This window comes from Nipponia nippon, unplaced genomic scaffold (genome assembly GCF_047370975.1).
Source record: "Nipponia nippon isolate SJK-2023a ecotype South Korea unplaced genomic scaffold, ASM4737097v1 scaffold_10, whole genome shotgun sequence".
NCBI classification, from domain to species: Eukaryota; Metazoa; Chordata; class Aves; order Pelecaniformes; family Threskiornithidae; genus Nipponia; species Nipponia nippon.
In genome coordinates, this window is record NW_028262291.1 from 8108086 (window position 1) to 8252264 (window position 144179).

At 40.5% G+C, this 144179-nt stretch overlaps 1 protein-coding gene across 3 annotated transcripts; it reads right to left on the minus strand.

Annotated features, from left to right (window-relative positions):
• Positions 1-8433: 8433 nt before the first annotated feature.
• Positions 8434-119383, minus strand: MPPED2 (metallophosphoesterase domain containing 2). Of its 3 annotated transcripts, none has more exons than XM_087746726.1 (7): positions 119369-119383; positions 110167-110410; positions 75854-76035; positions 54551-54776; positions 14551-14666; positions 11810-11923; positions 8434-8640 (listed from the first exon to the last, which is right to left on the minus strand). In XM_087746726.1, exons 2-7 carry the CDS (start codon positions 110292-110294, stop codon positions 8522-8524), a joined length of 885 nt encoding a protein of 294 aa, XP_087602852.1. In that variant the 5' UTR covers positions 110295-110410; positions 119369-119383; the 3' UTR covers positions 8434-8521. The 3 variants fall into 3 exon arrangements, with proteins under 3 accessions (XP_087602852.1, XP_087602850.1, XP_087602851.1); XM_087746724.1 differs by lacking the exon at positions 119369-119383 and adding an exon at positions 115379-115539; XM_087746725.1 differs by lacking the exon at positions 119369-119383 and adding an exon at positions 114187-114264.
• Positions 119384-144179: the final 24796 nt, after the last annotated feature.

Consider the following 144179-nt stretch of genomic DNA (forward strand, 5'->3'; position numbering starts at 1 on the left):
CATAAAATCAGATCCACAGAAATGCTGAAACTACTTACTGTAATTCTGTAATCACACAAGAATGATTTATTGCCGTAGAAGTCCTCTTCAAATTGTCTGGCAATAGAAACGGAGGTATTGTCGTTATATGGCCAAGCTTTCTGTGACAAATAATACTACCACAGCTTAATTGGCATTTATACAAATATTCAGGCCTGTAAATGATACTAGCAAAAGCTACAGCTACAGCTGGGGTTGTCTGCATATGGTTACTACACTCCAGATAGATAATTCGTTCCTTGGAAAAGTCTGTTTTCATAGTAACGTAGTTACAAAGCAGTCTCTCAAGTGCCACTTGTGTCGGGAAAGCACATCACAGACAGAAGGTAATGACTGCTGACACCAGACCAGCTTTCCTCTTGTTCCATATAAAAGCCAGCAAACTCTAAATCATCGGCGCAACCATGCTGCTTACCTGCCCCCATTGTTCGAGCATGTCTTTACAGCAGGGAGCTAAATCTATCAAAACACAGTTTAAGAAAAAAAATTACTGCACGGAGTATAGAAGTCCAACTGGCTGGTCTGAAAAAAATTAAACTGGGATTAAGATTTCAACAAAGAGCACTTCCCACCCAAGAAACAGTGCCTTGTGAACTCCTTAACAAAAGCAAATCCCCAACGCCCCACCTCCCAACACAAACAAAAAAAAAAATCTGGATGGTCTTCAAATTGCTCCTGTCCTGGGTGCTTTGGCACGCACCCTTGTAAGCCTGATCAGAAGGACGATTTCAGTGAACAAGTCGCAAAATACTGTTTGTCTAACATTTGCAGCAGTTATAGCCTATGTACTTCAGCCTGGAAATCCAGCATGTCTTTAGAACGCCCTTTCTGGTATCTATCGGTTATCATTGGTTCAAATGATAGCTGTCATGTGAAATGTTTTGTGGGTTTTTAAATTATTTTGTTTCTGCAAGTGAGGATTAGGAAGCTGGCTCCTTTTCATTGTAAGATCTTTCCAAATGAAAAGCCGTGGGGAACCGTGCAGCAGCAAGCTGCCAGATCAGGAAACAAGGATTCAGGCCTCCGTTTGGCCGCAGGTCACTGGTGTGACTGTGGCTGATCAGCTTCATCTTTGTCTCCTGGCTGCTCCAAGAGTAACAATAGCATAGTTACCGGCTTTTTGCTTTCCCTGATTCTTGCTTGACTTGAGCTTCACAGAAGAGGGACTCTCTTACCATGTTAGACATGTAACACCAAGTCAAGAAGGTCTTGGCCTTGCCTGGAGTGCCACTGAGACCCGCAGCTTTTCCAAGCCGTTATCTGCATAGCCGATGGTTTGCTGTAGGGCATTATACTAAGAACAGTAAATCTGATCTGCAACCATCCACTGCGCCTAAGCGTAACTGGTAACTGTAGTAGCTCCAAAGTAATGTTGGAGCAACAGGTAGATTTTTTGCATAGGACGTGTCACAAAACTGGATTTTTTTTACATACTTCTAGATACCACAAGGTGATGGATTTAAATGCCACCAAAGTGATGGGGTGTCCAATAGGATTTTTCAAATGTTCCTGGCAACGTAAAGACATCCGAAAACCTGGCCTCAGTTTGATAATAGAAACCCAAATCGAAGACAAAAATAAACCACTTGAGTTTCATTTTAAGCTGGTATAGCTATTGAATTTCAAAGTTTTATATCTAGTATAATTGACTAAGAATAATAAGCCTAGGTATTTTGTAGTTTTAAGTCTACAGTAAATTCAATAGCACTTTGTACAAGAAGTTGTTCTGTTGATTAGCAGACCTTAATCAATACAATTTAGCTCCTCTTAGGAACTGCCACTCTCCCAGCCCGAGTTGGGCTTAAGCCAGATGCCTTGTAGTGTCAATACAATGCTCAAATACGTCGTCTCCAAAATTCTCTAGGTACCTCATAACACAAAGCCGATAACAATGTGGTGTTACTGACAGAGCTGTAGTCTGTATCTGAGAGTAACGTAAAGATTTTGTACCTGACTCAGACCTTTTAAAGAATCTATGATAGTGATAATCTTCAGAGTTTGGACTAAGCGAGTTCATCGCTTCTTTGCCTGCTGAAGAAAAAACATAAGATGCACTTTCACACTTTAAGAAGATAGATAAGGGTTTTGCTGTGCAACTAATAGAGATTGCTTGTTTTGTTACCAAGAGTTTGGTTTTACCTGTTTATCCTCCCTCTATTCTAGCGTAATTAAAAATGCAGGAATTGGCTTTGATTTTTGTTTTCTGTCTAGCTGGAAGTCTCCCCTGTCACAAGCCAGCCTGCGTTCCAGGATCCTGGGATGATTTTTATAGCAGCAGCTTTGTTCTTGGGGTGACAAAGGATTGGTTCCTCCATCTATTTGCAAAGGAAAGCGTACAAAAAGGGAAGCTGTAATTAAAGGGCCAGAACACCGCTCAGGAGATGCAGATTCAGTTCTTAGGATGGTGAGATCTCCTGTGTGATCTTGGGCAAGTTGGTCACTTTTCAATCTAGTAACTCAAGACACTTCTCTTCTCCTACCTTCTCGGCATCCTGTCCCTTCAGACTCAGCCTTACGCGGGAGATCCCTTGTTATGTGCATGAGCTCCCGAACCAAGCGGGTCCATGCTGATTTTGGGCAATACTACCTATATTGACAATTAACAAAAAAAAGAAAAGTTACACTCTTCCTCCAATTGCAGTGACTCTCAGCAGCCAGAAAAGAAAAAGTATTTTGCTGAAATACTCACATGACAGTGAATGTTGAAAATGCTTGTACACAGTATGCAAAAAACTTAAAGCCCTGGGCAACAGACTGACACATTTGAGCCACATTAGCACTAACAGTAGTACAAAAATACATTTTAATGGGATTTGAGGAAGACTTTAAGTCTTTTATTTTATACTTTTAAGTCTATACTTTCAAGTCTACTTCTGAATATTTTGCAGTTTATCTAAACTCCTAGGACTTTTGTGGTCCTGACTCCTCAGCTCATAAAGCCAAGTCCTATTGTAGCACTGAGCCATCTACTGGGATAAATACTACCCGCTGTCTGAGGAAGAGATGAATGCAGGCCATTCATTCAGTTATCCTAACCCGAGGTACATGTTTTTGTCAGACCCTCTTCCATGAATGTAAACCTTAGGTACAAAATAAGGGACTAAATTGTGTAATAAGAATTGCAGGGAAATGCTGTCTAGAAAAAATGAAGGACTCCTCTGATTCTATTCTATAATCAACAAAAAGCAAATTGAGCCTGAGGAAAACTTCCTCAGAAAAACTCAGGAGGCAAAACAAAATGAGTTCTATCCTTATAGCCACATCCTAATTGAATTGTTACAAAACTGGCTGGCTCAAGCCAGAGAGGGAGGTATGGAAAGCGATACCTAGGTGGGGAAAAAAATAAATCAATATGGATGACTGAAAACCGATTTAGTGCACTAAACTCACTCAGACTTCTCTTGCATTTTCTCTTGATCAGACTGACAGGAACTGAAGATGAAAATGTTAAAACCTGACTTTAGTCTTCCATGTTGCACTTAGGCTGCACTTATTTGTTAGAGTCCCTTTCTTTCTGCTTCTGTAGGTCAGACAGTACTTTGATGGCTGGGAGATCCTGCAAAAGTGCGTAGGGTGTCCTGCAAGGGCTGACAGCTGACATAGTTGTCCAAGCCTGATCATAACATGATTTTATCTGAGTAGCATGTGAATGTAAATTAGCAACGATGATGGTGCATAAAAGACTATTTACTGCAAATGAGTAATCTGCATGGAAGTTAGGAACTATATCTCAAAATAGAGAAAGGACCAAATACACTGCTTTGGGTTGCAGGCTTTGTTCCATGCAGCTTTTACAATGCATTTCTCTTTCCAGTGAGAAGGCATCATGTTGGGCAGGGAAAGATCAGGATCCCTGCCTGTCTATAACTGCTAGAAAATGTCAAGTTTAAAAAAAAAAAAGGGGGGGGGGGGGAAGAGAAGGGGTGAAAAGAAAATTCCAGAAACGTAATTCAATCAGGTGTGGTCAAAAACAAGGTCTCGAAAGAAAGCCCTTGGGTCAATTAAACACAGAATGGAAGGGCTACAGAGTTTGGAAGTCTCCCTGCAACTTAAATTACAGATGGTTTCCAGGAGTTTCCTTAATAAAATTTGTCTAGGGAGAAAATATTGGTGTCAGTGAGGGGAAAAAATCTGATTCACGGAAAATGGAAAAGAGAAAGGCAGCTTCAACCAGGAGTTAGTCATCAATCTATTTCTTAGACAGAGTCTTGGCAAAACCCATTCTCCTGGTAGAACTTGCCTGGAGTAGACCAGATTGATTTGACAGTCTCTTAGCCTAATAAATGCCTGACCTCAAGGTCTGCTGAATTCACTAAATTCACTATGCAGAGAGAATTGGGAACCAATCACCTCTGGGGAACATCCTGTTCTGCAGCCCTCCCCTGATAAAGGCCTTGACTGCTTTCAGCCTTATCGAGATGACTAGATGAAAGCTGCTCTCAGAAGAAGAAAGGTTAATCGACTACGCTGCTGTTAATCAATCACTTGGAAAGATTCAGCACTTACAATAGGTTGGTCCCTCTTCCTGCCAAGAGGTTCTTGCATGTTAACCAGGGACCATCTCCTCCAGTTTGAAGGATGAGTAATAGACAGAAACACAATCCAGATAGATGCCAGGTGTCTGATCCAAAGCCAGCTGAAGTCAATAGAAAGACTCCCAGTGAGTTCAACGGGCTTGGACCAGACTCTGGAGAAAGAGTTATTATCCAAGGTTTATTCTGCATACCGATATCAAGCTACTTTTAGTAGTGAAGGATCCTTGAAAAGAACCAGATTCATCACACTTTTGCCTCCCTGTGAAATCAAACTTCTTCAAATCATACTGTGTCCCATTTACCCTGATTGCCAGATATGGCTGACATCCAGCAAAGGAAAATTACCTGCCTGTGACAGCAAAGACAGACATGTATACATTTCGAAATCTCTAAAGAGTGCAGAAAGAAAAAATGCCAAACTGCTAATGTTTTCCTGGCCTTTTTATAATAGCTGCTAGCCAAAATGATAGCTTTCCCAGAAGAGGAAAAGCTAGATCAATTTCTGAAAGGACGAAGGAAAATTAAGGGAATAAAATTAAAAACATCCTGCCACAGAGAAGAACAAGCTCAGTGCTGAACAACCAGTGGTATACAAGGTGAAGCTGACAGCCAGAGAGAAAAAAAAATACAAGAGAAAATGCATGCGTAGAAAGTACCCTGAAGATTAGGCATTTCTCAAAATTAACAGCTGTATTCAGCACCAGCATCAACTGATGACAAAGCAGCGACTGTCCTTGATGCATAGCTAAATGGAAGTAGAGTCTTAGCCTGCTGTTACAAATCCAGGCCCTCATATCCCCGTGCAGAACCACTTGATAACACACCTGCTGCACCACACAGCCAACAGGGCACATGGCAAACAGCTGAAACCGAAAGATACACACCTTTAGGACATCTACAGCTACATGTACCAGTTTATAGCTTATTGCCAAGTCTGCTACAGACTTTTGCTTCTTCAAGGCATTGCTTCTGGTATTTTCTCACTACCAGTCTTACCCAAGGCAGACTCCTGGCTGAACTTATGCCAGCCTTTACTCATCTGGCTCCATCTGCTGCCAGAAGGCTTCAGGCTGCTCAAATCCTGGAACAAAGCTGCTGGCTTAAAATTTTTGCTTTAGGAATAACCCAGTTTTGACTAGACGCAGATACCTGAAGTGGAGAATGACAGATTGGTGCCATGGACCATACCTATCCTAGCTAGTGAAGAGGCGCCAGGTCCTTCAGAAGGCTGGAGAGCAATCCTGAAGCAGTGGCTATTCCCTGCTCATCTGGCAGTTCATGGCGCTACAAAGCATCCCAGCTGATGGATATTTCCTCCTTATGCAGTAACAACAAGCAACAGATCAGTGAAAGAGAATGATCTAAGGTGCACTAGGTGTATGATTTCTATGTGCTCCAAGAAAATGCTTTATCTGAGGAAGGGCAGCCATCTTAAACGTAGCCACATTCTTTGCCAGTAAACAGCTGCGGTTGCCAAAACCAATTCCTTAGTCTTTCCATTGCTGGCTGGAAAAAAACCCCACAAGACAGAACCTGCATCTACACCCAAAAGGAAGGACTGATATTTGGTGACTCTTTCCCCTTTGGCTCAATTGATAAAATAACCAGCACCGCAAACAAAGCGGGGCAGATATCACTAAAGAGTGAAGGTGCCTGTCTATTCCATAAGGAAACCTGACAAGAAATCCACATACAAAACAAGAACTAGATGTAAGAGGTACAGCAGCTTCTTTCCCAGAAAAGAAAGACTTTGGTATAGCAGCCTTATAAATCTGAAAATTTCAGCCTAACTCTGTGGTTATGTGTAATGAGCACTGCATCAGAATACACAAGTAGCAGCCCTCTAAGTAGCACTCTGCTGTAAGAGCCTAGAATTTGTTGTCTATAACCTTTATATCAAATCCTGTCAAAAGTTAACAACCTGCTACGATAAATGGGACTACTCTCTGGCTCTCCAGGTCTTGTTTCATGTTACTGCAGATGCGGATTAATGAAAACAGTGCCTTACTTCCCATGTTTTAAACTGGATTTTCACAGCCATAACTTCTACTTTTGAACAAGATTCTGTTATTGTATACTTTATTGCAGCAATACCAGCAGGTCCTGTTGTGTTTGCCATTCTACTGGCATGCACTGAACCACACTCCCCTGCAATTCTCTTGCCAGTGGTGGATCCACCTGTAGCCACAAAACTGAGAAAAGATCCAGGTAAAAAGTGATATATTTCATCTATGACTATTCACTTCTTAACTGTGACGATTCATTTCATAGCGGATGAGCATAAGGCACCTGCAGTGCAGTACCAATGACCAAGTGAGGAAGCACAAAGGTTACTGCCTAATCAATTTTTCCTCACGTCATCTGCAATAGTATGCCACAAGGCTTAACTGTGCAAATTTGGTTGCACTGAATTACAACATCTGAAGACAAAATCTGTCGAAAAGGAATGGGGAGACGGATGGCAGAGGAACGGAAGAAGTCTGAGTGCTTTATCGACCCAACTGACATCCTGTGAATGGTAAGCAATAAAAATTTATTGAGAAATAGAAATACTTACCATTTTCACTGCCTCCCCAAATTGTTACTGCCACAGAAAAATGCAAAATTCCCTTAAACCACGTATTTAAAAATCTTGCAATTTTATTTGCATATAAAGGCCGCTAGATATAATATCACAATAAATTTAAAGAAACAACTGCTTTTCTAAATTCCATTAACAAGGTAACATAAAACAGAACAAAGCTCAATAGCATTTACAGTGGTAGAACAGAAATAACTATCTGCAACAATATTTTGTGCTAGCGAGATTGCATTTACACACAGTGCAAAATAAGAAAAAGGAAATAAAAAGACAAGAAGAATATTTAAATATAAAGGACAACTAAGCCTTATTTTAGTTAGGCTTGATTGTATCCATTTGACTCTATACATGCCTGAACTACGACAAAGATTTAACTCGGGCTCTTGAAGGCCTTGAGCACTTGGAAAATGTGTCACATCCTTCGTAATTTAGATGTGCTGTACAGCATAATTTTGCAGATGCTATACTGGCAATATTAAATCCTAGCTTAGTTATAATGCACAAAAAATACATATATATATAAATTCATATTTAAAAGGAGTCCGCATTTACATTTTTTTTTACTGCATGAAATACCTGCTCTTTGCAGCTTTCACCCCCAGTCTTTTAAAGCTAAAATAATTTAAAAACAAACAATAAAAGGTAGATATCACATACAGGCTGTGGCTATCTACATCAGTCTTTAACGTATAAAGCAGGTAGAGACAAACAACTAAGAAGTCTATTTTCCCCTTGCTGCATTCTACTGTTAACAGAAACAAGTTCCAGTACATGCACAGATACCAAGAGGTAAATGGACCCCAAAATATTGTTTGTGCTACTAAAAAAAATTGATATAAACGGAGATGAAAAGCTAACACTTAGACCTAGGGAAAAAGAAGACACTTAAAAAACCCCGACAATAACGTAAGTTGTGCAAATTTGGGTGTTTTTAAATGCTGCCTATTTTTTAGCTTATAATATAATATTAAAATAAGGTCTCTCACTTATTAAAAGAAAGCTTGGCTGTCCTTTTGAGAACACTATAACAATTTACAATGGCAAATTTATTGAAAAACAAAATTCATTTTACAAATTCACAATGCTTTATCAATTTGAAATGAATGCTGCATTTCCAAAAAGCACAACCTCTAACTTTTGTTTCTTTTGTACCAGCAATTTACAAAAAAAAAAAGAGAAAGAAAAAAAAAAACAACAAAAAACCCCCAAAAACCCAAACCCCACCCCAAAAAAACCCCCACAGTTCCCCCAAATCCCAGCCCACCCCCCCGACAATTTTGAAATAAACATGTAACAGAATGTAAGTTTTATAATTAGAAAATGGCAGTTTATAGACCTTCCCCAGTTCCAAATGTGCAGTAGTGCTTCATGATCCTTGAGGGGTTGGAAGGTCAAATATAATTGGAGGGTTGGTTGGTTGAAAGCTGACTGTACACGTTGAAGCATTGATGTACGTTGTGTAACCGTCTGTCATAATGCCATAACCTGCAGGGAGAATGTGTCACACTTATTGTAATATAAACAAACGATACTGCCCGTGGGCAGCTGCACTGAAAACCTGTTCTGGGATCAATGCTTTGGAATAAAATTAGATTAATCCCCTCAAAATGATACAAGCTCTTGAAAGCTACCACAAAGGCTTGATTGGAAAAAATACAGTGTACTGTATTTGAAGTAAGAACTGATGCTTTTACGTGCAAACTTCCTTCCCCCACGGAAAATCTTCTCTTGCAACTGGATACAGCAGAAACAGAGACAAAACCACACATGTACTTTTTCTAATTACTTAATTAGTGAGCTGTAGTTTGCATGCCTATAATGTCTGTCATAAGAAAAAGACCAATCAGGAGCAAAATATTTAGAAGTAACTTTGATTTCATCTCTAAAAACTCCTCTTTGGGCAATGAATCGAACCCGGTAAGCTTTCCCCATGCTAGCCCTTATCATCCAGTTCCCCACCACAGGACTGCCAAGCCAGTGCTCACGCTGGCTTGTGAAACCTCAGAAACTCATTATTAGGTTAAAAATATGCACACATACATATTTACTTTATTTATATATGTGTGTGTGTGTGTGTGTGTTATCTACCAGTGAAAAACACGACTAAGGAAAGGTATCTCCTGCTATAAACACAACAGAGCACTGGAGGTCAGTGGACAACCCCTAGCTTAAGCAGAAAATAGAGGTGAAGGTTAAATAGATGACTTCTTTTCATCACGAAGGGATCTTGATAACTCCTTCACAAATAAAAAAAGCAAGAAGCAGCAAATATTAATCAGAGGTTTTTCAGTATGCCAAGGACTTGACTCCTCAGTAACACTATGGCATCATTTTCAGGACGCTGAAGACTGTTGTCAACCTTCTACACATCTGGCCAGCAATGCTCTTGTTCACAGCGCGCCAGAGGAACCAGCAGCAATGCTCTTTCTCTGCTGGCCTCTATCTTCTCCCCCACTTACCGCACAGGAATAGGACATAACAGAGAGTTGTGCACTCCAGTACTTTTGGGCCAGTGGAGCAAACTATAGCGACCCATGAATTGAGTCGCACCTGAGCCTTCATTCAGCAAATGTGATGTGAGAAAACAAATGATAACAGAAGTACAGAGATACTGAGAAGGCAGAAGCTCTCCTCTTACAGACATTCCCTCAATGATAAGGAGACAGGGGCTCCAGTTCCACCAGTGCAAAAGGTGAGGGAAAGCTTTGCCATTGTTTTCAGCTGACATCAACAGAAAGCTAATAAAGAAGCTAGAAAAAAATCTAGGAAGAATATGGCACCAAATGTACTTTAAAACAAAACAAAACAAAAAACAAACACAAAAAAAACCAAAACAAAAAAAAACCCCACCCCAGAGTTTCACAGAGGAAGAGAACTTCCCATCACTAACCCACGGGGGAAAAATGTTTTTCTTTTAAACCATTATGATACAGTACAGATCACCGCTGTCTGAAAGCTAAGATAAATACAGCTACCCACAGTGTCTATCAGAAAGAATAATCACTTCAGAATTGCTGCACTGTCCGCCTCTATTACTTTATTTATTTAGACTGGCAATTTTGATTTAGATCATCTCATGGTGGGAAAAACCTTTTTTGAGGTTGTTCTTGCTTATCAACCAGGAAAAAAACCTGCATCACCAAAACGGGTGTATAGCCTCTGCTGATTTAATGGAATGTGGTGCATGTTCATCTCAGCTGGAGCTGGATGAGAATTAATGCTCTTAAGACTTGGCTATTTCTTTCTGTACTGAAACAAGCCGTTCTCATGTCTTCTGCGTAAGTACTAAACGGGATTTTAACTTTTTTGTTATTATTCTTGTAAGAATGTATTTGAACGTGAACTTTTAATATGTGCTACCACCTTTCCTATCAGATTTAAAGGTAAGGTGCTGCACGTGGTTCCTCAGTGCTTTCTCATAATAATGATCTCGTACATACCTTCCTCTCCCATTACTTAACACTACTACAACTAGACGTTTCATCATCCAATGTGCCGACAAAGGCTGTACACAATTTACGTGTTTTAGCTGGAAGTCTTGCTGTATTCACTTATTCTTAATATGCAAGGATTAATATTTATACAAAATATCCAATCGGCTCCTAGGTGCATTAAAAGACTGCTATTCATGCCACTATACTTAAGGTCATGTCAATATTTCCATTATAAACTCGTTATTTACAGATACCAGGCACAAAACTCATTGCATGAAGTCATAAGGGCTTCAGAAAAACCAACAACACTAGTTGAGAAAGCTGTCCTTTTTTTATTTTTCTTTTATGAAATCCTCCAAATCTTTAAGCCTATGGAGAACCTAATTAGAGTCAATGCAGAAACCTCCAGGGGGGACAATATAAAGTATTTCATGTGTAATTTTGAGTTCTAGGGTCACATAGTCTTACACTCTCTCAGGCAGAAATCCTAGTGTTTGTCTCTCGGCCACATGAAAGCTACAAAATTGTATTAAATATTTAAGTATCTCCAAAATGGATTTAATCTCTCAGTCTCTTCCACTGCCACAAACAGAGGTTATTGTTTCTGAAGCTTCATACTCTGCCTGATCTGGTACTGGCAGTGGGGAAATATCTCTTCTCAAATATGAGACTGCTGGAAGGTAACATGCACAGTACAAACTGTATTACAGGATGGTTTTAGAAATGTACGCAAAGTGAGTTCTGGCAACCTCTCTTCCTGATGTCTGACTCAAGATGCCCTCCTTTTCGATCTTCCTTATACACTGAGGGAGGTGAGGTGATACAGTAAGTTGTCTTTGATTTTCTTTTCTTTTTTTGCACCTTTCTTGGCTCCTGTGCTTGGAATAATGGGGATAATTTTCATTTTGGCTTGCAAGTGTGGGGAATCTCATCTGTTTCTCTAACCAAGTTTGTCAAAATTTGAATTGCTTTCAAATAACCTGTATAGAACTACCTTTGCACAGTGAAAGATGTAGGTGGCTAAATGTAGCACACGTTCCTGAAACAGTCTGTTTTAATTCTGGCATAAATTTACGAAGTGCTGTGCATGCAATCGCTCCCCTCAATTCCCTACCTACTTTAGTCCAATATGCCATTATCCATCCTTTGCAATACACCACTGAACCACACTTCTTTGAAACCCGCCTGAGATTGAAGAGAGGACTAGCACTGCTCCTTACCTTCATGAATCCCACCAAAGACATGGAGTTTGGGCCTTACTCGCCTCTGCACCGTGTTCAACAGTTCCACACAACCCACTCTCTGCAGCTCCTTTGGAACCCAGTCTCGAAAACCTGAAGGCAAAATGCAATCAATACTATTAATTTTCTCTATTCAGGTAAGGTTTCACGTAGTCTTTCAGGAAGTCATAATTCACGGAAGGTTTATTACATTACCTGTAGTCGTAACCTCTCCATTAAAGCACACAATGGCTTTTAAGAAATGTTTCAGTGTCACTTTGTCTTCTTTAAGATTTCCTCCCTCCATCTGCATTAATATTTTTCTGGATGTGATTTTTTTTTTAAACTATAGGTTTGAACTCATCTTCCACCTTGAAACACTGGGACATTTATTCCCGGCACTGCTGCAGATTTTTCTTCCCTTTCCCCTGGCTCTTACAGCAGACAGCTTCCCAAGCCAGCTAGGTGGTTACCCCAGAAACAAAATACCTCTGAAAGATGAGCTCATCTATGACCCGATACCTCTGCCACCCCGAAGATTTACAATACGGCCTCCTGCAACTTCCAGAGGACCACGGTCTGCAAATGTCAGGTTACTTCTGAGTCCCCAGTCACCAACAACAAGCAGTGTAGCAAAATAGCTTCTAACAAGCAAGTGCTAATTGACTACGTTGCCACTCAGTCCTATGGATAATATGGGAAGATGTACAAAACTTGACCTCAGTTATTACAGCACTCTGCTGCCTGGACTAACACTGATAGGGATCAGCAGGGCAAGAAGCATAAGGAGGAGTAAAAAGGAAACCAGGAGCCACATCCAACTGTAGCACCGTTATACTAACTTTAAAGTAATTACACCCTGTGCCAAGTTTATCCCAGGTAGTAAAAACATGTTGTGACATGAACTTGACTGAATTTTGGAGAGAACAAAGAGTCCAGTTACAGCTCTAACTCCCCTTAATATTTACGTAATTTAAAAAGCAGCATTTTGTCAATATTATCGTGCAGGCTGAGACTTAGACCCCTTCCTTTTAGGCACAGTACTAACACATAATCTGTGTCTGTAGTTAAAATATGGTGCCAACCTTTTGAAATTGAACTTCATGACCTCCATCAAAATCAAAATTTAAGTACGCTTATTCAATTAAAGCACTCATTATTGTCTCCAGCATCACAGTATTTCTACATGAATCCAATTCAGAGCAGATGGATTAGCAACCCATTTAAAACAGCACCCAGGAAACATTCTAAACACGCTTGTGGGGTTTTTTGCTTCTTTGGGAAAATAAACAGATTAAAAGAGTGCTATTCAAAGCCTTGGGTTTCAATATCCGGTGCGCTCCACTGTCAGTGGATGGTGCATCGCTGCTTTATCAAAGCAGCACGCTGGTAGCTCTAGTAAGATTAAAGAGAATTTGCAGATCACCTTACAACATTCTCTAAGTAGTATTAAAAGAGTAACCAGGATATAAAAGGAGCAGAAATTATATTACCGGTCAAAAAACTTTCCAGACTTTTTTTTTCCTTAGCTCTGCTTAGATTGCTGACTCTTAATTGTGGTACAAAACATAAGCATGCATTAATTCCTGGCTCCACGTTCACTGAGAAGCTCTATGAGAGCACTGAGCCAGCCTGGAAGCAATTAAATGCTGTTTTATAATGGCACCCTGCAATTCTCGTAAGGTTTTTTTTTTTTACATTCACTACCATCTCAAAAGTCAGTGACTTCACATGATCATGTGGTGATCTGACCACTTGGATTTCAAGGGCTTACTAAAACCCTGACAAAATCACAGTCTACTAAGGATAATGGTAGTGAAGAAGAGGCTGACATACTTTCTTATCCTGGTAAGCCATATTTATAAAAGGCAGATGCTCAGCTGTAAAACCAACTGAAATATTTAAAATATGGTACTAGACTGCTTGCCACGTGTGTCTTAAAGAAAAGCAGTAAACAATACGCGATAGTGTCTTGTGGGGTACGGGACAGGGAAAAAAAGTGGGCATTTTCAAATGTGGGCTTTAATGACTTTAGATATGCCAAAACTGAGTACTCCTACCTCTGCTGAATGATCATCTTAAGTGTCTTTTCGAGACCACCAGAACTTAGTTTAGAACTTAGAATTAAAATGGGGATCAGTGAATTACTCATATTTACAAGGCAGGCAAAATTTAACTAAGTGAAAAACTTTAACTCCTTAATGAAAAAAAAAATTATGCATTCATAGACTTGTGCTATTAATTAAGCCAATTAATATCTTTAAAACTACTGTTACATATTCTACGTTTACAAGGATGTTATCAAGGAGAATATGTGACTACATACTCCTGAACTCTTGACTGCATACTCTAAAACCTTAAGGAAACATGTCATTGTAGTGGAAAAATGTTTTAAAAGTTTTAGTCAATCTCTGAAAATCATATGGGATTCGAAACTGTTTGTCAGAGATGAATACTGTTCTTAAATAAAATGTCAAACTATAATGGCTATGGAGTCAGATATTTGATCTTCCCTAGCTTGATTTTAACAAAAAATTTAGTTTTTATTAAGAAAACACCTGGAAGCTCAACAGATCTGCTAAGCCTAGTCATCACTTCACACTTCTTCCAAAAACGCTTTTTAATTCATAGTTTTGAGTCAGGATGTGATTACAGTATAGCTTATAGCATTATTATTTTTGCTTATTTTGAAAGTAAAATTCTCATACAAAAAAATCACACGCAGCTTTTGTTGCACTTACCAAGGGGAGGTCCGTGTGTCATTAGTATATCAATTCCCTCAGGAATAAGGTTCCACTTGTCTAGCAAAGACTGACCTCTGGGTAGGTTAAAGCCCCATCCATTAAACCACGGTGTCCTTTGGGGGAAAATAAGATGAACTGCATCAGTGTAAAATTAAAATCTCTTCCCTTCTCCAATTTTTCTGAATTAAAACAAATTTCTGTGCTTCAGAGGTTACTGGCAGACAGCCTTTTTAAAGGGGATGCCTCTAAAACAAACTGGTTCAAATACATACATGCACTGATCTATACATTTGAATTTGTATTAATATCCTATGCTCTTTTTGTACTTGAAGAGTATTCAGCCCTGGGGGCATTTACTCACTAGAGTGAAAGGGAAAAAAGTTAAAATAACACAGCCTAAATCTAAAACTTTTTTCCCAAAGTTTGGGGATGTTCATACGTAAAAACTCCTTCCTTATGTTACCCACCAAACCAAGCAAAAATCCAACAGTTCTTTGGAGGCAAGAGTCAGCTTCCCACAGCACAGGGCAGCCAGTGCTCAACAGGAAGGCTGTACGATGCGGCTGTTATACGCACCGTCTGTACTACAGTATTTCGCTAAACTCAAACTTGCTCCTTTTAGCACTTCTAATACCCCAACATTGTCACATAACTTGGCTTTGAACTCCTGAGCCTCCTCAAGAGGTCTTGATCGCAAAACGTTTAGCCTCACAGTGACTTTTTCAATAGATCTTATAATTTAGAATTCATTTAGCATTTCTTAAGGAAAACAGAGATCCTCAGTCTCCACCATCATAGCATAGCACTGTTCTGAGACATTGGTTTATCCATCAACCCAGGCACGTAGTAACGAAAAGCAGACCTTCCAGGAGTACTTTTTCAATGTGTAACAGCCAAATTGAATCATTTTGATGCAGGTATATTACAATAAAGCCTTTCCTTATCATGTAGGTACACAGAGCAATTGTTCTGAAGAGATACTATAATATTGACACCTGTTACTAATGACTTTTTATACAGCTGTTAGTATTGTACTAATTTTAAGAGTTTTCATCCATGTGTGTGTTTCCTAGAGCTCAGGCAACAGATTTAGACCAGGGTGCCTCATTTTCAGTTAGGATCCTCCTGTCCTAGCCCCAGTCATTTGGGGTCATCTTTCTGAGAGTCCAAGCGGCTCCTGCAGTCTTCTGTGTACTGCAGTTCTGAAAATAAAAAATAAAAGGGGGGGGGGGGGGGGGCAGGACCAACCACTGACCAACCTTAAAGAAAACCATACCTGTTAAACAGAGATCATTAAGAGTCCTACATCATTTCATTATGTAATCTGCCTCCTGCACCCTCTAAATTATGCATTTTTCAGCCTCAAATATGTGTTTAAGTGGAATTTTCCTGCTGAGATTACTTCTCTAATTTTTATTTTTTTTGTAATGGAAGTGTTTTGTTTTCCAGAGACAGTCATTTGACCAATGAAGACTATACCCAGTTAGATGTATGGTCGGAATTCCTGTCAGTCGGCAGTATGGGACAACAGCAGGTACTGCTAATGCAGGAGCAGGAAGGTCACTGGTGCCTTAGTAACAAATAATAGATGTATCCCATGTAGTCCTACTGAACTAATACTTATACTACACACACACAGGAACTCGTTCAACCTAGCAGACTTGCTGGATGAACGCTAACAAAAGATAGGAAAATTAGATGGCAGTTAAACATTTTATGTGAGCTATGGGTTCCTCATGTGCACAGCAATGAGACTTCACCTCTCACTGCTGGCTTACTCTGCACCCACTGAAACACTTAAAGGGGTTCATATGTTGTAAAGTAAGGTCAGCACACTTCACAGGAGGTTTGTATGTAACAATTCAAACCGAAGCATGTGTCTTAGCTTCAACTAAATCACAAGTGTTTCTGCTTTTCCATGATTGACCTTTCTGAAACACATATCTAAATTTCCTTTCCTACAATGCTCCTAGGTTTTAACGTATCAAGATTATTGTAACGTTCAGGGCTGCAGTTAAAAGTTAAAATACGGTTTGGCTAAACATTCAGCTGCTTAAAAAAACCAAACACACAGCGCAGAGGTTGAACTTTTCACTGTCAATTAATGATTCTTTCCCCACTTGCATTTCTCCTGCAGATAATACTGTAGTTACTACACCATAGTTAAACCTGAAATGTGAAACCACATCTGTGATCTCTCTGGAGCTCTTTGGAGGCTACAGCCACAGAAAAACCTGCACTTGTCTGCTGGTTTTTTTATTTTATTTTCTTCTGAAGCACTGGGGGAGGAGGAGGAGGGGAACCCAAACTCCAATATATTCTTCATTCACCAGCCTCTGTAATTAGCTGTGACTAACAGGCACCACATGGGAATCCACTTGTAAGAAAACTTTTCAGAAACCTTCCCCATTATGCAGCATGTGGACAAAAAAGATGGTCAAGTACTTCTTTAATACAATAAATATTTTCGTACGAAATGAATAAATCAGGGAGAAGAGAGGGCATGACTGGAAGAACACCTGGATTACAGATTTAGGTTTCAGACATTTAAAACATGACCCTGTACTGCATATTCAATGAGAATACTGTGCCCCGACTAGGCAAACCGAGAGTCACTGAGGAGGTTCAAGCCTTGCCAGAAAGCCAAGAGGAAAGAGGACGTGTTCAGAACAACACCAGTAAGACAAAACAGCTTTATGGCACAGATTCAGGTTTAGATGAGATCACAAGGAAGGTCATCCGATGTTTGCACTACGCTGTGTTGCAGTGCAGACAAAATGGAGTTGATGTGCTGTGAATCCCCTGAGAGGGCTGATGAATAGCTGTTTACCGCCAGCAAACTTTAAATGTGTGCAGGAAAGACAAAGCCTGAACTGTAGGTAGGTAGCATCCTATCAAGGGATATCAGATCGGGATATTTCACTCCTACTAGTGCCCTGTTTTGCATAGATAAGAGTTAAATAGAGTTGCTCTCAACTTCTAAATAATTTAGAGGAAAAAAAAATGTGCATGTAGTTACGTGCCTTCTGCAACATCTTCTTGAGCTGACTACTTACTGGGAGAAACCACCTCATATGTAGGAAGAAGTGTCTATAATAGACTTTGGCTGCACCCACCTGTGGTAAGTTGCAATCAGATGCAAATAATTAGTACAGGCTTCTTAGTCATTGGTAACCATATTTAAGATCTGACGTATTTTTCTTTCCTATGAAGTACTAAGTAAAAGATTTCAGTTGCCTCCTAAAAACATTAATAGTATACTTCATTTTTAAGTAGCTGGCAAGAAAAGAAAGCAATCAGCTGTTGAGTAATGCCACAAGGGAGGCACAGATGCAAAAACCACAGGGATTAGTAATGAGAGATTACAAATGATTTTGCCATTTTACGTTTGACGGACCAGAACACTTCCTCGTACCCGATCCCCGGCATGACGCGGGTCCCGCTTGCCCAGCGTGTCCAGGAGAACCTAACTGAGCCTCTGCTCGTCAGAACCACACCACGCTTCACAGCATCCTTCACATGCCATCAAACCGTCATGGTAATTCTTGATCCCAGGCTCACCTGACAGCTTGGCTCTCCCCTGACTGCAAAGCTTCCTTATCATCTAGGGGTAGCAGTTATGCTGGCACCAGATGTGACACGGGGAATATCCTCATGAAAGACAGACACCTGGCCCATCGTTACTCTCTTCAGTTTTCATTTCTACACAGGAATCCCCACAGATCCCCCTCCACTGGCATTTTGCAAGTTACATTTTCTGCAATTAGAAGAATGCTTATGCAGTAGGCTGTATATTATCCTCACACCTTGTGCTGCAAGAGACACAGACATCACTTGACATGACACCAAGAAGGAGGGGACCTTAAGCTTCTCAACAAGACTCACCCTCCTTTTGCAGGTGCGTTGGGAGAACCCCCTGACAAGACACACAAATCCATCTGCTTTTAACAGCAGAGAGCTGCCTCTTCAGCAGGTGATCAGATCTCCCTTCTCCCAAGTAACTTTGTATGGTTTTACTATTTTACTATTACATTAAAACAAACAAACAAGAGCACAGTGATGGAGCATTATTTTATGACACAAAATCACAACCGTTCCTTGGTGTGTACACCTCAGAAGCAACACTGTCACACAGGGCAACAGGAGACACAAGGCCACGGCCAAGTTCATCCAGGTGATACAGGAATTTCAACTCCTTCTGGAACTTTAACATTTTTAAAGGATGGTATCTCCTACTACCTACTTTCATCTCTTTTCTGGCTCATGAATTTAATTACCTGATCCTCAGAGTTCAACAACTCAAAAGGTAAATGTACAATGAGACCTAGATTCTACCAGTAAATCCATTTATTTCAATAGTTACTTCTAAACAGGATTAGAAAAAATAAATTATCTCATGGGTTTTTAATCCCGTGTATTCATTCATTTTTAAGGCTACCCAGTCTTTTAGGAAAGCTTCAATTTTATCGGTAATCCAATGAGTAAAGCGCACAGGAGGCAAAAATCTCAGTCTGTTTCCTTCCCCAGGACAACAGCCACGGGGGTGGCTAAAAGGCATCGCAGCAGGAAGCACTTCTACACGACTAATAACAATAAGGAAACACTCTTTATTTTTGTCAGCATTCAGATTGAACACACAGACCCAGCTCACGAGGGAGAGAAGACAGTTCCATTAGCAGAACAAAAATGGTGGGAGAGGACACTGATGTGCACTCCTAGACTTGCGAAAGCTGCAGCAGTGCAGCGGACTAGGAGAGAATAAACTGCAAAAGAGATTAAAAAAAAAAGTGGCCTGTGTGCACAGAAAAGCAAAGCCTTTCAATCCTCCTCCCTCCGCTCCGAACGCCGCGCACAAATGTTTGCCAGGGCAGTGCCGCACACACGTGCCCGTCTCCATTCAGTCAATGGACAGAGCGTGCCTAGCGGGAGTACACAAAAAGGGATTGTGGCGTGGGGCAGGGAGAAGGGGAAGGAGAGTGTGTGTAATCATGGAAACAAAAGGCTGAGTAGGACAAGTGCACAATGTGTTAAGGAAGCACATTTTACAAGATAAGAGCTTCTATAAAGGCTCTGAAACTTGCCTTCAGTGCTACAAAAGCATTCTTTTGCTTAAGCTCTTTCTTATAGTGAATATTCAAATGCTTTTTCATAATGTAACAACAACCAGGAAATCTTAAAGGCTAAATGATTTCCTAAATGTGCTCAATATATGTAATGTTGTGCTATCAGCAAAAGGCACAGTCTGGTGGCTCAAGCTGTATTTCATTCCCGCTAGCATTCACCTGCTGTGCCTCAGTGCCCCATTTAGAAAGTGAGGACAATAATGCACAACCAAAGGGGTCTGGTTCCTTGGGATTTTGCTTACCCTGCACCTTAAAACAGCTGAAGCTCTCACGAAAGTGGGTTACCAGTACTGTGACCATGTTAGCCATGTTACTGTATGTATCTCCATATTGCTGACCCGCACAGAACTCAGGAAGGCTCTAAAACATAGTTCTGCTATTTTCACAATGTTACAAAAACCTGAAGCCTCAACAGCTGCTAGCAGATTTTTTTTGGTAGGTTTTCTCTCTCTTTCAACTCACATACTACAACCTCCAAACAGTTGCTGGTTGTCTAAATGACAAAACATTGGAGAAACACAACCCCCACACATCCACCGTGTTTGGAGGGAAAGAGCCCACACAGTGTCTTTTCTCTACAAAGCAGTCCTCCACAATGGAAAGTCGCAGCAACCACCTCATCACCCCAAGCCAGCGTGACCTGGCATACTCCTCGCACCAAGCTGTTCTCCATTTCTACCTCAGACTGTACAAACTGGTCAACGGAGGTGTTAACTTAGGCTCCTGACAGACAGAGACCCGTGCTTGGATCTCTGAGTGCTAAGAAAGAAAAAGCTAGGACCTCAACTGCTGCCATTCAGCACGCTGCATGGATGTGCTGATCTGGACCAGATTACCGCCTAAAACAGGGACATCACAGAGGTAAGTACAGCTTTAGCTGTCCATGCGGCTGGAAAATGGTACGTGAAAAGAACTCCCTTGTGCATCTTGCAGGTCTTCCCTCTCCCACTCTCTGTGCGTCCCTGCCTTTGCTGCTTCCAGGCTGTCCCAACTTTTACTGACAGGTAACTGAGCTCTGCTCCCCAAATCTAAATCCTACTGCCTCTGTGGATACCTTTCAGTGTTTGGTTTCTCTGATGGTCCATACCAACCAATGTCATCTTCTATCCTGTGCCCTGAATGGTTAGTGATGCGTTTTGGAGAACATGAAACATCTGCTCAGTTCACATGTTTTGTATTAGCAATACCAGAGCACCACAGACCGTATTTAAGGCCACAACTCCTCTTCTGTGGGGAAGACATATTTAAAAATGAAAGAAAGAAAACAGAAGGAAGTTGTGTAAAGAAACACAGAAAAACACACCAGGGCGTAAGAAACTTGAGGCCAAAGGAGCAGACAGGCAGGAGGTTAAAATGGCAGCAATGTCACGGAGGATCACGAGACAGGGAAGACAGGAGGACGCAGAGCACAGGGCTCCCTGAGGATGGGGGAAAGGACAGACAATGAAGCAGACGAGGGGACGACACCAGGAATCCAGTGGATACTGGAAAGGAGAGGAAGGGAGTAGATGAATTTTTAAAGTTTATGACTCCAACAACCTTTGCTTAAGTATCTGAACTGCTCATCAAAGAGGAAATTTCCTCCAAATCTTCTGAGGTTTTCCAATCCCTAACTGTATTGCAATTATTTTATTTAGGGCTTTACTTAATGAGATCTGGGAGATATTTTAATATCCCAAAAATCAGAAAATAATTCAAACTTGACTCAAGGGCTAATTTCATTCTACTTTTAAACAAGGCCTACTAATAGAAGCAAGTATTAGACCTTGCAATATTTCTATGCTGCATATGGTTGAGGATGGCTTGAAAGATAGACCTGGTCTAAGCCAGCACCAGCCTCAGCTGGGTCCATACAGTAGAGTACACAGTGTTTCCCTGCATGGCAATGGGAGTGCTGTGGCAGCACCTCAGGCCTACAAAGTACTATGCTGGACTAATTTGCAGAACCTCTTCTCGTTCCACAGTGGGCACATTCTCCCCTTCATTCCCATACTGCATCCCTCTGCAGGGTACATGCACCCTTGAAGTGTAAAAGGATGCTGCAGGATTGAGAAGAGTTTGAACTCCTCAAATTGTTATGGTAGAATTTTGTGGTCTTTGTAGAAATGTAGACAATCATAGAATATCTACCTAGAGGAAGGAGTTCTTTGGCCCAGGACCTCACCACAACATAAACCGAATGTCCGCTCTGAGGGACAGGCCACGGGGGAGAGGAAAGAAAAGGAAAAAAAGCAACTGGCTGAAATTTGGATTCAATTTTGCTCAACAACTGTGCATGTTATAGAATGATGCTTGGATGCCTGGTTTCTTCTAGTAAACATGATTATAATACACTAGTTGTACTACACCTTAAATTGATTTTCCACATGCCTCTTATTATCCACACAGGAAATGCAAATTGACAAAGCTTCCACCCCAGGTAGATCTGGAAGAGGGTTTTATTGGTAGCCCTGTTTCTGCAATGACAACATAAATTGAAGTACAGCAAAAGCAAAAGGGAAGTAAAGACCTCTCCAACACACGTGTATTTGTGCTTATTTTTTGATTCACCTGGGGAGAGTGTGTGCCTGTGACATGTAGAAAAGCAAAATCTGTACAGATATAACTGCATCCTGTAGCTTGAGTTGAATACTTTATATATTTATAAAAGTAGCATTTGGAAAATATGAACTGAAGTTGGCTACCTCTAAAAGAAGCAAGCTACATTTCAGCAAATTGTGAAACAAATGTTGCCAGGTATAAGGTAGTATAACAAATAAAAACACTCAAAAGTAGTTATGCCTGCCTGCCCTATTGGTAAATTGGTTCTTGTTCCTAAGAAACAGCCTCTAGAAACGTCATGTTTTTGAATGCTACTTAAAACAGAATTCTTTAGCATCGCTGGAGAGCCTCTGTAGTTCCTGAAAGGCTACGCTGGTCAGAGAACAACGTGATTGCTTATTCATTAATAAATGCCAAAGCCAGAAACCAGAGGAATTCCAGATACGTGTTTTTATGTAGTGTTTCAGCACCTTTACGTAACTTTACATCTACACCCTTTACTGCTCTTAATATATGGAACTTAATGACACCAACATGAAAGGCGAGTCTTCCCCCAGAGGATTAGTTTTGGCCAAGAGCCGCCAGGCCAATGTCCCAGCTGAACCGCTGCCCAGAGGGGCCACAGCCCCGCCGCACACCCGTCATAAGGCCTTGTACCAGCTCCAGCAGGCCCTATCTATTTGAGTCCTGACCAACAAATGAGGGAGGACACTAGATGACGTCACTACTTCTCTAAGCCATGGCGCCAAACCCAGCCGCAGATGATGGAGGAAAAAGCAATAGCTGGGCTGCCTGAAAGTAACTTCTCTCAGTCTTTTGTTCTCTGGAGATAATCCTCTGAACACAAGAGACTTGCCGTTCTATGCTTACAGGAATACCCACTAGATATCACATCTAGGTTTTGAGCCACCTTAGGAACAAAACCCATCACCGGTACTCTTAATCTCTCACAGTAAAATTGTGGTTTGTACACACCTAAAAAGGACCCCGACTGATCAAGTCTCTCAAACGGTGGGCTTCCATCAGAGCCAAATTTAGCTCCTGTTTTTGCATTGCTTTAGAGCTTTCCACATAACCCACTCCCATGCTCTAGCACATGGAATCAAGAAGAAAAGATACTGATCTTTGTGCCCTTATGTTCAGGATGTCTGGGTTGCCCTTGCTTTTCCTGATCTGATTTCCAGAGTTAACAAACCGGTTTGTTGTTTCTGAAAAGTAAAAAAAAACCAAAGAAACCCACTAACCACAAACCTGCATCACAATCACAGGAATTCCAAAGCTTTCAAAAACTCTTTTCAGGTACCTTACAAGTAATAATTAATTTAGCCTCAGAACAGTCTAGATAGAGCGCTGTTTATAGAGGTACTGTGTAGAACTAGACTGACTACACAAAGAATAAATTTGCCAGAATATATGCCTAAGTGACTTGCTTAAAGAGAATCAGATGGTAGAGACAGAATGCCGCCCTCCATGATTTTCACTATTAGTCTTTAACAATAAGTCAATTGTCCTTATCTACTCCAACGATTTAAAATCAGACACTGAGATTGCTTATTGCCAGATGGTGCTGTTTATCTATAAATACCATCACTATTTTTATTTATGTTTTCCTCAAAATGCTGCTTAGGATTCTTCAAGAAACTGAAACTTTACAGAATGCCTGGTAGGAAAACCAAACGAGGTTCACATGTATTAGTCTTTGATGCACACATAGCCCACAATATTTAATTGTAGGAACTTGTAACATAATCTTCTGAAAATTTACAGAAAAGAATGGGAACAGTTAGTTATAATTAGGCCACAGGATGCTCCCAGCATTTCTTGTTTGTTTGAAGCCTGTGCTACCTTCCGTTTCAGCTTATTCTTGAAGCGGGACGTCAAGTCGCCTGCCCTCGCTAACCAGATGAAAACAGGCAAAACAAAGAGTCTCCAGTGTCACAATACATGCTTATTTGGCATTTAGGTACAGTATAAAGTATCATAGCTGGACTTTAAGCAATAATACTCGTTTACTATTTAATTATAAGTTAAGATACACAGGTTTGCTTCATTTTCTTCATTTATTACAGCCTTTGCTTTGTGCAGAAATTTAACATCTGGCCTACTCAAAATTTCACCTTTACTGAAAACTGTGATCCTACTTTGGAGTCTGCAAGAAGGGCAAGTGAGCAACTCCTGTCCAATCTTCATCCAAAAACACTGCTACTTAATTTGTCAAATTCTGTCAAACAAGAAACTAAAAAAAAAAAAAAAAAAAAAAAAAAAAAAAAAAGCCGTCTAGGGAAAGGGTTGATCATGGATCTGCAAATGCATATCACACCTCCTCCTTAGCTCACGAAACCTCAGGAGACTTGTATGCAAAGTTCACACGTCCAAATCCTATACCTGATATTACCTGTATTCTTATACATATATATATATGTATAAGAATATATGTATACCTATATATATGTATATATACATTTATCTCCTGTTGCTCTGCCTGTGACACGGAGTCCAACGTATAACTTTAAGAAATGGCACAATGTACTCCCAAACCAATGAAAACTCCAACTCCTGTGGCACTCGAGCATGACCTTAGTAATATAAGCTAACATTTTCAGGTTATTACCTGGAGGAGCTGTCTTATGTATGAGCCAATTTAGCAAATCAATTAAAGTAACACAGTTACGTGATCAACAGATGAACACAAAGAAAAAAATGACAGGAGACACTGAGAAAAAACACCTATGAGGGTCATAAAAGAAGCAGAAGCTGCTTAAAAGACTGCAGAGAGCATTCAGCATCACAGAGGTAAAAGGAGCATTATTTTAATTGAAAAGGCTCTGTTTAAGCACGGGTCACTCGCTTTTGTTGGTTTCAAGATCATTAGACAAGGAGCTCAGATTACATGCAGGTCAATTTACACATTTAATTTTAGGCTCACCCACCTTCATATTGTCCCTTCAAAGAGGTTTGTGGGAGATGCAGATTACCACAGACTGAATGACAGTTAATTTGATTCTTCTGGTGAAAAAAAACCTAACATGAAAACTTTAATTAGAAACCAACGTAGTAGAATTTTTACCTCTGTATCAGTGACTCCACCTGATGAACAAAATGCTATTCATGCTCTTTCCAGTTCTCACCTTGATGGAGAAAGGATTTTGACCCCCACATCTCTCCAAGGCAACGTGCAACACCTAATTCCCCTCAAGAGATTGTTAATGGAACATAATTAAGTGCAAGCAAGCAGCAGCAAAAAAAAGATGTAGGGAAGATGTCTTTCTCATCGACCACCAGTCGAAACTCCGCATTTTATGAAAATCCTGAGCTGCCTCCTAGTTGGATTGCAATGTAGTTCCAAAACCTCTGCGTAGCCAGCTGACCAAACTGCTTCTCCTGGAAACGTAAAGCACCGGCCCCAGTCAGGGCCACAGCCCAGTGAGCAACATGCTGGCTCGATCAGGTGTTTCTGGTGCTATGAATGCCGTGCTGTAGGTTCACAATTACATATTCATCCCTTGGGATCACATACACTGGTATTTTGAAAAAATACACTTCCAAAGGAAAGTTGTGAGCTCCTATTCCAAGTTCTCACCTGAAGTAAGTTTTTTACTGATTAGTGACAAGCCTATGAACTAGTGGTTTCTTATAGAAAGGCAGACTGACATTTAAATAGAGTGGCCCTAGAATAATGGCTTTATATTAGTATTTTATGGGAGGCTGAATAACCACAGAGTTAACATACTGTATTTTCTGGCAATAAAAAACCTGTTGGAAACAAAAGGTCATTTTATTTGATAATGTAAACGAATTAGATTTGTATTGTATGGTCAAGAGAGTAAAGGAAAGATTAATTCTTAGAGGAGAAGTCAATATATCAGGATGGTTAGGATTGGTTTGGTTTTAATTCTTTAACCATGTTGTAAAGCCTGCGGTTCATAACCCACAGCCCTATATTGCTGTACACTGTGCGTTTTAATACAGGCCCTGGACTTCAGTCTGATCTGATAAAAATCTGAAACTTGCAGTAGGCCATTATGTGGGCAAACTATTCATTTTATATTCACCTCCTTGTCGTGTCAGTGCAGAGGTCATCTAAAGAGGGGGCCTAATTAATCAAACTGTCAGAGCCAATGAGGAGGAGCATGTTAATAGGACTTTTATTTCACCCAGGAAAGCAGTGGTCTGACAGGAACCAGAAAATATGGCCTTGATGTTGCTGTTTATTAGCAATGCTGAGATCAGTGGTAATAGGTGCCAAGCAGCCTATGTTTGATAAAGCGCTGAATGTCAAGAACCTGCACCAACTAGAAATTAGACTGACAAGAGGCAAGAATCTCAGCATATTGATAGCTACCGGAGGGCAGGTACGGGTTGGATGTGATCACAAAACCAGAACCTGCACAGGACACGTTCTCATTTCTTCAAAAGTAAAGCAAAAAACCCCAACCAACCCCCAAACCACTTCCCCGCCCCCAAATACCAAAACCCACCAGCTACTTTCCTGCACTTAAAGGTGAGGCTTTGCTATATTTAACTCTTATTTGGCACATATAGGCAAACACAGGGGCACTAGCACAGAAAAGCCCTAAATTTGGTGCAACAGTGCCGAACTTAAAGGATTGCCTTTATGGGATCCCATGGCATAAGGCCAGCACATCGGCGCGGCCCTACATCTCTGTTATCCCTTGAGAGAACTGGCAGGATTGTAAATGGTCTAAGACTAGTTTAACAGCTGAGACCAACTGATCCAGATCAATGCAGAGGCTGCACCAGGTGAAGCAAGCATGGCACAGGTAGCAGTTAGGCCTGTGCACCTCTTGCCCGTGTTAGATCAGGCACTCGACGAGTTAAACTGTGGCCCCACAAAACACAATGATAATGCTAAAATAAATGCAGTGAAGATTTAATTTCTTACCCAAAGCCTTTCCACAAAATTGATGTTCTTAACACAAAGTGCATGCCCATAGTAAAGAAGAAAACAAGCATATCTAAAAGGGAGTGAGTGGGAGATATAAGAGATGCTCACAGTTTTTGAAGGGCACTGGACTCATTTTAGCAGCAGCCACGGCATTTGCTGTGTGGGTGATATATGTAAAATTTTAAATTAATTATTTTAGTAATGCACCCCTACGTGATTTCTCAGTCTGCAATGTATCTTACACTTCAGGCCATGGTAGGCTTCATAATTAACTACTTTCTGAAGCCATTTTAATTAATTTTTTCCCCCCAACACCATTATTTCCAAATGAATAGAGAGCTAACATTAAATAGCCTTTTCAACAGAGAGCTGCAGAAATCTACTCTTGTAGGACAAAGCACTCAGAATCACACCCCTAGCAATGCCCTCAGGAAGGTTTAAGCAGAGAATGTAGCGGCCGAAAGGAAATGTGCTGCCCAAGGGGAACCTTCGCACCAACGGGGCATCCAAGTCCCTGGCTAAGCCGAAATCTTGCTTGGTTGAAGAGGAAAGCTGTTGTGTTTATGGCTGCTGCCATGGATCCAAATATCCTCATCCTGAATGATGATCTTTTTTTTTTTCCTTCCCTGAGAATACTCCATTGTCTAGATCTTCCTCTTAAAGCCAGCAATACTAAAATTGGAATCAAATGATGCAGAACTGAGTTCTGAGGCTCTCCCTCGGGTGAGTCAGCCTCCCAGGCAGCCGCGCTCCATCCCGGGGCTCGCAGCAGGCTGTCGGGAAGGCGGGAGCCCCGGGCAGTCCTGCCTGCTGCGCTGTGGATAGCTGTCCCTCACGAGCGGACTAGCACAATTCAATCTACAAAGACTAGACACTTGCAGGAAGATGTTTATGTGTTACCCATCTTGACCGGAGGTTAGATCGCTGAGCACTACAGTGTACAACATTATTTTCTTTGGCGGCAAAACCACTTGGAAAACTTTCTGCCTCTCTCCTGAGCCTTCCCTGCTCCTCCATGCCACAGGCACTGCTCTCTTGTGGTGGTACTGGTGAGACTGAGACGGGGTCATTGACATCACCCGTGTTTAAAAAAAACCTGGAAGATCTTTTCAATTCTTTGGTTTTAGAGGGTTCCAGTCTTCAACAGCACAAATAAGGGACTGAAGAACGGTAGCACTGGGCTCAGGACTGGTTCTTCAGGGCAGGAACTACTACTCTGATGGCAAAACTCGCTTTAAAGCTTTACCACCAAACCACAGCTTTAAAGATAACAATGCACCCCTACCGTAAAAGAAACATAACAAGAATAATTAAGACGCTCCTCCCTTCCTAATCCTCTGCTGTTGTCCTTTCGAACGGTTACAATTATATTTATTTCCCCTTGCAGTTTCATACTTTCTAATTTAAATAAAATAAGGCACACCTCCTATACCTCACAGGAAATATGTCAGATTGAAAATAAATACAGAATGCTAAAATGTGGTCCAAATGACTACCTTTTGGAGCTTTACATGGCTGTTTTCACACCTACAAGAAATAAACGTTGGTGGGTAAAATCTTAATGATTATGAGCCTCATTTTTACATTTCTCAGTGGCAGCAGTGTTAAAAACATGTATTAAAGTCATATTCACCATTAGCATATGAAATATCACAAAAATTTGGAATTTCGTTAAGTGAATATCTTTTTTTAAAAGTATTGAAAAGAGTTTTTCTGCCATTAACAATGTACTACTTAGCCATTAATGTAGTACTTTATTAGCATTAGGGTTTTATTACCTAGATTGTACTATTAGTTTATTGGGGGAAGGGTGGGGGGGTTGTGCTGAATTTTTTTATGATGGCACACCTTCATTTACTATCATTGTGTAGTCAAGAGTATGACCAAGCAACTGTTTCTTCAAAGGCTTTGTAAAAGTGTATTCTTTAAATTGCTTGCCTAACTTCACGGAGATGTTGCTCTTATTTTGAAACAAAGTAAAATCTGCACGTTAATCCCAATGACATTGCTATAGGAACCTTATTTACAATATGATAAAAAAAATGGTCCTTTCTTACAGCCTCATTAAATCTAAGCCTCATTTAACTACTAGGACATTTTTACAATGGGTTTACTGACATACTATGATAAATGTCTGTATAACATCCTTCAACAATAGCCCCGGCTATAGCCATAACCACAATGTGTATAAACACTGCATCAGTTTTAACAATGCGCTGTCCTGAATAGTAGGAAGTGAAGTAACACTAAACACATTTTTACTAACCCCCACATCTCCAAACCTGTGGTTTGGTTGAGGTTTTTTCATTGGTTTCTGTTTTGTTTGGGGGGGGCTGCTTTGTTTTGTCTTCGCAGTGGGAAAAGAAACATTCCCCTTAAAATTATGAATATCAAGATGCTAAACTTTCTAAATATTACAGGATCCCTTTGAAATTTTGACCTAGGCAGAAAGGTTTCCTGAAATTTGATTATTTAGAGATAAAAGGGTTGGCAGCAGGATGAAAGCAGCCCTACCCTTTTTTTCCATGTCAGAGAAATGAATGGAATGGCTTATGAATACACGTAACTCACCCATTCAGGAGCCACGCTGGTGCCTATTTGTCCTGAAATATCAGTGTTAAGTTACTGTGCAAAGCAAAATAAATGTTAGCCAGCATGAACTCGATCCACAAGAACAATGAGGGCTACAACAAGGTTTTTAGAGACTTAACAAACTTTTCAAACTTCAAGGTAATGCAGGGAATTAAGAGATATTTCTCTGGGAATCATGCCTTCAAAACACCTTTATAAACGGTTAGCCATTGTAACTTACTCTTGCAAGGAACAGAGACTAGGAATACCAGAATTGCATGACAAACTAAAACTGAACAGGCTCAACTGCTTTCCTGTTCATGGCTGGCCTCTGATTTAATTTCACATCAAATGATATCGCAAAGCTGGACATGGTAAACCTACAGTATTTTCACTGGAGACTAGGCTCTGACATTTTGTCTAAATGAAATTTCCCAGTTGTCCCAAGCACTTTTTATCTTATTTCCATGCTAGCAGTTTGAAATGTCACTATGTGTTGCCACAATGACAGATGAGCAAAGGCACAAGAAAGCAACAGAGCTGGTTTCTCCAATGAACCATGCCTGGCAAATGTGAAAATTTACTTTTGCCCCTGGCTCCTGGTCCATTCCCAGGTATTAACGGTAACAGAGGTAAGCTCTGCAATGTGACTTGATGCAGGCTGAAATATAGAGCAGTGGCTAAGAAAGCTTGGTATGTATGTATATACGTACATACACACAGACATTATTAAAGAACACCACTAAGGGCCACATCTTGCAAATATTTTTTACTTTACTACCACAGGTTATCTCACTAAGGCTAGTGAGAGACTGACAGCAATAAACCCCCTGTAATACAGAAGATTGAGCCATGTGGCCATAATACATATTTTATGTGTATTAACAGACTGAGGCTTGGATGGTATCAATGAAAAAATACATAAAGAAAACATCCTTCAGAAAACTTTTGTGTACAAGATGATGCCTCCTGCTCGCTGGGGTTTCAGAATCTGCAAAGACTTCCTTTCAGTGACAGTGGGGAGAAGACGATGGTAACATTTATCATTACCCTAACTGATGTATTTCTAGTAACTCCAATGAATTGTTTTAAGGACAACTTCAGGATCAAACTCTGAACTTGGGTTTCTCTTTTCTAAATCTCTTTTTCTTGCTGTAATGAAGTAATAATCTTCTGCCTTTAAAAGGCAACTTCTTTATATAGGCTTGCTCACGTCATACAGCTGGTAACCACTACAAGAAAAATAGATGGCTTTACATTACCAATTAACACGAAATATTGCTTACTCTCTCTCTCTCTCTCTCTTCCGTTTGAGTAACTGCTCACTCTGAATAGCACTCCTGTTTACCTCACCTCAATGAGATGGAAGACTGGCCACTCACAGCAATGACTCTTTCTGAGCAATGCTAAAAAAGGAGCAGTGAGCATTTGTATGCAGCAACCTCCACCTAGAAACATCCAGCACCCGTATCAATGTGTGTGAAATGCTGGTCTCATTGAAGTCAACGTTCAAAATTTCACCCATGATGTATTTTTCAATAAGTCATCTCTCACTGTTCTGCTCTTTGATATTGCTTTGCTTCTGAGAGCACAGAAGATATGAAAAGGTGCATTTCTATTAGCAACATCCACGTTAAAACTTCACATTCTACCCTCTTTATAAGGCCCTGCTGCCACCCACTCGCTAATACGAGCTGTTATTCAGCCTTCACCTTTCTTCATCCTCAGGAGAAATCATTTTGACTATCACAATACCTTCTGTGTAAGAAAACCAGAGGTCATTATGGTCTCGCTTATAAGCATTAGGAAACGAACTTTTGAGTAGTAGAGGTAGGGTAAAAATAGGGTTCTGCACCACATTTTGGCTAGATTCCCCTGAAGATGTAAATCTGTACAACTATTTCTTTAACAGTACACAACTGAGGCCCCAAATGATCAGAATCTTCCATGACTGAGATATACCATATTTTGGGGATATATTTTCAGAGCCCAATAGCGGGATGCATCTAAAACCTTCCTCTTCCAGGGATGCAGATTACCTGCATCCAGGAGACCCACAGCCCCAGCCATTGCCTCAGCTTCCCATGCCTTTGCTACAGCTGGGAGAAAAAAGGGGGAAGGGAAGGAGAAAATTGTGGATGGTGACTTCAGTTTATTCATCAAAACATACAAGTCTTTATCAAACCTTGTTCATCAAATGTTAGAGTAGTTCAACTTCTGCCTGTAAATATGAATTTTTAAAAGGGAGAGCAGTATTTAACTTTCTGTTTCAATGTCTAATTGCTTAATTGCAACTTGTATTCAGATAGATGAATTAGCCAAGTGTTTACAATACAAGCTATCATCAGGAATGAGTTTTCCACAATGCTTAACATTTTTCAGTGTCTAAATCACTGTCACAATTTCCTTACTGAAGTAAGTCTATCCCTGCTGTAGTTTTATTTCTTACATTGCATCAGGAACAAACATGACCTGTTATTATCAGGTACAGTGAATGCAAGTCTATTAATACTGGAGTCCTTGTCAGCTAAATTTATTCACTCAAAAGTCAAATGTTTGGTACGAGCTAGTTTGCTGGGCTCCTTTATAGGCAATGGAGAGAGTCAAGCCCTTGCAAAGGGTAATTCAACTAGTCCACAGGCTGATGTTTAAAGCAGCTGGGATGGATTCCAGGTGCTGCTTTCTATCCCCTTTAACTGAAAAGGGAGCTGAGGAACTCTTGCTTAGCTTCAACTCTCAGCTTTTAAATACAAAAAACCCCATCAAACCTCCAAACCTGAAAAAACAACAAAAAATTTACTATACCCTAAGGAACATCATGCATTATATAAAATAAAGCATCTGCAAAAACATGGTGAGAAAGGTGTTTGTTCACATGAGTGCGCCTGTATATATACAGCATATAAAAGCTGATACCTAAAAAAATATATATACCAACTTCTGACAATATTGAAAACCCTTCAGCATGTCTCTTCTTTGAAAGTGTGCAATGCTTATAAGAAGGCAACTGTGATACTGCTTTTAAGCTATTTTAGTAAGGGCCCTTGACAAGCTTCACATAAAATATTCAGCATTGATGCTTTCAGGTCCACACAATTTAACTTAAAAAGCTCTCCGTTTTCAGCCCACATTATAAATAGCGTTATTATAAAGGTGGTGTGTGGATTAGATGCTTTCTTTCCCTTATCCTTCCCATCTGCCTTTCTAAAGCATGATAGTATTGGACTGCATCACAAACACAACTTATTTTAATAACTTTAAAACTGAAAACAATTTCTTTTTAGAATTAAAATTTAGTGAAACTTTTAATAGTTTTTAAGAAATCTGGGAGAATTTCACATACTGTTTCAAATAGTTGTGTTTACATCTCCAACAAGTAACAGTACAGCTGAAAAGCAGTTGGAATTGTAAGGGTACTCTATTTATTTAGTCTCTAGTATGAAACAATATTGGCCATGCCTTTTATTGGGAAGGCTTTTGTCTTCTTAACTAACTTTTAAATTGAAATCCTGGCTTTACAGAACTGAGGAGCCAATGCTACTGATTTCAGAGGGAGCTGGCTTTCATCCCTAATCTTTTATTTTTGTCTGCATAATGAACCGATACATGCCCAATATAAGGAAGTTCTTAAAATAATACACTGAAATATTGGAAAACATCTACACTGTGGAAAACACAGCACCCACATAGCTTTTTCAGACTATAGCTGCAAGGAAGGACTCTTTGCAGGCATAAAGCAAAAGCCATTTTCAAATTCTTACAGGCCTGGAGACTTCAATATATTTTTCTAAGCTATTTAAATGCCAAAGCTGGCATCAAGATGGAGATACAGTTGAGTCTGTATGCTGCACTTCATAATGTAAATCTGCAGTCCTTAATCAGGCAGAATTCCAAGTACAGTATTTAAATTTTTCTCATCTGTTTTCTAAGAACTTCATGATCAAGCACATAATTTAAAGCCTACTGAGATCAGTGGAAAAAAACCTATTGGCTTCAATAAGCTTTGGATCAGACTCAGAGGACCACAGTCAGAAAGTTATCTAGGGCCTAAAAATGCATCTAGTGAGTTTTCCAAAGAACCAACGCAGCCTTTCTGCAGATGCTGAAGACACTTTTACAACTGAGTGCTTTCCACATCGATTTTGAAAACAAACAGATTCTCAGTTGAACTATGCCAATTTTGCTAGCTCAGCATCAAAACTTCTAGTTATCTTAGTTTTCCTCTCAACTTTTCCACATTCCTATCCCCAACTATATTAATCAGACATTTTCTTTATTCTTTGTTTCTCTGGAAATCTGGTGCCTCGCTCTCCTTCCCCGCCCCCGCCGTCTCTCCCCTCTCTGTTTAGTACACTTGGGAATTTTATCCTTGACAACAGAACTTCATGATGAAATAGAGACTAATAACACTTTTAACTTCTACTCGTGTTATGCAAAGATATTTTAACTTCTGATGAACTCAAGCTATAGGAAATGGTGATTTCAAACTGGACTTGATACATTATATGGTCATTGAGATATTTGCTATAAATATTTTAGATGGTAATTCTATTCTTCCCAAAGAGAAAATTACTTAATTATCAGGGCCTTTTGCTCACACTACTCATGGAAACAGATATACTTTTTAAACATATTTAAAGATATTAAATTATGAAAACCAGTTCACACAGGGTAACTATCAGAGATAATTATTTGATAGCTCATTATGAGACTACAGTAGATTTATTTATAGTAATTGCCATGTTTTTTGTAACACGGTGCCAAAATCAGATACTACTTCATAGCCAAAAAAGCCTCCTTTGGCACTAGCAGATTGAAAATCACTGCAACCTGTTAGTCCAGTGCTATTAAAATCCAGACACACTTCTCTCTGCTCTATCAATATTGCATAGCCACTGCAATCAATTTCCTTGTCCAAAGCCACCCAGGTCAGTCTGCTGTCTTACAAGAGCTATGTATGCACATAGGTAAATATGATTTGCCATTTTCTATGTTTTATAATCTACCATTTAACCTTTAAGCATATGTTTACCAAAGCCTCTACAAGCACAATGTCTTATTTTAGCTGGAGAATATCAGGCACACAATACAGTAACTTCTGCTTGACTGCAAAATATATCAAAGCAGAGTGAGTCCCTGTCTGTCTTGGGGGAACAACGGTCCTCTGTCTTCTCATTCCAGATCTGACAGTCATTTACAGGGACAGAAACTTCATCTCCCACTGAAATGAGGAGAGGTTTGCCCATTGATTTAAACTGTATCAAGATTTAGTGCCAGGTGACTATTGGCAAGACATTTACTGCAGAGTTATTGCTCAACATATTTCATTAATGATAATGATACTAAAACATTGGAAATCTATGAAGGTGGAATCAGAAGGACTGGACCAGATGCTCAATGGAAAGATGAAGTGAGCTCTGGATCATACCTTGCTTACAAAGCACCATCTTCTTTAGAGCTAGCAAAATTTTACACAAAGGATTAGAGGCATGTTATTGATTATATAAAACCCCCGTAGAATAAAATGTAAACGAGTAGATATGAATGGTGAAAACACAGTGAAGAAGCAGGAAGAGAAGTAAGACCGTGTTTTCACCAACACGCACAATTACTGACACATTCAGGGAAGCTGCTTACAGCACATGAAATTTTCCACACCGAAATTTGCAGGATGGACTCCTCTGCTTACTTTCAGCAGCCTCATCACATATTTGAGAAATCAAGCATAGAAACCACAGTCTCTAAACTTCTTTGCTTCAAGTTTTAACAGCAACTTTTCAATCCTCAACAGTACCAAGTGCAGTGTATCTGACCGGGAGCCACAGAGCAGCAGCATGAGATGGATTTTCTGTTCAGAGCCTGGGGAGCTCCCTGTGCTGCTCAGCTACCTTGAAGGCAGCTGTTTTAAAGAATCGCCACGCTAATGAAAAAATCTAGTTTCTGGAACAGAATATAAGAATGAGCAGTTTCTATATCTTTAGTTTGCCCTTTCTTGTCAGCTTTTGCTGGAGTAAAATGAATTCACCTGAAATATTACCATTAGAGTGGGGTGAGAGGAAAGTCCAATATAATTAGAATCAGAACTATTACATGAACACTGTGATAGGAAAGTCACAACCCCCTCCGCCCCCGCTATTTACTCCAACTAGAATAACCTCTTTTGCTCACACCAATATTTACCTCCTTGTCATTTAAAGACAAAAAAAAAAAGTCAGACCAACTTTTAAATTAACTTACGTACCAGGCCTCCAGAAATGATTAACATTTCTTGAAAGAAAAGAACAGCAAGAAAAGAAAAGCCTGGATTATTGTAACTGTACAGAATTTCTTCTTGAACTACAGGTTATTCCTCAAACGGTAAGATTTAATCGCTCATGTTGTAAGGTCGGCCAATATGAAATTATGATTATCTAAGATTTTTAATGCACAATTCAGCATGGCGCTTCTGCATGAAAGGCCAGTGCTTTTGGCAGGCAGGCTGAAAAACACAAGGAACTCCCTCTACAGAAACAAAAAAGGCAAACAAGAAAATCTGCGAGAGACCCCTGGGGAAGACCTACCTGCAGCGCTTGCTTGCTGTCAGCCCTGATGGACTGAATCCATGAGCAAAAGCATCCCCTATCCCCACGAGCTTCTGCAGACTTTGTGAAGAGCACTACAGCTTTGCAGAAGTTGCAGCTATTCATCAAGTTCATCTCAATTTGCGTTACGTGTGTTCCAGAAAGCACCACGCAACTCCAGAAGTACAGAAATACTGAAGTTTAGCTTACTACGTGTGCAGTTTTAGTTTGCAATGAGTGGGATTGCTTCTTATTACTTGCTGTTAGTTTTCATTATTCATGATGGAAGAATGCTGATGTCCTCACTCTTTTATCGCTTGCAAAAGGCATTCAGTCTCCAAAAATATTTCTGACTTTCCTGATTGGTTGCTTTCTTGTGCAATTTATTTTAAATAAGTTTCCATGGGAAAGGGTATTTTGGAATACACAATTAGAATAATTACCAACTAAAATTAAAATAAAAGCATGGTGGAATGCCATTCAAAATCTTCAGCACATTGTTAGTACAAACTTCTCATATTGTGTAACTAAACATAAAGGCAAGTGCCATGAGCAGCTGCAACCCCTAGCACAACGGGGGAAAAACCAGACTCTACTAAGTAGAAAAGTAGCTTGCCATGTGCGGCTTCTCTGTTCTCTTCAGCCAGTTTATCGCAGACTTGCAGCAGAAATTATTAAGAGTCGCAACAACAAACGGTGGTGGGGAGACAAACTTCTATTTTTGGTTTAATTAACATGGATTTTTATTTTGGGTTTTTACATAATGAGTTCTAGTTTATATTAAGTACATTACTACTGTTTTGGACAGCTCGTTATTTTTAACATTTACCCTCAATCTGTAACTACACACATAAAGTCTACACTTACAATAATATATTAAAATCATTAATATCCTAAAAAGTAAGCAATGTTTAATTGCTCCTAAAGTTAAAAGTCAAGCCACTGAACCAGCAGAAGTCTCCAAATAAGCTCTGAGAATCAGAGTTTGCTGAAAAAGATTTTTTACAGGATTAGCCTCTGCTCTTGGAGAAGATAACATTTTTTATTTTCACTCATACAAGTAGTTCATATTAATGTTTAACTAAAATGAAAAAATAAAATAGAATAGACTCGGAATCAGAAAAGCAAAGGTGCCACGTGCAATATATGACTAAAAACTAAGTATGAAAGAGTGGGTCCATTATCTCTGCCATCTTGAAAGACTACCTTGACCAGAACAATAGTTCAGTTTAAAAAGAGACAAAGGTAATACTTGGTCTCATAAGATAAAATTTGCTGTAATGAACTTACTTTTTCTTTAGGTATTTAGATGTTCTAAGGTAGTTTTATTCTGGTAAGAGAACAAATTTTAAACCATTCGCTGTGTTCAATCATAAATTAATTCTAATTTGCATCCAAAGACAGCTTGAATTAATGACAAAAAAGTTTAAAAAGCATAATTCATCATTTCATAACCAGAAAAATTTAAAATGTGTAGACAAAAAATATAATGTGTAAAAATGTAAAATAAAAATGTAATTAATGCATATTAAGCTATGCTGTTATTTAAATAAGAGTAAGGAGCATACTGTCCAAAGTTAACAGGAATGAAAAGTTGCCAATCAGCGACAATCAGCTTTCTTCAGATAAATAATCACTCATAGATTTTTAAGAAGTACAAAAGCGAAAACAAGAGTAAAGCTAATTATAAAAATCACTTAAACTGGCCCACCCTGAAAAAAATAAACACTTTCTTTTACAAACAGCTAACTTAGCAAATGGTAACATTTGTTTTCCATCTGCTCCTGAGGTCTTTCCATAAGTAATATTGTCTGCCTGATCTTTCTGCAGCTCCTTTACGGTGCCGTCCAATGCTCCACTTCCCGCAGCATGCCCTCGCTCTGCACCTTGCCCCTGTTTATCTACCTTATCAGCTCAGGAAGAAATTTCGGCAAAACTCTTCCTCTGGTCACTGATATCTCTGGGAACTAAACCCATTAAGATATTTCTGACCCCTACTCATGCTATTTTAACTGTCTGATGTACAGGAAGGAACTGATAAAAATAGGATTACAATGCCCTTACAGACGAACTAGCAGGAGGCTTGATTGTGGTTGATGCCTGAATAAATATACAATAACAGGCCCTACATTTCAACACCGCTTTTGATAGAAGGTAAGAAGAAGTGTCGGTTTTCACCGCCTGGACTGCAGGACTCTCTTCTCAAATACCTGGGAAGCGTCTTTGATTGAAGACTGAATCTTCTCTTTTTAGTCTGATTTTAAATACAGAGCAGGAGGTGGTTATTAGTAGGTAGGAATGAATATTAGTATTATTTTGTGAGGTACAAAGGTGCATTTCTTCCCACAGGTGCTTACGTGTGGCCCACCCTCAAGTTCAAATGAAGGTCTAAATTCCTTTGAAGTCTAAATATCCTCCCCACAGATACTGGGTGCGAAGGTGGGTCTATTGGAAAAATAAGCAACAGCCTAACAGCTCCGTGGAAAACAAATGGGCTGGACTAGGAGTTTGGGGTGGGGAGAGGAGAGCTGGGATTGCCCAGGTCTTTGGCAACTCACCACTGCCTTGGGAGAAGCTGTTCCCAACAGGCGTTCGGGTACAGACTCAGTCTGGGGAACGGTTTCTATAGTAATGGCACATTTGCCAGCCCATTGCTGGGTTCGGACAGCAGCAAGAGAGCACAGTATTTCCAGCAAACCATTTCAGATGGTTTTCCCTGACTCCATTGTACTGCGGTACAGGCTGAAGCCTGTCTGCATTCTTTTAATCTTTCTTAATAAACTCATTATTAATGAGTGATGCATTTACCACCCCAAACAGAAATTTCAGGAAGTAAACTCAGTGCAGTTTTTATTAACCTCCCTCTTTTTAGAGAGGAGGGCTTCAAGTGTCCTGAAATCACACGTTATCAGCTCCCACTTCAAGTAACACAGCCATCTATTCCGCTTCAACAGTATCTCAAATACGCCCCTTCTTATCCTGCAAAAAATAGACACCTACTTAGCTTTCCAGTGCCATGATCCAGCCAAGTGCTTAAGCAAGCACACAAACTTCAAGCAGGCAAACAGTCCCACTGGCTCCTTTGAAATCATTCATGAAAGTAAGTCAGCATCTGCTCAGTACCTTGCTGGATCACCTTGCTAAAAATAAGTTAACAGTAATACTTGGCACGTTCACTGTGCTTCACATGCTGAAATTACTGTCCAAATGGCGAGCAGCAATGAAAGCATATAAATATTACGAGCCTCATTTTGTAGATGAAGAAATTAAGGCAAAGAAACCAGTCACTTGCTGCTCCTCGTACAGTGAGACGGCGTCAGAGCTGGGACTCCCCTTCCCTGGTCCCTCGCCCCACAGCCCCATCCTTCAGGCATCCGCATGGCGCTCTAGCTGGAAGCACAGCCAGCATATGCAGCAGCTGCCTAGCAGTCTGCAGGTCTGCAAACAAACTTTAAAAATTCAGTTCCACTGATTACAACAGTCTGTAGCAATTAATACAGATCAAATACTATAATTAAAAACAGTCCTATCATTAAACTGTGATGCATACTAGCACAGTGTCATTCAAGAAGCAGTAGAAAGACCAGATCTCCTTGAAGATACGTGTTCTACTCGTGTAGTAACTGTACTAACTGTTAACTTCAAAGGCATTTCTGACATGCATATGCAACCAGCTCTCACGAGCTATGGACACCTTCTCGAGCACTCTCTCCTCTACACCAAAAACTCATGACCCAACAGTTTGCCTCCTGAAGAGGCCAATGCATTTATTTTATCTCCCTACCCACTTATCTTACTGAAATATGTCTGAATAAAGATTATTTCACAGCGGTCACCTACGTGAAATTGCCTTTCACGTACATGCGTAAGTGCAAATCACGTGGCTTTCTGATGGGAGGGCACAGTAACTTATTAATGGATTTCTCCTCAAGGGTTCAACACACTAAGAACATACAGCAGCTAAGTAACACTGTTTAAAAATGTATCACGGCCACTTTCCATTACCTGCTTTATACAGAAAGCACTTTAATTTAAATGGGACAACCTTACATTTACAGAAGTACAACGATACACACCAACCCTGTCACTTCATCTCTCACTATTCATTATTAGCAGATCTTACTGAAGTACCAGTTCTCTTCTGAAGTCATCATCCAACAAGACAGTAAATCCCCTTTTAATGTACCCAGTACTAGATCAAAACTCGATCAAAACCCCAAACCAAAGCACTGCAGCAAGAAGATGCAAAGCATTTACCCAATACAAACTGATACCCGCTGATCGTCAAACTGAGCTTACATTGTCTCCCAGCCTCCCTTCCCTTCCCCAATTTCAGCGGGATTTAAATGCTTGCAGGCTGACATCAAAATCGCTCTGTTTCAAGTCATTTAATACCGCATCTCACTGCTTAGTGCCACTGGAGATGTTGCCCTCTTCAGCAGGGAGAAGCAAGAAGGCCTGGCTCAGAGCGGTCAGCGATGGACAAGCACCGTGCATGCCACGAGTGATTTCTTCATTCTGACTGCTGTACTCCCCAGCCCGAACCAAGCAAAAGGTAACAAGTGCTCTGGTTTTATGTTACTACAGCTCTGGATTAGCACAGTCATAAATCAGGGTTGTGACCCATATTTTAATACCTTTTCTTCTCCTGGTTATGATGATTCAGTTGTGATTTGAACAGCATGGCACTCGAACCAAGCTGTGACAAATAAACTCTCCACACTACACTTTATAATGTAAAAATCGATTTTTGCACTGAGCTTGTAAAATCAAGCCAAACATACATAAAAGAAACAGAAATTTCACAAGACTGTTTTTATTCAACTGCAGGTGACAAGTTGGTACTCAAGTTCATATAGATGCACATAATGTAAATGGAAAAATCAGGAAGAAAAATTTTTTCCTACTGTAATTTAAAGTATCTTTGAATTTGAATGAAATAAAAATTCAGTGGGCTACTAACAAAATGATACCCCCAAGCTGCACAGCCAGAAAGCACTTAAACCCACGTTGAACTTAAGCACACACATAAATCTTGCAAATTTCACAAGGGTGAAAGTGTGCACTTAAAATTAAGGCGAGAGTTTACTGTTGCTTTTGCAAACAGGTGAATGAAATTGCAAATAGACACACATATATACACATACACACACACACACACACACATATATATAAATTACAAAATAAAAAAGCTCTGCCCATGCTGACTGCTGACAAACAAGCAGTAGACAATTCAAAGCCTGAAATATCAACAGAAGAATTCTATCTGGAGTACTTTTGTTTTTAAAGTGAGATCCCGGAGAATCAGTGAGAAACACGGTACTGATCTGCACACCGTGAATTAAGGAGAGATACTGAGAATTATCTCCTAGTAAGTCTAAATTCAGCACAGAATAAAATTGCGGTGTACCTGGGGTGGGGGCTGGGTGGGGGTGGAGGAGGCGTAATTGCTCTAAGAAAGGAGAATTATAGCTACTCGGCTGCTAAGATTTCAAAGCGCTGCGAAGTCATAGCTCTATTTCATCATATTTAATTTTTGTAAATATATTAAATTCAGTCAATTCAGTAGATGAAAATAATATAGTAGATTGTATCATCCCACACTTTGGCAAAATGTGATACAGTCCCTTTTCAAAAACCTAAAATGCGCTTGCCTGTGAGGACTATCACACAGATGAATAGTGGCTGAAGGGCCACAAGAGAAATAGATTGCAGCAGCACAAGGGAGGTGCTAGTAGATCGCCACAGGGATTGGTATTAGGATCAGTTTTATTTAACATCTTTATTAATGATCTGGAAGAACGGGTAAACAGTACATTAATTAAATTCACAGATTTCAATACAGCGAGAGGTGTTATAAACATGACAGCGGGGAAAGAAATTATGCAAAAGGAGGTTAGAAACACTGAGAGAAGTAAAAAAAACAGGATTCCTTCTGAAAGAAATGCAGGCTAATACATCTGAGAAGAATTAAAAAACATAAATAACTAGTGAAAGGAAGAAACCTGAAAGCCGTTACGCTAAAACAAAAGACCTAAGGGCAGCAGCTGACAGCAAATTATGAATGAGCTTGCAACATGAATGGGTAAAAGAATAAAATGATCTGGGCTACCCACATGGATGTATCACAAGACATCAAAAAGACACTGTGATGCAAGTCTGGACTTTCTGCAGAAGCAACGAAACATACGGCCACCATACTACCACAACTAGCCAAGTATCTCCACTCAACCACACAGTACATTACTGACATCCACGCAGAATACTGGGGTTTGGGTCTGAGCTCCTTCTGAAGGTTTTTTAAAAACAACAACCAGCCAAAGCCCAACGCCCAAAAATATTAAAAAACCTCACCAGAAATAAGAAAGAGCAAAAGACAAAAACATGAAAGGATTACAAAGACTGAATATGTAATGTAATCCACACAGGGTCTGAAAGATACAGGAATATAAACATCACAAAAGGTACAAGAAACCTTTAGGCTCATCTCATCAAGTACGGTACAATTCGGATTTTTTTTTTAAATGAAATGAACATAGGAAGAATATAAGCAGACTATTAGTTCCCATTAGTAACACCTATTATACTAAGGAACAATCTCGAAAAGTACTAACTAAAACTCCTTTTCTTCATTCATTAAACCTGGGCAAAACATTAAAAAATAGGGCGCCGGAGATGATCCTGTGATGGCAGAATGACTTAATAGGTCTTTTTCATCTCTAACTTCAATGATTCCATAAGAGACAATAAGCAGAGAGACAACCCTCTGCAAAATTAAATCACTGGGAATCAACCGGAGAATGAAAATTAAATCACAATGAAGTATTTTCTTCTTTGTAAGCATTAGCATTAATCACATGCAAAAGTAAAATATTGGTTAATTTGATTCTCTGTGCCCTCCAGACTGGTCAAAATGAATCAATGCAGGAAGAGTGATTTCTCTGGTAACTGGGGAAATGATAAGGAGGGGGGGGGGGGGAAGAAGAAAGAAGAAAAAAGCCCAGTAGAAATAGCTGGCGAAAATTAAATGACCAAAAGGGGGCTAGAGAAAACCATGTTAGGGGGCCTATTTCTTCTAAGAACAAGATACGCAAAATTTCACAGTGGTGGCTTTGAAACAGCATTATCCAAAGACTGCTGGAGTTGCAAAGAAAATCACCTTGGACAGTACAAACTATTACTAATTTGTTTGAGTGACTGTTATTACTAATCTGCAAACCACTGAAAAATGGCTTCACTATATGGGGCCTTCAAACAGCTAGCCCTCTCCAACACCTCAGTTTGCCACAGGGAGATGGCGGTGGTAACCCAGAATCCCAGCTCCTCTTCAACCAACATAGTAAAGAGCGGGCACAATGAATTTGCAAGGCACGATAGATTTGGGAACCCCTTCTCCTTGACTGCTGTGAAACAGGTTACTTGGGTGTGTGTTTTTGTTACCAGGATCATGTCAGCGCTAGGGCAGAACCGAAGGCATTCCAGCTGCACTGCATCAGCGGAGGGAGGGAGGGCGGTGTCACGCTGGCATTTAACTCTGCTCTTTAGGCCATGAAAGGTCAAACTGGACAAACCACAGCCTAATGAAGCGATTTGTGGCTGGGGGTGAGGCGGCACAAAGCCTTTCAAATTAGCGGTTAAATGATGGCACGGAGTGGTAAGGGACCAGTTCTCAGCATAGCCAGCAAGAATTCAGGTGTGGACTTCACTGGAAGTCTAGACTGGGCCAGTTTTGCGAAGGCTGGTAATTTAAGCTTGTGCACTGGAGAAATTGAGGCATGGACATAAAAAGCAGGCATGAGCACAGTCAGAGGCAAGCACAGCAGCTGAGACAAACCCTGCTGCCCCAGGGCCAGGGTTTTTTCCAGACAGCAGCCTACGTTCTTTAGTCCAGTGACAGACTTTATTGAGCTGGCAAAGAAAGACGTAATCAACATAACAAAAACTTTCAAAAAAATAAAACCAAAGGAACAGTATAGAAAAAATAACTAGGGGTCTGGTTTGTTTCTTCCGATACATTTTAAAAATAGATACTTTCCTCCTACAGGGAGGAAATACTGTATTTAATTAGAAGCATAAATCATTATGCTTTTATAGTTAGTAATATCTTCTATAATAAAACTAGATTAGTTTCTCACTACATATGCTGTTTATTGTTCAAATTTTACGATAAGTTCTAATAATGGAAGTGTTACAGAACAGTGCAGTTTGGGGTTTTTTGTTTATGTTCCACCAACTCTTAGATTATTTTTTGTTATATATACATCAGCAGAAATCTGTCTGGCTATCTACCTACTGCAGAAAAATACGCACTACTTTAAATGACCCTCTGAATGCTATGGGGATAGATTTATCTTTTAAACTCTATAGAAGAGTTTAAAACTTAGCCCCGTATCTGTGATCAAAGCCTGAATTTTAATCCTTGCATTTAAAGGTTCTTCTCATTCAAAACACACCTAACAAGTGGTTCTGCTGTGACAGGATCCATCCTGCAGCTGCCGGTTAGCTCTCTATCAACGCGTAGCCAGAAATGTCACTAACTTAAGCAATTTTCTATAGGACTGCAATTATTTTCCTCTTTCTATTTTCCCCATCTTACAGCAACACAATCAAGACGTAAACACAAAGAAAGTGCAGCAGACACATCACTGATTTCATTGCCATTTAAGCCAACCCTAGCAGCTCTGTGCCATGGACTGATGAGGAAAGCACATTAAGCACTTGCAACAGAACATCCAAGTAGACCTGTTTTGCAGCCTGATTAATAGAAACAACCTCTAAGGACTAATCACAAGTCGAGCCCTGTTTTGTAGATTAATAGAACAAAGGCACAAGAGAATAGGGAAGGTTACAGGACTGGAATATAAATAAGAAAAGGTGTACACTCTAGGTAGTTTGACTGCTAGTAATTATCAGCTAAAGGCACATCCTTACGGCGAGGGTCTCGCTGTGCTGTGCTAAAGCGGCTCACTTCCAGATGGATGATCAGTCTCTGCATCTCTGAATATTTTATCTGTATTTTAACTCCAGAATTTATGAAACAACAAAATCTTTCTCTGAAACAAAACGTACCTTCATCTCACACTTCAAGTATCACTTACATTTCTGTTGATGCTACATGATTATAACATTTGCAGGAACTATACTTTTCAGTTATACATACATGGGTCAGCAAATACAATATTGGCATATAATGAATGAGTGTTACTCAAAACACTGCTGCCACTGCAATATGGTAGCAGATGCTAAGACCCAGCAGAGATCCCACATACCCCATATGACCCTGCGAGGAGGTGTGCGGCTCCTGCCGTGCCATCCTGGGCAGCGGATTTTCCTGGCCCTGAGCAGGATTCCACCTCATGAGGAAAAGGTAATCAGCCAGAGAAAAATCCTACAAATAAATCCCTTTGAAACAAAATGCAAGATAATGTACATTTTTTTCATTACCTGGAGTTTTGCTAACGTTCAACAACAATCAGAAGTTATGCATGTACAATGTGGAGTGTCTACACAAATACCATATGGAAAATGACGGAACTTTTTCATGCCTCTGAGGAAAACTACTTCTCTGCTTTTGAAAGTATTCGATTTGATTGGCTATAACAAAGTGCAGTGAAGATAATGGCAATACAAAGCGCTGGGCCAACGCCTGCTTCAGAGTTCAAGAACAACTGCAGGTACCTCTCACAGCCAGTGCTTCATAAACGCATGGCATCTGCGGTCCAAAATCCTGAATGAACTAAAAAAGTCCACCTAACTTCAGACAGGACATATTTCATTATTTATGTTTCAGAGTATCTCTTCATCTACAGAGAGATTAAAAAATATACCGAACTCTACTAGAGTGATTTACACTTGACTTACTTCCACATTTTCTAAGCTTTCCCAAAAGCTCTACCTCTTCAAATGCTATACACACAAGAACATAAGCAATGTCATTCTTGAAACTCAAATCTAGGAGTTTATAAAAAAGGATCTTCAGGTTAGTCAATGGAAGACATTCTTCCTCAAAATGGTATTTGCTAGGTTTCTCAACAAATATAAAACCTGTGTTATATTCACAAACAGAAGAGGGAGACAAACTTATCAAGACCTGAAAAAACAAATTCAGGTACCCATAAACTCAGGGATTACAGTGCATTGGTGCATTCCATATTAAAAAGGGAAGCACTTTAGGACTACAGCTTTCAGATTACCACTCGGTTTGCCTTTCTCCTCCATTTTCCTGCGATACAGGACATGGAAGTGTCCCAAGTAGTCCAGATGGAACACTAAGAGAGGTGTTAAAGAGAACACCTTTCTTGCAGTTCCTTTTTATTACATTCCCAGTTTTGGAAACAAGATGCATTGAAATCTGTGCCAGGAAAAGGAGACTGAAAGATTCATCCTTCCTTCTTACATAAAGCTTTCTTTATATATAAAGTTTGAGGCGATACACAATCCCTAAGTATATTCTCAGGGTACAAACTTGTAAACCTTACTCAAGAGGGCAATACAGTTAGCAGCTGCAACTATCAGCTTTTGTCGGTAAGATTCACATGTGTACAGAAATAAACTGGCGTTTTGAAGAACCAGACCACAGAACTTTCTTGTCAGTCCTACCCATCCAGCAAATGCTGCTGAAGCATCAAAACAGAAGGGATAGCTCTCCAGAAGCAAAGGATACACAAGTTGGCAGATCTGCAGATACAATACTCAAGTACTTACAACATTACTTGCAAAATAAATACGATGGACACACGTGTCAGATGATTTCAAATCATCATGAGCTCATTTTCTAGGAAGCATTTCCTTTGTCAAAGTAGCCATAGGCACAGGGTTTCCAAGCATGACATGCATGTCAGTATGTAAGGCAAATAGTGAAGCACATATGTATATATTAAAGGATACTGTGTTTAGCGTTTACCTAAAATGCTAAAGAGGAACACAGAATGGAGTTACTAGGTGATAACTCCCATTACTTTCTCCCAGGTACACTGTGCATGCAGGCCGTAAAACGATTTGTCTGTGCAAAATTACCTGAGGAGGTAGCAAGGCGTCGCAGCTTGCGAGGCCTTCTGTACTTACTTAAGGGTGTACGCAACTCAGCCACATCGATGAAGGCACAATGATAAGCTGCTGACATCTTCCCGCTTGTAAACCACTGCTTAAGCCTTCTCTCTGCGTGCACGTATACAAACATAGCTCTCAACCATACTGAGATTTTTATCTTTAGCTAATAGAGTCAGAAATGTCAGCAACTCCCATACTTTAGATGCACACAAACCATAATATAGACTAGCACCTAAACATTTTAGAGGCGGTTATAAATACCCAGCGGTCTCATTGATTTTCAACTGACTCTGTGAGTGTTGACCACTTCTGAAGTAAGGTGGCAGATCTATTCTACTGAACGGATTCTCACGAAAATCTGATCAATGTAGCTGTCACTCTTGACCTTTATGTCTATGCTCAGATTCACGATCAGTGTTCTCTTATTTGAGGTGCTTGTGCAATTTTTGCTTTATTTCATAGCCTCTGTGAATTACTTTAAGCATTTTATATACGTCAGGGTAAAGTTACCATTCTGATGAATAACTATTAGATAAATATGTCCCAAATCATCGTGAAGACGGTCATGAGAAATCTTATCCTTCACTGGGAGCTAACAAAATTTACTCACATGCTACTTGACTGACTTCTTGTATTACATCCAAATACAGTTTTTCAAAGCTAATTTCTCTTCCATTTCTATTCCATTTTATCACCATCACATCATGTGAGCTTTATCATTAGCTCCACCTGAAGCAATATAAATTCTTCCAAATTTTTTCCGGTTTGTCCTGAGTAGATGAACTATGAAGCAAACTACCTGTAGACTTCACCTCTTTCACAGTCCTGAGAGTACGCAGGACAAGACCTACCTCCTCTCTTGTCACCCCTCGCCCCAGTCTCATTCATTTCACTGCATCTTGTAAAGACACTTGAAAGTATCCCTGTTCTTCCAAGTACAACTTAGTTCAGCAAAGCTCTTAATATGTATATCTGTATTTAACTAATAATTATAGATTTAATTAAAGGTTAATTAAACTCCTTGCTGGGTGCAAATGCTTTCAGCCTGCTCAGTGCACACGAATGCCACATTGACCACTGTGTTACTGCAGTGTTCAGCAAAAGGAAAGCAAACTTCTTGTTCTTGGACAGCTGGCAATTGAAAAAAAACCCAACAGAACAAAACAAAGCAAAACTACAAACACAAGCACAACTTGTGGGTTTTGTATGCCCAACCTGTATATCAAAATGACCTCACTGTTGAGCAAACCACCCTTCAACCTACGAACAGGAGAGCGCCATAAATAATTAGCCCCTCAACAACACAGCTCATGCTCAGTCTGGCTCTTTGCTTTTTTGCACGGCACCTACTGAACTCCAGGAAAATGAAGCGGGAATTAGAGACAAAGAGCAGATTCCCACAATCATGTGTTTGGTACTGCTCTGAAGGAGTTCAAATCCCTGTTTCCACACTAGGAAGGATTCAGAAGAGTTCGGAGTGCCACCATTTTATGTCCGTTTTAACTGGCTAGACTTCCACCCACAAACAGACACAGTTTGTGTCTCGCACTAGTAATGAATACTCTGAAGTTCTTATTCTTGCTGAAGTCAAGCCTGAAGGAAAGGTTAAGACTTCATGATTTACCCCAGTGCAGGGATGCAGAGCTTTCCAAAGAATTAGCTAGGACAGGTTAGCATCATGGTACTAAAAATTACTTACGAGACAATATATTTAAAATTACAAACATTCCACTATTTTTTGTTTTTAAAGTAAACAGGACAATTTTTTTACTTAGAAGTGAATCTGATATCAAAGAGACTTGAAGAAAAATCGGCGACATTCCCAACAAGGCAAAAAATGTAAACAAACCGCTGCAATTCTAGACCAGGGGGAATACATTTTTCGATCCTAAAATGAGAGACTTGAAGGACAAATGCCAAGAAAAATGAAACAGAAGCCTGCACCTTTAAACACAACTATGCTACAGTGGGGGTGTATTTGTTTAACACACAGACAGAAGACTTCAGTCTTTGCCAATACTTTTCTCAGTTGCTGACTTCTACTGCATAAACACCGGAATTCCTGAAAAACTGGTACAGCACCAATAGTCTTGGCCGGTCTCCCCCCCGTTTCCTCACTGCTAAAGACCAATGAAGAACTTTATTGCTGAGTAGTCCAATTTCTATTCCTCCCTTTTGTAGGCACAAGCTAATTGCCAACTAAGACTATGAAAATAAAAGAAATGAGATCCATTCCAACCCATCAGTATATCTGAATCCTATCATGTGAGTTGCCAATTGGTTTTTCAGTCCTCACGCTCAATATCTGCTGTTAATTTGCTTGCTATTTCAAGAACTTGAGGACTGTCAGCAAAATCCATGATGCATTACAAAACTTATAATTGAAAAGAAAAAAAAAAAAACAACATCTGATGCTTTTCTGACAGGATAAACACAAAGTCTGAAAACACTGATCAGAAGGCGGCAGACGTACTAACTTAAGAGCTATTTGTATTAAAATACGATTGCAAATGAAGCAGCGAAAGAAACAGAGTTGCAGAAATAAGTTCAAACTTATGCAAAACCATTTGATGAAACCCCCAAATTTTCCACTGAGCTAAAAAGAGAAGAAAAAAATTGCACGAAACATTATTTTTAAAGGAGATGACTGAACCTGTCCATACTTTCTTAAGGCTGCATTATCTATGCCAATTAAAATTTTGCTTCTGAAAGAGAGTTAAGGCACTTCCTCTAGAGTTACTAAAAAAAGCAAATGAAAGCCTTGGCTTCGCAGAGGTGAGCGATAGTGAGCCTTTTGTTCTTAACCTCTGGATCACCCTACAGATCAAATTCTTGGACATAAGAAAAACCCGCTAGTATTCATTAAAAGCAACTGGGAGGCCAGCTTTGTGCTTCTGTTCTTGAGACCTGAACAAGCTACAACTTGACAAATGTGCAGGATATTGCTGAACAATGCTGCTGTTCCTGTCAGAGGGAAGAGCTTTATTCCCAGCTTCATTCAGGATGAACTGATTTTCATCACAATGATGCAAATCGCAGATTTCAGTCATTATTTAAATAATCAATTTTAATCTTTTACGTTTGTGCTTTTCAGTTATTTCCATGAAGTTGATTCCGTTAACCCTTAAAATGCATTGATTTATATTGAATTAGCTTTCATATTAAAAATTTTCTTCCCTCAAAAAGATTCATCTATCTATAGTTATCTAAACAAATATATATGATGAAAGTCTCCGGTCTTCAGTTTTGCTTTTCATTCTGCTAGATACAGGTGGAATTTGCCTATACATTTTAATAGCTAAAAATAATGTAAATAATTGCTTTAGTAGATTATTTTATACTTATGGCTTGGGATATTTTTTGTGGAATTTTTATGGAGAACAGAATTTAAAATCCATAAATAAGCCTATTGCCTCATTATTCATGAAATTAACTACCATAAATTTCTATGCACACAAAATAAAGTTTTTCAGAATACTTTTTCATTTCAACTATCTTTGTCTTTCAAACAAACCAAAAAAGCTACCTGTAGAACCAAACAGCAGAACAAAATAAAACAGAAAAATACTCTCCCTGAACAATTGTTTCTGTCAAAACGTGGTTTAAACAAATTCTGGCTCCAGTTAACTGCAGTTCTCTGGTGGTTTGAATGCTTTTAAAGCTTCATTAGAAAACAGACATTGCTAGAATACTTGTATTCAAACGTCTGTAACATTATAGTAAATTCAGTCCTTAGCATGGATGAACAATTTCAAATATAATTTAAAACACACACGTGTTTTAAAATAACATTTGAATTTAAATAAAACTTATACGTATTCACTTATACATATTCAGCACCCGAAGCTGCAGAAAAAACAGACGGTCTCTCCTTACGCTTTTACAGATATATCAGTATGAGTTATGCTTACATGTACTTCACAAAGGGAGTTTTAAGATTTAAAAATTCATATATCCATTACTGTTTGTATTTTTTTATCTTGTTCAATAAGTAGCCTCAGTCTCCAATTTCCAAAGGAGAAAATGGTTCCATTGGAATCTTTAAGAGTTTTGACTGCATAAACTATCCGTTATTTTCCCACCAAACAAGCCAGGTTCACAGGGCAAAGTCAGAAGGAAGAGAAAGGAGGGAAATGTTTTTGTGGATTTTTATCTATAGACCAAATGGAAAAATCTTCAGCCATTTTGCTCCTTCAAGGTACAAAGAATCTCCTATTTAAGGTGTGAAAATGTCAGTTCCATTCTCCACCTCTGAAAATGAGCAGAACTTGGAGCGTGATTCATGTCCCACCCTTGCTCTTTTCTCTTTTAGGGGCTGATACTCTGTTTTCAACTCCCCTCCAGCTAATGCCATTTAATACTCTCAGAACCATCAGGCTAAATTCAAATTTTCTGCTCCTTAGAGGCTGTTGATATGCACCACCGCACATTCCAATTGCAAATACACATGAATGCTCTCGTGTATTGTAAGTTATTTTCTACATACAAATTCTACTAAATTGTAAGTTAGGAGGCACTACTTGAATTCTCTTAGGTCTTTAGAAAGCTTTCAGATGTACCATGAGTAATAACATGTAATGAATATGGACTGATATTTCTTTTCTGTAGTTACACTGAGTTGGCAATTTACATTTTCTAAATACATAGATGACTTATAGCCAGTTTTCCCAGTCTTCTGGCAATTACTTCTTAGAAACCCCTGACAGGCTGAAACCTCCAGAATCACAGCTGTTATTCTTGGTTTGATCCCTCTTTTTAAATTAAAACCAGTAGCTTTATCAGCAAATGAGAATTTTTTTCCCTTTGGAGATCCTTACAAAAATGCACATAAATTGAATGTGCCAACTTATCTCATTTTAGGGTTGGAGCATGTTCTGGGTTAATGACCAGTGTTCCACTTCTGTGACAGAACTAATTGGGGTAAGGTGGCCATAAATACATACAAAACCCCCACAAATTCTCTTCCTTTGGGGTAATCTGAAGATTTATAGTAGTAGACTGAGATGCGATTAGAGGGGAAGGAGAAAAAAAAAATAAGAAGTGCTAACAGGCTTGTCTGATTGTTCTCTCAGTTTCTAGGCACAGAACAGATCTGGAACAGATTTTTCCAATATCTGATGTGACTTTTCCTTCCTCTCAAAGGCCAACTAAAATGCAGGAAACTAGATTAATTTTCACATTTTCCAGGAACTGTCATTATTAAAAAAAGAGAGAGAGAGAGAGAAAGAAAGAAAAGACAACTCTATCCTCTGAACACAGACTAGCTGATCTAAAAAGCTGTATTCAAAATGATAGCCTCAACTCCACATCAACCGTTGCTCAAAACATGCTTTGACAACAGTTTCTCACAGCTGAACACAAATGAAACACCCTTCGAGAGAGAAGAAGTCTGCATTTGGTTGGAGCTCAGCGTGCCTTTCTAGCAATCTAGCTTTATTTCCCATTGATTACTAATTGGAAAAATCCAGTTATCGATGGATTATAGGGAGGAATAATTAACATTTGTCTTCCACGACTAAGTCAGAATAGATATGCCATTCAGTTGTTAAGGTTAGAACAACTCGGTTCCTTGATGCGGCATCCCTTAATATTTCAGAACAAACATTCTAAATCCATGTGTATACCTGCAAAATGAAAGAACTTCTAAATGCAGACGGAGACAAAAGGATAACAGATTGCCATTATGGATTTGGGAAGCAAAAGAAGGAAAAAAAAAAAAGATCACTACATTTTGCCAGTACATACAAATGTAAATGTAAAGGCATATCACACGGTTCTGTATTTCAGAATGCCAAGCTCTCTCTTCCCCAACGGTACTTTTCCCCAGAGTTGGATTCTACGTTCTCCTCCAGATCTCTCCAGCAGCTCTGTAGTAAGCAGAGTTCAGGTAAATCTGCCCCAAATAAATCTGAAAAGATGTCTACACTTCGTAATCATTGGATGCCTGCAGAATAGAAGCCCTCTGAATCTGAGACATATGTATGAAAGAACTTGAACACAATCTTAATCTTGGCAGCTAACTTTCCAGCTCACACAGCTGCTCACCTTCCAGCAAGTCTCAAATTCACCTCGCACTACCCAAGGCCTTTATCAGCCCTGTCTTCCTCTGTGTGTTATATGCTGCTATACTAAAGGCTATGAATTTGAATTAAATAAATAATACCTTAAGTCAAGAATGTGAGATACAGAGCTGGATCATCATTATCTAGCCAGCACTAATGTACATATATGACCAAAAAAAGCATTGTCAGAAGCATCACCGTGTGTGTTCTTGTCTGAATCACCAAGGCCTGCGGCCCAAGTGAACAGTCTAATAGAGATGAGACGAAAGGGAAAATTTCTCAGGTCTGTGTAGGTTTGCCCCATTCTTTGGTTCAACGCCTGCCATTCCCCCTTCCTCTCCCACTTTCACCTTTAAAGCAAGCCTGACATCAAAAATGTAAGTTACAAGCTTATAATAAACTCTTCTTATAGGTGTGCATAAATTAGCATCTAAGTACTTCAGCTGACAACTGAGAATGCCAAGTAGCATAATGATTATCACCATCGCTAAAGTTCAGGTTTCTGGTACAGCCTCAAAGGACTGTGGCTGTTGTTAGCATGAGGATTCCAAACAAGTGCTACCCAAGACTCCACAGAGAGGTATCAGGCATCACAATTCAACAACATGTAGGAAAAACAAAGAAGAGTCTCCTTAGTACAAAACTGGACAGCAACTTTTCCTGCATATGCTTGGCACAAGATCAAAACTGGCTTGAAATTTTGTTATCACAACTTTACACGCAAAAGAAAACAATGCCTAGAACTGACCAGAAATAACACTTCAAGTACCTGCTGCCTTGAACCTTGTGCTGTGTGGGTGTCAAATACTACCACGGACGATCTGTTAGCACATAAATACCTAAACAGCATACAATATAATGGAGCTTCTTTCCCTAATACATCCTAAGATACCACTGCAGTTAATCCACAAGCACAGAGTGGATACTGAGACCAAAATTTTTGAAGTGCATTCAGCAGGCAGAACAGAAATAATTACAATTCTTTTTCTCTTATTTCACACACATGGCTAAATATAGCCTATTTATCCACAAAAAACGTGGCAATAGTTTCAGAGTGGATTACAGGTAAGTTCGATACTGTTCTGCAGGACAATGCAGCAAAGCAGCTTCATGCATTTTCAGCAGGAATGATTCCTACTGTGGTTCAAGTAATAAACAGCAAAGAAAGTTTAAATTGAGACTTACCATGGGGCACCATATATTCGGAATCCTTTAACTGTTATCTCTGAATCTTGTAAGTAAATACTATTTGTCAGGAGTGACTGAACATTGTCAAAGTCCTCTGGTTTCAATTTGGACACAGAGGGAAAGCGGTAGTAATCTTGTTTAACAAGGTCTGCCATGAATTCCTTATCAAATGTCAGTTCATGATTCCCAGCAATCACTATTTTATATTCATATGGTAGGTTTCCTGAAATAACAAAAAAAGAGGACTTAATTAGCACATTTTCCTCCCACACCAGCATTGATGGCACAATAAGTAGACAGCTAGCAATGACAGAATGAAATACCCAAGATCTGTGTGCATCTCCATGTTGAGTGGAAGTTATTAATGCTGCTTCTCTTCCATTGAAGGAAATTGTGTTAAAATGTAAAAGTAACATCACACAAAGCAATGTTACAATAAAAAGCTTTTAACAAAACAAGCTGGTAGGCACTAAACCAGCTCCAAAGGTGGCATAAACCACCACCACTCCCTTGCTTTCAACTGATGACACACTGATTTAGATTAGCCTAAAATGTGACTCTGAGTCCTACCATTTAATCCATGGGACTGGGTCAGAGTCAGCAATCCTGAGTCCTAATCCACAGGAGTGACCTGCAGTGAGATACCTTGGGCATCTGAGCGGGTGGGTAGGCCAGAGACTGCAGTATGCCTCACAAGTAAGTCCTGAGGGTACCAGGCATGGGGTACTGAATTTGGCTGCTGCTGGTGTTAGCTTTTATTATGCCATTATTTGCATGAATTCGTACGGAACCCAAAACATTTAAAGAAGTGGCATTTAATCCCAGACCTAGCCTGTTCACCAAAGCTCCAATTCACTTGCAACGGACTTTCACTTTATAATTATTATTATTCATTTTATGGTAGTATCTCATTTCTGTAAGAAGTACACATGTAGAAGAAACCATGAAACTCATGCAAATAAGACATAAGGTAGGAAAAAGGAAATGTGGTTAATTCATTTACTGTGAGGGTCAGAGATAAAGAGTACAGGCTTGATCACCTCAAGTCAGGGCAACCATTTCTGTTGTTTGGAACAAGGCATGGATCAGACCCATGGAGGCAGATTTTTGGAGTTCAGAGTCAGATTTTTCAAGCACTTGGTACCAACAACCAGTGCTAGATCTTCCAAATAAACCTACTGGGTGCTGAGCTCCCTTAAAAATATGGTCCCGTACTATGGTGTCTTCACAGAAGTTTGGTTCTTTTACAAAACCTGTCCCACTGTGACTTGCCAAAAATCACACGTAAGTTTGCATCAAAGCTAAAACCAGACTCACATCTCCCTTCTACTGACTTTACCATCAGCCCGATTTCCTAGTCTTATAGCAAATCATTCATTTTGGTGTATATTCCTAATAATAATTTAGAAAAGGTTCGTTTTGCTTTGGGGGTTGGGTGTCGTCCGTTGCCGCCCCCCCCCCCCCGCCCCCGGCAGCAAAATGTATGTGGAAATCTATGGGTCCATCTTGCTACTCCCAACATCTGCCTCGAGGAACACAGAATCAGATGCTATATATTTCTCGTGAATACAGTTCTCCTAAATAGATGTGGTTTTGCTAGTTTAAAAGTTGTCTTTCAACTTTCAAAACTGTTTGGGTTTGTGTTTTTTTTAAAAAAGTAAGTTTCAAAGTAAAGCTGTAAGTATTTACAACAAGATTAACTTTCCCCTAAATAAGACTTAAAGGGAACATGTCAAACCCCTCTGCTTTTCCATATTTACAGCACAGAAACAGGAATTACACAAGATATGTATATAAACATCATCTTTGCAAAATGAGTTAATTCTGGATCGAAAAACAAAAAGCTATAAATCCCCTGAAAATAACAAGCAGACATCTTCATAGACACCTCACATCTGAACAAAATGCAGATCATACATATTCATAACTCTCTGCGGAGCTGCATTAGATTAAAAGCTGAGGGAGATGCAATAAATGCTCCTCTACAGTTTATGCCTCACTCTCATTCCTCCCCTCCCCATCTCTGCTACATGCTTCTCTGCAATTCATTTTTATTTAAACACTCAATGTAGCAGGTACCTACAATTCCTGCTTTCTGTGATTCCTGGGCACAAGGTAAAATTGTTATTTTCTCCTCTCTCAGGAAACATAAAAAATACCACTGGCATGAAATTTGATACACTTGTCATAACTATCAATTCCCCAAAACAAGCTAGATGTGATTAAATTCTCAGAGAAGTAGGATGGAGAAGTTAAATTCAGGTTTCTGTAAAGTTACCAACATTTGCCAGTTTTAGCAGAGAAAACTTCTCATCTTACTGGATAAACGTTCAGGTTTTACACTTTCTCCCATATATTTTGATAGATTTGAAAATCAGCACATTTTGCTGATATTACATCCAATTAAGTCTGGAACATTTTGCTTTAAGTCAATTTTTTTTTTTATCTTGACACCTTTGAAAAAGAGGGCTTAATTTGAAGACACGCAGGACATGAAGACAAACCTATGGTGACATCAGTGATTATTAAAACATATAAATGTAACATTATACATGTTCTGTAAGCACCTGAAATCAGTCTGGGAAACCAAACAGTATTTACTGCAATTGCTGTCAAGGCAGCCGTTGATTTTATTAAGACTAAAGAGAGGCTCTGCTTGGTCAGTTTTTGAGAGCCAGGACGGCACTGGGGAGCCGGGGGCCCTGGGAGAGAACAGCCGGTCCCCAGTGCCACCGGGGAGCTCAGGACATGGCCCTACCAATGAAACCCAAGGACCAACACAAGGATTGAGGAATAAGGTGAAACGGGCCCTGGAAGCCCATTGATTTTTTAAAAAATTAACATTTTTTTTTTTAAACCCTATGGGGACCAAAGTTCATCAGCATCTACTGGTAAGCTCCAGCTCAGAGGTACTGCACACCCACAGCCTGCGAGCCGGAGTGGCCAGTGCTGGCTGTGGCTGTAACGGCTGCAGACCCAGGTGCCCCATCCAGCAATGAGACCAGAGGTGCTTCACTCCGTATTTGTACGTACTTTAATATTTACCACAGGATGTGCACCAAGGCCTGACCAGGCTCCCGGACTTTATAACCAGCCACATTTTGCTCTCCTTTTCCAGAGCTGGCTCGGGAGCTAGCGATGAGCAGCACCACTCATCAAAACGCAAACACCTCAAAAGCCAGGCCCAAGCAAAGGGGAGCAGAGCAAGAGGAAGTCTCATCCATTTCTTTCCTCTTCCCTGAGGAAAGACTATATAGCACTAATCACAGTAATAAATTACCTGCAATCAGATTAGCTATTTATTCATCACATTCAGGTTTTCCCTTCCTGAAAGGCCCTGTGGCAGCACACAATATTCATTTGCTCTGATACAAATTATGAAATACTTTGGCATGTTTTCTTTTGGCACTCCTGCCCTTTGTCTATAATCCGCTGACCTTCTGTGTTTAATACGGAACCATAAACAGTCACACACAAAAATCTCCTACTCCACGGTATTTTAGTTTCATCTTGACCAGATTAATCTCTGCCTATCTACATCTGTGCTGTCTGTACAGAGAGGGAGGCTGCAGCACAATACACAGGCATTTCCTCAATTTTCCTTCACTGATTTTTGTTAGCTACATTTGGTCTTTATTACTCTCATTTCCTAACTATTACATTTTCCATCATGCATCAGTAATATTATTCATTCTAATTTATACTGTGAATCTGGCAAACAGATAGAAGAATTGCTTTCCGAACTAGGAAAAGAGTTTGATCTGTTTGCTGGGATGAGCACTTTAGAAACCCCAATTATCAACCCCCAGGGTAATAACTGAGTTTAAATGAAAAATACTTAAATGTTTAACAGGTGAGATCAAAAGGCTAAAATTACAGCTACTAAAAATGATTAGGGCACCAAGTCTGTGAAGTAGAGTCTCTTACACTGGAGTATTTGAAATCCTATATATTTGTGAGTGTATACACACGGGGTGGGGCGGGGTGTATCTTCAAAATATATTTATACTATTTTGGCTAAGATGTTTTTCAACATCAACAGTAGAAGCAAGGGCACAATGTAATCACTGATCAGAAAATATTGCAATTAGACAAGTTGTTCTCTTCTAGAAGACAAAAGGTCAGTTATCGCTCTTGCTCACATAAAAACAAAGACAGTTAACTTGAATAACTTGTAAAAAACAGAATTGTTTATAGTAAATATATTAATCTAGGAGTCTCGAAGATTTCTGTGAGCTCTCATTTAACAAGTCAACCCTCAAGCTACAGCCCCATGTCCCTTTGTCCCCCAAGCGTCCATCCTCACTCCTGAGCCACCACAAGGATTTGGTGGCCGCAGAGCACAGCAGATCAGGAAACTGATCCAGCTGAAAACTGATGCAGCAAAAAAGGAATGAGGGTCTGTGAACACTGGTAAGGCAGGACTTCTTTTGGTGGCTGCAACCACTTCTATCACTTTAAAGTGTTAGCTGAGCAACAGACTGACTTTTAATACACCTATTACACAGGATGAGAGGGGAAGGTGGGGGTGTGGGGGAGTTGTTGGGTTTTTTTAACCTACATAAGTAGGTGTTCCAGTGGTTTTTTTAAGTTCACCTTAAGTACTTGATCCTAGGAGTCCTTAATCTGTTGAACAACCGTTCCCGTTTTAATGGCATGCTTCATACAAGTACAATTTAGTCACACAACCCAAGTTCTGTAGAGCTGCCAGACATGAAAAGGAGTCTGACTGGCAATGAATGTTAACTGCTGAGTCCCTATAAAAATAGAAAATCACATTATTTTTTGACTACTGTTACCTACAAAACCCACAGGGAAGTAGAAGGATAAGAAATAATGTGATACTAGCTGTCTATATAGTGGTAGAAACTTGTATTTACACACAAATGCTACGGTAGTGCTTTTGATGTGAAGCTCTGCGTATGCATACACATGCATTAACTATTCAAACCACACAACACTTCCACGAAACGTGAAGCGTTTTCATGCCCATTTCATAGCCTCATAGACCCTTTGGCCACATGTTGAGAAACGGGCTGAGAAACCTCAAAGTACAAACTGTAGTGCCTTCAAAAAGAGGGAAAATCTGTACCAGTGAGATGCCTATGCAAGTGAATCATCTCCTGTTTACGGTATACCATGTATGCTTCAAAATGCAAAACTGGTCATGGAGCATTCACCTATAACCAACCACATACATGTCCAGAGATAAACAGTCAAGGAGCAGACCTTGCGTCGTTCCCACGGACTTCCAGCCCCCACAGCAGCACAGGCTGCTATCAGTTGCCTGGCCGCGGCTGCCCACGCTGCCCACCGACGGGCAGCGGGCAAGGGCAACCAGCAGCACCTGCTGCTGTTGAGCAGCTCTGTAACTCTTCATAGGGGTTTCTCATGGAAAGCCCACTCCAACTCAGGGCCACGGTTACTCTCTCTTCCCAGTATTTACAGCACAATCCCAACACCCACAGGCCCCTTTCAGCTTTTTAGAAGAAAGACAGAGTATCTCAAAGGCTCTGATTTCTCCTTCAGCAGCAACAAATGAGTTAGACTGTGTAAGTACAGTTCTATAGACTCGAGCTTCCAAATGACAAGCTGGACTTCTCACACCAACAATCAGCTGCAGGTACTGAGATCCAAAACTGGGTAGGAAAAACAAACATCTTCTCTAGGATGAGACTGACCAACTGACTGTGAAAATATTCTGGCTGTTTTAACCAAACAGCCTTCACAAAAACTCCTCGATGGAATAGCTAAGACTGATGTCAACCAATATGTTGTCTGAAAACATAACCCGTGTATTTCTATGCATTTTACCTCTGTGTCTGTAGAAATCTACAGAATGAAGTAAGTAAAAACAAAAAAAGCAGGCAAATAAAAGAACATGCACAAACCCAGGACGTGCTTCTAAAGAAGTAGAAAGAGCTGGAGTACAAGATCTCTCAAAATCTTCTTGTGAAAAGTATTCCACCAGCTTTTTAAGCTATTATCGGTTCACATGCTTTTTTTTCCCCCCGCTCCAAAAGAAAATTTTGGAGGAAGAAAAATACAGGCAAAGCACACATGGGCAACACAGCAAGAGGAGTAGATGAATGAAAGTTTAACTGTTTTGCCTTTATGCAAAGAAAACATCAGACCCCAGCACAGGGAGAAGCAAAGGCTGAGACCCTTGAATTCCTGTGATAAATCTAAAGCTTGTACATTAAAGCTCCCCTTTGTTGAAAACGCTGTTAGACACAACAAAACAGAAATGTTAGGTAAGTGCAAGCTCTGCCTCTGACCTTTCACTCTGTAACCGTCAGGCTTCATTAATTTTCACAAGGCCTGACAGCTCTAGCGTTAATACTCACACTTGCGGATCGAGCCACACAGCAGGTTCAGACTGCTACCTTCTCCTCTGAAACTCATGCATTAGGATTTCTTCCATGCTGGCAATGGAAAACCAAGTCTAAGAAACATTAAACACAAAAAACTACGTTACAATAATGCCAAGGTTGAGTCATAAACCCATGAAAGCAAGGAAGTATTGAGAGAATCTTGCCTCAGCACCTATAGCTCAGGTATGTAGTGCCAAGGTATTGCAGCAAATACGGTCCCCTCCGAGTGACCGCAGATACAGGTGCTACTTAACCTATACGGGCACTTAGGAGAAGTCTGATACTGCAGAATCAGCGGTACCTAATACCAAGCGTGTCCACTCGTTCTCTCTCCCACAGGTAAATAAAGTGAATTTTGCACAACAGTATGAACTGTATATAGCAGAACCTAGTTAACTGGGGGTCTGATTTAACGATGCTTTGACACTGAAAACAATTCCTTGCTTTTATGTATTTATGTCTCAACCGTAACATTATTCTAATGTAACTGTTTGTGATTAATATCCTTCTCCTCTCTGTTAGAAGAAAAAATATAGCACAACATAAGCGACAATCTTTTCTTTTACTTCAGTGTTCCATGTCTTCCTTAGCATTATTCTGACATGACGTGTTGGGTTTTGATCTCAAAGTTGTTTTGAATTTCACTGGGCTACTGTTATTGAAATATTTCTTCTTGAAACTGGAAAGCTTCCCTGAAGTTTTATCAATTAATACATGACATTTATTTGTTTTGAAACAGACAGAATCTGAAGTTTTTGTTTAGTCTAACCTCAAAAACAAAAAAGCCTCCAGATTTTGCAGCTCACAGCACTGCCAACTTTAGGTGTAAAAAGTCCCTCAAATTGACTTTAAAATTATGAAATTCAAAACAGAAGGAGCACAGGTTTTTGTGCTTACTAGTCCCTGGAAAGGCTTCCTTTCAGCCTTGTAATTATGCAACCTAAAAGATGGAGCTTTCAAGAGAAAAAAAAATAAATAAATCACCTAACTTAAAAATCAAAAAAGCTGACTGACAGCTATGAAGTTTCCCTTTAAATTTAGCAAATTCTGAAAACACCACCCTCCCTGGAAATAGCAATAGCTTTATTTTTCCCTTTCGGTTTTAGAAATGCTTCTTGCAGAAATGGTAGTTCCTGCTACTCTTCTCTTTCCTATAGCAAAGCAGTACATAAAGGACTACCACGACTGCTTTGGTGCTACGTGCGCACTTTCAAAGAGATCCTGTAAGTGAAATAGCATTCACTTGGGAAAATACATAAGGTTTTCAAGCAAGAACGTCTTTTGTCTGGCAGAGCTGAAGGGTGTTCCTCTGAACAGAATTACCCCATATTTACACTTATAATGAGATTTGCATCTAGTCCCCTGTAGTTCAAGGTCTATAGCGCAGGTATACTACAAATACATAGAAATACGTCATGTTTTGTCCCAGAGAATTTTACATTTTCTTTGGCGATCAAGGTCTTAATGTACCAGAGCTCACAAGTTTTAGACTGATTTCATCTCGGTGTAGTTTCGAATGGCTCAGATCTTGAATTCTGAATACCAAGGCTGAGAATGGGAACATAAACTCTGCCTTCGCAGTGCCAGTGGGGCTAAGTAGAAATGTTCTCCTTGAACTTGATTAAGACTAAATTGAAAAGGAACATTTTTGGTTACTATTACATTAGGCTAAAATATAGAAATGAACTCTAATACTATCTAAATCTAATATGAAAAGGCCATCTCTATTTCAAAAATTTCTAAGCATTCTCTATAAATGCATCACAGATCAAGTAACATGGTACTTTTGCCAATAAGCAAAACGAAATCACAGGTTCCAATTGGCTTAACTCATATTGGAAAGTGCGAAAGCAAATGCTAGAAAATGCAATTACTGCAAACAAACTCCATTTTCTCCACTCAGGAGGGAATTTCAGGGAACATTTTATTGCCCTCAAATAATATTTCTAAAGGCATCAATACACAATTCTATTTTCTTTTTGGAGTCCCCCCACACTATATAACCTAATCCTCTATAAAGAAACTCACCAGATTTTGAAATAATATATTGGTTGTTGATATTACCTTGTGCACGCACATATTGTATCAATTTAAATGATTTTTTCTCCATGAATCTTAAGAATATAAAAACCAACAGTCACTGCCTGACACAAACAGATCTGGACCTACTTCCCAGAACGTACCCTTTGTCTCTGTAATTTACAATTCCAATTAAGTCTTTTTTTTCTAAAATAAATTAATAAAAGCCATCAAAAAGGAGGTCATCTTGAGAAACAATTATACAGAAAGTAATTAAGCTAATCATAATTATCACAGACAATGTCTTGGTATTTTCATATACATTATTTTCACACTGCAAAAGACCAGCAAATGCTAAGGACAAGATTTTTGAGACAAAGTAAAATCTTTATTTAAAAGAGAAACAAGTCTGGTTACCGATTCTTCACTACTTACTGAAGGAAATCAGAATTCTGAATACAGGACCCAGATCTAGATTCTGCCCCAGATTTTTCTGCCTCGTTGGCAGGGACCTTTACGTGAGCAGCAGAACTTCCTTTTCTGTCCACAGGACTGAAAAACACATCTCTACCAGGATACTTCCAATATCTGCCTACCTATCTTAAGATAAACCAATCAATCAATCAGTCAGGAAGCACATATAATCACCGAAAACATTCTCCTGTTTCTCTCCTCTCTGAATTTGTTCCCATTATTTGTTTTCTCATTTTTAAATGAAAGCCTTTGAGGCTCACAATGCACAAAGCAGCAGGCAGACTCCTCCTTCTATCTCGCAGCCTGGTAAAGCCTAGTCAATATTTCTGGAAAAAATCCCTCCAAATGCCCCCTTTTTTCTGTATCCCCGGAAGATGATCACAGCGTTTCCTATGAGAAGAAAAATCTCAAACACATAAACAAGAAACCTCTGACAACTATTTTAGTTTTCTTTCTAAAATACAGTCTATTTCACATAACTTCTCAATTTTTATACATGGAACTGAAATCCTTCCTTTCAAAACTATGATTTTTTTAGTACATTATTGGTAAACTACAAAACATACTGGGACTCAGACTTAACTGACTACCAATACTAATGTAACGTGGATAAATTCCCATAATGAGAAGGGAAAAAATAATAAGCAACAACAGCAAGAATAATCACAAAGATTAAATATTTTTTAAATATCCCAACGGTTTTAAAAGCCTGGACTGCTGTCTAAAAGCAGGACATCAGCTTTTTAACAACTCTGAGAATGTAACATTTGCCAGTATGCTATAAAGCAGTTAGCTGCTTTTGAAGTTTTACCCTGTGATGATGTTTTGTGCTTTTGCTTGTAAACAAAGTATAAGAAGCAAGTTTGATATTCAAAGGTGTTTTTAAACATATTTTCAGATGGCAATGCTGATGTTTATTGGGAATTGTTTCTTCCTTTTTTAAGTCAGGAGAAATCTAAAACCTGAGCTAAACTCCACTTCTAGGAGCAGCCCGATAGCCATTTGACAGGACTACATACTGTATTTCAGAACTACCTCCACGGTCCTTTCCTGAAATCTTTAAATGGAAAGTACACAGAGAACACAAACAGAAATTGCAGTCAACTACAAAAATTCAAGCAGGTCTTTATGAACCTCCAGTATTATTTTCTGAATCCCACATTTACATTTATTATTCTAAATCAGCCTAAACATTCCATTATAGCCTTTCAAGATGAACTTGGATACCAGGAATCTCTTGAGCCCTGTAAGGAAATTCCTTTTAATAACCCAGCCCATAGAGAGGTTTCTTAGCTGCTAAAGGAGACAACCAAATCACTCCAGCTGTATCATGTTATTACAAAGAAGCAAATTCCTCTTATGCAGGTTTTTTTTTTTCCTAGCCATCTAGAATTGCCTGAGCAGAATGGAACATAGCCTCATAAGCCTTCCTTGTAAGTTTAAGCATATACAGTAACCCCAAACATTAAAAAAAGAGAAGGAAACTTTAAGCCTGATAAAGGTCTAGAGTGATAACTATGGAAATTGGTGCCAGTGATTTCTGAGTTCCAAATCTCACACCTGCTACTATTTCTTGCCACCTCCTCTCTTCTCCTGGATTTGCAGAATTTCAATTACCAAATTATTTAAGTTATAGCATCCCAGGGCCTCATGACAGACAGTTCAGACTGAAGTTTTTTTAAAAATCCAAGGCGCCGCTCTTTGAATTTCAGTGGGCAAACCTATGTGCTGAAATACCTCCTAATTGTCCTTCCAAAGGAGGATGCAACAGATGAGTGAAAAACACTGTATGTAATGTAAACTCCATTCTGCAATATAAAGAGTTCGAGTGCTTTATTTGTGATGGAATTCAGGTGAAACTCTTATCTTTCCTATCCTTGTTACTACAAGTGTATAGGCCCTTTGCTACAGCCATCTCTGCTCCTTTATAAGAATAATATTAAGCACCTAACCTACTAAGGTAGTGAAATGTTTTTAAACCAAGTTAAATGGATATGTGACATAGATGGTACTTGTATCTGTGCATTTGAATTTACAGTAACATTTTCACAAGGCGTTGCAAAATCTGTATGATGCAGCATCTGTAGTTTCCTTTGGAGTACAGAAGTACACCAAGGATTCTGGATCATGAATAAATATTTCTCTGTAATTAAACGCTATCATTAACTGTTGGGGCATGCAGCATTTGCAACTTTTCATCTTGTGTGCTTTCTGCAGCGTAGGGTCTCTCTTGACTTACCCATTTTAGGCATTATTTCTAGACTTAAAAAAAAAAAAAGGAATGAAAAAAATGCCATAAAAAGGCATGATATGCAGACCTTAAGTTTTGCTGAATAAAGCGACAACTATAGTTAATCAGTGCTGGTCATTAAGACAAAGCACTAAGAGAACGGCTATTTCAGTCACTTACACAAAGGTAACAATTTATTTCTTATTTACACTCCTTTCTGCTAAGGTTTTTGCCCTTTCACCTCAAAGGCAAGCATCATTGTTTTTACAGCTGGCTTCACGGAAGCATTTGTTTATGAACGGCTATATTGCTTCCACTATAACACTACACACATCCTCTAGTAACTCACTCAAATGCCAGGACCCGTTTTAACACTGACAGCCAGAGCTGTCCGTCACCAGATCAGCGGCTCTTCCTTCCCCCTGTCCCCAGGGGCAGCGCGGGCGACTGCCGCAGCAGGGCACCCCCCCAGCCACGCAGGGCACCCCCCCAGCCACCCTTGCCTGGGCAATCCCTCCCCGCCTTGCACGCTCCAGCTAATGGCACAGGATTAGAATTTACAACCAGGAGACTGCAAATGGCGAATGCTTCTCCCTACACTGCTAGTCTGGGAACTACTTCGCATGAGGGTTTATGAGGGGATGTTAGTCCGGGACCTTTACTCTCAGGACCGCCAATATGGCTACAGCGACATTATTCTATTCCCAGCAACCACCGAAGCTTGCAGCAGGGACAGAGAAGAGCAGAAGGAATGAACCCCTTCCCCACAATGCTCGGGAGACATCTCCTGCACAAAAATGCAGGAAACTTCATGGTTGCCTGCTCATCTCTCAGTAGCGAAGGCAAATGCCAAATGCTGCTCAGGGAGTGGGGAGCCTTAAGAGCAACGTGTGGGGGAGAGCAGCTCCGGTAAAAGTAAGGAAGTACGGGTAATTTTTTATCATTTGCAGCTCTGTTTTAAACTGAAACTCTCCGTGTTGGCTGCTTACACCAAACAAATTTAATGGCAACATTCAGGAGAGAAGGAGCTATTGCACTCTGCCTGGCCTGTAATATTAAAGATTCTGGTTCATTAGAAAAGATGTACATAATTCTGAGGTCTTTAAGGTTCACTTATCAACAGTTACAGGAAATTCAAAGTGCAGAGTTTTCCTGAGCTCTCATTTCTTAATTTTATTAACTTGGGAAGAAATGAAGCTCTGGAAAAAGCAGGTGAATCTCCACTACTTGACATCCCTGTGCTCTCATTTGTCTCCCTCTTCTTTGTAGCCTCTGTCCCTCCTCCAGTTTGATGTTATTTTGCTCTCTTCTGTGTTGGCTTTGCATCTTCTTGCCTCTCTCCTTACACTGCTGTCCCCTGTTGTGCTGCTTTGTTCCTTCTCTACTAAACGTACCATCAATAGTAAGTGAGGGTTTGGTAACCGCCACCTCACAGCTGGGGTGCAGGATGAGAAAGGAGAGACCAGAGCAGCTCAGTGAAGTGAGGCACTGAAGTGACCTGAGCCTCGATGTGATCTCAAGTCCTGAGCAACTCAGTTCCCAAAGCTGTGGAAGGGCCACCATGAACCGGCCCGCACGTGAGCCAAATGCTGAGACCAGCCCAGCACCACAGGACGTGGCAGCAGAGTGGGTCCTCCCAGCCTTGCACCACGGTCACCAAGAGAAGATGCTGCCTGCGGGCCTTGTAACCACCCTGCGGAGCAAGCACTGGTATTCACGGTCGTGCTCAGGATGACAAAGCAGGACAAAGAACATGCAAATTCCTTTAGCTCTGGGAGAAGAGGTTCTCTTCTCCTTTTTCTCCCCACCAGTGGTACCAGGGGTGTTACGTTCGTGGGCACTGTCCTCTGAAATCAATATACTCCCTAAATATGGTCAATAAAGATTTCAAGCTCTTCTAACAGGCGCAACGGGGGCAGATGGGAGAGGTGGAGTTGCACAGGTCTTTCTTTCGCAGCCCTTTTGTGCCAAGACACATCATTCCCGATACATAAAATGCATACAGAATTTGTCCGAGCTCAAATACTCAGCTTCAGCCTACTGCAACAAGAGGGTTAATTAACAAGCTATGCAGGCTGGTTATAGCCAGCAAGAAGCAACAACCTATTTTTCTTTAGCAAAAAAAGAAGTCAGTAATTCTTGGAACATTTATTAACCCCCTAGTAGAGGCAATTACTGTAAGATAAAGGTCTGCCAGTCTTGCATTAACATAAAGTGCTGCATGTTGCTTTTCTATAGCATAGTAATGTCCGTAACAGTGTGAATAAATGCTAACATTTGAGTTTTAAGCTTGATTCAGCCTCTGCCCCCCCATCCCAACATTTTTAGCAGGTCTTCACTCTCAGTGGGTGGCCACAAGGAAAAAAAAAAATCATTTTATACAAGCAAAAAAAATGCAGGCTGGCATTTCCCTGAGATACCGTTCTGTAGCTCACTTTAAGGTAAATCTCATGCATTTCCTAACATGCAGATCTGAAAAGAGGAAGGGGGGTGGGAAGCACAAAACCCAAAGATCATTCCTGCTGTCTGCTAGGTTCTGTAGTCGCATACAACATAAAAAACCCAGTGGTGATTAAAAAAAAAAAAAAAAAAAAAAAAAAAAAAAAAAGGGCTTTGTAATAGACAGGACACTGCCAACCAGCTTTAAATTGAATTACACAGCCTGCTAATCTTTATGATGAAATAAAATTTCTTTGAACACTACACATTATACTAAAATCTGCAGTGCCTTCTCCCCCCAGCCCCAACCTCTCTCTGCTCAAAGCAACTCCTCCACCCCGAAACCACTGTTCCTTCTAAGCAGGAATGCGATATACTACTAATAGAAAGACTTCTTATTTTAATTAGATATTGTTAATATGGTGCACACGATGCAAAAATTTAGGAGAGGCCTTTTTGCATTTTGTATTTTTGATACAAGATTTAATTTCTAAGTGACAAAGTAAATCGATGCTGTAGAAAGAATACATACTTTGACTGCTTTCCACTGAAATCATTCTCATGTTATGATATGCGGCTGCAGCAGCAATGCTGGAGGAAGAATCTGATGACAGTGTCTATAAAACTTTCTATTTGGGTGGCATTACTTGTTTCATGCCTGGTCAATACAACAACCATAAATCTTTGTTTTGTTTTAAAGTGGATTTGCGGGAAAGAGGGAATTGAAAGGAAGAATTATTTTGGTTATTTTATAAATTTGTTTTGGTTATGGTTTGTTATTTGAAACCTGATCATCCCCCCCTTTTAAGACAACAGCAGTCCAGGGAAGCAGATCCAAGAAATGACTGAGCAACTATTGTGATGGAAAGTCCTGTCCAAGAATTGTGCAATACTTTCCAGTGCTCGCTGGCTCCTTTCTTTCATTGAAAACTACCAAATGAATATTTTAGGTTTAAACATATAAAGAGCCACACAATCCAGAACATTATTCCCTTCGAAAGCACATTTCACATGCGCCAAGTTTTCTAATGGCTATCAAATAACACCTTAATGTTTGGTTCAACTGATCATGACAGGCAGTACGCAACTTGTATAGAGAATTTTACACTGTATCTCCAGTAAATCAGTGACTACAGTTCAGAAAAAAGCTCAAAGCTTCTCTGTCTGCCATTAACAGATAGTAAAAATAGTTTCTTGTGAGATTTCTTTATGAGAAGTTGCCAGGAATAACAAGAGCAAAAAACAAGAAACAACTGATCAAATAAGAATAAACTTACACTGCTCCTCATGTACAAATTCCACTGTATTCAGTGGAAATTTTACTATCTTGACACTCATTTCTATACAATTTCTTCTATTTTACCTTTTAATTTATACTTCTAGGGTTCCGTTTTCCACAAAGCATTTAGTATCTGACAAAGCAGAGGATAAATATGAAGAAACAGCTATAATAACCATAGCACAAAAGTATAATTTTGCACTTTTTTTTCCACTTTTGTTTTCGCATTTCACATCAGGAAAACATTATTCAGCTTATTACCAAAAATCCACATGGCTGTATTTTCCCACCTTTTTATAAATACAATAAAATGTAACATTCAAATTATTTTTTGTATTCCTCTGAGAAGAAAAAATTAAAATTAGTATTAATGTATCTAAAGAAGGTGTATGCAAATAAAAGCTGAGCACTGATGATTAATATAGTCAAGCCATATGGGAATTTAAAACTAAGTACAAGTGAGAATTTAACCATGATATTAAACACAGTTCAAGTTAGAACAAAACCAAAGGAAATATTCTTAAGTAGTGACACTGCAATAAAATCTAAATAAACTTGGAAGAAGCTTTTAAAAACTTTACCATGAAGACAGAGTGAGATACATATCCCAGAGAACTAAATAAGTAAAAAAACCCACCAAACTAAAAAAAAAAAAAAAAAACCACCACAAAAAAAACCCCCAACCTTGAGGACTCTAGATTGCATCTTATAAATCTGGCGTTTCTTTTAATGCAATTCCATCAACATGTTCCAAACTCATAATATTCAGCTATATTTACAACTAGAATTAATAAGCAAGTAGACACAATAAAACTGTCTGTACAGGCTTGTCAGTGCACCTTCAGGTCTCCGTTATTCGCCAGTTCAGAGCACCTCTGAAACAGGCAGCCACCGCGGTCTGGATCCTGCAATTCTCACGGAACTCCTAGCAGTATCAGAGGGATAGCAGAATGCCAGCACCAACAGCAGAGTCAACTGTCTTCAGCAGCCAGCTCATCCTCTTTATTAAAATAAGTGTATCCCATTCCAGTGTCTGAAGCCTAAAGAAGCTCCTCACCAGAGCCACTCACAGAAGACATAGTCAAAATTAGACTAATAGATTTTTCCAGGGAGTTGCTTCCCTTTCTCCCAGAACAGCTGTGCAAAACTCATACATACTTAGAGGATTAAAGCTACCTCAGCATTTTCTTTCACTTGCAATGAATGCAATTTTTTTTCAAGTGCTAAGAGTTTTGTTCATCAAAATGGTATTTTATGTTTAGTCAATTATTCATTCTAGCTGTAACAAGTAGAGCAATATAGGGTTCAAAATACGCTCCAGATGGTAAAAACACAAATCAGAAATAAATCAATTTATAAAAATAGGAAGAGATTTGTTTTTATTGCCATAATTCTACTTTAAAATATTCATCAGCTTCCTTCTGAATCTAAATTAGTTCAGAATACTTTGAGCTAATATCCCTCTGAATTTGGAGAAATTTAGAGCTTACTGGTTTGTTTTTATAAAAAACTGTCATGTCAGATGCTAAAACAATTCACATCAGAAATATACTTCTATGGAGCAAAAGTTCTCAAGAACAAATACTTTGTCGCAATGAGACTGTTTTCAATGTACATTAGCAAAAGGAACACACTCACACAAAACCCTAAATGAAATGTGCCTGGAGAGGAGATGAAGCCTCGATAAAATGAGGAAATAACTGAGCCAGACCAGAGAGACTGAGAAAGGATACAAGAGGAATGTGATCCTGAATTTTTAAACAGTGATAAGAAAAGAGCTTGATCTTACTATTATACTATTTTGTTACAGTTCATTTTTTTCAGATTAAATTATACTATCTTCAAGATCAAACACTATTTTGGCAGGTGTCTGGCTTACAGTTTTGAATATAATTTCAAGTTTTTACAGTACCGATGCAGAAATTTAAGTGTAGACTGGAACCATGTCTGTCCATACCTCTGAGAGCAACACCACATTTCCAGTGCTCTTCCCATTTTGTCATCTATTCCACATAACAGCCAGCAATTCCAAGCTGAAGCTACTATTTTCTATACCTAAACCCTCACACAAAAATGAACTTTAAAAAAATTGACAATACGTTTCTGAGGACCACATCCACATACGCAGAGTGTAACAAGAAAACCTCCATGTTAAAATAGTATAATCATTCTTTTCTTCTCACTTTAAGTAACATGATGGAGGAACTGCACCACAGAAAAAAATCTGCATTTTTATTTTAGCTCTATCAACAATGTTTATACTAAAGGCAAGGATATATTACAGGTAGAAAAATATTTGTTCCAGTATAAACCCACATGTATTTGGCCATTAAACCGTTTACAAAGTTCCTCAAGTCACTATCCCACAGAAATTAAAAGAAACTTGTACTCAAAACAAAAGCAAGACACAAAAGAAAAAAGATGAAACAGTCAATTTCCTAAATCCCAGAACAACTCAGAAAAAACCTAGCCAAATTCTGCTCTCAGCTCCACAGACATGAACCAGCAGTAATTTCACCTACTGGATTTATTCATATCTACCACTGCAAAATTTCACCTAGTTCGTCCAGTAATGTGCCTTATACTAGAAATCTTGGGGGGGAGGACCAAACAAACAAAAAAACCCAACCAACCAACCAATCAAAACCAAAAATGAGCACAGTAAGAGATAACCACTAGACAAAAAAAGAACAAAACTGGCTATTTGAGAAAAATTACTAAACCAGATGCAAATTATTCACACAAGTAAGGATATGCACAATCAGGCCCATGCTAATTGAGCACAATAAACATATTGTCACTCATTAAAGATCTATCTGCCTGTATTTATCTTTGCTTTCTCTTCAGTTCTTACGAGTTATTCAATCACTTCCCATCACACAGGAAAGGAAATATTGCACTATGAAGACAGAGCTATAATTAGATATTCCTGTATTTCATTTCCCATATATGACTGAATGAGAATGGATGGGAAAAATACGAACAGCGATAATAATAGTATGTTGAAACATTCAGTAAGAAATATACTGGGCATAGAATAACGTCTCAATTCTTCCTCAGCACATAATGCTGTGTTTACTGCAAGGTCAGTTAAGTTACTATAAGAGATTTTTAATGAAAACAATTATAAATTTAAAATAACTGTGTTTAAAGCATTTAACAGTCACTAAGGTCAAGTGATTACAGCAGTTACAAGACCCAAGGGACATGTTCACACCAAAACAAAAGTGAATAAATTACCTCAGCCAGGGTATGTAATCACTAAGTGACCACAGAGGTTTTTCAATGTATGAGTCCAGATGACTTTCATGCAAAACCAATAATGAAAATTTATCAGCCAAAGGGATAAAAGCATAAGAATCAGTGAAAGTTGCAGGAAGGGCTGAGAGCTAGAAAGAGGGTGTGGAAAGCATGTTCCGTGATTTGGCTGCAGAGATGAGGAAGAAGGATAAAAGTTAATGAAATGGATGGACAAGATGCTGAACATTTTGCTCAGGTGAGACACCCAAATTGCAAGACCCACAAAATACAAAATTGCAGGGTTGACAGAGGTGCTTTCAGTCCTGTTTAACTCTGGTATATGTAACATCCAGTGAAGTACCAGCAAGGCAGGGGTTCAGAATAATCATCTTTTTACTTTTCCCTTGGCTTTACTGCCAAGAAAATTACAGATAGTTATTATGGTTTAGTTATCCCATTATATAACCCTAGTGGAGATGAGGTCCTGTTGTTTTACCACAGAGTAGGTAAAATAAGCTGTAGAATGAAGCCCAGCTTTGATCTCGCTTCTCTCCCTCAAGGTATAAACGATACAAATGCCTTGTCTTCATTACTGCTTGACGACACGATTGCCAGTGGAGAAAACCATGCACAAAAAAAGGTATGCAAACCCCTTTCTATAAGGACAATGTTGTATTTGATGGGAGTTCTCAGTGCCTTGCTATGGAACAAGGTTCCTACCAACTATGATGAAAAAAGATGCCTCCCACTATATGGCAACAGCAGAAGGAATCCTGCTTGTTCCTGTCTGCCACTGGAATGTGTTTTTTAACTATTACATCGCATCACCTCACAACCTTGAGGGTCTTAATCTTCACAATATACACAGTAACTAGTAAAATGCGATTACCCCCATTTTGCAGATAGGATCCTGAAATAACGTGGCAAAAGGGCATGCCTGACTTCATAGTGTTTTGATTCCAGATGAGGAGAGGACAGCACTGGAGCAAGTATTTACCAATGCGACAAGATTCCATGTGGGAATGAATTTGCTGCCTCACCTTACTCCAGAAACCTAGTAACTGGTATTGAACTGGTATTGTCATATATATGAGAATCCAAGTGGACACTGTGCATGTTAAAAAAAAAAAGTTTTCTCTGTACCTTAAATATGAAAGCCCAAGGGCAAAGCCAGTAGGTCCCTCACACAGTCAAAGCTTCCAGTTTCAATGACGCTGTCAAAGAATGCGAAACCTGCTTTCTCAGATAAATACTATACTGACTTCTACAAGAACTATGTATATGCTAAGAAAGCCCCATGGTAAATTATTGAGGCTGGAACAAAATCTATTCACAGGGTTATAATTCTTCAGTTGCAAATGTTAAATCAAAGATCTATGTGATAAAACAACATCATCATGAAACACCTGTTAAACACAAGGAACGCCAAGTGGCTATCAGTACTGTAAGATTCCCCACCAAAGGGTGAAAACACACTAGCAGCTTACTTGTTTTGGCTTTCAGCACTACTGAGTTAGTGTCTTCAAATGCCAAGCACTGGGCTTGGGCTCTGGCTGTATCAAAACAATACTTGTGAAATGACCCAAAGTCCAAAGAGGAACTTTGGCAGCCAGACCCTGCTCTCAGCAGTGCATTCAAGGTACTCTTTGAAGGTCTACGCTCTCCAGAAAGTAACTCCTTCTCTGGAGCTGCCTGGCACCTGTAACAACTGAACTTTGTTGCACAGCAGTACTGCCCAGCTTCTCTGTGCGGACTGAAGCTTGGTGGGACCACACTGCCCACTCCCAGCGAAGCTGCGCGGCCTCCCACTGCCGTTACCTTGCTTGCTCCTCCTCCTTCGCAACACTAATATTTACAGATTACAAAGAACACTCAAAAGTTGAGGAAGATGATTCCTGGTGTGTCTCTTCCCTCAACCTATGTACGTATCCACCTACTTCTCCTACCACTTCTTATTTCCCAGTCCAGCAATTACATTCCTAGAGAAAGGATAGTTTTGAGCCCATAAAATCTAGTGCTGCTTTCTAGAAATAAGAACGATAAAACTAAATTACAGTAATACGGCAGTATCTGGAAGCCCCAATACCACATGCACAGCAATAAAAAGAAGGAAAAACGTTCTTTAAAATTGGGCTGTGGGAATCAGAGGAGGTCAGAAGGAAGATAGAGAGAACAGTATGGCGAAAACGCAAAGGAGGGTGAAAAGACGGAGAATGTGGAAGCTCTTCTATTTAAAAATTCCTTTTGTAAATCCAAAAGTTCTTTACTTATCTCTTGAAGGGTCAGCCAAGGAACTCCAATGAAATAAAATGATGCTATTAAAGGCATGTAGAGATGTGGCCACCATACAGCAGGCAAGAGAGAGTGCAGCGATGGAGGTAAAGCATGACGACAAAGCTATGCTTTCAAAGGTTTTTTACATAATGCTGTAAATTCAGTTTAACATTATTTGAAGATCAGCTGCTCAAGTCACCTTCACCTCTGACTGCTTCTAATACAAGTGGTGACATGGCAGTACACAGCCAGCCTACCAGTGGCATTTATAACAGAAGCATCCCGCACCAGTTCCCCTCCTTCATTTTGGTCTTCTGCTGTTGCAACTTAATTGCCCTCATCTGTAGCAATACACTATCGAGGCACAGCTATCAACTACAGCAGAATACCAAAGGCGTTCTATGGAAGAGGCATTGAGTGCCTGCGTTCAAATTTAAAATGCCAGCACACTACCGCAAAGGGACAATCATGTGAGTACCACCCCCAAAAAATTCTCCTCTTCCAAACAGTATTATTGATTTTGCTATCCTGTATTGTGGGAAGAAGGACTTTCATGATTTCCAAATATGTTGTAACTTTCAGCACTGCTTTCAATTACGGTAAACCCAAAATACAGCGAGCAATAGTTTTGACTGTGGACATAAAACCCCACAGCATCAACTAATAGATGCTGTATGCATTCATATGAGTGCCACCACCCCCTCAGCGCACACAGAAGGCTGCACAGTCCTTTCTGGGGAATGACAGAATCTTTTCCCCCAAGGTAATGCAGAAATACAGCAAAGTCTCTAAATTTGTCTTAATTAACAGAATCACACTAAGGCTAGAAACAGCACATCACATGAGGACAAGTGAAGCAAGGGTAGGGGGTAGGGGGGGATTTTCAAGTGCTCTAATTCAATTAGGAGGCAGTGACTGACACTTGGACAGGAGAGGTTAATTGGGGTCACCAAAACGCAGTAATTCCTTACCTAACCAGTCATTAAACTTCTTAACCTCTGAGGGCAGTCCCAGTTCGGTGAAATCGCCCGTGTGGAGAAGGATGTCCCCATAAGGCATCTGGATGCCATCTGTTCTGGAGTGTGTGTCTGAGACGCAGACAAATCGCGTGTGGCCCGCTGGTTTTGGAGTGTCATATGGGATAGGGTCGACCCTAAAGCAGACACATAAAGATCTCGTAACAGTTACAAGGTTAAAGCCCTCACATCTATTATTTCAGATATCAACACAGATCTATCTCTACATAAGCGTGCATGCACACACATACACATCCATTTACACATACCATGCTGAAAGAAATTACTCTGTAATGCAACACTGCCAAAAATCCAGAAGGGACCACAGTGCTTCTAAATACTTACCTGGTAAGGAATGAAGATTAAAAAATACACAAGATATGGCCAATTTCTGACACTGAAGTTAATTTAAACGTTGGGAAAAAATGGATTTGAGAGATTTTGAATTCACATTTTTTTTCCATCATCTGCCTTATACATGAACATTAAATAACAGGTCTTGCAGGTGGGCCAGCAACAGGCTCTCACTTGAGCTGAGCAGCTTAGCATGTGATTTTGTTCAAGGCCACAGGCACCCCTACAGATTCCAGCAGGAATATTTGTTTACACACAGTCAGGTACATTCAGGAGTGCTTTCATGAAGCCTGGAAATTGCAGAACTGAGGCTAATGACAACTTCTTACCCTCATACAAAATCCTGAGCTCATCTTCCCAAAATCTATAAAGTCAGAAACTGATGTGGTAGAGCACCAAGCAACCATTGATATAGCCAATTATGTTTAAAATTTAGTTCAATCCGTTATTTGCAAACTACATGTATTAATTTGATCTTATCAACTATATGTGACCGAGCATAGAAGTTTGGGTTTGAAGTGTTTTGGGTTTTGTTTTTTAAATTTAAGCAGAACAGAGAAACATAATAGGGAAGAGAAGTGCTTTATGCATACTTAGTGGTTATAAGTTCTAATTTGTAACAGAATAACTTAAAATACAAAAGGCAACCCATTGCCTACTCCGGAATAGCAATTATTTCTCTGCAGAATTACCATAATTTGATTTTGCTCAACTTAACATTTGAATAGCACAGCATCTGGATTAACATCACAGAAAACCCCATCCCAACTCCACAAAACTTCAACCCATTCCACTGATGTGCCACTTTGATCACGGTTAGAGCTTAACTTCAAGTAGAAATCTTGAGGTATGTAGGAGTTATGGCAGAATATAGTCCACTTATATCTCAAATCATCAGAGCAGTGAAACCAAGCTCTCAGGATTTTAAAGCACCCAAAATAATGCTCTTCTAAGACTTATGGGGAAAACTGGCACAACAGACATTCAAAAATCGGTGCCTGGAAGTAAAAAGAAAATTAGACAGGTTTTATTAGTTTTGCTCTCCACACTGAATGAAAAAAGAAAAAACAAGTAACTAGCACACATCACTGTCAATCTGTTTTTCTTAAATCCCCATAGTTGTAATGAGATGTATGATCAGTAATAGAAAACAGAGCACAAATCCTAAGAAAATATAGACTTTTGAAGTATTCCTTTATTTACTGAACTGTATTTACTATTTTTAGTATACTAAATTAGTATTTACTATATGCCGAACTGTGTGAAAACATCTACCAGTGTCTTTAACTTCAGCTCCCTACATAGGTGAGAAAGACCAAAAGCATCCTCTAGGGAGCAATTCGGCTCCATACGCTGGGGAGTTTACAGTGGTTCAAGAAATCAGACTCCATATGGATATGTACTGTCTCCAATGGAAAAATGTCCATGTGAATGCACTTACTAACAAGGTTTTACTGCGTCTTTTAGATTTGGTAGAACGTTTACTAACAGCTAAAATGGGGGGGGGGGCGAGATATTATTTGTTAGACTGCACTTTCCTAGGTACCATAATTAAGTATTTCCAATCAAACTGTATTTACCATAAATGTACCTCATTTCGTTGCCATGGTCCACTGAATTAATTCACTTAATTAATTTGCAAGATTCCGGCTCTATAAGATCTGTTTACTTTAATTTGGTCTTTATTTTAAAAACAGATTTTACTGCAGGCTGGACTGGATGGGAAGGGGCAGTTTGGTAGATAACTTTTTTTTTTGTTTTGGTATTGCACCTCCTATTCCACCCAAAGCACGAGGTGCTATTAGTTGAGCCATACAACTGGTTACCACTACAGAAACCCACAGCAAAAATCTGAACTCTGACAATCAACGGATTCTTCTTCTCTGCAAGGGTCAGAAATTAATAAGGTTATTATTACAGAGGAAAATTCATTTACCCATTGAAATCACACTGGCAAGCTGGGCAGAAGTATAATTATAGGCCATAGTGCTTAAGTTGGTATCTTCCTCCTTCCTCCCAACTACTGAAGGTAAGCTGGAACTTTTTTAATAGTATGCCACATGGTAAACATGGGGGTCTCCGAATCAACATTTCCACGCTTCCAAGTGTACTTACTCCAGACAAAACAAAAAATGAACACCAACTTTCATCAGTACCACACACGCTGTTTAGATTGTCTCTGCTTGAGCTATGACCAGCACTGCCTGCCTCTGGGGAGTCCAATTTTGCTCGTACACAGCAGCTATGCTTTTGCTATTCTCTGCAGTTTGTTTCCAAACAAACCCTATTTTGCTTTAGGCAATCACTATTAGACTATGACACCAAAATCTGGTTTAGGATTTTTCTATTCATGCAATGACTTACTTATAGAAAAGTCTGTAATCGAAATTCATTAAGTTCCTGACCCTTCCTTCTCCTCTCTACAAACACTATGATGTTGCCAAGTAACCTTTTTTCTACATCTTGGCTTAATTTCTTCTCTTATTCAGTAGTGCTTGCCCACCAAGTATTTGAAAGTGAGATACTGAATGTTATTGCATTCAGCCCATCAATTTATCTTACTCAAAATAGTCCTTCAATAGAAACTTAATAAAAGTGGTGTTATTGCCAGTCCTAAAGGCTCAAGTTTTCTTTTCACCCACGGCTAGAGTATGGCAAACAGTAATGCGAGATTTTTCTTTTTCACTACGTCGTGAGAGGATTGGCCTCTGAAGTTGTGAGATCAGCTACCGCAGTAGGCGAAGCGCTACCCTCCCACAGCTTTTGGCAACACGCTGCTCGCTAGCAGCCTTCTACCTGGGCTGTGAACGTCATCCCTTCTGCTGGTGGCCTCCTCACCTCACGACCCAACATCTGCAGATTACAGACTGGCATTTCTAGAAGCTCCGTAATGATTATGCATCTGACCCTCACTGCAATTCAACAGGAGATAAAGTAATTATTTCAGCCCTGCCCCACCACCAGTCTCTGCTGAATCAGAGCACATACTAAGAAATTCAATGTGTTCTTTACCATTTGCTCCAAACACAGTGCATCCAGCTAACTTCGACACTCTCCACCAACAACAACACTTTATTTTTTCAGTCTTCTTGAGCTGGCAGACTGAAACACTACAGATTATTTGATCATTGCATTTGGAAAAGCATGCTCATGGAAAGATGCAGTAAATTTTATTCCAGAATAATTTAAATGTTCATATCTTAGGATTAGTATAGCAATCAGGAAATGGAAGACAACTTGACAAAACTGCCAAGTATCAAAACGAATTAGGTGGGGGGTTTTTTTGGGGTTTGTTTTTTTTTTTTTGCCTTGACTTAGTAAATGATTTTGGGCTTCTAACTTCCTTTACAGACAGCTGTTAATAGGTACTTATCTACCCTAAGATTTCTTGCACCTTAGAAAACCAGGCACTTAGGTGTTTTTTCAAAAGTTTATGTACGACCCAGAATGAAATCCCATAAGGCAGTTGAGCAATGACTGCTTTCTAAGATCATGACAGTAATGTAAGATCTGTCACATGTAATGCATTTATGACAAGGGTTTAGGAATCAGAAGGGACAATGTAATCTTCATACACTTCTATAAGGACCTTGTTTATCAGATAATTACTTGGCTTTACTAAACTGCCCTTACCACCAGTTGTTCTCCTTTAGAGTAAGAGTCTCTCAGGTACAAACCTCAAATTTACAGTTCCTTACACATTGCTGCAGCTGAATCAAACGACAACATAAACCAGGCTCCGATGTGGCTTGCTCAGCTATCACTAATCAGTACCTTCCTCCAAAAGCACAGTTACCATGGCACTTCCAAGACAGCGGGGCCGTGTCAGTAAGCAAGACGAGCGCTGCCCCTTGCCCTGCCGGCTGTGCACTGGGCAGCCCCCGCGCCGCGGTGGCTGGGCTGCTGGTACCTGCTGCTGCACCCGGGCACCGCACGGACTTGGAGTTTTACGCTGTCTCCATCCATTGGACAGCAAATTTTCTCATGGCTTTATTTTTTAAAAGCTGAGATTAAATAATTACACAACAATCAGCAGCAGAAGTTATCAAAGGGATTTTGAGAGCGAGGTAGGAGGGCTGAATTCAGAAACTCACAGAGGAGGAAAACACTGGGCCTTTCACATGCATGGAGGCAAAGACTTGATTTAGGATGTCACGCTATGGAACAGACACATTAGCTGTGTATTTCGGCCCAAGCTTATGCTAGGTACTCATAATGATGTCTTATAAATTAGCAGCATTGTAAAGTACCTCTGAGACAGAAAGGGCAGTGCAGCCCTCCAAGAGACGTAGCTGCAGGCAGAATTACACTGGGATCCTGTTTTCAAAGTAAATTTAGAAAAGACAGAAGCACCATTTTTCTGAAAGAAATACAAGTTTTGATTCCAAAGGATAATTCTACATGGGTGACTTCGAAAGCTGAAAATACAGGGCTCTGGCTGGGTTAGCGGGTCCCTGGGAAAGCCTGTGCTTATAGAGCTGAACCCACAGCCTTTTCCCTTCCCTGCTCTCTTGGGTTTTGAGATATGCAGACCCCAAATCCCCTCTTATAGAACAATTCCCAAGAAACCAATTCATCCATGAAAACTAAATAAAAATCTTAAACATTAAGCCAGGAAGAATTTCCAGTTCCTAAAGTGGAATAAATCACTCTGATGAATGCAGCACCTATGCGGGACGAAACATTTACAGATGCTGAAAATCACCCCCCCCCCAAACCCTACAACTCAAACCGGCACTATTACTGCTTACAGTCTGCTGCTTTTTAAGCTGTTTCTGTCAGCTTTGCTACAGGTGAACAAGTCAGCAGTCAGAACAGAAAACCACGTAATTGTACTCTTTCCCAGACTCACCAGATGAATACGCAGTCCCGTGACATACGGGCCCACGTCCTTCCCAGACTTCATCCCGTTGTACGCTGTCTTCTCATCTCGTAATAATTTCTCCATTGGGTTATATCTGTGACTGAATTTGTGGGTTTGGTTTTTTATGACATCTAAATTAGTATTCGTTATAGATCCATTTAAGCATAGGCTTCAAGTCTGTGTACCACATAAAAGCTGTATGTGTTGTTGCACTTACTCTACTGTTTTGGGAGTCATCTGGAGACATGCTATCTAGTAACTATTCTATATTAAAAACATATCTATATTACTAGCTTTTAAAAAACCACCTACTCATACTTGCTATGAATAGTCATAGTTTTATTTATTTACAGTTTAGCTTCCTCTTGCAAAACTTTCATACTCTTCCTGTTACTCCTGTTTTCAAAATTTGTAAACCAAATACTTTTTCAAAGAGCCAGTTAGCTTGCTATATTTATTTTAGGATTAAAATACAAACATTTTCTGCAAAAACACTTTTAAAAGCTTGTTTTTAAGTGCTGTTATTTCCCCATCCTCAGCTAAGGCAACAAAAAATAATTTTGTTGAAACTGGAAAACAAAAGCAATATATTTTCTACATCTTCATCTTTTTCTTTTAATTCATGCCTCTGCCTCTAACACATGCTCCCTCTGGCACGGGAAGTTCAGGAGAAGACAATGGGAATTTCTGTGAAAACTCCTTGCTACGGTACGTAAAGTATTTGTTACTGTAGCCAAATCTCACAGCTTTGTTATATTGTGATATTTGTTATTTCTCTTAGAGCCAGTCCCAAGTCCTGGAATTGGGTGATCACGAGACCTGTGGCTTAATTGTTTTTGTCAAAATACAACAATAGGTCTCTCAGTTGAAGAAAAGTACATGAAATGCATCTGTATGCCCTGCAGATGTTCAAGAAACGGAATGAAAATAGAAGATGTGTAATTGTTCTTATTTTTTAAAAAAATCTCAGGACTATTAGGCCAACTTCATTATTTTAGAACCAGTTTTTAATGTCGCAGACCAGAAGGACTATATCAAAATCAATCTGTAAACGTGTCTACATTTTGAAACAAAAATTTAACATCTGACTTTAAAATCTTCAGGTCATAACGTTAACGTAAGTCTTAAAATGTAGCGTCATTTAGTTTAGTTGATCAGGCTGATATGAACATGGACACGTTACTAAAGACTTCACAGATTAAAACCCAAAACTCCAGCGTCAAGTGTGGAGCAGACACGGTGCCCCTGTTCTTCGTTGGAACTCACTCAAAATCTTTTGAGCTGCTTCACTCTCCCAAAGCTACAAGGGAGCAAGCTTTCTGGGCCTGCATTGCTCTGCAACTGCACCTCCCACAGCTGCTCTGGATGCGGTTCCCCAAATTTGTAAGGCATCTTGGAAGATCCACACATCATTTTTCCTGTACTGAAGCACTCTTATTTCTTACGATTATCACCATGACAGCACCCATCTCAACACCCAACATTTCAACTCCCCTACGCGCCCCAGGTGCAGGATGCTGGCAGCCAGGGCACAGCAGCGATGTGGGGACAGCCTTCCCACACCTGCTGCCCAGCTGCGACACCCCACCATCGGCCAGGCAGAGCAAGCGCATCCCCCTCGCATCGCCACCATGAAACACCAATGACAGGGCCATCGCTGGGCACACACCACAGCTAACAGCGCAGAGTCAAGACCAAGGCTCTTGGATGACAAAAAAATCCACAAAAAGGCAAATTACACTAAGGGAGGCTAGAAGACTGTTGGGATGGTGACTGAGACCTTGTTTTTTTTCCAGGGACTTACCAGACCCCAGAGGTCTTACACAGCACTCTCTCTCCTTCACCACAGGCTTAGCCACCCATGCACAGATCGACGCGGCCCCGACATGCGCGGCTGTGCCTCCCCAGCTGCTCCGACCAGCTGGCTTTGCTCCCTGAACTGGCTCAGCTCACCGAGTCCAACAGGCCCTGGCATCTGATCTCCTTGAGTCATATCACCACGGTTGCCCCTGAACACAGGGTAGATGCTGGTTTCCCAAGGACAGTTGTAGGTACCAATCCTCAATGAGGCTCTACAGGAAGATTGCCCTGTGACAGGAACTTATAAAAAGAAGAACAAAGTACATGCCTGGAAAAAGGGGGAGGAGGTGAAGGAGAATACCACACCCAGCTGTCAATAACCATTTTCATTTTCTTGCCTAAGAAATCCTAGTACCCTTGAGTAAAGCCAGACACCACAGGCTACCATGGCTTTCCTCAGCCAACAGGGTAGCAAACAAACTGGAGAAAAAGCCAGGTGGGGTGGTGGGACTGGAAGGAAACCCAGCAGGGCAAATGCTGCGGCAACAGCACGCCACAGATGGTTGCTTCAGCCTAACGCCAGCGCACCAGGTAGAAAACGACTGCAAGTCAGCAATCTCCACAGGGCTACCTCAGCACCTCTGCCTCCCCTTCCAGCAGCTCCTTTCCTGCACCCGCCTCATATTAGAGAGCTCGCTGGTGGCCCCTCCAGGGCTAATGCAGGCCACACGCAAGCTCAGCACGCCTCTCACGCCTGGCTGTCACGCAGGAGACGTACCTCCAGACCCACTGTGCTAACACCCCTATGTAAGGAGCTGCGGGCCTGAAAACTCACACTAGTCAGTCAAGAATGATTATCACATCATAACTTGAATTTAAAAATTCAAAAAAACCCAGGCCTTTTATAAATATTTTCGAAGCCGTAGTGACTGTTTTATAAAATTGTTTGGCAAACAGATTCTAACTTCTCGGTATTTATCACTGATCTCCTGATTTTGAAAGGGAAACTACAAAAACTTTCCTGAAGGGGACAGGCAGGTTACCCGAGCACGTTGTACCCTTCAGTGAAAGCTGGACCGTCTGCAAGTTCTTACAGCATAAATTCAGCACGTCTATAGATATCCAGACATCTCCAGCCAGAAAAACATACATGCACATACACAGAGCTGATTTTGTAATACAACACATGCTGAATGACACAAAGCCAAATACTCATTTCCTCTCAATAAACACAACGAATGTCAAAATACAGCATTGCTTTAGTTGGCCACTGTCAGCCATTAATTGTTTAAATCATACATATTAGTGCTTTTGTTAACTTGACTTCATCTTCCAGTATGGTCAAACACCAAGAAAACATCTGGTTTCTTCTCTGACTAAAAAGAAAAGGACGCAAATACCTTTCACCACTCTCACTGGTAGACCTTACTTATACAAGCACACGTATCTAAGAACAGGCTACCCCAGATTAGCTAGGAAGCCACACCTCTTCTGGAAACCTCCATGTGCATGTGTCACCCATCAAAACCTTAGAGAGAGTTCTGGAAACTGTAAAACAGAGGTCTGATATTTATTTCAGAAATTGCATTAATTGTGTCTCGCTGCAATGTGGAAAAAAAATAAATTACATTTGCAAACCCACAGGAGGATTCAATGCACCACTCAGCAGCTTACTGCTAACGTTTCCAACAATTATAGCTGCAGGGAAATGATGGATCTTTTTATTACAGGTTTTGGAGCTGTTTTACTTCCAGTGAGATTTATGAGATTAAACAGACAAGACCTATATTATCCACTGTCATCATTTGGGCAAACTTAAGAAAACCCTCCTTTATAAGGAATTTATAATAAGACATCTTCTCAGCCTGATATAAAACTCAACTAATTAAGAGTCCAAACTCTGTTAATCCCAGATACTGGTCAGTAATAAAACCACCAAGAGGTAAAATCCCGATTTTCTATGGTGTTCTTTGGGGGCAAACAGTCACCTGGTCTTTTTTCTGAAGTACCTAACCTCCTTTGATATTAATGGGAATTCAGAAACTGAATTGCTTAAGCGCTTTTGAAAATCCTATTAATCATCCCTTTGCAGATGAAATTTCTTTTTAGTCGATGAAATAACCTTCTCAAATTTGGGTATAAGTGGCTTTCCAAAGGTTAGAGAAGCAAAACAGAACTGAAAACAGTATCAACACCAGTATCGGCACCGCTAAGGTCCAGGCAAAAGTTTCTCCTTTAAATAAAACAGTAAATTGCCATTTTTATGCTGGTATGGTTTCAATTAAAAGTCATTAAGAAGCACTTTTCCCACATTCTTTTGTTGTTGTTGCTGGACTACTATAAATTATACCTTCCCCCTACCCCAAAAGAACTCATTTGCTGATAAAAGTGCACCTACTAGGAAGGTACATCAATAAGCTCTCTACACCGAAGGCACATTTTTATTTCCCTACTGTAAGCTCTACGAAACCTAACTCATTAAATATACTCGAAGTATAATCTGGCATCCCAAACCCCAAAGAGAAGAGAATTTAGAGCCAATTTTAATTTAAGGACAATGAGATTTGAAAAATTCACATTTTTATATCTTGGCAAGAGTGAGGCTAAATTAATGCGTGGTATCCCTCCAATCATTTCAATTGCGTGAGTCATAAAATGGGGTGGGGACTTATTTCTAGGGTGGCAACGACGGAGAAGGCTACAGCCCTTGCTTTAATAGTAAAACAGTTCTTCAAATTGTAATGCAAAAACAAAAAACAAAAACAAAAAAAACCCAAACCAAACATAAGCAGATCTCCAGGGTAGATTAAATTTAATTGATTTCACTCTAACTAGACACATCAAAAACGTCATCTCTCTCAGAAATTAGGACTATTTTGGTCAGAGGGACAGATGTAGAAAATTAATGAGAGGACTTAATAATCACAACGTTCTGTCAAAAAAGGAACCGCATAAGAGAAATTTCTGCAGCATATACTCCATTTCTTATGCCCGTTTGTATTAAGAATGAAATCTGGAGTGTCCTGAAATGTACAGAATTCATAAGCGTAACTCAATACTTTTCCTTGGAGATAAATTCAGTAATACGCAATAACTCTTATGTAATAAGGCAACTGGACAACTGGACTTGAAAGCATACAAAATTTTGAGGAGAGCTAATTTTCTTGCAGAATTCGCTATGAAATCTAAAAATCTATCTTCATATTTCAGAAACAAATACTCGGTGTTTAGACACCCACAGGATTGAGCCTAGAGCGTTTGCTAAGAAACACCCGAGGTCGGTTCTGATTTTTTCTTCCCCCAATATATATTTGGTCTAAAGTATAGTAACTACTTGAAATTTCACTGACTCGCAGCTCAGGAAATGTAAGTGTTCTTCTTTCATCCACAAGTTAACTATACAGTGCAAGTAGGAAACTCTGCACTTAGCCTTCTCAATCATTTTACTTTCTGACCTGAAGGTATCACCCTCTCCAGGGATGAGATGCGATTCCACCTCCATGCAAGCAAAGCGTTAGCCCTCTCCTAAGCAGAGTGCTAATCATGAGTCTCTCTGCTGCTCTGCCCTATGATTTGACTTCCACAGGGGTGATGGAACAGAGTCCAAAAATAAGGAAGGACCATTCATGCTGGGCAAACACCACCAGTTCCCGTTTTTATGTTACTAAGGGCGTAGAATGCCATCAACAGGCCTATGAAATTGTCACTGATGTTAGTGGGAGATGGGTGAACAGAGCGGAACATATAACTCAAATAAAAAGAAATTTTCCAGTATTCACACAGCATCAGATACTATTTTAAGGAAGTAAATTGGCAGCCACTGTATGTTATCTACAAAATCCATTTGTGGATCTGAACCAGTACAAAAATCTGTCTCCATTAGGATGCATATTCTCTACTGCATCTAAGCTCTAACAAACTTTTTGAAGGTATCGTTAATGAAATGCTTCCCATCAAAATCCAGGCATCTAACACTATTTTCCTACTAGATAAAACTCTCCATAATAGCTCTGCTGTCTTAAAAGGCCTTTTGCCACTCAGTCTCATGTATATGAATTATTTCAGCCCTTGTCAAAGGTTTCAGCCTCTAGCTCTTCTTAAGGTTTAAGAAGCTTTCTGCAGGGAAGATGATAAAATATAGACAGCAATTCAGCTCTCCTTCTAAAGTTAAGTCCTTGTTTTTAACAGGAATAGAGAGAGGAGATTATTAACTAGCTTTTACCAACACCAAAATACAGGTTCCTACACAGCATCCAAGTTACCGAAAGGCTCGGTACATTAAAATGCTTGATGGAAATTATGTAAGCTTTCATGTTGTATAGTCACGCAGCTGGCCTAATATTTCTATACTCCTAGTAATTCCATTGCCACAGATTTTGATGCCAGTCATCTTAAGCTCAACTTGAATTCTAGATTTAGATTGGTGAGAGATCTGAATCAGCCTCAGGATGTATAGAAAAATATTTATTTACTTCATATAATTTTCTCGGGGGGGGGAACACCAGAACTAAGTTCTGCTCTTGGATAATGCTCTCAACCCTTCACAGTAGCTTTGCTGGAGACACGGAAACATAAAAGACAACTCTGGGCATCTACTGGAGAGGATTTTGCACTTTTGTCTTTCCATCCTTTATCTTTCCAGTGCAGTTGTCTTCATTACACCTAACATCGTCTCCCTGACGTACATGCCTAACATGAAACCCAGTCGCAGACAGAACTGGATTCAATCAACAAAACGGTGCAATTCCTTGGTGACTGGACTGAGACGGCTGTAGTGTGCCGTACCGTAGATACTGAAAGCAGGTTCTTTTATTTGTATAAGATTCTGCCAAATGCATTCCCAGCTAAAAAGATTATACCAGATAGCTTTCTCCCTCCTTGCTCTCTCTCCAGTATTAAACAACTTATGACAAGGAAACCACAGGTCAAATAGTATACATTCCACAACATTTCAAGATACAAACATTAGTTTGAGGGGAAAAAAAAAGCTTGGTAGATAAAGCTACAGCAGGGGGAGAAATCAAATCTCATGTCTGCACTAGCAGAACACTGCACGAACGTAGCTTCAGCAGGAGATACTCCTTAGAAACGCACAATTCATTCTGACTGACTTTCTTCCCCCCCTTTATTTTCTTTTTCAGATCTCACTCATTATTTGGTGTTCTCATGCACTTTCTCCTAAGCAACGAGCACGTATATGCTAGAGACTGCTGACCTCAGTACCAATGCCTTCTTATAGAAAATAAAAAAAATCTTATGGATAAAAACCAGCACTAAATATTTTTGTTGCACCACCACTCTAACTTCTCTATGGCATTTATTTGACACACATCATGTTTAGACAATATTATGAGAAGCACTGCTGCATATACCATCAGGAGGTTTTATCAATAATGTAGTTAATAGGCAGAGGGTTTGTGGGCAACCACAGTGTTAGAGGTTACCTACAAACATTTTTGTTTTGCTTATACTTCTATCATAAAAATTAATGACTTAAAAGTCCTCAGTGGGAGTATCTGGGACATTCAGATTTATCAGAATTGTTACTGACTTGTGCAGTTAGCAATTATTCTTACTGTGTTAAACCATTTATTTCCAAGTATGTATCCCCAAAAATCAAATAAATCTGAAAATGAATTATAGTCAAGATAGAAATCTACCTCAGGGATACTTTTAGAAAGTTCAATTTAAAAATGCATTTACTTTCGCTTCTATGCCAGTAACAAAGGCAGGAGAAAAGAGGGAAGAACAACAGAATCATTTTGATTTCAATATTATCTACAAGTCAATTCCAAAGCCAAATAAGCTGAAACCCCTCAATATGCAGTTTCTATATGTGAATAGCAGTAAGGTATTATCACATATGGCTCAGAGGTTGTTGCTAATTGTACAAACCTACTTAGTAATCACTTAATATGCAACAGAACACAAGACACTGAAAGCTTTGAAAAACGCTTTCCAAATCCATATGTTGCTCACTATGAAAATTTTGGTTCACGTGGCAGATGTAGAAGTGCACTGCAGAAAGTAATTTCTATGCCAAATGCAAAAAAACAAATGTTTTGTAGCTTTGAAATTTAGAGAAAGAATATAACCTTGAAAAACTCCAGGAAGGAGGGAAACAAGCTGCACCACATAACATTTTACGATACAAAATGAGATGTGGGCAATGTAATTTCACTTACGTGATTCAGTTACAAGCAATGCAAATGCAATCTCACTGATTACACTTCAAAACAAAAAAAGCGAATTTCATTACTTCAACCAATGCATTAGACATGTAAAAATTATGAAACATCCTATCTGCGGCAGAACAAATAGAAACCATCATTTCACATTTAGATGGGAATAACCAAGGTGGGTGAAATTCCTCCTGTTGTGGTGGGTGCTGGTAAGACATAAACTGAGTAATGTAACATTTAAGCTCACATAGTCAGTGGTACATAAGGCACAGACGTCAATTCCACCACACTTGTCATTAATAAGCTAAAGACAGAAATCATACCTCAGATCGCCCAAACCGTAAGCCAAAAAACCCCCAACCAACAACAAAACTAACAACAACAAAAAAAAAACACTCTACACCTTTTTTATGCTAAAGAATCTTTTTCATTGTTTTTATTTATCTTCTGGTTTCTTCAAGCTTTAGAATACGAGGAGGTCACTCTCATAAGCAAGACAGGCTGTGTGAATTAAAAGTACCATAGCTTTTCCTATATGACTCCCCAGGGAGTCTATTTATTAGGCACAGTCCTGTTTTCTGATTTAGCTTAAGTACTTTTCCTAGAGAATATCAGTGTCCACACCAAGAGGAATTTTAGAGTACCAGCTGCAGAACAGCCTTTTCTGTAGGAACTATCTGAATCAGCTTCCCTATATGGATATACACTTAGTCTTGGTTTTCATCTTCATACCCCACTTAGTACTTAAAAGGAAAAGAAAATTAAATGTTTTTAATATGTATTCCAATAATAAAAACTTAAGGAAAGCTTCAGCTAGTTGAAAATTCATAGTAAAACTGACAAACTGGCAAAACCGAAATACATAAATATATGGACTATCAGGGTGCACTCATTGTCAGCTATACTAACTTGGGTATTTTTTTGTTTCTTTGTTTGTTTTAAACAATCAAAACCATTTTTGCTTTGACTAAGAATATGTGTAAAATTGCACCCACCTACCCATCCACAGTAATTTTTCTCAGTGTATCAATGAAAGGCCAGTTCTTTCCCCTGTCATTATGGAGCAAGAAAAGATACCTTCCAAGGACAGACTACAACAGAATTCCACAACTGTTCTGCAAGGCTATGGGGAATTGCAAATTAAAAAAAAATTCCTATGAGTTTTCAGCAAAAAGTCATTACTAAACATTCTGTAAAAGACAGTAACTAAAACTTCCCAGCATCTTTGACAGGCTTGTAACTATTAGGGTATTTTCTAAGTAAGGAAACAGGCTAATTCAGTAAGTTGCTCAAGGAAACCAAAAAACCCCCCGCAACTGTTAAAACCTGGGAACAGCTGTCTCAACCATTTCTTCCTTTACATCTGGATCCCTTTTTTTCTTTTTTTTGTTTTCTTTACATTTCTGCATTCTGGCGTTGCCACTGAAATTTCCAGTTGGACAGCACGAAAGGCTTGTGCTTGCGCTTACTGAGGTCAATAAAGGCAGAGTTCGCAGCGACCGTAACGGTACAGGAATGCGAGCGAAGTGAACTATTTTGTTCACATCAATATTTTAACAGTCATCTATATTAAACAAAATTAGCAGTTAAGATTCTTAGTTATTTGACTAAAGTGACTAATTTCCTGCAGCCTTTCTCCTCCTTCCTCCCTCCAAACTTTCTGGCAATCAAGAACAGACTTACAGACTGTTTCATAACGAATACTGCCCTTAAGGGCAAAACTGGCAAGATACTTCGGTCTGTTCCAGAAATCCCTTCTGCAATTGATTATTCCATCTAGTTCTACTCTACTCGTTTATTTTGGCCTATAAAATCCTGAGCTCCTTCATCTTCCGCAGGCTATGAAGACTGGAGACCAACTATACCCCTAAAGGGCACAACTTGCTCTTTCTAGAATTAAGAGGCTCTGATCAGTCTGTCTTCTGGAAAATCAGCTGCTCTAAACTTTTCCTCAGGAATGGCTTTGTCTGCAGGCCGCGGTAGGAACCAAATGGTAATACGCTCAGAGGCCTTCCAGCAGCAACTACTCTTGCATAAAGAAACCATCTCTAGCACTTGCTTTTTTCCATTGGCATTACCTATAGTAACAAGGATCGTGTCTATTTCTCTTCTTGTCAAGTAACATGTTAGATTTTTTTTAAATAATGATCATCTTAAACTGATGAAGAGAACATCATGCAGTTCCAAAGAGCTATGCTCATCTCGCCCACACAAATGACATTTTCTTGTCTGAAACACCACCATCTCCCCAAAGACCATTTCTCACTGATACCTTACCATGATTTGGTACCTGCACACCCTTTACAGTGTGTCACCAAGACAGCGGCAAATACAACTTAGTTTAACAAGCACAGATGTATATTTTTTGTAAAACAGCTCACTAAAGTGGCTGACAACCACTTCCATAGAGATCAATGACATTCACTGTGTCACGATACCCTTCCTTACAAGCCACCCTCCCTCCGCACACACACACCAAACATGATCCAGTAAGTCACTCTGCCCTCGACCTTTGCTAAATAACCATGCCCAGGGAATAACCCAAATTACAGACTTGCCACTGAACTATTTCTCAGCGCGAGGCGACCTGCCAGGTGTACGTACCACCGGCCCCAAGACCTCAGTAAGTAGGGGTATGCCTAGCTGTGCTCGACTCGGACAAGCCAACTATCCAAAGGGAATCTCACCTCAGAGGAATTTAACAAGGTCTCTGACTCATGGCATGTGCCACTCACTTTTCACTTCCCAGCCTGATGGCAAAAACGCAATTCCAGTCCGAGCGTGATGGGTACATGCTTATATGGAGGGACAACTGCAGTATGGTACAAAGGGAGTTCAGCCCTGGGACATTAAGTATGGCCTGCCACCAGTTTAACAAGATGTCAGAGCTGCACGCTGAGGATAATACAATGTACAGCCACTTTTATATTTTGAAGTGCAGGGAAGTGCTGTTGACTGCGTAAACTACACTGTGATTTTTCACACCACTAAGCAAAACAGAAGAAACTGTTCACCATTAAGACCTGTTGTCTCCTGGATTTTCCTCGATGGTTCTCAGCCTGTGATGCTCTCTCATGAGGGTCCCACCGAGCTCTGACTCATGGGAGATAACAACTTGTAGGAGGGAACCTATCGAGATTATTGCCTTTACCATCCATCCCACTCACAGATTTGGTAAATGCCACTATTTGCAGGTTAACAGTGTAAAATACACAAGCACAGACCTGGCCCTCCTTAAAAGTCGGAGCATAAAAGGTGAGTCATGAGCTGTTTCATGGGTACTTGTCAGGAAAAAGGGAAAAAAGGCCGCCTTCCTCTCCCACTAACCCAGAAACTGTACTGGGAGGCTACAGACAGGTGGCTGGTCACATCCTCCCAACCACTTCTCCTTTCCAGGCATGTTTTCAGTCAGACCTTTTCCCAATCCCATTCACAGTGCAGCTGCACTAACAACTGTCCTGAGCCAGTACTACAAGTCAAGACTTCAGGCACCACAGCCTAGAAGGGAGTGTTCACAGGAGAGCCGTGCAGACCTAGACCTAGATCTAGCCGTTCTCCTGTGCCCACCTTGCCACTTGTCATGGCATGACTGCTGACTCGGACTAGCCCTGGAAGCTGCGTGGCCCCTCACAAGCCGATTCAGTTCACCAGACGGGCAGGTGAGTACGAGCGCAAGTGAAGCAGCAGGAGCACTGGGGCACGGCAGGGATGAAGGCAGTGGGCTGCTGCTTTCAGCAGAAGCTACATGTTGGACCAACACAGCAATTTTCCTGAATGTTAAGTGGGGTTTTTTTCTTCCTATTAAGACAAAAATAAGAGAATCCTTGGCCTAATGAGAGTTTTCTCTATTTCCAGACACAGTCTGATCTCCCATCCTATGTTTGACTTCTAGATGACTCCTTTTGTTAGAGACAGTAGTAGGCTTGAACTGGAAACAGACTTCCTAAACAGGCAAATTAAAAGCAAACAAACAAAATGAATGAGGAAAGAAAAAAAGAAAAGCAATTAACTTTAATATATTGAGATAACAACAGCCCTGACTGGAGTTTCTTTCTTGTGCTAAGGGGCTGTTATTTCACAACCTTCTTCACACCCTTCTTTCCCAGCATCTCAGTCCTAACCATCCATGCTTTTGTGTTACTCCATTTTTTTTATATCTTCCTTGAACAAAACTATCCTTACAGGGTCTCATGTATTTATTTGAACTTTAAAAGTAGCCAGTGACCATGCTGTATACGAAAAACAGAGTTATGCTCTGCTCAGTTTTACAGACTCTGCTTTTTTCTTTTTTGTCTTCCTACGACGACTTCATTTTTTCCCCGAGGGACACGCTGACATGAATGCCACATTAACTGCCAACTCTATGAGAAGAACATTTCAATCACCCATTACAACTAAGAATCAGACCTCTGAAGTCCAATGGCCAGACACTGTTTCATGCCCTTCCAGTAACCCTGCAGCATGGCTATCACTGACACTTCTTATCTTATCGCCGTTTCAAACATCATCCGCTATGGTCAGACAAAGAGCCAGACCTAAACAATGATGTTAAACGAAGTCTTTCTCCCAACGCAGTCTTGAACTTCTAATGAAACTGATCACTCCTTAGTGAGATAACAAACCGTGTCGGGGTTTTACAGGCTTTAAAATCGAAGTCAAGAGAACGTCAAAAGGAAGCAAGCTTCCAGAGAATGGCAAAGCTATTACTGCATGTAAACATTCTCTCTGGGAAACAGGTAAGCATCAACTATATGCATATGTACATACATACGCACACGTAGAAACAGTGGAGGTATTTAAAAGACGGGTAGACGTGATGCTCGAGGACATGGTTTAGTGGTGGACTTGGCAGTGCTAGGTTAACGGTTGGACTCGATGATCTTAAGGGTCTTTTCCAACCTTAATGATTCTATGATTCTATGAAATATACACCATGTGGGTTTTTTGATTCCTTCATTTCTTAATCACAGAAAAATAAGATCAGTCAAATTCTCCTCTGTTACACCTGGGGAGCAGAAAAAAAAAAATTACAGGAGGCTTTTTGGCACATTAGATTTTAAAAGGCAGCTGAAGTGGCTGGGAGTTTTCCAGAGTAAAGAATTCAATGTTTTTTAATTTCAATAAAATTCAGACAACTCTGCACTAGAAAGTGATGTCAGTTAGAGAAAATTATTTTTGCAATGTTTTTATAACAGTAAAAGATCTGATATATATGAAACAAAACAAAAAAAATAAACCCAGGAAGGAGCAAGACCTTTGCTTCCATACTTTTTCTCCATCTGGCTGCTTGCTGTCAAGAGTATAAGCATTTTTTATCAGCATAATCTGTGTCCTCATTAGGTGGATCTGTTAACATGATTAACATTAGAACCACACTAGCAAACTTCACTAAAACAGATTTGGCCTCTGTTCAGAATAACCGCCCTTTCCTCCAGGGGAGCCACAGGTAGGAGCTCTAAATGAGGATTAAGGGTTTTCAAAGACAGAAGAACATCCTTCATTCATCCCAGCCCATCAGCGCAGATTGAAGTGAGACCACGCTGACTGCCCGCAGCTCTCCAGAGACCTCAGTACCAGGGAGGGTCCAGAGATGCTATCCTACAGTTCGAAACAGGGTCCAGAGATGCTATCCTACAGTTCGAAACAGGGTCCAGAGATGCTATCCTACAGTTCGAAACAGGGTACTTCTTTTCAATCCTTGCACCAACCAGGGCCGTGCACAGTCACTCGCTGTGGCAACACCAGCAGGACAGTTGGCAGCTCAGCACTCTCCACGCTTTAAAGCACTACTTTGGCCCTGCAGGAAAAGTCAAATTCCCACTGGTCTCCATAGGTACACTCAAGCCCTTCAGGATGTAGAAAGTATCTCAGATTATTCTTGTAGCTTTGAACAACGGTGGGAAGTTCTTTACGTCTTGTTTGGAAATTACACCAAAGTCTCATGTGGGTTCATGGGCTTTGCAATTCACCTACACACTGAACTCTAAGCCATCAGACACCACAAGACACATAAACCAATAACTTCATAGACATATCTCGTGAAGTACTTCTGCAAACGAACTGCAAAGTCAGCCACACATTAAACACGAGGCCATTACTAATCTGTGCGGGTATCCAGTTTGATAACCTCGCCTTTCAGCAGCAGTGCCAGCCTCTGCAGCCCGCGTCCCCTCTCACTGTGGCTGGTTCCTGCTTCGGCAGTCTCCCCTCTTGCGCCAGCACAACTGTCTGCAGGGACAGATGGTCAACAGGACTGCAGAACTGAACTGGGCTACAGAGAGTTCCTCTCCCTCCAGGAGATGATTCTCAATTCCCAATTATGTTGCACGTACAACGCAGACACGTGTGGGAGAACAGAACAGCGGAGCAAAGGAGTGAGAGCTATTCAAGCTGGCAGCGCCACCACCCCAAAAAAAACAAGGGGCAAAAAAGCCCTCATAAAACCCAGCTTCACGCACTCATTGCCATTACAAATTTAATAAGCAGTGCTTTAAACCAGCTCTCAAACCACAGTGGATGTTAACAAGGGATGTGAGCTTGAGCAGCTTACAGCAGACCCAGGTTGCAGGTCTTTGTGAAATCACAGTGCAAATCATATTGCTGACCTGTTTGAGAGTTTAACATCACATCTGAAGGCAGTGGTGAACCTTGACTAGGTGTGCAAGAGAATGCTTTCCTCGCTTGGCGTCATCAGTGACTAAGCCATATAAAAAAGGCAGAAATACAACAAGGAATAAAAATTTTAAAATATATTTTGCCCTTTTTAGCAGTATAGCTCAGTTTAGGAAAATATTCCACAGCATCTTACTGTTTCTGCAAGGATAATGAAGACTTAAACTCAAAAATCTTGATCCCACCGAAACTTGTGACAAAACTTCAATGCACAGAGGTTGCACTTCACTATTTCAAAACACTTCCCCAGCAACAATTACAAACTGGCCTTTCAAATGTATATCATGGGGTACGTAGCTCAGTGAAAGCACGAGTTACTGAAGTTCTACCCTCTGTTTTCATAAACATTTAGGTCAAGTGCTGCAGAGCAACATCACAGAAAGCTCCTTCAAGATTCACTCCAAGAGAATCAGGAGCAGCCATCTTCTTACTAAGTGCAGGGAGCAGAAGAGAAAGCAAGTAAAGCTGTCAATACAGGGAGTTGTCTATACGCTATTCCTCTGTAAAAACATAAGCACTGTAGAACCTTAAAAGTCCTTTTCAGACATTGTGTCACTCCTAACAGCTAATGTAACAGGAAATTTTAAGTCAAACAGTGTATTAGCCAAAACAACACCAATAAAGAGCAAAGTTGCCAGGCTTAGCATAAAAATGAAAAACACTAATGAAACATAGTGCAGTTTGTTCATACCATGTGCAGTCTAGAATCATGCATAATGTAACAGTGCAACTGCTAACAGCAGGCTCACAGAAGATAATTTACACTTGTTTTTATGGACATGAGGAACTGATCTTTGAAGTTGTCCCTAATGAGATTCTGCTTGGCCCTAACAGCATCCTGAGAGAACGCGCTGGTTTTCTCCCCTGGATCCGGTGCATATTTATAATGCAGAATCCAGACCTATTTAAATTGCACGTGTGGACTGGTGTCCCCCCATGCCATCAGAAAGTCAGATTCTCACAGTAGGGGAAATACCTACTAAAATGTCTCAATATACCTTCAAGTCTTTTTTGTAATTACCCATACCGCCTTTACTAATTACCAAAAGATACATGGGGGTTAATGAATAAGGTTTCTTTTTTCTTTGTACAGTTGAACTCCTAGCTTGATTAAGCTGCTGGGTCACTGGCAGCTGTATCACACATCGCAGAAGACATGTCTAAAATACAGTCATAAGGCTCCTCAGAGCAAACAGAAGCGTAGCTGTGTAGCGGATCAGAAGACTTTATTTCAAAAACACAGGCAACAGCATCAGTAAGACAAATAGAAAACATTTTTTGCTACGCCCTATGTAGTCATTGCTTTAATACTATACCCACAGGTTTTTAAAAGCCCTTTCAGTTACAAGATCTGCAAGAACCATTGAACCAGTATCACTAAAATCTCTAATGCAGTAGCCACAACGCCTCCTACAAACTAGCAGATACTGTGGTATGACTACCGCAAATTGGCAATGGATGAAACACATAATGCTCGCGGAGAACAGACCTCAACTCTGTCATGCTCAAACACAGGCAGTCACACCTGTAGTCACATGCATAGTAACGCAACCCTTCTACAGTACTGGACCAGAAATGACTGCAGAAGTTAGATGAACATTTAAAAACATTTGTTTAAATGCTGCCTAATGTAACTTTGGTATGTGAGTACACAGAGCACTGCTGCTAACAAGCGTCACTGCTCACTCTGAACCAGGGTATTGACCCATCTTTGGCAACAAATTAAATAAGGACAGCCTGGCTTTAACACCCTCTTCCATACTTCTCCCAGATATAGCCACCCATATACCATGGTTCCTGACTATCACTGTTTCAAGTCAAAGTATTCAAGTAAACTAGAGCTGATTTTCATTTAGAGTAATATGCCGAAGGCAGTTCACGAAACATTTTCATGCGCCATTCAACTGTTCCTTCTGCAGGACAAGAGCCTTCAGGAGGGTGCTAAAATCAGAACGCTGGGGTGGCAACTCCAGCAGCCATCCATGGTAGCTGATACATAATACACCTAAGTTATACCATCAGCAAGTCAACATTTTAACTCTTAGTTCTCTGCCTTTTTCTGCTTGGAAAATAGAGAGGTAAAAAAATCCATACATTCTTTGAACGTAATTGTCAGCACTGTTCATGACCTATGAATGTATACCGTTGGAGATAAAATTACTCGAGATAGATAGCAGGATACACGATTTTTCATTTAGAGCTCATTGTCTAATCTGGCCCTAAACAAACAGAAATTCTACCCTCTGACAGCTGTTTAGTGCCTTAAAAAAACCAGAAAGGACTCTGCTTTAGTTCCTATAAAGACGTTCATGTAACAAAGACCACTACAGCAACTGGTGTTCTCTGAAGAAACTCTAGTTTGAATGGAGGCAGAGCTAATCTACCCTCCCGCTTCCACGTGAAGTCCCTACAGGTAAGAGACGACAGTCATTTGCGGGGAACTTATGAGGGAAGCTCTAACAGCAACTACAATAGCTCTGTGTGCATACGTGGAGAAAGAGAATTTGTTCCCAGTGCACTATCTGACACTGCTCACAAGCACACTAAGCCCAACAGAAGAAAAATTGTAAAGAATAAAAAAAAAAGTGTGCCTTTAAAGCCACTAGGTTCTGGGCACAGCACTGAAAGGTTCAACTGACCTTGCCTCAGTACGTTAACGTACAACCTCTTGGTCAGCATTGCCAGATTCCCTTGTGAACAACTACAAGGCATAAGTCTGGAAGCTCAAAATCTAAAAAAGCTTTTGTTAGGAAAATAATAGAACACATACAAACCTGAAAGACAGACTCTGATACCACTGCTGCAGCAATCATGTGCCATATATTACTGCTACACTTCACGCTAGAGCAAGATTGCCTTTAAACACATATGCAGACAGTAAAAATGTAGCAAATGAAATATAGTTGCAGGTGCAAGGTGTGCTAAGAACTATACTTTACGCCAACATCTTATCTCTGGTTATTTGAGATCATTTATCCATTTCTCATCTTCCATTTATTCTGTATTAGTCACCTCCAGTACATTCCTCTTGCATTTTATTGGACAAGTGTCTGGACCCTAAAGAAATTGCATTGCCTCTTTATAAATAGATATCTAGAAAATCGCCACTTCTTGTACCAAATCTTCTAAGGATCCCCATTTAATTTGAACTAATTAATCAAAAAAAACCTCTATCAACTTCCTGACTCTATGTGTTTCAGTATACACCTTTTAACTCTGCACCGAATAAAATGACTCATAAAAGGTCTTTCTCGTTCTGTAGAATGATGTCTTTAAACTTTCTAAGAGAAATACTGACTCTTGCATATCATAGTATTAAATGATGGTATGAACAGACTATCAAGGAAGCCAGGTGATCCAAAGTTAATTTTCAACTTAAATTAATATTCCTCTTGACAATCGAGACTGAATGCAAGGATTCTTTTCAGGAAAATATGCTCTGTATTAACGATATCTAAAATGAATGAGTCTGAAAACAAAACAAAATCCCCCTAAACACAGGCCATTTAAATTCCTTAAAACCAATACCAGGATTTCCTTTCTCCTCTGGCTCGGAGAAAATGAAGACTCGACTCTACTTATGTATATTTTAAAAACAACCTGTTTTCTTGAAAGCATAGAATTTACGGTAATAGATAACTAAAACAAATGATGAAAACTCCAAGAGTTAAAGGTCTTCATTTTGTTGCCAAGATGATGTATCAGGCCCTGAGAGGAGCAGTATGTGTGATCCCTCCACTACCACAGCGGCACTCTCACCAAGCAGCAATGCAAAGTAAAGTAGCTGAGCAGAACACCGCCAAAGGTCACAGCGCAAAAAAAAGGGGGGGGGGGGGGGGAATCATGTACCACGCCTAGATTATCATCATCATTTTAATTCTCAGAGGGTGTCCGAAACTCCTATTACAGTATTTGATCTGTGCAGCCTCATTATACTGACATTTCTAGCAGAAAAACTGTCTTAAGAACTGTGTGCAAACAATTACAATACCCTCCAAAAGATCTAAGAAGTTGCCATATGAATCACAACTCTCCCTCAGTAACCCAAAGAGGGTGTCCTAAGGGGAAGCTTTCAAGGTACAGAATAAGAATGATAGCAGAACAAAATTTGTTATTCTTGTAAATATGCCTTCCTTTCAAAGCTGCAAACATCACTGTTCAACTAACAAAAGATGATGGAAAATCAAACTAACGTCAAGAGAGATATAACCAAAACAATAACAATTTATTTTAAAAACTGTCAAGTAATTTCAAAGATTACACCTGAGTTCTACATAATTTTTTATGTATCATTATGTATTTACTTAGTTTTAATTTATTCACTCCTTTCTACCAGGAGGGAAAGTGAATGCCTGGGTGACTTGAAATTTACAAAATAAACAAACCATAAAAGATTACATTTCCCTCTTCTTTAATATCTGTTAATTATCATAATCTTATATGTACATTGTTAACAACCAGAGAAAAGAAGTCCCTGTAAGAACCATAGCTTAAAATTGAGGGAGCCACTTAATCTGCCATCTCTAAGTGACTGGTCCTGTCCCACTGGAAGCAATGAGAGTGTCACTGATCACTGCATTTAACAAGTACAGGACAGGGCTCCTATTTATTAAATATGTTGGACCACATGAAATTTTAATTCCGAACAATTCTTTTCCCCAAAACTACTACTTCACCATTCACAGGAAAGAAAATAACCCTTCGGTAATTCTCACTGCTGGCCAAAAGCAAATGTGCTTTAAGAAACAAAGAAGCCTGGAGTAATTAAAAAGTAATGACTTCTTGCTTTGTGCTCCCTATATAAAAGGAGCATGAGGGAAGATACACTGGACTAGCATCTTTTCCTTCCCATAAACTGATAGAATAGCTAAACATTTAGGAGTAATGTGCTGACCCTGATGCTCCCAGTCACTACACTCAATTCCTTATACCAGAGAAATTGTAAACGTGGTAAATAGCAACTTTCCTGGCTTACAAATACATCAGATAAAGTCCCTCTATCATACTCCTTTCTCCTTCCCTCCCCCATTCTCTCTCCATCTGCTGCCCTCCTGGGAAAGGAGTGCTACACTTAATGGCTGTGTGCTTTTAAGTCTAATGTGCTGGATATAAGTTAATGCCCAGTACAGTAAGTGGGGACTCCGCTGCGAGGAAGCCTCCAGTACTGTTTTTTCCTTGTCAACATCCAGTGGAATCTCTGCAGCCCTAATGTCAAGCAGCATGCAAGGAAGAGAGGGTCTGGGAATATGAAATCCACAGCCGGCGACAAAAACAAATCTTGCAAGACACCACACAGCACAATCCTTTGAATAATCTTTTGATAAAAACAGGAGAGAGCTGGGATTTTCTTATTTGTCTCTACCCTCAACATAATGATTTAAATTTAGAAAATACGCCCATTATAAAATAGGGCGTATAAAAATAGGGGCAAGCGTTTCCCTGTCAGTGGAGAGCACACAGTGAACTCTGTTGACAGCATTCTGATCTACAAGACAAGGGAAAGAAAGAACATGGGCTTGATCCATCAGGGTTATGAAGAGGATGACTGTATTTGGGGATTACGGGTTGACTTACTCTCTAGCCATCCTCTCTGCCCCCACCCTGAAAACTTCAGCAGCAGGATGAAACACGAATGCTCATCCACCAGCATTTTGTTTCAGCCGACCTTCATGCAGCAGATCCTGCAGGATACATACAGCTGATGTGCTCGGAGAAATCGCCAGGTTTATGGAGGTTAAGACCAAGCTTTATGGTCAACTCTTCAGGAGAGAAATAAAATGACTGCAGCTCCAGGTACCTAAAGTTTATTGTCTGGAATCCAGACTTACGGTTTTCTGCTCTAACCACTCAGTACTGCTCCAGGCATGTTATCAGCTACTGTACATGGGTATCAGCTACTTGTACTGGGTACAAGATTATCGTATGCTGTCTTTTTGTTTGAAAAGGGCATCAAAATAAAAATCATTAAATGAAATCTAGTCATATTTACTACAGAACAGAATTGGTTTGACTTCAGTGTTTTAAACACATACATGTTTTGGACACAGCTTCCTCATTTTATAATTAAAACCAACCACACAGTATCACAAAACTTGCCCTACGCAATGTAAGACCTAAAAATTGCAATCTTAATGGCCCACATCAAAACAGAGTAAATGGGCAAGACCTGAATTTCCAAATCACATCAAACAACAAGCTCTTTATATCTTCCATGAAATATATGCAGGTATATATGCAGACATGCTTACCTTCTTGTCTATTTTGCACTGCTCTGCACATACACGTTACAGGAAAGAGCAGAAAGCCAGTATTGGGCCTTCTGCAAGCAGAAACAATCACCATGAAGTCCATGAAACTACAACTGCATATGCCAAGTATGATTTAAACCACTGGAAACAAGAAGCCATTGCATCAGGGACCAAAACTCACAACTTGCTGGAATTCTCTCTAGGGACTTGGAAAAACCTGGCATGAATTAAGAGGTGAATGATTCTACCACGCAAGACTGAGGGGACTTCCTACCCAACACTGGCACTCCACTCTCTGCCAGCACTCATCACTTGGGGCAATGCAGGTAACCCCAACGCCAAACTTTACTGTATTTTCAAAGAAATAACTTCACAAGCTCACTGTTAAGAGGTGCATGTTTTAAAGAAATCTCCCTACCTTACTGTATTTCTGCTATGCTTAAGCATGTTTATTTTCTCAAGTTATCCCATGTCATTTTACAGAATTCAAACTCCAAACTTTTCAAGTGTTCTTTGGGGAAGGAGACATGCTGGCTCTCCGTTTCTGAATTTTTCCATAGACACCCATGCTACCCAACTGACTGGGAAATTAAGCCACCTCTGGTAGCTCAAGATCAGAAATGTAAACTCAAAAAGTTACCACGCAACATTCAGTACAAAAAAAGATGCTGATCACCAACACTCGATCACTTCTGAAATAGTCCTGCATCAAACGTAAGCAAGCTGCATTATGTAGGTGCAGCATTTCCCTTGGGCTTGGAATAGCCACATATCACAGAGAACAGGCTCTCATCACTGCTGGCAGGGAAGACCAGCCTCATTCTGCCACTAGGAGAAAACATCGAGCCAAAAACTCTACGATGGGATTTGCAGTGTGGGGCCTGCAAATTTTGGTAAGTATTAACTCCCCATTTCAAAATCTATGCTTCAGAAGTTGTTTCACAGGATAGTTTCACAGTTGTTTCACTCTCACCATTCAAGCATTAAACAAAAGCAAGAATCTGCTGCTTCCACAACAATATCCCTACTGCCCTGATATTTAAAAAAAAAAAAAAAAAAAAAGGAATTACAAGCTTCCAGTGACAGTACAACATCCTGGTTGTAATGTATATCCATCTTTTTTGTCTACCTACTTCATAGCAAAGAACCCCCTTGGTGAGCAGTCTCTCTCCAGCACCAAGTACTGTGGTAGGGACCCACTCCTGCAAAAAGCATTCCTGGTCAGATCCCATCACACGTCTCCCATAAGATAAGAACACACCATGTATTGTACATAGACATGAAACCGTAAGTCAGCTGTCCCTCGGTATGACTGACCACTAAGTGAACCGAATAGGTAGTATTAGAATGTAGAATCAGATCATGTAATGAAAATCTCCATTTATAGCGCTCAGCTACTGAAATGGGGCCTTACAATTAAACTACTTGTTACCTGAAGGCTTCTTTACATGATTAATACTGTATAAAAGAACATTAACATACATGTGCATAAAACCCAAACAATTTTCTTTCTTTCTCTCTCTCAGGGTTTACCACAGGGGCCAGACTGACTCAACAAGGTGGTGTTTTAACAGCGTGATTTCATCAATGAAGTATGAAGGCAGAGAAACATCCATCTCCTCCTGCCCTTGCCGGCTGGCTGATCTGTAAGCTCCCTGCCCTCTCACCTGCGCTGGCCATCCCCGTAACCCACTCCTGGTGATGCTACACCAAGAGACCACCAAAAGTAGCTCATCGGGGGGAGGGAACCACAACCAAAACAAACAAAACCCCACCACTGAATGGACATTGTTATCCTAGACCATTTCAGTGGGATGATCTATACAGACTCCGCCAACACCACTGGGGAGGTGGCAAAGCGTGTGGCACAGGGGCAGGAACAAGCAGCTGGGGAGCAGCAGGTTCAGCGCTGAGGTCTGCGGATCAAGAACTTCCCCCCGCTTTCAGCCCTGCAAGTAACCTACAGGCACAGCCTTTTACATTCAGACAATCAGTGGTAACTGCACAAGGCCGATGCCTCACTCTGAAGGGCTGACTGATTGACTGTCATAGGTATGGAGACGGCTCTGGCAGCCTGCTCCCACTAGCACTAGAGGTAAAAGGTTTTATCACCAATTTAAACGAGACCTGGCTTCCATCTTAGGACAGGGCAATCTGGAAAACTGTAACTAATAGGGCGATGGTGACAAAAAATTATTTTAAACCTGTCCTACATTTACAATAATAATAATATTGGCACTTCTACAGCATCAGCCTTCCAGGGATGTCAGAACATTTTTTTAAAGGTAAGCTGGTATTATTCCTTTTTACAATGACAAAAAGAGAGGTCAGAAACTTAATCAATTTTTCAAGCGAGTTTAGCATATTATGACTACACTGCATAAACACAATACAAGAGGCCTAAATTGGAGTTTTAATTACAAAACTGCAATCCCTAAGCGTTCTATCACAGTATGAACACTTCACTTTCAGCATGCTCCATTCAAGCACCTCAAAAGGCTTTAAATACAAGCGTATCCTCATGAAAAAGTTTTTATTCTCATTTTACATGTAGAATTTAAGTTTAGAACTTACTTTATGCTTAGATTTTGCAAAATCAGTAACAACATCGTTAAAATCAGTAAATATCTTTCATTATTTAAACTCACACAGACACACACACGCGCTCCAGTAAAACAGTTTTCCTAATGACAGTTAAAATTAGCATCTTTGCAACTTGGCTTCCATTGCTCTATTGCAGGAGAATCCGAAAATCAGTTAATGGCTCTCTTCTTGAGTGGGGACTATTTATTTTGGGACAGCTGTAAGGATTCTCACCTACAGCTGTCGGCCTCCCTGCCTTTCTGCTGGAATCCCCACGCCGCTGCAGGGAGAGCTCAGCTGCTTCGGGGCAGCTGCTGAAGGGCTACTGCTGTTGGCTTGAGAAAGACAGGTTTGTTTTACTTAACTCACCGGGCTGAAAACTGCTGCATTTCAGTAGCCACCCACGCCACTGAGGGGCCAGCGAGGGAAAGGAGACGAAAATCGCACAAAGGTAAGCTGACTGATTGTGAGCCATGACCCCAGCAAAAATCCCTGTGTCCAAAAGCAAGTCTCAAGTTTTAACTACATTCATTCAAAGTACTCATGTTTTCATGATTAGAGGTTAAATGTAACTTGCTTGTTTCAGGGAGTACTGTTTTTTTCGATTTATTTAGAAAAATAAGTACTGAAAAGGAACTTAAGTGGTCTTGAGCTATGTCTACTTTTCTAAGAAGGGTTATTATATGGACAGAGCGACAATTTCCACCAAAACTACGATCCTCTATCACATCGTTATCAACTCAAATAGCCTGCCCAGTCACACTAGTGACTTAACTAGCTTAAGACTAAATGTCTGTATTCTCTCAACGAGTATTATTACATATACGAAATCCACTCTTCTGTAAATGTCAAATGAGTCCATGTTCTACTAATGCCAACTCTTTCCCCCTCCCCCTAAATACCACACACCTTATACAAAACAGAAGTTGAGAGTATTACAAATCAAATGCATGATTTCCCACTAATCTCAGCGTGAGTTTATAAAACCCATTAAATGCAGGATGGTTTCCCCAAGAAAAAAAAATACGCAAGATCCTATTTCTCAAGGTTAGTAGTCTAATAAGATCTCTGGGTTTTAACAATTTAAGGTTTTGTCACAGTTGAAAGTTTTTTCTTCTATGATTATACAGCTATATTTTTATATTACTATTATTATATATACACATTTACACACATTCATACATTTAAATACTTTATTCAACTATATATACATAGTTTAGGAATATAAAACTCTGTTTATGCTCTTTGTTTTAAAATAAGAATATTCACACGGGGAATTACCCCAGTACAGAAAAGGCAGTAAAATAACATAGTTACAGATTGTTCAATGTATCTCCAAATATGCATAAACTCATTTAGAAGACTTTTGCTCTGGCACAGAAACCTCTATCTTTTTTACTCCCCTACTACTGAATTTAAACCATACCAGAGTTTTGGTGTGTACTCCAAGTATCCTAAAGCCAAGGCGCCGAGCCATTCTGTGAGAGCAGAGGAAAGCTAACGAACCCCTCTAACAAGGCTCAGCCTGCAGTCACTCAGGCTGCAGCCAGTTTATCTCCACAGAACTCCCTCATCCTCACCACCTGGGCCTGTCAAAATGGGCATTTTCCATGACTGATACACAAAGATTATTTCACTCTCCCCTTTCTTTCCCCTGAAAGTAAATGGAGTGTTGTACCCAAACAGGAAGATTTTTCCCTCTGGTTAAAACCTAAGTAAATGATTTTCCATTTGGATTTGTCCTATTTTCTTCTCAGTTCTTTTCCATTGCTCTGAGGAAAAAAAAAAGAATGGGTGAGATGGGAAGGTTCCACATAACAAGCCTTAGTAATTCCTGTTAAATTAAAACGGTTTAAAGACCCACTGTGGTGGCTGCTGTAAAGCTGCAGAGTTAAAAGAAGAAGGAGAAAAGAAAAAAAAAAAAGAAGTCTTACAAAAAAAGAGAGAACACCCTGAGCAAATGACGAATATACCTGATGAATTCAATTACCTTCTAAGTTTAGCCATTTTTACTTTTTTCCTAATGTTTTCTTACAATAGTAGAAATTTTCTCTATCCTTTCTACTTTGAGGCTGTGGTTTCACAGGATGAAGCCTTCTGCAGCCTGAAGCCCGGCTGCCAGCTCCTCCCTCGTGTTCCCATCCCGCCCCGGGGCTGCATCCCACTGCTGCTCACCGGGATCCCTGGCACCACTGACCACAGCCTCATACAGAACATCTCACGGGTCTAAACAGGCTTACAAGTCTGGGGGTTTGGGTCTTCTGTTGTTTGTTTGTTTTTTAAAACCTTATAATACTTGGCAGCACGACACTGAAGGAGCAAGAGGCATTTGCCTCTTCGAGTCACAATTCCTGACAAAAAACTGGAGTACGAAGACTTTCAGAGGAAGAATAATCATTAAGAAGCAAAGGCAGGCACATTATAATTGTTATTATTTTGCAGCTGCCCTTTAAAGCAGGGAACTAAGGTGATGCTGTTAATTAAAACTAACTGAAAGAAAACATGACTTGTACAAAGCATTCAAATACAAACATTTTATAACATCTTCAGAAAACAAGTGAAACCTGTGGGTGGGAGCCTCGCTTCAAGATGACAAAATATTCAACATGATATCCCTTTATCCAAAATAATTGTACAGTAAAAATTGTCTTTAGAACACCTATTCAAACATTAATTAGTAGAGAAATAAAATACAAAGACTGGACAAACTGATTCAAAAGTCATACTATACCACAACCTAAGTAACTGACAAAACTGCTGTCACGGCCAGCCTAAGCAAAGGGAGCCTTAATACACTGGTATTTACCAGGTAGTACACTTAAACAGATTCACTAAGAAGTGCTGGTATAAAAATACATATAAAGGTGATAAAAGAGAACTGTATCCCTGAAGGCTGAGCCACAGCATACTGTCATGAAAAAGGCAGAAAATGAAAGTGGGAGAGAAAGCGCAGGACACGCGTCCCACGAACAGGCAGCGTAACGCCAGTAGTGCATTAACCACCAGCTTTACGCTGGCGATATTCCACAGACTCTCCCGTTTACTCTGTGTGCGAGTCAAGCCCAAAGGATACTGGAACAAGAAATGGCTCAGTATATGCCAAGAATCCAGTTCTCGCCTTTGCACGCGAAGATGCCTATCCATAAAGAAATTACTTTTAAAAACAATTATTTCCTTTAGGAAAGAGCATTGTCCTTAACCTGCACCCAGCCACTGATTTATGGTATGCAGCAGGGCCCTGTAGCAATATATTGCCCTGCTATTCACATACATGTTGTAACGCTCAGTTCCTGTGTTGCTTTACTCATTTTTCATCATCCCATGATTCTTTAAATAAATTTTTCACTAGAGAAGAATAAAACCTCCTCAAACGCCCTCTTAAAAAAAAAAAAAAAAGGCAGGCATGCATTACTTTAAGATAGCAAAAAAGAAAAGCAGATTGTAAAACCAAATCAAATCAAACAATCCTGGCAGCTGCAGCAACGTGGCACTACTGAAGATACAACAGCGTAAAAGATCACGGTTTCTTTGTTAATACTGCCTTTACCAATTTTCTGTTCGGGTTTCTTGCTTGATGACATCCTCTTTCAGAAATATGCATGCTTCCATTACAAAACCTTGGGAAGACAAATAAGGACCCCCTCTGAAGCTAGCACATGCTCTAGTCTCTCCTCCCCAGAAATAACCCTAGGGTTCTTACCATCACACAAACCCACAGCCACAGTCCTATCTCCATTGCCTTGCTTTTCTCTGCCCACTACTCTAGACACCTGGTAGGATCCTGTCATTTTTTCCTCAACAGGTTTTCCAAAACCCATCGTTTGTTATCCAAACCTACACCTGAACTCACCTCCTACACTGCAACACTGTTTTCTTTGCTTCCATTGTAAATCTGAGACTAATCCCCTTCCAGTTTTTCTGATTTTTTATCTCCCTTTTAATGCCACACCTTTCCTTGAAACCAAATTACCGATTTTGAGAAAGCTGCAGTATTTCAGTTAAAAATCCTTTAAAATACTGTCACTATATCGTACTTCATAGTTTCAGTATTTATTTCAATGATGAATTTTTCCAAACAAGTAAAATATCTTTTAAGGCATGTCAAGTCACCATCATTTAAGAGATATACAAATTATTAGGGAAGTAGCTGTATAAATGTTTGTGAGTTTCTGAAACAACGCATGAGGAATTTTTACAATGTTGAACACCACACTTTGTTGGTCCTAAAATCAGCCCCCACTGAAATCAATACCAGTAAGAAGGGGTACTTTAAAAACTGCTTTGTAAATTTCTTTTGTTTGCTCTGAATTCATTCTCTGCATAGAATTTGTACTAAAGGTCAGTCAGAAGTGCAGTCTGGAGCGCAAAACACGCAATGGAAATTTGCTGACAAAAGGTGTCAAAAGTGAATCAAGAAATGGAAGTATTTCTAAAAGAAGAGTTACATCATCATTGTAGTAATTAATCAAATGTAATTAATGAAAACTTTTTCCACCTTGAAAGGTCGCATGCATGACAGACACTCTTCAGCATCCTTCCTAGAGTTGCCTTTAGGAAGATTGTAACCACATGAAATCCTATTAGAAGGTGCTGAACTCCTACATTGTGACTCTTCCGGCAGGCTTCTACATAACAAAAATGCAATGAAGTACCATACAACTTTCCCCCCCTTATTATGCAAAATCCTTATCAAATTCAATAGTGTGACATCGTTCAAAATCCTGACTAACAATGGCACGCAGGAGGTCAAGAGATGTCGTCTTTGTTTTAGTTTCACGTGCTTTTCAGTCTATTAATGTTAAAAGAAAAAACAGAACCTTCACAGAAATAACCGATAAAGATCAAACCTAACTAAACAATGGGAAGGAAATTCAGAGTTAAAGCTGGTACTTAGCTCCTAACGCAAACCATTGTGCCTAGGTACTGTGCAGCAGAGCGATCCTGCAGGTCACACAATACCCAGGAATAACAAGGTGAGGTAAGGAGCCCTCGGCTCCCCACTTCCCATGCTTTCCTCGGTTTAAGCTCGGGCCAGGGACGGGGTTTTAACGCTGTATTTGTATGTCTTGGGAGGAACCGCTGGGCAGCCCCGACTCCTTTGTGCGGCCGGTTGCGGGTGGAATGCGGCATGCGGCACACGTTCCACTCGCAACCAGGAGGACAAAGGATTCAGTGATCAGGGGGGACAATTAGTCCCAATTAGGCCTATTTCGCAGCTGAGTGTAAGGGCTGGGGGAAGGGAGCTTAAATTTTAAAGCAACGGGTCCCTCAGGCGAGTTAAAGTGAGATCAGGAAAGTGACAAGTTTCAGAAAACGTCCCCTATTAGTCACCGCTGGGGCAAGCTTCGCCAGGCCTCCGGCAGCCACAGTTATCTCCAGGAGATGATGGAGCAGCCTTTCTCAAACGCGCCATGTGAGAAATCTGATAACCATTTTGCCTATTAGCTAATGTGACTAACCAATTTTTCCCGTTTCCAACCCACTCCTTCAGCAGCAGTTCTCAGTTTCACCGCACAGGCAGGCACGCAGGCAGGCACGCACGCAGGCAACGTCAGGAATACTCACATATGCACATGCGGAGGCTGGAACCTGCTCTGATTAATGTTGTAGTGCGTAAACGCCTGCGTTGGGTTGGAGCTGTATTCATCCACCGTGATGGTAACTTTGCCTTGTGAAGGAATTCCATGAGCCATCCTTCCTCCTTATGGACATGAGCAGTTCACAACTTCCCAAGGCCAGGAGCGGGGTAGGGCATTGTGTTCCAGGCGGCTCCCGACTCCAAGCAGCTCCTCATCAACTCCGCCGACCTCTGCCAGGAGAGAAAGACAGCACACGCTCCTATCAACTCAAAGGAGATAGAAACGTACGCAGACCTATTACTCTATCCTCTCCTGATCTCCATTCAAAGATAATTTTCTGTATTTTTGATGTACCCATCACCCAACTCTCTAAGCATTACTATTCACAGTTTTTTTTTTAATTACCTCATCATTTAACTCCATCATCATTAAATACATCCAAAGGATGAATGCTTAAAATAAGGCTTTATCTTCCGGAAAAAAAAAAACCACATGTTGAAAGCTCCAGTTAAATACTCCACATTTACTATTCTTTATTTTAAATAACATCTTGTGCTAATTGCAACCATGAAAATTAACAAGTGGACCCCGTTTCCTGAAGGACAAATGGCTTTCCACAAATACGCACACTTGTTTTCAAGGCCCTGTTTTAGCTTTACAAAATAAGTTACATCTTAAAGACTTATGAGAAGCTAATACAAGGCAGAAAATGTTACCATTTCATAGTAAAAGGTATACTTGAAAACCTCTGAATCAAAGTATGTATCTGTCCAGAGAAAGGCTGGTATCTAGACAATGTTAACAAAATATCCGTGTTACAGTGCACTAGCAATGGAACTGGTTTGGATTCATCACCAGACAGTAATGATTTATCTGACAGATTTAAGTGCGATTTTACGCATAAATATTTCTGCATAAGATGAAAGAAATACGCTCTTCCCTCTCTATGCATCCCTATCTTTCACTTCTTCAAAGTGCTCTTAAACGTATTTTGCATTAAGACCAGAAGCATTCTGTAACAGGAGCGTAAGCCCAACGGCCAGGAACTTCCCAAACCTGATCTCCATTGAGTTCCCTGGACAGAATCTGAGCTTCAATTTCCTCAGTCGATAAACTGAGAACACCTCAGCTGCCTTCCTTTCAGAGAGACTTTGTGAAAATTGATCAGCTGATGTTCGAAGAATACTTTCAAGATGAGCAACTCTTTAAAAGCCCTGTTTACGAGGCAGATCCTCAGCTGGGGCACACGATCCTAGCTGCAAGGACTTACACGAAATCATGACACTCGCATCAGTTGAGCCCCCCCCTTCAGTTGCCACACGCAATAGTGGATTTGTCATATCTGGTGTGTAATTCACGAAAGTAAATCAGTGCTTACTGGGAAGACAAAGAGATAGGAAAGAGAAGAGAATGACTTGAGCCCTGAGCATCAAACGAAGCAATATTTTTCCAGTATTTTCTTCCCTGTGTATTTTTTCCCGGACTTCTCTTAGCTCCCAGATAGAAATGTGTTTGCCATGTGTAACGTTCAACATTCAGAATCTTGGATTTGTATTCAAAATATATTTTTAATACAAAGACTAATTTCCAGTTTGGCACGAAGCACGATAAAAATGCCCTGCAAATGGCAGATGGCCTGCTATAGGCCATTTATTTTACTATTTTACAACCTCAGGCCTATGTAGGCTTCCATACGTTAGTTGGGTTAAGACATTCTGCAAGCTTCATTCCAGTAATTGGGTTCTATCCTTCATCTTCTTTATTATTGGAGGGGAAAAAAAAAGATGAAGGTGAAAATAAACCATAAAGTTCCTATTTAAAAACTGATTCACTAGCGAGGCAGTAATCTCCATAACTAAGGTTACAGTCTGGTCTTTGCACCAACACCCTCTCGTAAGAATAAGCGCAATAGTTTCAGGGGTAAAAATCAGCAAGGTGATCTTGATTAAACCAAATCTTTGCTGTGTTAGTCATGATGTGAGATGCGTGCAACAACTGCTCACGAATCTTAATGTAGTGGTTACCGTACCAAGTTTGCAGCTGTTTCCTTAATTTCCCTTACAATTATATTTTAGTGTTATTTTGCATAACAGTAAAACACAACACCTGCTTCAAATTGCAGTCCTGTTCCAAGTACTGTAATTCTTTTGAGATACTAACTACGAAGAGTGTGCAACACAGAGCAGCATAATTGCCCTGCACTGAAAAGTAAATACAAATGAAAACATCTTCCTGTTAGAGAAATGACTGTCATTAACAAGAATGCTAGCCATCAAAGCTCCCAGGAAAAAAAAAAACACCCAAGTTTTTCTTTTACACAGCAAGAACTTCAGCGTCTGCATAAATTAAGTAGTAGTGTGAAAATTACATGTCTAATGTTATTTTTTCGCAATTAAAAGCTACAATATAAAACAACAGGTTAAAGCAACAACAAAAATCTGCCTGGGCTTTCAGAAACGCTATATCACACTATTTTCAGTAATCTAGCATAAGAAAGGTCAGAACATTAAATTTCATATTATAGTTCACTCATGGAAAAAAAAATCCAATTTGTTCATGAGAGTGAATTATACATAAAGATAATAAGCGTTTTTTACAAGGTTTATAACAATCCATGTTACAGAAAGAAATTACAACTAACTGGCATAAAACAAATGGTAAGAGAATACTTGAATAGCTGTATTAAATACTTTAAAGTTGACTTCCAGTAAGATTGTAAGTATATAAACTGCAATTGCTTCCCATTGTTCCGATCTTTAATCTTAAGAATAAATCTCTATACTTAAATTAAGACAAAGCTGAACAAAGCATCCTTTTAAAATGAAATTCAACAAGAAATGCCGGACTGAAAAAAAAAAAAAAGTAAAATTTGAAGCTGGCTTCTGTGTCAATTCTCTAGTTTCTATTTAGTGCTCCACAGAGTACTACAGCTGACCTACCAGAAGTAGCTAATTATTACCTTCTTTACTGTGAACTTCTCTGAAGAAAATATCAGAAAGGAGCTGAACACTTCAAAACTTTAAAAACATTTATTTTAGGCCCAAGATAAAAAAAAAAAAAAAATTAAAAGGCTACTTTGAATCACTACCGTTCTTCTTTCTCCAGCTGCAATCCCTCTTTGAAGACTGCATACAGGAGATGAGTACAAAAGAATAAAAGTTGCATTATTTTTCACATCTGTCACGTAAAACAACGTGCAGTATCTTCCACGCCTTATTTGGCAGTTTTAAGAAAGAATGACTGTATTAAAAACCTGAAAGAAAACTGCTTAACACGTTGCGTTTTCCCAAATGTAGCTGTTATCCTGGGAGCAACAACCCTCTTCCAGGGCGGATTTGCACGGACAGTGAGCCAGGAGACCTGCTATTGTATACATCTGCTCAGCTTTACAGGTATAAACCGGCACTTCTTCACAAAAGGGCTGACGCGAACTTAGGCGCAGCTCGTTTTAAATCGGTATACAACTGCAGCGTCAAAAAACTGTCACAAAATATGCCCAGATAAGTAATTTTAAAACGCGACGCTCCGTTTCACGGGGAGCCACACACACACAAGCTCTGCGTACGCACATACAGGCACGCGGAAAACGCGTTTCCCCCCAATAAAATATTTACGCCTTCCTCATCTGAATTTCAGAAATTTGCCTTCTGGCTGGTCTCGCGTTGGAAAAGACAATCGTGCAAGGCAGGAGACGGGAAGGGTTAACCCCGTGTCAACACCTTCTGTTGATACATCCACTATCCCGACACCGTTACAGCATCAGGACACGTTACACCCGCCCGGAGCGCGGGCACTGCCCGCCCCAACCCCCCCGAGGGACGGCGGCCCCCGCTCCCTCACAGGTTGTCAGCCTGCCGCGGGGACCACCGAGCAACCGCCCCCGCACCCCCGCGGGGCTGCGCTGCAGTTGGCGGGCAACTCCGGGCTCCAGCCTACCCACCCCGTCCGAGGCGGAGGGGCCGGACCCCGCCGCCCGCCTCCCTCCCCCGCCGCCGACCCCCGGTACCTGGGGCTCCCGGCCGCTCGCCGCCTCCGCCCGCCGCCGGCTCCCGGGCCGCCCCGGCCGCGGCCCCGCGGGGCGCCGGGCTCGCCCCCCCGCTGATTGATGGCTCCGGGCGGCCAATGGCTCCGGCGCGGCCCCGTCCCGGCGTGTGCCGCAGCCCCCGCCCCGCGGCCGCTGCCCGGCCCGCCCCGGCTGCCCACCGCGGGGGCATTTCTGCAACGGCTGTGCCGTACGTGCTGCGGCGCGCAAAGTTCCCGTCACCCCCCGACCCCACAGAACCCAAACGATTTTTTTCGGGGGGGGGGGAGGGGGGAAGATGCTCGGGGGAGGGATGCCATAAACTCCACAGCGCGCCGCGGGGGGGGATGCCCGCTGCTTTTTATTCCGGCAGTGCCCACCCCGCCGCCCCCCGCACCTCGCCCCCAGCCCCGGAAGGTTTCTAAGTGCTTGAGGCCTCCGGGATCAGGGTTTCAAAGCGGGTTCTCCCGCCGGCGAATCGCAGAGGGGAAACTCCGCCGGGGAACGGCAAAGCAACCCGCTTTACCCTCCTTACTTTTGCGGCGTGTGTCCCCCCCCCACCCCCCCTCCGCTCCTCACCCACCCCCGGGTCCCTCCGCGCCGGGAGCCCCGGCCCCGTCCCCCGCCGGCTGCTCGGCGCTGCGCCCGCCGGAGCTGCCGCCCGCCCGCCCGCTGGCCCCAGCCAGCACAATGCTCCCCGGCCTACCCTCCCGGCCCCGCCGCGCCGACCCCGAGCCAGGAGCCGGCACCGCCGCCTCCCGCCCCCCGGCCGCTTCCAGCGCTGCAGCCGCCCCCCCCCGCCGCTGCCTCCACCCCGGCCAAGGAGCGAGGCGGCGGCGGCGGAGGGCAGCGGGGGCACGGCCTGGGGGAGGAGGGCAGGGCAGGCTCGCTCGGCGCCGCCGAAGCAGCCGCCTGGGCTGCGGGGAAGCGCCGCCGCCGCCGCACCGACCCGACCCTGCGGTCTCGGGGCGGTCACGCCGGGGAGGCAGGGAGAGCAGGCGGCCAGTTTTATCCTTATTATTGTTCGCAGGAGGCTGGCCCCGGCGCCGCCGCCGGAGCTCCTGCCCGCGCCCCCCCGCTCTCGTCCATGACACGGCACCTCTAACCCGCCGCTTTGTGCGCCGCTGCCCCCCGCCGGGCCCCCCCGGCGGGCAGACACCGACCCGGGGCCGCTCACCTTCCCTCCGCCGGCTGCCGCTGCGGGCGGGTCGGGGATGCCTTCAGCGCGGGCAGCGGGGCCGCTCCATGGGGCTGCGGGGGCGCGGCCGGGGCAGAGCCTGCGCCCGACCCCGCGGCGGTGCCCGGCGGCGGCGGCGGCGGCCTGGGTCCGGCTCCGGGTCCGGGGCGGCGGCGAGGGCGGGCGCGGTGCAGTGAGCGGGACTGCCACTGGGGTCAGGGAGCAGGCACCAGGAAACACGGCGGCCACGGAGCGCTGCTCGCAGACGCACACACACACACAGGCACAGCTCCTCCCGCTGCCTCGCACTTCACCCTCCCCGGGCAGGGAGGGAGGGAGGAATCGCTGCTGCATTTCCCAAGTGCGGCACAGCCTCCCCCCGCCGAGCCGGCGGGAGCAGCGGCTCTGCCGCCCAGCCGGGGTCGGGGTGGGGGGGTGCGGGCTGCCACAGCCCCGGGGGCCCGGGGAGGGCAGTGCCGGGAGCCCGCCGGGACCCCCCGCCGCCGCGGGGCAGCGCCCGGGAGGCCGCGGCTGGCGGCCCGCTCGCACCCCTTACACACAGCCGGCCCGCACCGCGGCTCGGCTCTTCCTCTGCCTAAAGAGCTGATTAAATAAATAAATAACAACAACAATTTAAAAAACAAATCCTCGAAACATGTTTTCACATCTCCCGCACCTTTCATCATTAGGCATTAATGCAGTGCTGTGCTCCTCCTGTAGACAAGCTAACCTCAGCAACCAGAAAAAACATAAAGAAACACTACTGTAGGGTTAGCCTTTCAGGCTGAACGTTATCTTAGGGTAGTTGGGGCTTTTCTATGGAGAGGTACAATCAGGGAGGTTGCTGTTGTCTTTTTTTAAGTCTTTTTTTTTTTTTTTTTTTCCAAAATCCACAGCAATTGTGTCAACAGCCACAACAGTAACAAAGTAAAGATTAGACGTGTGTGTTCTTTTATTTTCAAGACAGCAAACGGAAGGGGGGACTTCCACAGTCTTACACTTACAATGGGAGAAAAAAAGAAGAAAAGGAAAAAATTCAAAATAATTCAGAATAATCGAGCTGACAGAAAATAAAACCTCCTAACAGGCCCCTAGCAGTAAGTTGTGTCCTACATATTTTAAATAAGTAATTTTGACTCTGGCCAACCTTCGGATATGCATGGTAACTAGGCAGGTTTTTCTTTGTTGCTGAAAACAATGAGAAGGGTCCCCAGTATTGCCAGACAGAAATCCACTAGGATGAATTGTCCTGTTTAGAAGCATGGCAAATTAAGAAAAATCAACCCGAAAAAAGATTAAACGGTCTCAGTTTTTTCCAAATGTGACATTAGACCTTTCAGTCTGATTTTTTTTACTATTGTCATTTTCCCTTTTAATAGAAGTAAGCACTGTGAACCACCAAAGGAGAATTCCTGTTTCAGACAAAACGGCCCACAGATGAGTCGTCGTCCTCACCAAATCAAAGTAACATTTCCCGGGCATCTTTGCCTGGAATGGAGTCTGATGCCATAGCTTCACAAATATTTTTAGCTGACTGACTTTCACACCACTGTAAAATAAGCAATCCAGCATTCAGCCCGCTTACTCCACTGCTGTCCCTGCATTAGCCCTCATGTGAGAACAGGGAACCCCACGCAGGAAACCAATCCAATTGGCACCAGGGAAAAGCAGTCTGTTTTGATGTGGATCAGTCTCCCCATCCAATCCACTTCATAACTGCACAAACGCTTCTGCTGGAACAAGGCTGGGAGCAAGATGAGCAACAAAGAGGACAGGATAGCTTCATTGGTACCACTGCCAGCTTAAATACAAAAACATGGGGTCGGGGTGTGAGGAGGAACGGGTTTGACCCTGAACCTGCTGCATCCCTTCTCTGCAGTTGCAGCCCAGGACCTTTCCTGTATTTGTGTCCGCATACCACATCTAGAGCCCCCAGCGCTGCAAAAATGAGCTTCTAGCACAGAGGGAGAAACGCAGTGGAAGCCTGGGTAGGTGACTGGACTGGGAATTTGAGAGCTCAAAGACCTTCTCTCTGATACCTCATATGGTGAGAGACAAATCAGACGTTACCCTGGTGTCTCAGGGTCCTAGTACTGAAATAAGCATTTACCGAATTCACTAGTCCTTATATAAAGCAAGGTATGTGGCCTGAAAGTTAGCGGTACTTGGCTTTTGCTCATATGAATGCAGAGTGGGACCTGATTCTAAGGTCACATCTTTTTCACAACACTAAACGTTCAGCAACAACACAAGGCTGTAATACAGTCATTGGGAGCACTGTTTTTACTATATGACTTGACAAACTCTGAAACATTTTCTGTCAAGACCACATAACGAAACTCTTCCTTTTTCAAACTACTTGTTTTCTGTTTTGCCGAGAACAGTATGCTTTCCAAAGCTGTACTCACTTTAGAGTTGTGCTGGCTCTGCAGTTGCTAAAAGAAGGAAAAAATATTTTTCTTAAATTGATTAAAGGGTTTTCTGAGGGAAAGAGTTGCATTTTGTTGCCTTTCTTCTCTAATTCACAAGAGCAGTATCAAAATGCAAGTCTGTAAGTACAGAAAAAGAAAACATCTTTATTTTGGCTGGAATGTGTATTTATTAATACACACTTGACAAGAGTATCTCAGAGATAAATTTGAAAACTTAATAAGTAAACAAGCTGTTTATTGTGAGTGTCACAAGACTGATTTTTCTAGTTGGGTGAAATTCAAAACCGTGAACAAGCAGCTTTTGTTTACTTTAATGCTTCCTATTCGTAATGTTAAAAGTGTATGTTATACATGAAACCTTAGTCACGTTCAGAGTTTGCGCTGGATTTTGTTTTTTCAGTTTTACAAATCCAAAGTGAGTATCAGCAAATGTACAGATGCAGCAGATGCACGTTAAAAATTATAAAACACTACAGTATCATGAAAAGCATACAGATTCTTCAAAATCTATTATGTCATCTCTAATACACTTCATAGGTACCCCTGCCTCTGGTTTCTGCCAAGCACAAGACAGAGCTAACCACTTTTGAGACACACATAGAGTAGCCCAGATTGAACCACAGACACCCGTCTCACTTTGCTCTTTACTTTGGAAAAAATATTCCGTAAGTATCTGTGAAGCAATACAGGAAAGTATAATTTAAAGTCCACCTCTGAGAGCTGATTCCTTAAATACTAAGATTTCTTGAATGATCTTTTACACAGAAAGGAATTAAAAAAAAAAAAAAACCATTCAAACTGTATATCATGACATTGGTCCGTGGTTACAGTACTGTCCTGACACAGATCCTGCCTGGTCAGGATGCACTATGTCATGCGGTGCATTACTGTACTACACCATTTGCTGCACATTGCTTGTTGAGAGTACTCTCAGAGTAAGCTCAAGAATATTCCATTGTCTGACCGAAGGAGGGAAGACCTGATTACAGGGCCACGTCTCACTGTATAAAATGATCAACAATGCGACTTCAAGGCTGTTTCCACAACTGCCCCACTCCTCTGCCACTTACTTCTGCTCCCCTACTTCAGGGATACAAACCACACAAGAACAAATTCAGTTTTTAAAAAATCCTCCTTCCAAAAAGGCAAAAAGGGTTTTTAAGGCAGATCACTTCCCCAGTCCAGTCCACAGCACAGTCTCTTGATTGCTTATGCTGGCGTAATACAGAGTTCAGTGCAGGACCAAGACCAGCACAGGGTATGCTACAGTTTCAGAAAAAGCTAGGCCAGCGTTTCACACTATCTTTTAGTTTGGACACAGAATCAGAGGGGGTTTGTTTGTTTGTTTTAATATATGTATTTCCTGGATTTAAGGCCAGAGCATCAAGGGTTCTCATTTGTATTGCAGACAAAATTCAGTTTCAGCCTGCAGAGACTGGGGCATGCTGGTACAGCTCTAGGCAATGCATATTTTGATTTGTTAACATTTTAAGAAAGTTGAGTATGATACAGTGGACAAGCACTAGTAGCAATCTACACTGAAAGTCACTGGACTCACCATATTTCAATATAGACCACCGCAATTCTGCCAAAAACTGTATCTTAACAGGCTTGTTCCTCCCATTAAAGCAGATGTTCTTCAGTAACTGTGGAACAGAAGACAACAGGAGAAACCTGCATTAGTTTAGGTTCACGCGCTGCTGGCCAGACATTCCGAATTTGCAGAATACAGTTGGATAGTTCTCCATTGCCCTCTCCCTCCTTTTGTAGCTCATAAGTCACAGAGCATTTGGTGTGCATGCTGGCCAACAGCATGAAAACAACAGAAAAACATAGTATTAAAGAACAAATAAACGGGAAAAAACCCCAGGATTCCAATTTTGAAGATACAAACTAGTTTTTTAGCTCTTAGAGCTTCTTTCCCTTAAGAAAATCACAGACTGGAACTAGCAGCTAATTAAATCCTAAAAACTGATTATTTTTTTTTTTTAAATGCCTCTTTGCTTTTGATTTTTGTAATCTCTACCGTTATGAATTTTTATCTGACTTTTTCTCTCACAAACATGGGCCCGTCACTAACCTGTTCAACACTCCAGCAAACACTACATCTTCAGGAGGAATCCATGGCCTCTCCATAGAAGTGTGTCAGCTTTTGGAGGAAAAGTACAATTCTCAAAAGGAAGTGAAACTTGAGCCTTCTGTCAGAACCTGCAGACAGAGAGGAGCGCATCATTATAATGCTGATAGAGCATCAGGTAAGACTACTGAAGGAAATACCACTAGTTGTCCTCTGGGCATTCTTTTTATATTTGACGGACCAGAACACTGTCACAGGATAATGGTTGTCTGCTGCCTTGCCCCTATTAAATGAAATTAAATATTTGATTGGAACTTTCCTACTCGCCCTCTGTAGCAATAAGAAGCGATGCAAAAAAAGCTGTAGGTGAATCATTTGCCCTTCTAAAAACTCCCAGTGTGACTGCTAGTCAAGGTACCTAGAGAAGAAACCATTCCTATTAATTTTTCTTTTGGTTTTGAACATTCCACCAAACATTCTTTTTCCAAAACTGAGAAGGATGTATGGGTGATTTATCCCTTCGTAACAGAGTGGGCAGGGACCTCAGTTTTGTACGTACATCACGATGCAAGTATTGTTTGATGCACAGCAGTTATTGCAAAGACATTACTGCAGGAACTCCCAGATGCTGAAGGCTCCGGGCACGCTACAAGGAAAGGTTTTTGGTGGTCACCTTCTGGTCAATGTGCTGTGGCAGGGAATACGCAACTGTGGAAGTAACGTGAGGTGTTCAAACATCCTATTTATTGCGTACCAATTTACCTGTTTAGGAGAAGGTGGATGCCTTTTTCCTCAAGTGATCGTTTTATCACTTAAGTGGTCTACAGTGCATTGAGTCAAAGCCAATGCCTGAGAAAACCTTCGGTTTAATCCAGCTGCAGTTCAGGCACTCAGAGCTCACTGTACCAAACAATTTCAAACTTGACGGTCTGTCAGGAAACAGGCATTTAGTACTACAGTAAAGAGTATTACAAACCTCTCTTCTCCTTGACCTTTAACTTATTCAACAACTCCCTTCCCTCTTCATCACATAGATTATCTCATCCTGCGGCAGACTCTGTCCACACTACATTTCTGTTCCTGGATGTAAGATGAACCGCGTCCCCATGAGCTATGAGAAGTCACAGTGATATCAGGCAGCTTCCTGTCTACACTCTCCCTCTACCCACGTCCTTCTGACTTTAGAGAGAAGGTTCAGTGAAGTGGGTTTGTATCCTGTTGAGTGCATTCTGCAAATGACAGACTCCACAAACCAAAATGCCTGCAGACAGAGAAAAACTCTCTCTGTTCCTGAGAGAAGGTCCCCGTTGCACTGAAAGTTATGTATGAAATTCTCAACATCAGTCAAAATTCCACAAGGAAAGCAAATTGCAAAACTGAAACAGATCTTAGCTCACAGTGCAAGTAAAGCAATTTACATGGTGGGGCAGAAGAGAAACTGTTACTTCTATGGTATCCTGAAGATTTTTTTTTTTTTGAAGACTACAGATTTAATGGCAAATTCATCTGATGATGATCCCTGTTGTGAACAGTTACTCAGAGTTAACCTCTTTACATCTAAGCAAATAGAGCTTCACTTCATGCCTTGCATAATTAACTTTACGCTTTTGACAGACATTAAGAAAGAACCATGATCTCCAGCACATCTACATCTAGTTCCAGTTTATGGACTCCAAATTACCTTTGGGTCAGGAGTGTGGTCCCTTTATAGAAAATTGCCGGGAATTGTAGGACGAGCATAATGGAAAGCCTTTAAAGGGTTCAGGCATTCCAACATGGAGCTCTTTCCAATTTGAGCATGAATTTAAGAACAAGACTCCCTAAAGGAAGGAAAAGACTTTCACAGTCATTCTTAGGAGTCCTGTCACTTTGAATGTCCCCAGTAACACCACTGATCTGAAGGTACATGTAAACCTAGAGCCTGAAGCCAAAATCTTTATTATGTGTTAACTATCATAATTATCAAACTCTGTTGTACAGAAAATACAGTTCAGGATGCTTATGAATCCTCCCATTCTGTGGTGAAAGAGCAAAGCTTCAATTTGCATGCAGTGCTCTCTAATGTAAGACAGGCTTCTGGAAAGAAATGGATAAGGTCTTATGGTATAATCTCTGGTTAATGTTAATTTTTATCCCTTGATTTGACGTTTTAAAATCGGCATTCCGTAGCAGTTATTGCCTAGATTTTTAATGCATCCAGGCTGAAAACACTTGCTAAGAACGGAGGGATTCTACACTCTTTGTCTCAGACACCCCAGGAAAAAAAATCTTGTATTCCAGTTATTGTCTAGCATTTGAGTTCAGTGTTGGCAAACTGGTCCCTGCATGTCTTTGAGGCATATGGAAATTGATGATGAAAGTGTCTAGTATAACTAGAAGTATAATTTGATGAAAACTGAAGCAGTGAACTGTGAGAAACTGCTAAATCAGTGTCATCAAACTCTGCTTGAAAAATAATGAAACAGAAATACCACTAGGACACGAGAAATGCAGGGCGAGGGCTGTGAAACCAGAGAGTAAATATAAAAATTAAGGAAACATACAAGGTATTATTTTAATTGTTATTTTTGAAACACATGCCCAAAATACAATACAACATTCCCGTCCAAATTCACTTTACGGAGACAGTGACATCATGTCTCCTCCGAATTGTTCAAGCCCAAATCTTGGCACAGGCTCTTCCAATAGAAATACCATGTTTGGCCCTGGCACTCCCGCCTGTCTACCCGTAACCATGTGCAGAATAAGAACAGCACCGTGGCCAATGCAAATCCTAGTTATAGCTCAAGTCCCTTGAGGCAATAGAAAAAGACCAAAATAGAAAACATATTACAGTTTTAAAGCAATAATATTGCTAAGGAAAATAAAACAAATGTAACCTCAGAAGTAAGATGACATTTATTGCCTAAAAGTTAACAATTCCTGAAGCTGTAAAAGTACTCTATAAATAAGACCTGAAGATGGCAGTGAAAAGATCCTGATATTGCTTTATTCATACATTTTGAATGAAAACAAAACAAACTTACACAGAAATCTGAGAGCAAGAGGACAAAGGAAGAAGATATTGTATGTTTGGAGGCTTTGCCCACATCAGTAAACACAGTCAAATTACTGAAAAAAACATTAATGATTCTATTCAGTTGTACCCATGTTTTGAGATAGCAACATGTGCGTGTATGCTCGAGAAAGGGAAATAAACTTGCATATTCAAAGACTTGCCAGAAAATTTGTATAAAAAGATCACAGGGCGACAGAGACAGCTGGAAAAATTGGAGCAGGGGCTCCAATTTTCATGCCAGTGTTACACCTAATGCAACGGGAATGCAGATGGTAGCCTGCAAGCTATATGTTATTCCTCCTGCCACTTAGCAGTGTGCTTGTAGAACTGAACAAGAACCGGGAAGTAACAAAAAAAACCCCCAAACAAACAACAAAACACAACAAAAAGACCGAGAAATGATAGAAAGTGTGCTATTGTAAATTAAAATATTTATGTCAGGACGTTTATTACAGTCAGATCAACATTTTCCTGTACAAAAGGCAATCATCAAGATCAAGCAGTGGATATCAAGCACTAATTTCTCTGAAGTGTAGTCTGATTTGGAAATTTAACTAAATTATACCCGCAATCTCACAATGCATGTACATAGCAGAAACCATGAAATGGAAAATATCTATAAACAAACATCTCTTGAAGGTCCTATATCATGCTTTAAAAGAACGATAATGAGAAGTTTCTGCACATGGATTTATCCAGATTAATTATCAATAAGCCTAATTAGAAAGTTGTGCTAACAAATATCTAGAAGACTTCTTTCTATTAGGGAATATACAGATAGGAGGCTTAGTAGAAAATGGGTAAGTGGAATCTTGAGAGGATTTTCTGGTAATACATTCAAAGTTTCTAAACTAATCTAGGCATGATTTCCATGGCTTTTGATATCATCTTTTCCCATGAGCTGATCTCAAAACCTGTGTGTTAAAAAGACATTTTCTCTCTCGTTACTGTTAACCCAAACTATGCACTTGAGGAGTCTTCTAACTGTTTTTTCCCCCTCCTCAGACCTATTGACCACAATTCTATCTTTTGTGGTGTTATTACTGCAAGTTCAAAACTGTGGTCTTATTGTAAAAAATGTCTTCTAAAAGAAAACCAGTTTATAAAATCAGTTTATAAATCTCAGTTAGAATTTAACCAGGCACCTTTCTGTCCACCTAGGGTTCCCACGGATTCCTGTTGTGCGTTCAGATTTGTACACAGCGTAGCCTTTGACAGTAGCTGAGAGAAGCAGAGTCACAGTGTCTGTTTGTGACACCCTCATTGTCACAATGACCCGTCCATTGGAACGTCTCACCTCTGGAAAGGAGAAGTGAAAAAGGAAAAAAAAATACAAAAATGTCAACGTAAAAGACAAAGGAAAAAGCAGGGGTTCAGATCCCAACTTTCCACAAGCCTGGTGGCACATCCAGTATGGGGCTAAGCCTACAAAACTCTCTAGCTTCTAAAACAAATCCAGACACAAAACTTGCCCAGATTAGCTGATGTCTCTATCCAGATGTAAGATAAACTAATAGCCTGACAATGACTCTTCCCATTTAGAACAAGCTGTTAACCTTAAGAAGGTCAAAATCTAGAATAAACCTGGACAAATGTATATTTAAGCTTCTGCCCAAGCTTCAGACTAAAGGCTATACTTTATGTTGTTGGGTCAGAGAGCAGAAGCTACAGAATAACCTTCATCCCCCTGAAATCCTTGGCTTCACTTCTAGCTAAATTGATGAAAATGAAAGGAGCAGATGTTCTGGCCTGCCTTGAGATCAGGCCCTTATATTTGAGATGAGACATTAGCTGTTGATACAGAAGCTTTTTTTTATGTATACATGATTTTTAGCCAGCTATTTCACATGCAAAAACTATTAAACCATACTATTTCATCCACTGTTGTTTGTTTCTTTCTATTCTTTCAAGTTTAGCCTATCATAAAGTAAGCTTAAAAAGAAAATTTACCACATATGGGAGTTCTACAATGGGTCAATTACTTCTTCATATCTGGGGGTCTCTATTAAAATGAATAGTGTGAGCCAATGAACAGTAAAGGAAGAGATCAGCGCTGTCAGTCCACACTTCAGTACTTTCAGTTCAGAATCTGACTAACTATGCATACTCCTGTTACTCGGAAAAATTCACTTAGCTTCTGATGGATTTTCATCAGTGTCCTCTTTTCCACATATTAGTCAGATCAGAATGCTACAGTTACCTACATTCAATACGGCCAAATTAACGAAGCAAAAATCAATGATTAAAGCCCACAAGCCACAAGATGGCCATAGTCTGCAAACGGATTAATTTCTTTTTTCTTTTAATACTTTGTTCTCATTACATTGTTGTAAGAGTACCTATGCTGTTATTCTACATTTCTATTAGAGGGTGTGTACATACAGCATGGGTACTGACAGAAAACTTCCATGGCATTGCTGCTGAATGAGCTTTGGTCCCCCAGCGATCAGTGACCCAAACACTGCACTCACAGGGAGCTCCACCAACTTTTGATACTTATCTTTTGATAGCAGGTGTTAGAGCCTCTGACGGAAGAGAACTCCAAGGTTTTCGACTCTGGGTTCTGCAGATGTTGTAATCAAAAATTTATTTCTTTGTGTGACTCATAGGAAAAAGAGTCAAGCTCTCAGGATTTTAGAAGTCTGGTTTAAAAATGGAAACAACAGGAAAATATGCTCCTAAACTGTCCAAGAACTGATCTAATAGCCACTGTCTTAAAATACCTCTGGTCGTACCGATACTGACTTATTACTATTGTTCTGTACTTCCCTAAGAGGAATGATGGGATGAGAGTCATCAGATGAGATATTCTATCTGACTTGTCAAATGGCAACGTTTCGTAATGACAAACTGTAGTTACAGAGTAAGAGGAGTTGGAAGGGCTCAAAAGATACTGTAAACTAGGTATACACTCTATAGACTAAAACTTCTCTTTTAAACACAGTGCTGAAGCACAGGCTTCTCGAAGAGCTAAAGGCTCCATTCAGGCCTAGCACAAGCACACTTTTTCAGTTCTCCTCAGTAGGACTGGTGCAGGGTTTTGACAAAGATGAATTTGTTCATGTCTAGTGCCTAAAAAGCATCCCTCGCAGCATCAGCATCATCCCATCACAAGCCAGAGCTTAATCTTAGATTTCTGTCCTCCTACCAAAACCCACTATTTTCAGAGGCAATTTGGGATTTGCAAGGAACGCAGGATCAGTTTTCTTTCAGATACTAACTAAATATTTAAAAGTCAATCCTGCTCCTACTAAAAGAGTTTTACCATTACTTTAAACAGAAGTGAGATCAAGTTGCAGACTTAAAAACCTGCACCTATTAGACTACTTTTTTTTTTTTTTTTTTTAGCTTGGAATTTTATGTACAAGAAGGGCACTTCAAAAACAAACCCAAATGTAATGTACTGCAATTTAAGACTCCCAAACTCTGAGAGAGCAGAGTAAAGGTGTCACTCTGTAACAGAGGATGTTGATAACGGTGTCATCTAGGCTGCATGAATCTATACAGATTCTCTCTTAAACAGTAGCTGGTGCTAAATTAGAAGTTCTTATTTGTGAGTTAAAGACAGACTCCACCAGCACTCAATGATGTACGCTGCCTGCTCCAGAAGCCATGCGGCTTCAGGAATTTTTTTTTGTTAAAATCCTCCTCACACACCAGTTTGAAAGTCTCATCCAACAGCTATCAAGGGAATCCCAGCCCGCAGTTCATCGGTACACAGCCTCCTTTGCTGACGCCAGGATTTGCATTTTCTGTTTTGAGAACAAGACGATCGTGAAGTAGTGGACCTAGAAATATTTTATCAACAAAAGTCGCCATGTCCAATAACTCACTTGTCGCGATTCTTAATTTTGGCTCTCATAGCATTTATTTGGTACAGAAGGATCGTACATGCTACATTTTAAATATCTACACTAAAAATGAATATTAGAAAATCCTATACTGTATTTTACCTGTCAGAGGTCATCAGAAGCTGTATTTCAAGAAAACTGAAGGCATTAGATGTAGTTTGCCCAGTAGATTAATACTGAGCTGTGAACTTTCATCCTCTGCAGCAAGATTTCCATCCAACTGACATAGAACTGACATGCAGTAACACTTACAACCAGGGGGATCCAATTTAGACAGAGTTCAAATGGTTTCAAGCTACTCATAGGTCACAGAGGTAAAGTATGCATAAGAGAGCTGGCTTTAATCAGAAGGTTTTCAGTAATGTCACACCAGAAGTGATAGGCCACATTGAAAATGAACTGGATGTTAGGCTTGAGAATTAAATTACCAAATATATTTGAATATTCTGAATATATTCTTTAAGACATTTTCACAAGCCCAAAATGGTTTGGGTTTTTTTCAGAACAATAGAAAAAGACATGGAATTTTGCACGAGCATAAAAAAACCCTTCTTTCCCAGGTGCCATCATATCTGTGATGTCTATGTTTTGGGCAAGAAATGTGATCCAAAACAAAAACAAAACAGCTCTATTGTGGCTGACAGTTTGGAAATAATCTGAAAAAAGACTCAACATTTTCTCCATAATGTAGCATTAGAACATAGGAAAATTGAGAGGGACTGTAAGGATTACAGTGAGAGAGAGGATTTAGGAAAGGCCAATTTTAATGCAGTTATCAAATGCTGACCTACTTGTGGAACAGGCAGGTGGAATCTCCGTTTAACATTTCATACTAAAGAACAATGTGAAAATGAGAGGACTCATTGAAAGACATGTCATTGAAAGACAATGTGTTATTCTCCTGAGACTTTTAAAGGCTATAATTCCACCCAGAACCCCCTGAATCTGTCAGGTGTTCTTATTTCAAGTTTCCCCAATCGGTTTGGCTGAATCCAAACCAGCCCCGTGCCCTCCTTTTCATGTAGACAGGCTGTGAGCTTTGTCTCCATGCCATTAGAGATGCCAGGAAATAAACTGGGCAACAGCTCACTAATACAATGGAAAGCATCCCACCTTTTGTACAGTCATTCCTACTGGTTTGCACTCTGCTTGAGAACTGCTTCTCAGCAGAAATAAAAGAGCAACTACTGCACAAAGCCTAGCAGACAAGATATGTTGAGTTTCTGAAGATTTTCATTGAGTTTTGTTATGAAAAGGATTAAAAATCCTTACTGCTGTGCCTGTCTACAGTATCCTCTCTGCAAAAATTCAAGTCAATGCCACGAAGAGAAGGGGAAACTTGAGGTCTGTCACTAGAAATACAGTGCTGGATCTCATGTCATATTACAGCCAGCGTGTCTCAGCTCAGATCAGCAAAGCAGAAGCAAGGAATCTGGCAGAGTGGGATCCAGGGTTTTCTTACAGAGTACTCACCCAGAAGCAGCATCACAACAAACAAAATTCGTAACCCATTAATTTCATTGCATCCTGCACTGATGATTTAAAATGTGTAAGCAGGAAAGAAAAACCAAGGAACTCAAACCCTGCGTTTTCTTAAACAGGATAAAATAGGGCTTGTTGAGTCCCTTACTATTAGAAACCAGATTATTTCCAGTACCTGGCTTGCTCATTTACCTCTATTTCAGGTAGCTCTTTACAGAACTCTAAGATGTGTAATACAGGCATGATTTTAACCACTGGACTAGCTAAAGTGTCCCCATCTAGGTTAGTAAAATAAGTATTTAAGTTTTTTTCCAAAACTAGGAGGCTTTTAAAGACTGATCCATCACTGTTCTTTATGTCCATATCCATTTTTCTTCCTCGTACTGAATGAACAAGTGGTTTATCACAGTCAGAAAATCGTTCATCTTATGAAGTTGTGTCTTTCATTTGTTGCTCTCACTCACTGGCCAGACTAGTATCACCAAATTAGATGCACTATTCTTCAATTCTAATTACACTGCACAGCTCAATTTCCTACATGTTCTCAACTTTGTAGGAAAAATAGCTGTACTGCATGAATAGTCCACGAAGCCAAATATTAAGAGATGCTTTCTTTTCTTCCAGCCTACCAGGTCATATAATTCTTGATTTATGAAAAAGTAATTTTTCTTACTTGTCATTGGCACCTTGTCTTAACAAAATAAGATACTAAAATAACAAGAACTAGCACATGTCCAATTGCTCCAAATCCTCCACATAACCCGTTCAGCCCTTCCTATATTCACCCTGTGTAACTCTGAAGCCTTTGGCTATCTGTGTTTCTGTTTCCACATGTAATTGCACAATTCTAAGCTGACGGACTTAAGAGCAGAGGGAATGCACCTAAGCAGAAGTGCAGCATACCCCTGTAAGGAAAACATTTTACAATAAAGTGAGATGTAGCTTTCCTTCTTCATTTTTGCTGGAAGACCATACTATGCTGCTTTTTGCCTTTTAACACATCCTAATGACTCATGGCATTTAAAATTGAGTTAAATATTTTTCTTAACACAGCTGTATATGTTTTATTTCATACTTTTGCCAAGATTCCTCATATACTCTTCCAACTATTACAGTCTTCCTTTCATGTTTTTAATTTTTAGCTTCCATGGTTCCATAAAATACAAGTTGCTGAATGATCTCTAAGCTCATGGCTGGAAGTATCTCTTTTCTTCCACCCCACAGCTGCATAGAACCTTGGACAGACTTTAACACCCACCTTTTTGGGCTTCTTTTCAGAAGCTGTCCGTTAAGACTCTAGCCCCAGGTCTCCTCCTTGCTTCCCTGAAGCACTCCATCATTAAAGCACTATCCAAGGTTCTCTTATCTTCTTCCACTAATCATGAGTTTTATTAGCTCTCGCCTTAGAAATGCAAAAATCCCACAGCAACTGGAGACTTTAGCAGATTAGCATGTCTTCCTACCAGAGAACAGCTGATGCATCTGAGCTTTTCATCCTCCTTGAAGGATTGTATTTATTTTTACATAGTGAAATAGAGAAAAATGCCAGGATGCATCTCAGATCAACTGAATGTGAAATGGGAAACATGTTTAGTTGTACTCTTGAAATCCTTGCTAGCAGAATGCCCTTACATGGCAATGAATGGGGCTTCCTTCAATCTGCCGCTAAGTGACTCCATCCTATCCTGCTTGTTAATGATCTGGCTTCAGTTATTTATCTCTCTTACCAGTGCAACACATCTGGCACAAAGGCTTTCGTGCTAAAGAAAATCCAATTAGTGCGGAATGCTTCAGTACATCCCTTTGACAATGCAAACTATTGTGTTTTCACCATCATACCCTCTACTCTCTACACTGGAAAGCCTCTGAATCCTAAAGCTTTGCAATGAACTACTCACTCCTCCAGCCAAACAGATTCTTAAGCAAAAAGGTAGGGCTCACCTGGAAGGGAGCAAGCACTTCCATGAAGGCTGACCTAAAACTGTAGGATGAACTGCTTTAGAAGAAAAGGGATCATCTCAAATCTTCCCCACCATCTGCTCCAACTTCAAGGCACATTTTAGGAACTTGCTTTCAATTTAACAAGAAGGAGGAATCCACATACATATTTAAAAAAACAAAACCCAAACAAACATAAAGAGAAAATAAACCCAAACCCTACCAAAACAAACAGCCTACAGAGCAGATTACTCCATTGGGGATCTTCAAAAATAAAGCAACTCCCCCCAACTGCTACTGAAGAGGTGCTAGAACATGGACATAAGATAAAGAGTTTCTAGCCCTTCCAAAGGGCTGCTTTGAGTGCCATTTAAGAAGTCAAGCACAGTACAGCCCAGAGCAGTAATTTTGTTGTAGAAATAAAGATGACATAATGGAAACAACTATGCCTTAACATCAACATTTTATCCACATCAAGCGTTGCTCACAGACTTCTCCTTTCTTATTTTTTCTTTCACAGATTGCTTTTCATTCATTGTCTTCCCAGGATCTACACAGAGCTTACACTTCTCTCTAATGAATTGCCCAACTTATTTTATGTCAGCTTAAAAAAAACTCATACCGATTAAGAATAATGTTTTCCTCACTGAATTTAAAAAAAATACACAATACCCATTCCCATTAAACTGACACTGAATAGTGATGCTACCATAGGACTTGAGATGTTTCATGTTTTTCAAATGATTAGCATCAAAATCTCTCTATAAAAATAAAGTAGTGACGATTATAACAGTTAAGCTGTCTCCTCTGTGTGGCTGCACACCACCTTTAAAAAATCAGCAGAGGATGTTTATTTTAGTTCTAAATATGATTTATCTGTGGATTCTTCAGCATTCATATTTCAACAGCCTCCAAACCGTTAAGCTATCCCATGGGACACATATCCAAAAACATCCTTAACCTTCTCCATTTCCAGAATAACAGCATATGTGGACCTGAACATTCTGGTTAGCTGGCTCATAGTGACCAAAGGGTCGATCGCCTGGGAAATGATAGGAACTATAAGGGTTAACTTGTGGGCTACCTCAAAACACATTTGTGTTCTTTTGCAATAACACACCAAACTTAATGACCATCAAATAATGGTTGCATGATCTGAGATTTGGAAAACCTAGATGCATTCAATTGCTTTCTCTGATTAGATCTGTACTTATTTGGCATTACCAGAGATATCTCAATCCCTAAATAATTAACCTACAACCAATACGTATGAAATTGCCTCACTAAGCTCACTATCCAGGACTGTTTGCTGTTAAATTAGTAGAATAAATAATTTACACCAAAAAAGTATGCACAAGATAGTGCCAATAAACCTGGCGGAACTTGTTCATTATTTGCAAGAAAATTGGATGAAACACAATTCCCCAAGTACTAGCCATTCTGTAGAGTAAAAGGTGTATTAGTATTATTGCAGCATGTAGGGAACAAATGAAGTCTCATGACTGGTCTCTTCGGAGTATGCTCTCTTCATTAGCCTTTTCTCCAGAGCTATAAATACATGGAATACACTGTACATATGAGAACATAGGAGACTGCACGCTTGCATATGAAGTACATTTCTTATAGGGGAAGAAAAAAAAAAATCACAAAAGTATTGTACATCATTACTGAGTAAGCAAGGAGCTAAAAGAATAATATTTAACACTGAAATGGCAGCTCTGTATCATTTGGAAAATCCACAAATCATCTTTTCCAGTGGCAAAGGTTACTATTGCTAACTTTAAATGCTCAAGAAAATTGCTTTGTTATTTTGTAATTCACAGGATTTTTATAATTTTAAGATCATTTAAAAATGAACTGTTGATAGAACCTACCTCTTGCAAAGTTCTGCACAGTTACTCATATAGCACTTGCTCCAGCACACGATGAATCGGTGAGCGTCTTTGCGCTAACGTCACTGGGAGCTGAAACAGGCTCTGCCGGCAAAGAAAACCAATACTGACTCTTACTAAAACTTCAGAAATAGTTTAAAAATAGTTATTCTAAAGGTATATTCAGATTTCCCAACTTAAAAATCACATTTAGAAATAAATAAATAAAATTCACTGAGAAGAATTTGGCACAGAAACTAGTGCTGAGGCCAGAACAGAGTTTATGGCTTTGGCGTGGGCCCATCTCCCATTAGGTTCCTGAAAACTGCAAGCTCCTGTACTCAAATTGTTTGTAGCGCTTGAAAGTACAGCTTGCTTTGCACAGCGAGGTACAAGGAAGAGGCTCTTTCTGTCCACTGTGGCTTGAGCTTTTGCTACAGAAGCGCGGCTTCCCTGCCCTCCCGGGACTACACAAGCCCCTGAAGAGATGCCCAGGCAGGGAATGCCGCTCAAGCACCGGCTGCTCTTCAAGCTATGCTTTTCCTATAAAGAGAGGTGCTCACCAGTCTTGTGTTCTTGCTGCAGCCCAGGGACGGAGCCATAGACACATTTACTACATCCAGGGAAGGTTCAGCAGAGTCCCTGGCTGGATCCAGCCTCTTCTTTAAGTTTGAATTAAATGCTAGGTCTCAGCCCAATTTGTGGCAGTTTGTTGTTTTTTATTATTTGATAGCAAGTATCCTGGGACATGTTTCCTGACCTTGCTCTGTATTCATGATGAAAACACAACAATCTTTTTTACGAAAAAATAAACATTTCTCCCTAGATTATGAATCATGTAGTTGCATGACCTGGGTCCCAGTGCTTCCTGCAATCTATCTTGTTTAATACTGAAAGAAATCATAGATATGAATGCCAGCTTACCTGTTCTTTTAGAAACAAATACTGGGGATACCAATTTCACTCATCTTTATCCCAAATAACAACAACAAAAGGGTTAGCCCTATGGAGTAAAAGGTGTCCCCATGTCATTGTTGCGTGCAGTGATCAGATAAGCACCTGGTTTGTTCTGTCTGTGAAGACAGCTTTATCCAAATAAAGCACAGTGCATTTTATCATTCTGTAATGGAAAAGACCTGTCACTCTTTGAATATCATCATATGGTCGGTGGCCGGCAGATAATGGACTGTTAAGTGTCAAGGTGACTGGCTTTGAATGTGCACAAAACTAAAAATTATAGACCTGTCATTCCATAGGCAGGCCACAATTAGCTGTCTATGCAACTTGAAATTTCCACTTTGCCAGCTGAATAATCAATTGGCTACAGTTTCTCAATACAGATGCATTTTTAGGCTCTTTGCACTCAGGATTTTTTATTTTTGTAAGGTTTTTCAAATAACTGTGCAGTGCACTTAAGCAGATGGGTTAGGAGTGAACTGCACAGTTATCTCCTCCCCAAACACATACACAAATACATTCACCAATATTTTATAATCAACACTTTTTACGTTAATTTCCTCTAGCCATGCTCTACCCTATAATGTTTCTGCCAGGGATGTGGTGCTAAGGAACACAAGCTACACAAAATTCATAGCTTCAGACTTCATAGCTGTTTGTTTCTATTCACAACATAATATTCTTTTTCTACATTTTGGTATCAGTCCACCCTGATGTGAGTTAATACAACATGATTTAGGAATAAAATGTTTTCAATGGTCAACTTCAAAAAGGGAATGTATTTTCTTTTTGGAGAATTTTTTTCTGTACTGCTTACTAACAAAATTTTAAGGTGGTTGGGGCAGAGACCTTATTTTATGCTGCTAAAACAGCAGAGACAAATACAGTGATGTATCAATAATGACTCTTACACTCCGCTTTGAAACTAAACAAGCAATGTAATCCAAAAAAGTTCATAATCTCACATTGATGTATGTACTGTAGCCCTTTTCGTCCTGGACCAGTAGCAATCATTTCCCGTCTTACAGGCTGTCTGCGTTTGAGAAAGAAATGGCTTAGCATTGTGCCCGAATGTGAGCATAGGTTTATAAAACAGGGAGCTCGGTAAGTTCTGGGTTTATAAACAACACAATATGAGGACAAATGCTGCCTCAATGTCTTTTTGATATGAAAAAGTCCTTTAAAGATATGTTACTGGAAATCTCATTTTTTTTTTCAGCTCAGCCTGATGCGTAGCACATGATGGGCAGAATTCCTCCCATCTGATGTGGAAATGCTACACACAGGTTCTCTCCAAAGCCACTTGGAATAACGGAGAGACATCTGGGATCATCACTTTGAATGAGTTTCACTTTGAATCAGGCTGCAATGCGTAGCTTTCCATTTTTATAGCACTTCATAGATTGATAAAGCCTTTGCATGCAGTGCTGGGAGGTACACAGCGATACTTTGGTCATCTAAAGAGGGCTGCTGATCATCAAAGTCTATGACTGAGTCCATAATTATATGGCATATGGGCTTTAGTGATGACCAGCTCAAGTGATAATGGCTTGAGGAGCTCCTGGTCTTCCCTCATAGGCCCACGTTCATTTCCTTTGCCATAGCACAATTTACTCTTCCCTCATTTGTCCTATTTAAGTGCTTCCCCCATCCTTTTTTGATGATGACTTTTAACAGCAGTTATTTGAACAGTATAATTTACAGCAAGGCATAGAAGTAGCTGTGTGTACAAAGCTGAGGACGTGGCAAATTACAGCAAGAGAGCAGGAACAAGAGGCTGGAGGGAGCAGAGGGGAAAGTTCTTAAATTCACATTGCAGACCTACACTGCTAGCCTGAATTTCCTCCCTGCTTTTTCTCCTCTCTCCCTTTAGAAATAGAAGGTTAGGCCATTAGAGAATTCAATTGGTTCCAGATGGACCCTTAACTCAGCTCTTCTAATAAAAACATTTTCCTGTTAAACAACCTGTGTCACATGGAATAGATGAAATTCATCTTTAGTATACCGCCACCGAAGCCTGGAAAGACAAACCTGAAGTATGAGTATCTGTATCTCAAATATAAAAGGGTAATGCAACAATGATTTATCTCACAATTAGGCAGTGGTAATTAAAAAAAGTAATACTGTAGCAGACATACAATACAAGCTTCTGAGAAAAGTTGTAACAAATTATAGCTGTCTTCTTTAAAGGCAGCGTTCCATCTGCATGATTTCTATTAAATTCTTCAGAAGAATCAAAATATAACACTTGACAGTATGACTCCTATATCATCTCTTTCATGGGCTACTGCCATAGTTAACACATTTTGTTTTATTTTACTTCTATTTTTTAATATATAAATCAGAGAGCCAGTTTTGCTTGTATAGAAATCAGTGACAAAAATCTCCAAGTTTTCCCATCAGACCATGGTCAATCCTTTTTGCGCATTGGAACAAAACCTTTACTGTTCTAGATTAACATTTAAGGTACTTGGAAAATAAGAATAGGCTGTGATTTTGCTTTCAGCGACAGGTTGCCTAAGTAGTTCCCATCCTCCTGCCTCCCAGCCTTCATTCCGCCCCACGTGCCAACCAGTATTTTGGCTGGCACAGACGTTTGTGTTGCCATGTAGTCAGCATATATTTTATCTTTTACCAGCTGGATCTATTCCTTGATCAAGTTCACTGTGCTGCTGTGCAAACAGTTGTGGCAACAAACGCAAGAGCTGGGAACAACCCGCCAGGAGAGGGGATAGATGCGCGAGCTGCTTAAGCTATGTCTGCTAGTGAATAAATACTCTCAGTACCACAGCCTATGTAGCCTGTCTGTCTATCCTAGGTCCTTAGAGACCTTCTATTTTGTTCCAGTTTCTTTCAAATATATCTATTCACACATCACCTTTGCAAGAAGTGCTGCAATTCCCAAATTACAGCTATGGAACTGAACTGCAGCAATGTTTTCAAAAAGATCTTTCAGGGAGACTTAACTTCTGAGTGCCTACAATGCTTTCAAAATGAGCTTTTAATTGACCTAGATGCTTTTGAAATTATTTGCTTAAAAAAGAAACAAAGAAACAGGTTCTAGGCCAGCATCCTAACCAGCAAGCTGTCCTAGCACTCTGGCTTTCTGCATTTCCTTCCATTTTCCCACCAGAGATGGCTGTGATATAATTTATTACAATCATGAAACTGATTATGCATTCTGAAGTCAGCAGATTTACCTTAAAATAACACAGTGCCTCAGTGAAAACCATTACATGTTCACAGTGGAATCTGTCTGGGCAAATGAAAAAAAAATAAAATGCTACTTGCCTCAGATTCCACCCACCCTCCCCCAACACACACACGCACACGCACGCGCACACGCGCGCACACACACACACACCCCCACACACACCCACACACCCCCCACACCCCCCCACACCCACACCCCCCCCCCACTCTGTTTTGTTCTGTTTGTTATTTGAAATAACAAAATTTGAGTGGTTTTGTCCATGCTAGAAATTAAAACGTTTACAGAGTCAGGGTTAGTGGATTTTCCCTCCATGTTTCTGGAGGGACCTGCACTCAGAACAGTTCGCTGTTGATTTGATCTTTCAGTAGTTTGCCTTGAGAAAAGGGAAGAGCTTTTGCACTGCGGTTAAGAGCATTTGTGCAGTGTCTCGGTCTATACAAGCAGTCTGCATACTTTGCTATATCCTAGCGGAGGTTTGAAAGAAAGAAATCGCACCTCTGCCTTTTTTTTTCTAACATCTCTTCATCTCAGAAGACAGCTGTGTTGCCAGACCATTCACAGAAGGGTGAAATAACTCCCAGCTAAACTGGCCTTTGGTCAGACCAGAGTCACACATACATGGTTATCTGCTGCCTTGTAGAAACACAACTTATTTTCACCAAACAATGCATTCATGTGGAAGTTTCTCAGCCTTGAGTCAGGAGAGCCCTATGTCCCTGTACTTCCTGTTCGGAGCATATGAAAACATCTTGGATCCTCAGTTATACAGAAACTTAGGAAAAGGGAAAAACAGGCTAACCGGCAAAATGAAGACAGGGCACTTGCACAAAGGGCTAGATTATCTAATGCAGAACTGAACATGCTCCCCCCACCCTTCTGTGCTTTTGCTTCTTTGAGTAACGCTGCTTCTGCAGCACTGTTCGTCATCCTTTTCCCTGTTTGTCCTGGTAGGCCTTTCAAATCGGAAGGGGCAATACCAGGATGCAAGGCGTTCACTGGGGTACCTGCTGCTCTGCTTAGTGGAACCGCAAGGACAAGAATTGTATCAGCATCCCTCCGCTGCTGTCTGAGGTGCGGTGAGATGCATTGCCTCTAGCAGCGCTGGATTTTATGTACAGCTGTATGGTTAGTTGGAGAAGTTACCATGACATCAAATCACCCCCTCCCTCCATCTCACTACATGGCATTTACATCTCCCTTCGAGGTGAAAACAGATGAAGCAACAAATACAGCATGAAATAAGCCTGGACCTACCCCTGCTCCACCTGGAGCTCGGCCATTGGCATCACTGGAGCACGGACAAGCCCTTTACCTGCACCAAGATCAAGATAACTTTGAACAAAACCAAAGGAATATCTGTTGACTCTTGGCTGCTACACACACCTTGTGGTTGAAGTCTGGCGAATTAAATTCTCAAAGCAGTAATGTTCTCAAGACATCCAGCTGCTAAATGAGGTGCAGGCAAAAGATTTTGCTTAATTTCCGAGAATGAGAAAACATTTGCTAAAAACTACCACACTCTAAATTCTGTTGCTATCTCACCTCGAAAGCATTAAGTCTCCAAAAGCTGACTGCTGAAGGAATGCAGTTTTCTTTCTTAAAGCTAAGGGTACGTTTAGACTCTCCATTAAAGTGACCATAAATAATATAGTAACTGCACGTGTCAAGTTAATATTAAAAACAGGGGCTGTGTGATGCATACCAAGTAGCGACGTTCTCCATCTACGTAACAAAATACCGGCAGGTTTCACCCCGGGAAATCCACCCCACTTGTTTCGGGAGGAGAGCGCAGGAAGACTCTCTCCTGAAAACGACCGTGTCAGGCCGAGCGCGCGCGGCCGTCTGGCTGCCGGGGCTGCCGCTGAACGGCAACCGGCCCGCCGAGGCGGCCACGGGCCTGGGCGCCCAGGGCCTGCGGTGGCTCCGTGCTTGTGCCTGCCCACGCTGCTGTGCTCCAACTGCAACCCGGGGCCGGCATGCTGACAGACTCCATTAGCATTAATGTTGCTCTCTTATCTCCCGGTGGCCGGCCGGTGACGGCTGCCTGCCACCGCCGACAAGGCCGACACCGCCAATCGGCTCCAGCTCGGCAAGGTCACCGCGCCGGCCGGGCTCGGGATTGGCTCCGGCGCCGCGGCGTGTTATTACTGTCTGATTTGATCGGAGGCAGGGGGTGGTCTCCAATCAAACAGAGAAAAGGTCCTGGAGAAGGTAATTAAATCCTGTCAGAGGCAATTATCGGTTCCAGGGCCATGACTCTGGCACTGAATGCAGATGATCTGAAGCTCTATTCTTGTAGAAATTCAAGAGGGCTTCTGGCACGGATCAGTTAGACATAAAGGAAACAGCAGGCTTTTTGCAAACAATGCGGCGCTGTATTTTGAAGCTTTTTGCACATCTTTTTTCCTCCCTGTTCTCAGAGTTTGGTTACCGCTGATCAAAAATATTTCCTTCTCCCCACATTCTCATTAATTTAATAGATAAGATTTACTTACGTATTATACACATAATGACAAGCTACATAAGAGAAATTTTGTTCTGAAACACTGCCCACTTAAAACGTCTTTCATCAAGACAAAACCGCTTTAGACAATAGAAACATATCAAATTATTGATGTTTTACTGGAAAAAACGAAAGCATTAGAATTGGATTATGTATCCAGAAGGGCAATGTCTCATCTCTAAATCCTATGGATGCCAAAAGGGAATAAATAAATGACTTCCTCCTACCACAGTATAATGATGCCAACACAAGTGTATCAGAAGTGCCCTGACACGTTGAAAAAGGCATGCGTTTCACTGATACGAACAACACACTGTTTACATTCAGTTCCACAAAGCCCAAAGTATTATTTACTACATATTCTTTTTATTTTACTGATGTGACAAACCGATCTGAGAAAACACTGACATTTTTACCAGCAATTAAAAAAACCAGACCAAAATCAAAAATAAAAATCTCACAGTCCTTCTTTAACAAAAGCATTTTCCTGATTTTACACAAGACCTTTTTTCCCCTCAAGCGTGCATCAATTTATTATTTCAGAGCCAGATTGCAAGCTCAGTTGTGCCACAGTAAATCAGGATTGGCACCATTAAAGTACGTGGAACTACTTTAGCTTTTACAGAGAGCAGAAGCGGGGCCTCTGCCTGCCTCGGCCTGGGCTGCAATCACTTCTTGCATCTGAGCCTGGGGAGTGGAAGGGAAAATAGAGCTGGGGTGTGTGAAAGGCCATGTTGGGAAACACACCCACAGACTAACTGCAACTGTAGGTCTTCCTGAACAGGCTTCGCTCACTGGTAATTCACACATTCTGTTCCAAATTAGTTTTAACTGTCTCAAAATATCACGCATTCAATAAAAACTAAAATTTTACTAAACCCTTCCTTTCACTGAGTTTTGATTTGCTGTGCTGACTTTGTAAACTGCTGTTTAAATATAAATATTGCTGCTGCTGAAACATTTCGCAGACTATTAGTGTAAGTTCTCTGTTATTTCTGTGAGGGCACTGTTTTTTTTGTGTGGTTGGTTCCCTGCATTTCCCCCACAGCGGCCATGCACTTGCATAGCATCATTTCATTTCATATGAATGCACACCTGGAGAGAGGGGATTATAGCTGCAGTTTCACATTTCCTCATGCAGATAAGGCATAGGGCTGGTTGAAAGAAATGAATTTAAGCTTTTCTTCAACATTTCAGTCACCTCATAGTATAGGAAGAAGGCGTGCGTGTGGTGGGTCCTATAATTACTAAGGAGGCAGCAGATTATTTCCCCTCAGGAGCAAGCACAGCAGAGGGAAGACCTTTCTCCCTCGGAGCATGCCTGGAGGCAGGGCCTTCTGTCAGCCTGGCCCACAGCTCACTTGGGGTCCTGCTCCTGCAACCACGTGGAGTCTCAGGAAGCATCTCCTTTTGGCCAGTAAGCCCACATAAAGAAAACACAAGAAAGAAAATTGCACAGAGAAGCATAAAGGGAGAGACTCTACCATAAGCCTAACGGAGCTAAGGCTCGAATCCCATGAGTCTTTATAAATCCACATGGACGCTCCCAGTCATAGAGAGGAGGGCCACTACAACGTTAGTAGCAAAGGAACATCTAAGTCTCTATAATTCATTCATTCTTGAATTTCTGTGCAAAATTACCGTGAAAGGAATTGCATTTGGTGACAACCACCACAGTAGTTTCTGAAATTCAGGGCATTTGTCAACTAAAGAGTTGAATGAAGCATGAACTTGGTTTACACAACTATCAAACAGCCCTCAGAGAATGACTACTTCAGTCGCTACCAGCTTCCAGCAGTTTCTAACTAGTGACACATTGCCGATCACCAACTAGTCAGGCCTACTCCCTCCCCAAATATTGATCAGTTGGTATTAGTAAATTTTTCCTATGAACCCTTTTGGAAAAGGAAAATTTTACTTCAGACTAGTGTCTGTGAAGGAAAGTATTCTCAGTTTTCAAGAGTAATTTTTGAGCATAAAATGGCAAAAAAAGCATCGGATAATGTTGCCTTCAGCTTTACAGTGCCATCTCTGTCACTGCACTGTGGTAACACAGACCGTCATCCCCCTCACTTAAGATTCTTATCCTTGTCAACACAAACATATTATATACATATTCCTGGGCCATTTTATAAAGGTTTTAGAGAATTCAAAAGAAACTTGAAAAATTACTGATGGTTTATTCAGAATTGAATGACATTGAGAGAATAAGTTCTCTTACAGAAGCTCATTCGCACTCTCATTATCGTATACTCTGGTATTCTCGATAGAGGCACATCAAAAACAAAAGATGGAGGCAGCTCCCTGTGCTATAGCCATCAAAGCTGACTTCAGGATTCCATACATTTCTTGTGAAGTTGACAACGATCCTGATTATGCAAATGTTTGGCTATTAGATGATGAGCACAATGCCTTAAATTTGTATCTGTATTTTAGAACATGCTCAGTCATCATTTGACTCTCCTCATATATAAATGTGTGTGTGAGAGAGAGAGAATGTATTTCTGTATGTTCCTTTATACTTGAACATTACATACTTTGGCCATGTAAAGGTTATTGAGCAGTAATAAAGAGAAATAGCATTAGTCGTTCTTACACCAAAACATTTGATTTTTGATTCATAAGCAAGGCATATCACTAGTTCTTATTTGTATAAAAGCGAATCTTAATCATCTAAGTAAACCCAATATTCTGTTTATGATGTAAAAAGTGTTTTGTTTCATGGACGCTCTCCAACATTCAATTCAAAGCTACTATTTCACTTCCTAGGAAATTTGAGCAAGCATGATAATAAAACTTGAAAAATCAGAAACAGTGAATATCAAGTTGATTACAAATAAATACTTCTTGAGCTTTTTTGCAGTATTTGTTTGTGTCATTAATATTAATACTCTTTAAAACATAAAAACAGAAAGGTCAATAAAATAGTTGATTCTACCAACCATGAAGGGCTAGATTCTTTTAGACAATCCACAGTCATCACATTACATACGTAAATTTCAAGGAGCCAATATCCAATTTTCTGTGGTTTCTTTCTTCCCACACATGTCACACTTCAAATTCGTTTTGACAACTAAACAATGTTTCCTTTATTTCATTATAATTCCCTTATCTAGAGTCAAAGCTTCATGACAATTTTGTAGAAAGAAACATGAAAAGACTTTCTGGTAGATAGGTTCCTTATTTTAAAGATTTCTTGCAAAGATAGGTTGATAAACAATCCAGCTGAATGGGTTTTTGCAGGCAATATCTAACTCACCCTACCTCACAAATCCCACTGTAGATCCAATTCTCATGATTAATATTTGACCTCCTAAAAAAAAAAAAAAAAAAACAACCAACAAAACCCCCCAGATTATTCTCCATTACCTCATTTCTGTGTTTTTCTTTTCTTGAGGCTCAAGCATCCGTGTTAATACCCTACCATCAGCATATACATTTTTAATTTACTAAATGCAGTAAAAAAATATCAGTTGTCATTTATGTAAGATATATTCACTCATACTTTTTTCTGTTTATGTATAAATGCAATTTCATTCATTAAAGTATATATATTGCAGAACAGGGATGAAGCCACTGCTTACTAATGTACAACAACAAAGTGAATTAATGCTTTGCCGGGTTCCTGTCACCTAGCAATTGCAGAAAAAATGAAGGCTTACCAGAAGAAAACTGAGAAAAGGAATCGGCAACACAGCAGCTCTTTGATGTTAGGACCAGTTTTCATGGCAGACTTGAGTCTGAGCATGTCTCAGAAGGAGCCACAGAACTGCCTGGCTGTGGTTCCCAAAAGGGATGCCCCACCTTGCATTGACCAGTTGTCCTGCTTTTGGCTAGGACAGAGTTAATTTTCTTCCTAGCAGCTGGTACAGTGCTGTGTTTTGGATTTAGTATGAGAATAATGTTGATAACACACTGATGGTTTAGTTGTTGCTAAGTAGTGTTTATACTGCTGAAGGACTTTTCAGCTTCCCATGCCCTGCCAGGTGCACAAGGAGCTGGGAGGGGGCACAGCCAGGACAGCTGACCCAGACTGGCCCAAGGGCTATCCCATACTGTATGGCGTCATGCCCAGTATACAACTGGGGGAGTTGGCCGGGGGGGCAGTGATCACTGCTCGAGGACGGGCTGGGCATCGGTTAGCAGGTAGTGAGCAATTGCATTGTGCATCACTTGTTTTGTATATTCTTTTAGCATTATTATTATTATTTTCTCTTCCTCTGCTGTCCTATTAAACTTTTATCTCAACCCATGGGTTTTACTTTTTTTTTTCCCCGATTCTCTCCCCCTCCCCACCGAGGGGGGGGGATGAGGGTGAGCAAGCAGCTGTGTGGTGCTTAGTTGCCAGCTGGGGTTGAACTACGCACTGGTGAAGCTCAAGAGCACTTTAGCCATTGCCCTCTGATTCCCACATCCACTCCTGCGGTGCCAGAGGTGTTAGGAGGGTTGTAGGATGCAACCCCATAACCTGAACAGAGGCAGGGAATTGAGTCAGGGAATTCAGACCTGCTCCTCAGCTGAGGTAGTCTGGTTTCTTCCTTGCCTTTCAGTGCCCTATAGGGAAAGCTGGAACTGGCCAAATATTCTGACCTATATTAGCACAGCAAAACTGCAAGAAACAGAAGGCAGGTATAAAAACAGCAAACTAGCGAGGTCATAAGCAGTAAGAAAGAACTCAAGAAAACAGCCATAGGATCTTAAAGAATCTCAACTGGTACATCCCTTGATTTTATGACACAGTTGAAAACGATGTCGTTGGTGTTCCCTCAGTGCCATGCCAGCACGTTCAACATGCACTCTGAGGCAGGTGGGAAGACCATTTAATGAATCCCAAACACCAGGCAGGAAGGAACCTCCTAAATCAAAATTAATTGCCTGCTATCACAAGCCACATCATCATACAATCTGGTTTATAAATTAATCATACTTCATCTTAACAGTACCTTGGCATCTCTCTCCCATTTCTACCATCAGACAGCATTTCTGGCATCTCCCTTCTCCAGTCCTTAGAGATGTCCTTACTTCCAGCCCACACGTATGCATCTAAGACCAGGTGATACGCACTTTGTTCTTGTGCCAATATTTTCCCTTCTCTTAAGCAGCTCTTTTGTCTGATGTTCACTTCTTTAACATACTTGTAAAGAGCAAGCAAGTTCTTCTACAGCTTCGCTTTGCTAGGCTAAACAACCCAAGCTATTTGAGTCTCCTCTCAGCAGAGGGGTTCTCCATTCCATCGATAATCCTTACAGCCTTTTCCCACACCTCTTCCAATTGGAACTATATTACTCAAATAGGGGCAAGAACAGCATACAGTAATTTAAATGACACGTAGTACCGTCACATATATGACCTTATATTCTCCTTTGGGGAATACTTCTCCAGGGGCATCAAACTATTGCTTTTTTCAACACCCCACAT

Excerpts from the sequence above, each read along its gene's own strand:
- MPPED2 (XM_087746726.1), bottom strand. The coding sequence starts at position 110,294 with ATGGCTCATGGAATTCCTTCACAAGGCAAAGTTACCATCACGGTGGAT. Across the intron at positions 76,036-110,166 it reads CAGCCTCCGCATGTGCATAT|GGTCGACCCTATCCCATATG; the intron begins GTGAGTATTCCT and ends TGTCTGCTTTAG. Across the intron at positions 8,641-11,809 it reads CTTTGGTGGGATTCATGAAG|GTTATGGCATTATGACAGAC; the intron begins GTAAGGAGCAGT and ends TTCTCCCTGCAG.